Source organism: Amphiura filiformis, chromosome 8 (genome assembly GCF_039555335.1).
Source record: "Amphiura filiformis chromosome 8, Afil_fr2py, whole genome shotgun sequence".
NCBI lineage: Eukaryota > Metazoa > Echinodermata > Ophiuroidea > Amphilepidida > Amphiuridae > Amphiura > Amphiura filiformis.
In genome coordinates, this window is record NC_092635.1 from 18264436 (window position 1) to 18408614 (window position 144179).

Consider the following 144179-nt stretch of genomic DNA (forward strand, 5'->3'; position numbering starts at 1 on the left):
CTCGATGAGTAGGCTGAAATTTGGCCTTTTCAATACCCAATGATAAAACAGTTCTCCAAGTGTCTTGGGGCAGTCTAGCATTGCTCAACTCAGAGCCTCTGAACTTAAGTAAGTCACTTCTAGTGTAAACTCCCATTGTATAAGGTGAACTGCTAATGGGGTAATTACTTAACAGTTGTGTAGGTGCTAGAACCAAATCAATATAGACTAGCACCAGTCCAATGAAGCTAATCACAGTGTAGTTCATTGATCTAAATGAAGCAATGGTGGCCATGAGCATTGAGTACAGTAACTAGCATGAAGAAATAATGATGGAAAATACTTGCAAAGTCTGCTGCAAACACAAACATAAAGTTGCTCAAAATAGTCAGTAGGCATCCAATGACTATCAGTACAAATCTCAAATGTGAATTTCAATTGTATCTGGTAGAAATTAAACACATTTCTGGAGCTGGCTGCCAAACACAGGCGCATCAGTCAGGTGTTTCTAGATAAGATGCAATCTTAGACGTCTAAGATGCATTCTTAGGCGTCTAAGAAATTCGCGGTAGACTTAAATCAACGAATCACAGGACCAGAAATTCCAAACAACCAATCATCTTAGGCGTATTCAATTATTGACCAATGAAATCGTAGACGCCTAAGATTTTACACGCCTAAGAATTCTTACACGTCTAAGATTGATATTTTAGTGATGGACGGTATAACCAATGTGATTTTCTCTGAGGACTTGCAGCAAAATTGATTAATTGGTTTGATTTTATTTTCGTTGGTTTGGTGTGCTGTTTTGGTGTGGCTAGTAGTAGTCAGGTATTAATGTTGATGAGCATGATGACGGCGACGACGACGACGATGATGATATGATGATGATGATGATGATGATGATGATGATGATGATGATGATGATGATGATGATTATGATGATGATGATGATGAAAATTAATACACAAACAACAAAGAGGAACAAACATGCCTAGCATATATTTATATACCTCCGTGATTCTATTTTTAACAAAAAAATTTGACCTCTTGTCTTCTTGCACTTTGCAGACTGAAATTATGCATATCTGATCTCTTCAATTATAAAAGACGATTTGGCCTTGGCCCGGGGGCCTTGGCGAAAATATGTCACACGCTGTTCGAATTAATTTAAAGACATAGTTGGTTGACCTTATAATGTGTGTGCAGTAATAACTTGACCTTTGAACGTATTGGATATAAACGCATCATACCCTACCTACACCGTCAGGTTAACTTTCTTGTTGAATGGAGGTATCGAGGTCTCTTAACTGTGTATTTTGGCTCAGTCATAGCATACGTGTTAAGAAAAAACATACATGAAAAGTGAGCAGGGTGACACCATAGACACGTGCTCTTTGTTTAAACATTACAAGTAACATGAGTGGCAAACATTAATGTTTCATATTGCTTGCAACCCCCTCCCCCACTCAATGTTGGAGCCACTACTAGTCCGTTCCTATCTCAGTATCAAAACAACATTGACTGGGTGGGTGCCGGGGGGGGTGAAAATTTCATACTAAATTTAATCCCTCATCACTGCCATCATCATCACCACCACGACTCTAATAATCATCTGACATCATTTGTATTATCCATCATCATCATCATCATCATCATCATCATCATCATCATCATCATCATCAACAACAACAACAACAACATCAACACCATCATCATTATCATCATTATCATCATCATTTACACTGTAGCCACACAAATAGAAATCTTACATTAACTGCAAGTCATCAGAAAAACAAAATATTTAAAACAAATTAAAGTTTTATCAGTTTGCAACAACAACATCAACTGCTAGATTATGTTCAAATGAAAAAAACCTATTATGTAAAAAAAGTGGCTGAAAAGAACAAAACAATGGGCCATTGTGCCGAAAGGTGGGAGAACATGTACCCTATCCCCCTCCCACCCCATCACCCCGTTCTCTTTGGCATTGACGCGGGTGGCTATGGAGAGAAAAGGAGTTTATTAAAAACACACCACCCAGCCATTGTTCGAAATATTCTCTAACGCACAGCGTCCGTTGTACGTTTTGATCGAATTTGCGATACCGTCCATCACTAGTCACGGTCAAATGGTCAATTTTAGACGTGTAAGAATTCTTAGGCGTGTAAAATCTTAGGCGTCTAAGATTTCATTGGTCAATAATTGAATACGCCTAAGATGATTGGTTGTTTGGGATTTCTAGTCCTGTGATTCGTTGATTTAAGTCTACCGCGAATTTCTTAGACGCCTAAGATTGCATCTTAGACGCCTAAGAATGCATCTTAGATGTCTAAGATTGCATCTTAGACGTCTAAGGTTAGGCGTATTCTTAGGCGTATTCTTAGGCGCATTTTGAAGGTTTCCGCCATCCATAAAAAACGACAACCAACGGACATTTAAATGTTAGCTATATGCAGCTGATAGCAAAACCACACGAGTTAGTAAAAACACGAATTTACCATAACTTTATAGTGAAAAAAAATGTGGCGAGACATGCCGTAATTTGCTCGATTCTGGTGCCGCACAGTGTCGACGTCCTATACGATAAATATAAATTTAATACTCCGTTGGTGAGCGACGGGCGAGTAGTATTTCACCGAACGCAAGAAAAGGAGTTCTATCTGATTGGCTAGCAATCGATCGCTTAAGTCGCTTAGTAGTCAACTACAAACTCAAAACTGAGCAATGTATTCAATTCGATTGAAATCGATATTCTATTATTGACGTAGATAAAGAGAGTGATAGTGTGTCAATAATGTACATTGTATTGCACCTTGATTCTACATGCATTCCTTTATATAATTATTTTCTCAAAGAGTTGAAATGATCACAATTTTACCCAGGATTTCAAAAGTTTACCGCAAAATTGCAGTTAAACATATCCACAGCAAAATACCGGTCCTCACTAATTAGTGCATTTAATTTCCAGTTAGTGTAATTAAGATAAAACCTGTGATTTATCTGACAACAAATAAAATTTTCTTGCAATAGAAATATCATATGGGATACTGATATGGTAGGCCGCAACCGCCACAACGTGGAGCTGCTACGCGTAGGTGACTTTTTGCTCCGTGGAGCCAAATTGACCAATCATGACTCGGAGGTAAAACTGACCAATCAAGTACGACTTACTCATTACGTGAAGCGAATTTATTCATTAAGAATTTGCCAGACGAGCGTCACGTAGTTGCAAGATATCCTCGGTCACGAAAGTTATGATTCAAAAAGTAGTTTATGATAAGTACGAACCGACTTATTATTAAGATGGACATGCACTCATAAGAAACTCATACCGGGACTCATACAGTATTGTACATAACTATATAGCTAGGCAGAGTGGTGGTAAACCATGCACACAGTTCTGCGATCTGCAGTGTATCGCCGGGAGCTAATTTGTATAACTTGCGCGGTGTGGCCTGCGGAATTCGACCTTCAGCAAACTGCAAACCAGTTCGGATTTACTTTATATACTAGTAGTAGGCCATACATACTGTAGTTACTGTCCGTTTTCCTATACACAATACTCAGTGCGCTCACCATTGACGCGTGACCTCTACAAATAGTGTATGTTAGAAGTATAGGCCATTGCCTAGTTGACGTCACTGTATAAAAAATAACCGGCCAATATTTAAAGTATTCTCTGAAATTCTAGAAAATATAGTTTTGTAACATGTCCTAAATATTTAGCTAATTTAGGTGTTTGGAAATATTGGTACTTTTGTAAAAAAAAATATGAAGAAATTATTTCTAAACCGTGTTAAGTCATTAAGCTTCTCAATTTCATGAACGCTGGTTAACAATAAGCAGACTATTGTCTCATTTCGTAAACAAAAGCCCACAGTATTGTTACCTTGCGTTCGCTTTATAATCGTTCACCCAACTGAAACTATAATACCAGCTCATTGCTCATTGCACAGGAAAAACAGACACAAGTGCAGTGTATATTTAACCAGAGAAGATCTGATGTAACATAGTTGAGCTGTTTTCATTGAGTGTTATCTTGGTTTAATAACTTTTAATAGGGATTAAGTCCTTCAAAGGTCGTGGTGAAAAAGTCAACAACATTCAACAATATGATCACCGTGATAGTATGAGAGTATCAGTACCGTGGGTGTCAGTGATCCTGGCCTGACACAGTAGACAAACAAACAAACACACACGCCACACACATGACACATGCATGCAAGGTAACATTGACTATACACTAATCAAACAATGGTATTGATCCTGTACAACTGGTCGTGGTTTATTTACAATCGATTCATTTAAAATCCCCATAGTAAACATTAATTTTGGCAAGAGTTTTCTCTCTCTGGAACGAGGATGCATCCACTGGCTCCGCGTAATGAAAAGATCTAACATGATTGGTCAATTTAGCTCCGCGAAGCGAAAAGTAAGCTACGCGTAGCAGCTCCACGTTGTGGCGGTTACGGCCAGCCATATATTGATCATGCGAAAATCGTAAAACATAGAATAGAAACAGTGTGGCAGGCTCTCAAAATCTCAAATTGCTTAGCCTGAGTCGCACGTGCGGCCTATCTCGAACAAAATCACCATGCGTAGTTGTTGAAAAACGTGAGGATTCATCGTACTATCACGGCAATTTTTAACACGAAGATATAGGGACAATGACGGTGTGTGCCGGTGTCTATAAAGCTCCTGCATTGATTTACATGGGTAATATTAAAATTGATATATCTCAAGAACCGAATACCGTATGACGCTGAAACAAACTTTGAAATAAAGCCTTTACATTCCTCTATCTGTTTTATTTCATTTTGTGTTTGTTGAATTCGTGTGGTTTTGCTATCAGCTGCATATAGCTTAAATTTAAATGCCCGTTTGGTTGTCGTTTTTGTCTTTGTCTGCTAACGAGATAAAAGCGATATTTTATAGAATCATGTTACTGGTGTGCTATCTTCTGAAGATCAAATTAAAATTTCAAATGTTGCGACATTTTGTTTTGGTTTATAATTTTAAATTCATGTTTTTTGTTGTTCTATCTACTGAATAGGTAGGCCTATATAGCTGAAATAAAATGCAGGCCCCTGAGCGAGATGAGTGATATTTTCGAATCAAATTAGGACTACTGGTGCTATATCTACTGAGAATCAAATTAAAATTTCAAGTATTGCGACATTTTGTTTTGGTTTAATTTTAAATTCACGTGTTTTCTTTCTTATCTGCTGAAGATAGCTGAAATAAAATGCAGGCCTATGTTGTCATTTTTGTCTCCTGAATGAGATAGATTGGTATTTTAGAATTAAGCCTGCTGGTGCTCTATATATAATATCTACTGAAGATTCAAATAAAATTTCAAGCAGTGAAGACTTGCTTTAAACATGTTTATTTAGTGCTTGCTTTTAAAATGTTTATTTTTGACCACCGTACTGGAAATTTCTTTGTCTTCAGTAGATAGCACCACTACTAACACGGTTCTAAAATAATAAGCTATCTCTTTGAGACAAAATGACAACTTCATTTCAGTAGATAGTAAAAACACGTGGATTCAGCATAATTATTATGCCTAGCAAAAGAAAATATCGCGACACTTAGAAATTTTGCTTTGATCTTGAATGGATAGCGCCACTATCACAATTCTTTTATCAATCTGTTTCGTTCAAGACTAAGAATAACAAAATGCATTAAATTTAAGCTATCTTCGGTAGATAGCAAATGCGCATGTCTTCATTATAACGGGAAAAACTCATTATAAAACACTTTTCATGAGCAGAAATATTTTGATTGAAATAAACAAAATACCGTCTTACGAAACTTTTCATTAGTAATACTCTGACTGGGAAAAGTCAGTTTGCGAATAAAAGTTTTTTGGTATTAACTTGTTTCTCACGCACTTCGTCAACGCACGTATTATTCATCCATAGTTTTGCTATTCTACTGAAGATGATAAATCGAATGTCGCGCGTGATTGTGTAAAAAACAACGCGATAATTTGATGCGGCACGCGTTATGCGCGTATCCGTTACGCTCATGACGTTCTCGTACTCTTTTTCAAAAATAATGTCACAACACTCTGCAGAGACTGATCTTCAGTAGATAGCACTGCTGGATACCAAAATTACAGCATCAATTTAATTTAAGCTATCGTCAGTAGTTCGTAAAAACACGAATTTACCATAACTTTATAGTGAAAGAAAATGTGGCGAGACATGCCGTAATTTGCTCGATTCTGGTGCCGGTGTCTATAAAGCTCCTGCATTGATTTACATGGGTATTATTAAAATTGATATATCTCAAGAACCGAATGCCGTATGACGCTGAAACAAACTTTGAAATAAAGCCTTTTCATTCCTCTATCTGTTTTATTTCATTTTGTGTTTGTTGAATTCGTGCGGTTTTGCTATCAGCTGCATATAGCTCAAATTTAAATGCCCGTTGGTTGTCGTTTTTGTCTGCTAACGAGATAAAGCGATATTTTATAGAATCATGTTACTGGTGTGCTATCTTCTGAAGATCAAATTAAAATTTCAAATGTTGCGACATTTTGTTTTGGTTTATAATTTTAAATTCGTGTGGGTTTTTTCTTCTCTATCTACTGAATAGGTATATAGCTGAAATAAAATGCAGGCTTATGTTGTCATATTTGTCCCCTGAGTGAGATGAGTGATATTTTCGAATCAAATTAGGACTACTGGTGCTATATCTACTGAGAATCAAATTAAAATTTCAAGTATTGCGACATTTTGTTTTGGTTTAATTTTAAATTCACCTGTTTTCTTTCTTATCTGCTGAAGATAGCTGAAATAAAATGCAGGCCTATGTTGTCATTTTTGTCTCCTGAATGAGATAGATTGATATTTTAGACTTAAGCCTGCTGGTGCTCTATATAATATATATATATCTACTGAAGATCCAAATAAAATTTAAAGCAGTGAAGACTTACTTTAAACATGTTTATTTAGTGCTTGCTTTTAAAATGTTTACTTTTGACCACCGTACTGGAAATGTCTTTGTCTTCAGTAGATAGCACCACTAACACGGTTCTAAAATAATGAGCTATCTCTTTGAGACTAAATGACAACTTCATTTCAGTAGATAGGAAAAACACGTGGATTCAGCATAATTATTATGCCTAGCAAAAGAAAATATCGCGACACTTAGAAATTTTGCTTTGATCTTGAATGGATAGCGCCACTATCACAATTCTTAAACCATCAATCTGTTTCGTTCAAGACTAAGAATAACAAAATGCATTAAATTTAAGCTATCTTCGGTAGATAGCAAATGCGCATCAATTCATTATAACATGGAAAACTCATTATAAAACACGGGTTTCATGAGCAGAAATATTTTGTTTGTAAACTGCGGGTCCATTTCAAAAAATGGACCATTGATCTTGAAGCATCTTAAATTGTTGTCCTTTCCTTTTCTTCAAATATTTTCAAACTGATTATGGCAGGATCAAGATGGGTGTAACCAAGTAATGTGTGCACTTGTTTGACACAAGACTGGTGCTTGTGTTTTGTTTGTACTAGCGGGTACCCGCGCTTCGCGCGTATGGGGTTATATCAGATGAGAAATTGTTTTTAGGTACCGCACCGCTCCCCGCAGCCCCGCACCGCTCCCCGCAGCCCCGCACCGCATTCCCGCCATGGATTCCCGCACAGCAGAGGCTTGGCTATTATAGTCGTCCATTGGCTAATTTTGAAATTTGAAATTTGAAATTTTTTAAATTTAGAAGCCCATTGGGTTAATAGGGTTATGGTTAAAGTTAGTGTTTATTATGAATATTTATAAGTACAGGGTATCCCAAAAATTCCTTTACCATTAAAGTGATCTCTTCTACAAATCATCATGATATGGATGGATTCGTGCAAAGAGGAAACTTGAACAATTGCTTTGATACCTTTACTTGAACAGTTTCCTTGTGAATGTTGAAGCATATCAAATCACGTGTAATGTTTTACTGGTTCTCTCAAACATTTTGGCTTGGCTTCCTCTCCCTTACAATAATAGACTTTGTTTTAATTTAATAGACTGTGTTTTAACAGTGTTGATCACAAAACGATGCATAGGCCTACAATGTTTAAAAATGCGTTACGATATCGACACCTTTTCCTAATTTCATGTTGGTGTTTCTATCGCTGCTGAAGTTCAAGATTGTATAAATTAACAGAGCAGCTTTTCATTGCAGGGAAAAACACATCATATCATGAGTAAAATTAAATCATTTACTTTAATAAATTATTATATGCCTTTTCCTTGGTCTCAAATGAAATTGCTTTAAATATAAATGATAAACGCAGTACCTCAACTTTGAAGTGTATGCAGGATGAGGGTCCGACATGAAAATCTACACAAAAGGCTTGCCATTTCAACCATTTAGCTATTCAAAACCATAGTTTAACCATGGGGTGTTGTTTGTGGGATTTTTAAAAACCTCCTTTTTCCACCCCCCCTCTTCCACACTCCCAGAATAATGAATACATTATGTAGTGTCAAAAATAGCTCTACGATGACCTTGACGGACGGTGCATATAACTTTTAGCGGTGCGGGGCTGCGGTGCGGGGCTGCGGGGAGCGGTGCGGGGCTGCGGTGCGGGGCTGCGGGGAGCGGTGCGGGGCTGCGGGGAGTGGTGCGGGGATGCGGTGCGGGGCTGCGGGGAGCGGTGCGGTACCTAAAAACAATTTCTCATCTGATATAACCCCATACGCGCGGGCCCCCGCTAGATGAGTAAATGGGAGCGGTTAGTAAACGGGATCGGTTAGTATAAACGATGGAAATGGTAATCATGTCAATTGGTATCGCTTTTAACAGCTCAATTATTACGCGGTTAGTGATGTGGTAGGCCTACCATTTGTTGCCTCTACTTTGCAAACGACGTTCTTTCTTTCTTACTTTCCCGTTCTTTCTTTCTTTCTTGCTTTCCCGTTCTTTCTTTCTTGCTTTCCCGTTCTTTCTTTCTTGCTTTCCCGTTCTTTCTCTCTTGCTTTCCTGTTCTTTCTTGCTTGCTTTCCCTCCCTTTCTCTCTTGCTTTCCCTCCCTTTCTTTCTTGCTTTCCCTCTCTTTCTTTCTTGCTTTCCCTCCCTTTCTTTCTTGCTTTCCCTCCCTTTCTTTCTTGCTTTCCCTCCCTTTCTTTCTTGCTTTCCCTCACTTTCTTTCTTGCTTTCCCTCCCTTTCTTTCTTGCTTTCCCTCCCTTTCTTTCTTGCTTTCCCTCCCTTTCTTTCTTGCTTTCCCTCACTTTCTTTCTTGCTTTCCCTTTCTTTCTTTCTTTCTTTCTTTCCCTTTCTTTCTATCTTTCTTTCCCTCTTTCTTTCTTTCTTTCTTTCTTTCTTTCTTTCTTTCTTTCTTTCTTTCTTTCTTTCGTTCTTCTTTCCTTCCCCTTTTTACTTATTTTTTCTTTGTCTTTCCCTTTTTTCTTTCAGTTTCTCTCTTTCCTGCGTTCCATTTCTCTTTCTGTTTCTTGCTTGTTCACTTTCTTTCTCTCTCTCTCTCTCTCTCTCTTCTTTCTTTCTTTCTTTCTGTCTGTCTATTTCTTCTTTGTTTTCGTTTCTCTCTCTCTTTCTCTTTCTTGCTTTCCCGTTGTTTCTTTCTTTCTTTCTTTCTTTCTTTCTTTCTTTCTTTCTTTCTTTCTTTCTTTCTTTCTTTCTTTCTTTCTTTCTTTCTTTCTTTCGTTCTTTCCCTCTTTCTTTCCCTCTTTCCTTCCCTCTTTCCTTCCTTTTTCCTTCCTTCCTTCTTCTTTCTTTACATAGGCATAAATCCCGGGATGAGTAATAAATTCCTCAATAGTTCGATAAGGGGCATGATCTACTGAATCACCTCCATGTTGACGCATGTATGTGGGTTCCTTTATTTCTTTCGTTCGTTCTTTTTTTATATGTGTTTCTGTTTCATCAAGTAGGCCTATAGCAACATTGGGTTTCAAGAAGGTTGAGTTACATAGCGTAAATTCCGGTGTTGGGTGGGTATACCCCCCAATGTTTTGATAAGGTCAATGGTCCGTACAATCACCCCAAGTTCACACATGTATAATAGATGTGGGTTTCTGACAAATTTAACCTCATTTTTGGCCAAACTAAAAAGTGCCAATTTTTGCGGCCTTCGTGCGAATTTGTTCCACTTTTGCACAATATAATTCACCAGTATTAGCTTGCCATAAATTATTCTGTCGCCAAGATGCTGGCTTCACTGTAGGCCTATTGCAAGAAGTTGATTTAAACGGACCCATCCCCCATGCCATGTCAAGAGAAATCTACGCCATTGTTAATGTTGCCAAAAGATGCCGGATTCACTATTAATATGCCTACTTCAAGAAATGTTTTAAAGAAATCTACGCCACGGATATTTAGCGGTTGCGGTTTTATACCACTAGCGGGATACCCGCGCTACGCGCGGGTCCCCGCTAGGTGAGTAAATGGGAGCGTTCACTAAAACGGGAGGAATTAATGAACAGGTAGAATCATTGAAAAGGTAAATTATTTCATTAGCTTGTGATTTCCCGTTTTCATGTTATTTATTTAGTTCTGTCCTCAGTTTAATAGCTTTTTTTAATTTAAATCATCTAATTTTATTAGATTTTATTATTCTTTCCTTCTTTAGCCTATTTTATTCCCGTTTTCATTTTCTTACTTTGACTAACTATAGGCTAACCCACATACTCGTAGGCCTACCTGTTTGTCCTCATTTTGTTTTCTTTTTTAATTACAGTAGGCCCACCTCTTCATGTTGTTTGTACTTTTTAACACACATCTTTTCCCCGTATTTATTACGCCTACGGTCGGTCGTTCACCCGTATTATCATTCATTGCGCGACTCTGCGTCGTTTACCCGCGACATGGCGTAGTGCTGCGTTACCCGCGCGCTATCGCTGCGCTACGCGAGCGGCTTGGCATTAGATACGCCCGTACGACGCGAACGGGCTAGCTTGACAACTGACTCCCTTTTTTGTTTACCCAGCATAGCAACGTGCCACATTTTCACTGATTTTGAGGCCGTTTTCAACCAAATAAAGTTTAAACACGTTCCCGTATATTCATCGATCTCCCGTATGAATTTGGCGACATTTGGATCGAAACTGACGGAGCCTTTATAGCATACATAGATAGATACATAGATACATAGATACATACAACATTTCCCTATTTATAGTAAGATGCTATATGTCCCACACTCCCCATCGAAATTCATCACAACATGACAAACGAATAAACTCAAATTACTTTCCAATACCGTATATATGCCTAGGCCTACCTTGAATTTAAAATCTTCGGAAAGTCATCACAAAAGAAGTTTCCGAAAGTCATAATTTGCATAAACGAATGCAGTTGATTTATTATTATAGCCGTTGCGGTTACCATGCCGCATAATGCCCACTCTCCATCGAAAGTCACCACGAACGGATAAACTAAGATCACTTTCAAAATTATTAGATCACTTGGACCATTTATTTTCAAAATACGTAACTTAAAACCACCTTTGTCTCAGCCAATAATTTGTTAGTTCCGTCTAAGAGATGTGATATTTTCCGTCTTAGATGAAACTGGAAGTTTTGTTACCATTATAGCGCGTCGGGAAGTTGCCACGACCTGTGCGTAATCCGCGTATAGCAACGCAGCAACGGACCGTAAGTAAGCGGGCCACCATTGGTTGATCTACCGAATAAATCCAAATAATTATTTGTATTTATTAATTTATCTATCTATCTATGCATTTACCATTCATCTGGAAATGCTAGAACTTATTTATTTATCTATTTATTAACTTATAATTTTTCTATAATCTCCGAGATGATACCGATGAATCGATCAGTTCCTCTTCAAAGTATCGATTATCGGCAAGTTCCTCTTTAATAGTATAGAAGAGTGAATGTTCTCTTTGTCCATCGTCTTTGTCTCTTTTGTGATTGTCCTTTGTACCTGTTCTTAAAAATTTTGACTTATATAATATTATGTTTTAATTCATGATCGTTGGGAACTGGTGGCTCATTGTGTATGTTTTTTCTCCCTCCACCAGTTCCAAGAACAGGGAATAAAAAACTTCAAAAAAAAAAAAAAAAAAAAAAATATTTTGTTTGAAATAAACAAAATACCGTCTTACGAAATGTTTGATTAGTAATACTCTGACTGGGAAAAGTCAGTTTGCGAATAAAAGTTTTTTGGTATTAACTTGTTTCTCACGCACTTCGTCAACGCACGTATTATTCATCCATAGTTTTGCTATTCTACTGAAGATGATAAATCGAATGTCGCGCGTGATTGTGTAAAAAACAACGCGATAATTTGATGCGGCACGCGTTATGCGAGTATCCGTTACGCTTATGACGTTCTCGTACTCTTTTTCAAAAATAATGTCACAACACTCTGCAGACCTAACTGCTTGAATGATCTTCAGTAGATAGCACTACTGGATACCAAAATTACACCATCAATAATTTAAGCTATCGTCAGTAGTTAGTAAAACACGAATTTACCATAACTTTATAGTGAAAGAAAATGTTGCGAGACATGCCGTAATTTGCTCGATTCTGGTGCCGGTGTCTATAAAGCTCCTGCATTGATTTACATGTGTAATATTAAAATTGATATATCTCAAGAACCGAATACCGTATGACGCTGAAACAAACTTTGAAATAAAGCCTTTACATTCCTCTATCTGTTTTATGTCATTTTGTGTTTGTTGAATTCGTGTGGTTTTGCTATCAGCTGCATATAGCTCAAATTTAAATGCCCATTGGTTGTCGTTTTTGTCTGCTAACGAGATAAAGCGATATTTTATAGAATCATGTTACTGGTGTGCTATCTTCTAAAGATCAAATTAAAATTTCAAATGTTGCGACATTTTGTTTTGGTTTATAATTTTAAATTCGTGTGGGTTTTTTTCTTCTCTATCTACTGAATAGGTATATAGCTGAAATAAAATACAGGCTTATGTTGTCATATTTGTCCCCTGAGCGAGATGAGTGATATTTTCGAATCAAATTAGGACTACTGGTGCTATATCTACTGAGAATCAAATTAAAATTTCAAGTATTGCGACATTTTGTTTTGGTTTAATTTTAAATTCACGTGTTTTCTTTCTTATCTGCTGAAGATAGCTGAAATAAAATGCAGGCTTATGTTGTCATTTTTGTCTCCTGAATGAGATAGATTGATATTTTAGAATTAAGCCTGCTGGTGCTTTGGTATGAATGTTCAAAGCTATGAAACTCTGGCTTCGTCTGACGACCCTTGGTACTGTTCATCTTGTGCGCTCCCACAGTTCAGCGACTCCTTTTTCAACTGATCCTGCAGTTCTTCCGACGGTGATCTGGACTCCAGTGAGTTCTCCAACGATGATGTGAATGCGTCTTCAGGTCCAAGTCATCCCAACACAACTTCAAACAATTCAACTTCAAACAATGTCAATTCCAATAAACTCAACTTTCTTTATTTAAATGCGCGGAGTATGAAAACTATTAAAAGGAAAAAGAACATTAACAAACTTAGAGATTTTCAATCCATCTTATCTACAAATAAATTTGACTGTGTGTCCGTCTCTGAAACATGGCTCAATGAAACAGTTGATGATAGTGAAATCCCTTGCAGTGGATATGATATTTATCGCAAGGATAGAGATGACCCTGAGAAAGAACGTGGCGGGGGTCTCCTCTTTGCAGTTAAAAGCTCTATCTTCTCACTACATCGTTCTGATGTTGAGCCTGTTGACGAGATAATGGTAATTGAAATAAGACCAAATAAAAGTGAAAAAATGGCTCTTGTGTTATGCTACAGAGCACCTGATGGCAACGTCGAAACATTTGTTAATAATTTTGACTCTACAATTGAAAAACTCCACAATGACTTTAACCAGATTCATGTAATTGGTGATTTTAATCTTCCTGATGTAAAAGGTTGTCTTGACAGTACTATATATCACAATGTTATAGATTCTGAACAAGCTTTTTGTGATTCTGTGGATTCTTTTTTCCTGAAGCAAATGAATGATATCCCATCTAGAAAAAATTGTGATAATATTTTAGATCTTATTTTCACAACTGTCCCCGACAGGCTCAATGGTGTTACCATATCACATGAAACATTCTTAACAGATCACAAGCTGCTTCAATTTACAGTGAGTACAAGAGTTGAGCGTCTCAAACAAAGACCTCGATTTGTATACAATTTTAAAGCAGCTAATTTTAATGACATACGTTGTGAGCTGCAAAACACTGATTTTAGTCAAGTATATTGTGCAATAGATGTTAATTTATCATGGAATTTATTTTCAGAAATATTCACCAAGGTTTTAGACGATTACATACCAAAAATTAAGATCAAAGACTCTTCGGCCCCAGCGTGGATTGACGCAGAAGTTAGGCATCTCCAAAACAAACTGAAGGAAACTGCGTGGAGGCGTGCTAAAAAATCAAATCTCTCTAGCCACTGGGCCAATTTTCGGAAGTTACGTAATCGTTTGAAAAATTTGCTCTCTGTCAAGTTTAATGAGTATATTGATAGTCTTGGTGAAAGTGTTGTTGATAACACCAAGAGATTCTGGTCATTTTTTAGATCAAAAACAAAATCCAAATCTCTTCCAAAAGTTATCAGCTGGGATAACATCACAGCTACAACAGCTAGAGAAAAAGCTTCTTTTTAACAACTATTTTTATTCTGTTTTTACTCAGCCAACTTCCAACACACAGTTGCCAAAGATACATGGGTTTCAACATCCTTCACTGGGTAATATTCAGATCAACGAATGTGATGTCCTCAAGATCTTGTGCAATTTAAATGTTTCCAAAGCTATTGGCCCTGATGGGATATCTCCCAGGGTCTTGAAAGAATGCGCTCATGAAATTGTTTTTCCTTTGTGCCACATTTTAAACTTATCTTTGAGTTCTGGTATTATGCCTGAGACCTGGTTAAAAGCCAATGTTGTTCCTGTTTTTAAAAAGTCTGACAGGCAACGTGCTGAAAATTATAGACCTGTGTCACTATTGTGTATATGTGGAAAAGTGATGGAGAGAGCTATTTTTGATCAAGTGTTCCCCGCAATTAAAGACCAATTATACCATCTGCAACACGGTTTTATCAAGGGTCGCTCCACTGTGACACAGCTTTTATCCGTTTTTCATGAAGTCAGTTCTACTCTGCACAACGCTGGGCAAGTTGATATGATCTATCTTGATTTCTCGAAAGCTTTTGATAGTGTTTGTCATAGCTTGTTGCTTCACAAATTGCAATCTTTTGGCTTTCATTCTGACCTCCTCAATTGGTTTCTCGCTTATTTAACAGGGAGGAGGCAGAGGGTTGTTATTTATGGGGTTAATTCCGACTGGCTTCCAGTTGTTTCAGGGGTACCCCAAGGATCAATATTGGGGCCTATGCTTTTTCTTTTGTACATTAACGACATGCCCAGTGTTGCCCAGAATTCTTCTTTAGCTTTGTTTGCAGATGACTCTAAATGTTATAAAAATATCTCTGATGTCTCTGATTGTCACATGCTCCAAAGTGATATTGATGCATTATTTAATTGGAGCAAAACTTGGGATCTCCATTTTCATCCCTCTAAATGCCATATCATATCAATCACCAGGCGTAGGAATGCAATTCGTCATGATTATAAAATGAATGGTGCCGTTCTAGACCGTGTTAGTTCCATCAAAGATCTTGGTCTTGATATTTCCTCGTCTTTCACTTGGGATGATCACATTAACAGGGTTGTTAAAAAGTGTAACAAAAAACTTGGTATGATTAAACGCACCATTGGCTTCAATGCCCCTCGTAATGTATCCAGGACTTTGTACTCAGCCTTGGTTCGTAGTGATTTGGAATATTGCAGTCCCTCTGGAGTGGTACCTCAAAGCGCAACATCCAGAAAGTTGAGGGGTCCAGAGAAGGGCAACTAAATTCATTTTAGATTATCCCGAGGCTGAGTACAAAGAAAGGTTAACAGAGCTAACTCTTCTTCCATTAAGTTTTAGAAGAGAATATGTCGATCTCAATATATTTTTCAAGTGCAATCTGGGATTATATGACATCAATCTAGATGATTATGTAGTTTTTAATGGTATTAACAAAGACCGTCCCACCACCAGATTTTCCTCTAATCCTTTGTTGCTGGTAAATCAGCTTTCTAAAACTGAGTGCCACAAGATGGGCTTTTTTCAGCGTATGGTGCCCATAATTTGGAACCAGCTCCCTAGTATTATCAGATCTACAAATTCTGTTGCTTCATTTAAGCAACAAGTTTTGGAGTTTTACCAGTCCAAATTTGCTCGCACCTTTGATGCAACTTCTGTTTGCACTTGGACCTCTTTTTGTAATTGTCCAAATTGCAGGCAAATGTAACTTACCTGCATTTTCCCCCTCTAATTTATTTTTTTTAGTTTTGGTGGGGCGGTCTTAGAGGTGCCTGTAGTCCAGGAGCAAGATCCCACAGGGGGCCTAAATAAGGACTTGGTTCATCCCCCACTACATACAAGGTTTGACACCATAGGTAGTTAGTATGGACCCTCTAGATCACTGCTAGGTAGGTAGTGGACTCAAATTGTGGTATCACTTTTTTTTTACAGGTCATTTTATGTATGGACGTATAATCGCATAAATTCACCAAAAATAGGACAAAATTAAGGGGTAGGGGAAATATAAACTCCAAGAACTCAACTTTTACTCATAATAATGATTTTTTTTTGGTATGAATATGTAGCTAATTGATTGTTCTAACTGCCTAGTATTATTTGAAAGCAAACCTAGGTTTCATTTGATCATGATTTGAAGTGGCAAGTCCATACACTAGTGAAAAATCAGATTGTTCACAACAATGCGTAGGGTGGGTGTTTTTGTGACATTGGCTTCAAATTTTACTATTGTGCCAATTTCTATTTTCAAAATTAATTAAGTTTCCATTTTTTAATTTAGTTTTTAATATCAAGCATATCTAGGCAAACTTTGATGTTCTGGTTCAAATATTTATGTATGTGCATGTTTGCTTGCATGTTGGTTTGTGTTGTGTGGGTTTGGGGTAGGTGTGTGTGGGTATGTGGGGGTGGGTGCGGGGTGTGTATAGGGTTCATGGTTGGAGTGTTTTACATGTCCTAATATGTCACTCGGCTGAACTATATAAGTTCTATTAACAAAAGTTGCCATTCATGTAATATTTTGAATATTTATATGTGTGGGGTGAGATCAATCGCTGTTTGTCAGGAAAATAGACTGAAAATGTAAAAAAATAGTTACTTTTCCACATGTAGCAGCTTGTGTAACAATATTAAGGGGTAGGGGAAATATTACCCATCATAACTCAACTTCAACTCATGATAATGAATTCATTTTGGAATTAATATGTAGCTAATTGATTGTTCAAATGTGTTAGTATTATTTTAAAGCAAAGCAAACATTAATTGTCAGGTAGATAGCCATAACATGTGAGAAAAGGTTACTTTTCTATGTAAACCATGTCAAATATGGCATTATTAAGGGTAGGGGAAATAAAAACCACCATAACTCAACCTTTACTCATAATTATGAATTCATTTTGCTATCAACATGTAGCTAATTGATTGCTCTAACTTTCCAGTATTATTTTTAACAGAAAAACCATAAGATAGACATAAAAGATGATAAAATGTTAATTTTCCAATGTGTAACAGCGTAAAATTTGACGTACAAACCAACGTAACTCGACATTTATTCATTATAATTCATTCATTTTGGCATTAATATATAGCAATTTGGTTGTTGTAATCTTTTAAAGCAAAATAACCATTAATTGTTAGCTGGAAAGACATAAAATGTTAAAAAAATGTCAATTTTTCATGTGTAGTACTACCGTAAAATATGACAATATTAAGGTGTAGGGGACATTCGAATCACCAAAACTCAAGTTTTACTGATGAAAATGAATTCATTTTGGTATCAATATGTAGCTATTTGATAGTTCTAACTTTCTAGTATTATTTTAAAAGCAATTAAGCCATTAGTTGCCCGGTAGATAGACATAAATGTATGAAAATGTTAATATTCAATGTCTAACAGCGTAAAATATGACAATATTAATGGGTAAGGGGACATACAAATCACTAAAACACAGGTTTCACTGACGAAAATGAATTCCATTTTGGTATCAATATGTAGCTATTTGATTGTTCTCATTTTCAGGCATTATTTTAAAAGCACTTAAACCATTAGTTGTCAGGTAGTTAAACATACAATATGAGGAAGGAAAAATGTTGATATTCCATGTCTAACAGCGTAAAATATGACAATATTAAGGAGTAGGGGACATACAAATCACCAAAACTCAAGTTTTACTGATGAAAGTCAATTAATTTTGGTATCAATATGTAGCTATTTGATAGTTCTAACTTTCTAGTATTATTTTAAAAGCAATTAAGCCATTAGTTGTCCGGTAGATAGACATAAAATGTATGAACATTTTAATATTCAATGTCTAACAGCGTAAAATATGACAATATTGTAGGGGTAAGGGGACATACAAATCACCAAAACACAGGTTTCACTGACGAAAATGAATTCCATTTTGGTATCAATATGTAGCTATTTGATTGTTCTCATTTTCAGGCATTATTTTAAAAGCACTTAAACCATTAGTTGTCAGGTAGTTAAACATACAATATGAGAAAAATCTTGATATTCCATGTCTAACAGCGTAAAATATGACAATATTAAGGGGTAGGGGACATACAAATCACCAAAACTCAAGTTTTACTGATGAAAATGAATTCATTTTGGTATCAATATGTAGCTATTTGATAGTTCTAACTTTCTAGTATTATTTTAAAAGCAATTAAGTCATTAGTTGTCTGGTAGATAGACATAAAATGTATGAAAATGTTAATATTCAATGTCTAACAGCGTAAAATATGACAATATTAAAGGGTAAGGGGACATACAAATCACCCAAACTCAAGTTTTACTGATGAAAATGAATTCATTTTGGTATCAGTATGTAGCTATTTGATAGTTCTAACTTTCTAGTATTATTTTAAAAGCAATTAAGCCATTAGTTGTCCGGTAGATAGACATAAAATGTATGAAAATGTTAATATTCAATGTCTAACAGCGTAAAATATGAAAATATTATAGGGGTAAGGTACAGACATATCACCCAAACTCAAGTTTTACTGATGAAAATGAATTCATTTTGGTATCAATATGTAGCTATTTGATTGTTCTCATTTTCTGGCATTATTTTAAAAGCAATTAAACCATTAGTTGTCAGGTAGTTAAACATACAATATGAGTAAAATGTTGATATTCCATGTCTAACAGCGTAAAATATGACAATATTAAGGGTAGGGGACATACAAATCACCAAAACTCAAGTTTTACTGTTGAAAATGAATTCATTTTGGTATCAATATGTAGCTATTTGATTGTTCTCATTTTCTGGCATTATTTTAAAAGCAATTAAACCATTAGTTGTCAGGTAGTTAGACATACAATATGAGTAAAATGTTGATATTCCATGTCTAACAGCGTAAAATATTACAATACAAAGGGGACATACAAATCACCAAAACTCAAGTTTTACTGATGAAAATGAATTCATTTTGGTATCAATATGTAGCTATTTGATAGTTCTAACCTTCTAGTATTATTTTAAAAGCAATTAAGCCATTAGTTGTCCGGTAGATAGACATAAAATACATGAAAATGTTAACATTCCATGTCTAACAGCGTAAAATATGACAATATTAAGGGGTAAGGGGACATACAAATCACCAAAACACAGGTTTCACTGACGAAAATGAATTCCATTTTGGTATCAATATGTAGCTATTTGATTGTTCTCATTTTCTGGCATTATTTTAAAAGCAATTAAACCATTAGTTGTCAGGTAGTTAAACATACAACATGAGAAAAATGTTGATATTCCATGTCTAACAGTGTAAAATATGACAATATTAAGGGGTAGGGGACATACAAATCACCAAAACTCAAGTTGTACTGATGAAAATGAATTCATTTTGGTATCAATATGTAGCTATTTGATAGTTCTAACTTTCTAGTATTATTTTAAAAGCAATTAAGTCATTTAATAGTTGTCTGGTAGATAGACATAAAATGTATGAAAATGTTACTATTCAATGTCTAACAGCGTAAAATATGACAATATTAAGGGGTAAGGGGACATACAAATCACCAAAACACAAGTTTCACTGACGAAAATGAATTCCATTTTGGTATCAATATGTAGCTATTTGATTGTTCTCATTTTCTGGCCTTATTTTAAAAGTAATTAAGTTTCCCACGAGGGGTTGAAGGTCATAATGGGGCCAATACTAAAAAATGATCCTACATGTATCATGTTGTAATGTTGTAATCTCAAATTGTTCCTCTCATCGCTAAGAATTTTAAAAAAGACAATTGTCATAGTTCTACGAAGCTTAGTTCAGGGGTTATAACGTCGAATATATCAAAAATATCACAAATAAAGGTCAAATTTTAAAAATGGTCCAATTGCACCAATTAACGTAAGAAACCTCAATCGTATACTACATTCAAATGTTGGTGCAACAATTTGTATTCCCGTGTTCCCCTTCACAGTTTCTGCAGTCAAAGTTGAGTTATGGTAATATTTCCCCTAACCTTAATATTACCATATTTGACACTGTTACACATGGAAGTTTTTTCTCACATTTCCTTTGTATCTACATAACAACTAATGATACTAGAACGTTAGATGAATTCATTATCACGAGTAAAAGTTGAGTTATGGGAGTTTATATTTCCCCTACCCCTTGATATTGTCATATTTGGGGACCGTTCACAAACACTTGTAAGGGGGGGGCTGATGCAAAAGGGGGGGTCTGAAAATGTTGGCCCTCCTAAGGGGGGGCTGCAAAAATGACCAAAAATTTTCCTGGAAAAATTTTCAGGTCAAAAAGGGAGACCTAAAAATTTTGAGGTCTGTAAAGGGGGGGGGGGCCCGAAAAATGTTTGTGATGAAATTTTTTTTTTCAGGCCCCTCCCCTTACAAGTGTTTGGTGAACGGTCCCTTCTGACAGTTTCTGTGTATCTACCTGACAACTAATGATCGCTTTGTTTATAGAAAGTTAGAACAGCCAATCAGATACATTTTGATACCAAGATGAATTCATTTTCATGAGTAAAAGTTGACTTATGGCAGTTATAAATTTCCCCTACCCCTTAATATTGTCATTTTACGCTGTTAGACATAAAAAATTTACCTTTTCCTCACTGTTTCTGTATATCTGCCTGACAAATAATGGTCGCTTTGCTTTATAATAATACTAGAAAGTTAGAACAACCAATTAGATACATTTTGATACCAAGATGAATTCATTCTCATGAGTAAATGTTGAGTTATGGCAGTTTATATGTCCTCTACCCCTTAATATTGTCATATTTAAGCTGTTAGACATAGAATATTTACCTTTTCCTCACAGTTACTGTGTATCTACCTGACAACTAATGATCGCTTTGCTTTGAAATAATACTAGAAAGTTAGAACAATCACTTAAATACATTTTGATACCAAGATGAATTCATTTTCATGAGTAAAAGTTGAGTTATGGCAGTTACAAATTTCCCCTACCCCTTAATATTGTCATTTTACGCTGTTAGACATAGAAAATTTACCTTTTCCTCACAGTTTCTGTATTATCTGCCTGATAAATAAAGGTCGCTTTGCTTTAAAATGATACTAGAAAGTTAGAACAATCACTTAGATACATTTTAATACCAAGATGAATTCATTGTCATGAGTAAAAGTTGAGTTATGGCAGTTTATATTTCCCCTACCCCTTAATATTGTCATATTTACGCTGTTAGACATAGAAAACGTACCCTTTTCTCACAGTTTCTGTGTATCTACCTGACAACTAATGGTCGCTTTGCTTTAAAATAATACTAAAAAGTTAGAACAATCAATTAGATATACATATTGAATTGAATTGAATAGAATTAATACCAAGATGAAGTCAATATCATGAGTAAAATATTGAGTTCTGATGATTTATTTTCCCCTACCCCTTAATATTTTTCTATGTTATGCTGATATACGAGGGAAATCAATATCGGTTTTTGTTGGGGTTTTTGGTTTTTTTAAACATTTTTTGTCTTTTTCCCAGTGGTTACTCACGTCCTACACATAAACATTCAAAATATTACATCAATGGAAACTTAACGGATTTTGTAAATGGAAGTTGGTGCAGTGTAGTGACATATTCATGTACACACACATTCATCCCCTCACCCCCACACATACCCTATATACACCCAGCACCCCACACACACCTCGTCCCACAGACACCCCAACGAACTCATACATATTATAATGATTGGAACTGTTACAATAATGTTTCCCTTGATGTGCTTAACATTAAAAACAAAATAAAACTTTAAAATTTAAATTAAAAAATTAAAAATGGAAACTGAATCAATTTTGAAAATATAAAGTGGTATAGTTGTGAGATTTGAGGCCAATGTCAAACTTTACACATATGGTTTTAAAAAATCAGATTACCACTCATTTATGGACTATATACTTCCAAATATGCTCAAATGAAACCTGTTTTTGTTTAAAAATAATACTAGAAAGTTAGTAAAATCATTTAGCTACATATTGAAACCAAAATGAATTCAAAATCACGAGTAAAAGTTGAGTTCTTGGAGTTTATATCTCCCCTACCCCTTAATTTTGTCCTATTTTTTGTGATTTTATGCGATTATACGTCCATACATAAATTGACCTGTAAAAAAAGAGTGATACCACAATTTGAGTCCACTACCTACCTAGCAGTGATCTAGAGGGTCCATACTTACTACCTATGGTGTCAAACCTTGTATGTAGTGGGGGATGAACGAAGTCATTTTTTTGAGGTTGCTGCTCCTGTACTACTGGCACCTGTTCGCTCCAGCCATTCACTTGGCTTTTTAAAACAAATGTTCCTTTCATAATATTGTGTAATTTTTGATGTAACTTATGTGCAATATTATACTGTATATTTTTTGTAATTCTGTGCCAGTGATAAAGTGTAATAAATAAATAAATAAATATATCTACTGAAGATCCAAATAAAATGTCAAGCAGTGAAGACTTGCTTTGAACAAGTTTATTTAGTGCTTGCTTTTAAAATGTTTATTTTTGACCACCTTACTGGAAATTTCTTTGTCTTCAGTAGATAGCACCACTAACACGGTTCTAAAATAATAAGCTATCTCTTTGAGACAAAATGACAACTTCATTTCAGTAGATAGGAAAAACACGTGGATTTAGCATAATTATTATGCCTAGCAAAAGAAAATATCGCGACACTTAGAAATGTTGCTTTGATCTTGAATGGATAGCGCCACTATCACAATTCTTAAAACATCAATCTGTTTCGTTCAAGACTAAGAATAACAAAATGCATTAAATTTAAGCTATCTTCGGTAGATACCAAATGCGCATGAATTCATTATAACGGGAAAAACTCATTATAAAACACGTTTCATAAGCAGAAATATTTTGATTGAAATAAACAAAATACCGTCTTACGAAACTTTTGATTAGTAATACTCTGACTGGGAAAAGTCAGTTTGCGAATAAAAGTTTTTTAGTATTAACTTGTTTCTCACGCACTTCGTCAACGCACGTATTATTCATCCATAGTTTTGCTATTCTACAGTTCTACTGAAGATTATAGGCCTAGATCGAATGTCGCGCGTGATTGTGTAAAACACAACGCGATAATTTGATTCGGCACGCGTTATGCGAGTATCCGTTACGCTTATGACGTTCTCGTACTCTTTTTCAAAAATAATGTCACAACACTCTGCAGACCTAACTGCTTGAATATTTTAACTTGATCTTCAGTAGATACTGGAGACCAAAATTACACCATCAATTTAATTTAAGCTATCATCAGTAGTTAGTAAAAACACGAATTTACCATAAATTTATAGTGAAAGAAAATGTTGCGAGACATGCCGTAATTTGCTCGATTCTGGTGCCGGTGTCTATAAAGCTCCTGCATTGATTTACATGGGTAATATTAAAATTGATATATCTCAAGAACCGAATACCGTATGACGCTGAAACAAACTTTGAAATAAAGCCTCTACATTCCTCTATCTGTTTTATGTCATTTTGTGTTTGTTAAATTCGTGTGGTTTTGCTATCAGCTGCATATAGCTCAAATTTAAATGCCCGTTGGTTGTCGTTTTTGTCTGCTAACGAGATAAAGCGATATTTTATAGAATCATGTTACTGGTGTGCTATCTTCTGAAGATCAAATTAAAATTTCAAATGTTGCGACATTTTGTGCTGGTGCTCTATAGGCTATATATATCTACTGAAGATCCAAATAAAATTTCAAACAGTGAAGACTTGCTTTAAACATGTTTATTTAGTGCTTGCTTTTAAAATGTTTATTTTTGACCACCGTACTGGAAATTTCTTTGTCTTCAGTAGATAGCACCTAGACTGCTGCCCTCAGTCGTCAACCGTCTGGATTGACGACTGAGAAAACTACGTGGAAAAAAAGTGACGGATTTTGCAACAGGATTCCTGTGGCATAGAGCATGCGCAGTTGTGTCCAAATTGACCTTTTGACCGAGTTTGGTGTTTTTAGAAGTTCAGAGCGCGATCTTGTCACAGCGGCGCGGTACAGCGACGCGGTACACGGGCGCCGCTAGTCAGTCGCGCTACGGCGCACAGCCAAAGTCGCATTGAATAGTTTTCAGAAGTCCGTCATGATATTGGCTGTAAGATAATCAGTCGTCACTACGAAGCATACGCAGTACATGCGAAGTGTAAACGGCTGATTGGAATTAGTCTAAGATAGCACCACTAACACGGTTCTAAAATAATAAGCTATCTCTTTGAGACAAAATGACAACTTCATTTCAGTAGATAGTAAAATAAACAAAATACCATCTTACGAAACTTTTGATTAGTAATACTCTGACTGGGGTTGCGAATAAAAGTTTTTTGGTATTAACTTGTTTCTCATGCACTTCGTCAACGCACGTATTATTCATCCATAGTTTTGCTATTCTACTGAAGATGATAAATCGAATGTCGCGCGTGATTGTGTAAAAAACAACGCGATAATTTGATGCGGCACGCGTTATGCGCGTATCCGTTACGCTCATGACGTTCTCGTACTCTTTTTCAAAAATAATGTCACAACACTCTGCAGAGACCTAACTGCTTGAATATTTTAACTTGATCTTCAGTAGATAGCACTACTGGATACCAAAATTACACCATCAATTTAATTTAAGCTATCGTCAGTAGTTATAGTGAGGGAGAGAGAGCTCTGGAAAGGCTGTCTGCTGGAATTAATTCCTCAATCGACAATTTTTGTACTGGTAGACGTGGCTTCAATTTTTCTATCACATATCCAAAATCGACCAAAATCCACCCTGGGCAAAAAAATCTACAGGCATTTGAAAATCACTATTTTACAGTAAAAATACACAAATCACGACTATTAAGCCGCATTTACGCAGCATGGTTAACGCGTCCACGCTTACTGTTTTGTATTTGCGTTCGCGCAACAAGTGAGCGTATTGGCGTTGCATACTGCGTAAACCAGAGCGTCACATCATACACCACACGAAGTCGGTGTCTATAATTGATCGCCACCTTGTGCATCTAATTTGTCGCTCGGATCCAAGACAAACAATGTCTATAGCTCGGATGACATAGTGGGCTGGCATATCACAAAAATGGCCATTTTGAGATAATCATGTTTGAAGTTTTTGCAACTTTTACCTGTTTGTCATACCTGAATTAAAATGTCCCTATTTGTTGAATGGATATGAAAAAAAATAATATTTAAGTAAAACATTTTATGTATAAAATACATTGATGTCATTCTCCAATTAATTGTAATTAGGCCTAGTCGTTAAAGCTAGGCCTATACGTCATTATAGTATAGGCCTACTAAACGTCTAATCAATTTAAACCTTATATAGGTCTATAAGCCCTAAATAAATACAAACTTATCAGAACGGTCGACAAGAATGTATATTGTTTTCTGTAGAAAAAGTATGGGACTTTGTTATGAAAAAGATATTATAGGCCTAGGCCTACATGGTATAGGCCAGACGTGATCGGTAGGCCTATATCAGACATAATAAGAAGCATACAACGGAAATTAATAGTTATCTAGACCTAAGTATATCTCCGTGGATTTGCTTTCTCTATCTCATATTCCCTCTTTTTGCATTCTTTCCGTGCACCTTTATTCCGTTTTTAACCAGTTGGTTCGATAACCATTTAGTTTAATACCGGTACCTAATAAGTCTAAAACCATTATTAGATTGGTCTAATAACCCATTTGGTCTACAAACCATTTGGTCTACAAACCTATGATTTTGTCCGACAAGCATTTAGTCTGCTAACAGTTTGGCCTAGGCCTAGGCCTACTAACTGGTTGGCTATATGCAATTATTTTGCTAATGCAGTAGATTTGTCGTGTTTTTATTTTCCTAAATGTATTATAAACTGACGTCTATGGCAAGTATATTGCACAATAGAACAGAAAAACCTGGTTTTTCGTCGATAAACCTGGTTTTTCGTTTTTCAATCGAAAAACCAGGTTTTTCAAATCGAAAAACCAGGTTTATCAATTCGATTGTCAGAGTTTTTTGATAAACTTGGTTTTTCGGCTGATAAACCAGGTTTATCAAAAACTATGACAATCCAATCGATAAACTTGGTTTTTCGATTTGATAAACCTGGTTTTCAATCGAAAACCAGGTTTTCGAATTTGATTGTCATAGTTTTTGAGAAACCAGGTTTATCGGCCGAGAAACCTGGTTTTCACTGATAAACTTGGTTTTCAATTCGATTGTCATAGTTTTTATTGATAAACCTGGTTTTTCAATCAAAAACCAGGTTTTCGAATTCGATTGTCATAGTTTTTGAAAAACCAGGTTTATCGACTGAAAAACCTGGTTTTTCGCCGATAAACTTGGTTTTTCAATTCGATTGTCATAGTTTTTTGATAAACCTGGTTTTCAATCGAAAAACCAGGTTTTTCGAATTTGATTGTCATAGTTTTTGATAAACCAAGTTTATCGACCGAGAAACCTGGTTTTCCCTGATAAAGTTGGTTTTTCAATTCGATTGTCATAGTATTTTTTGATAAACATGGTTTTTCAATCGAAAAACCAGGTTTTTCAAATTCGATTGTCATAGTTTTTGAAAAACAGGTTTATCGACCGAGAAACCTGGTTTTTCGCCGATAAACTTGGTTTTTCAATTCGATTGTCATAGTTTTTTTGATAAACCTGGTTTTTCAATCGAAAAACCAGGTTTTTCGAATTCGATTGTCATAGTTTTTGATTAACCTGGTTTATCAAAAAAAACTATGACAATCGAATACTATACGCTTGCACTCCCCGATTGCACTTAGGCTAGATCCTCCAGGCCTCGAATACCGGTACTCCCGCACGGCCGCTTCACTGTGTTGTATTGAGGACTGGAGCAGGGCCTGGACTGGAGCAAACAACGTTCGAAAATATGAATATTGAGTAGATTTTGATTACGTCATTGATTTCAGAGACGGGGAATATAAAACAACAGACGCTTATGAAGCCGAGTGGATTTGCTGATTTATTGTGGTTTGTACGCTACATAGGCCTACAAGGAGCTTGAAAACAAACTGTCGAGTACCACAACTTCGTACACGCATCGATTCCCCCTGGTACTGTACACCCCATGCCAGCAAATTTTCAGCAATTTTCCGTCCGCCATTTAGTGATAAATCATGATGTGCTTACAGGTTTTTAACATGATATTGGTAGGATGGATGTGGAATCTTCAAGGGGTAGGCCTATATGTAAGAGCACCTTTACCAAATCGGCAGGAGCGATGAAATACCAGATTCAGGCGTGCTTGCCTTTATAAAATGGGGACGGAAAAAAGAAGAGAAAAGAGAAAAAGAAGGGAAGGAGAGGGAGAAAGAGAAGGAAGGGAGAAGGAGGGAAGAAAAAATGGAAGGAAAAGGGAAAGAGAAGGAAAGGAGAGGAAGAGGAGGAAAGGGAAAGAAAGAAAGAGGGAGGGAGAAGAAAAAGGGGAGAAGGAGATTTAACCCAAAAATTTCGGCTCACGCGCTACTCACGCTCGTTATTTACCAAAACAAATAGACTCGCGTGCTACGCACACGCGATATTGCGATAAAAAGAATAGGGACGATAACGACGTTTTAGGGACGATAAAGACTGACAATGCTGGCTACGCGCCTGTTTGTGTATCTACAGCACCCAAACCGGCTTCACAGATTCGGCGAGCAGGGCGCTCTATCCTTTCTACCTCGATGATTAGCCTGAGTCCCTCGGCCCCGCTCTCGAAACAATTCAAAATGGCGGAATAAAATGGCCGTTTCTCGTTCCCTGCCAGCACAACCCGATGACCGTGCGTAAGCAGTTGAAGGACTGGTGGATCAAGTCTACTCGATGATCACACCATGCCCGCGCGCCATGAAGTGTGTCGCCATTACTAATGGTTTGGAAATTCCGGTTTTTCGAGGAGCATTCGATTGTCATACAATGTAGTTTTTTGATAAACCTGGTTTTTCGAATTCGATCATAGTTTTTGAAAAACCAGGTTTATCGACCGAGAAACCTGGTTTTCGAATTCGATTGTCGTAGTTTTTGAAAAACCAGGTTTATCGACCGAGAAACCTGGTTTTCGTCGATAAACTTGGTTTTTCAACTCGATTGTCATAGTTTTTTGATAAACCTGGTTTTTCAATCGAAAAACCAGGTTTTTCGAATTCGATTGTCATAGTTTTTAAAAAACCAGGTTTATCGACCGAGACACCTGGTTTTTCGCCGATAAACTTGGTTTTCAAATCGATTGTCATAGTTTTTTGATAAACCTGGTTTTCAATCGAAAAACCAGGTTTTTCAAATTCGATTGTCATAGTTTTTGAAAAACCAGGTTTATCGACCGAGAAACCTGGTTTTTCGCCGATAAACTTGGTTTTTCAAATCGATTGTCATAGTTTTTTTTGATAAACCTGGTTTTTCAATCGAAAAACCAGGTTTTTCAAATTCGATTGTCATAGTTTTTGATAAACCAGGTTTATCGACCGAGAAACCAGGTTTTTCGAAAACTATGACAATCGAATTCAAAAACCTGGTTTTCGTTTGAAAACCAGGTTTATCAGTGAAAAACCAAGTTTATCGGCGAAAACCCAGGTTTCTCGGCCGAAAAACCTGGTTTTTCACCGAAAAACCTGGTTTCTCGATCGAAAAACCAGGTTTCTCGATCGAAAAACCAGGTTTATCTACGAAAAACCAGGTTTTTCTGTTCTATTGTGCAATATACTTGCCATAGACGTCCTAATAGTATGACTATGCCTACGTCATTGTATATCTGCTGGCACATGGAAGTTATAGCCTACACATGTGATATCGCGTGTGTTTGATACTTATTAGGCCTATACCATTATCCATGATTATACTATAGGCCTAAATGTTGATCTGTTGATTAAAATAATTGTTTGCAATATCATCCGATATCAGTTTAATAGGTCCTTATGGTGATTTAATGTTATTTTGTTTTCGGGAAGAAATGTATGCAAGAGTTATTAAACGTGAACGCAGCGGCGTCGCTAGATCAATATGATTGGGGGGGGGTTGATTGAAATGTTATCGCTCCATGAAATTGAGTCACTGACAATCGATGGCGGATTATCATTAAATCTTGCTCAAATATTATTTTATTTCTAAGCGAAAGTTGACGGAACTTAGTTTAACCCATAGCTTTAATAGATGTATTTGTACAAAGACAGATTTGTAGTAGGATTGAAGTAAAAAACGTTTAGATTGTTATGATTGACAAATCCAGATTCTACTCTACTTCTAGACTTTCACCATCTTGGCACTTCCTGCTTCACGAGGGAAAAGGTGGTCATTCGGGATACAGTATACCTACTACACGCTACCCTGGGCCACGTAGTATATAGGTATAGGCCTAGGCCTACGATCCACTTAAAACTTTTTAAGTGAATCGTAGGCCTATAGGGCCTACCTATACCTATACCTTTTAATAAAAGAATCCAACATCATGGAAGGTTTTGTGCTCACATAGGCCTAGCCTAATTAGAGAGGCCGTACCCTCCCAGAACAACAACAAAACTACGCCCTTGTCTTTTTTTCCCAGACATATAAATTATTGTAGGCCTATACGCTAAAACAGCCCTAAGTTTATTTTTATTTGCACCAATTTTGAGATCATTTTTGTAAGAAATCAAAAATCAGCTCTTCCTCTTTTTTTGTTTTTAAAGACCCGGACTAGAGCCGAGGACGAGAGACATGTTTTTTTTTTCTTTTCTTTTTTCAAATAATAGACCTAGGGCTATTATAGCAGGCAGCGTAGGTGCATGATAATTTATAATTATTTACACTAATACTAAATACGAAACCTTCGAAATATCCTGTAAGGCCCTTCGCACTTGATTATTAGTTTCCTGTTGAAGATTTTGAAAAAGGGACGAGGTGACTTTTAATTATTAATTATTAATTATCTTTTATTTTCTTTATTTAGTTTGAACTATTACAAGCAACTATTGACTTGTTTTGACTAGAGCGGGCATTTAATTATTTCACAACAATATTTGATTTTATAAATAAATGAAGTTGGAGTTGTACTCTTTGTTCATTCATCATTATTGTTGATATTATTAAAGTCAGAAAATGGCAAGTAGAAGTAGTTGAAAGTTATTTTAAAGGAGAAAATTAGAAATAAAAATAAAATAATTAATTATTTTGAGATTTTCAATTTTGGACGCGGCGGTAAACAGGAAACTAATAATCAAGTGCGAAGGGCCTAAGCTATTAATGCTGAAGATCCCAATTTATAATCCGCATTTCATTTGCAAAACAAACGTAAACAGTCCACCGTCAATGATAGGCAAAATATATGCAATCAATGCTACGTGCCGTGTGTCAGCGGAAGGATAATTATAATAAAATGCGAGTCACCGCGGAACACGGTGTATGCGCAATATACGCAATTTGACGCTCATGTATCAGCGCGTAATGCCGTCGCGATAGCCGATGCGACCACGCTTCGCAAAAGTATGTTTTATTTACCTCTTCGGAATTAAAGTTGCTCAAAGTTAGAATAAGTGCAATTTTCAAAGGCTTGTAATTTTTTTTGCCCAAAGTAGATTTTAGTAGATTTTTGTTATTCAATACTACAATATATTCTACATCCACCGGTACAAAAATCGTCGACTGAGGAATTAATTCTACCTAAATTGCTTTCACTCCCTGACTATTAGTAAAAACACGAATTTACCATAACTTTATAGTGAAAGAAAATGTGGCGAGACATGCCGTAATTTGCTCGATTCTGGTGCCGGTGTCTATAAAGCTCCTGCATTGATTTACATGGGTATTATTAAAATTGATATATCTCAAGAACCGAATACCGTATGACGCTGAAACAAACTTTGAAATAAAGCCTTTACATTCCTCTATCTGTTTTATTTCATTTTGTGTTTGTTGAATTCGTGTGGTTTTGCTATCAGCTGCATATAGCTCAAATTTAAATGCCCGTTGGTTGTCGTTTTTGTCTGCTAACGAGATAAAGCGATATTTTATAGAATCATGTTACTGGTGTGCTATCTTCTGAAGATCAAATTAAAATTTCAAATGTTGCGACATTTTGTTTTGGTTTATAAATTATTTTAAATTCATGGGTTTTTTTTTGGTTCTATCTACTGAATAGGTATATAGCTGAAATAAAATGCAGGCTTATGTTGTCATATTTGTCCCCTGAGCGAGATGAGTGATATTTTCGACTCAAATTAGGACTACTGGTGCTATATCTACTGAGAATCAAATTAAAATGTCAAGTATTGCGACATTTTGTTTTGGTTTAATTTTAAATTCACGTGTTTTCTTTCTTATCTGCTGAAGATAGCTGAAATAAAATGCAGGCCTATGTTGTCATTTTTGTCTCCTGAATGAAATAGATTGATATTTTAGACTTAAGCCTGCTGGTGCTCTATATATATATCTACTGAAGATCCAAATAAAATTTCAAGCAGTGAAGACTTGCTTTAAACATGTTTATTTAGTGCTTGCTTTTAAAATGTTTATTTTTGACCACCGTACTGGAAATTTATTTGTCTTCAGTAGAGATAGCACCACTAACACGGTTCTAAAATAATAAGCTATCTCTTTGAGACAAAATGACAACTTCATTTCAGTAGATAGTAAAAACATGTGGTTTCAGCATAATTATTATGCCTAGCAAAAGAAAATATCGCGACACTTAGAAATTTTGCTTTGATCTTGAATGGATAGCGCCACTATCACAATTCTTAAAACATCAATCTGTTTCGTTCAAGACTAAGAATAACAAAATGCATTAAATTTAAGTCTATCTTCGGTAGATAGCAAATGCGCATGAATTCATCATAACGGGAAAACTCATTATAAAACACGGGTTTCATGAGCAGAAATATTTTGTTTGAAATTAACAAAATACCGTCTTACGAAACTTGATTAGTAATACTCTGACTGGGAAAAGTCAGTTTGCGAATAAAAGTTTTTTGGTATTAACTTGTTTCTCACGCACTTCGTCAACGCACGTATTATTCATCCATAGTTTTGCTATTCTACTGAAGATGATAAATCGAATGTCGCGCGTGATTGTGTAAAAAACAGCGCGATAATTTGATGCGGCACGCGTTATGCGCGTATCCGTTACGCTCATGACGTTCTCGTACTCTTTTTCAAAAATAATGTCACAACACTCTGCAGAGACCTAACTGCTTGAATATTTTAACTTGATCTTCAGTAGATAGCACTACTGGATACCAAAATTACACCATCAATTTAAATTAAGCTATCGTCAGTAGTTAGTAAAAACACGAATTTACCATAACTTTATAGTGAAAGAAAATGTGGCGAGACATGCCGTAATTTGCTCGATTCTGGTGCCGGTGTCTATCAAGCTCCTGCATTGATTTACATGGGTATTATTAAAATTGATATATCTCAAGAACCGAATGCCGTATGACGCTGAAACAAACTTTGAAATAAAGCCTTTACATTCCTCTATCTGTTTTATTTCATTTTGTGTTTGTTGAATTCGTGTGGTTTTGCTATCAGCTGCATATAGCTCAAATTTAAATGCCCTTTGGTTGTCGTTTTTGTCTGCTAACGAGATAAAGCGATATTTTATAGAATCATGTTACTGGTGTGCTATCTTCTGAAGATCAAATTAAAATTTCAAATGTTGCGACATTTTGTTTTGGTTTATAATTTTAAATTCGTGTGGGTTTTTTCTTCTCTATCTACTGAATAGGTATATAGCTGAAATAAAATGCAGGCTTATGTTGTAATATTTGTCCCCTGAGCGAGATGAGTGATATTTTCGAATCAAATTAGGACTACTGGTGCTATATCTACTGAGAATCAAATTAAAATGTCAAGTATTGCGACATTTTGTTTTGGTTTAATTTTAAATTCGCCTGTTTTCTTTCTTATCTGCTGAAGATAGCTGAAATAAAATGCAGGCCTATATGTTGTCATTTTTGTCTCCTGAATGAGATAGATTGATATTTTAGACTTAAGCCTGCTGGTGCTCTCTCTCTCTATATATATATATATATCTACTGAAGATCCAAATAAAATTTAAAGCAGTGAAGACTTGCTTTAAACATGTTTATTTAGTTCTTGCTTTTAAAATGTTTACTTTTGACCACCGTGCTGGAAATGTCTTTGTCTTCAGTAGATAGCACCACTAACACGGTTCTAAAATAATGAGCTATCTCTTTGAGACTAAATGACAACTTCATTTCAGTAGATAGTAAAAACACGTGGATTCAGCATAATTATTATGCCTAGCAAAAGAAAATATCGCGACACTTAGAAACTTTACTTTGATCTTGAATGGAAAGCGCCACTATCACAATTCTTAAACCATCAATCTGTTTCGTTCAAGACTAAGAATAACAAAATGCATTAAATTTAAGCTATCTTCGGTAGATAGCAAATGCGCATCAATTCATTATAACGGGAAAACTCATTATAAAACACGGGTATCATGAGCAGAAATATTTTGTTTGAAATAAACAAAATACCGTCTTACGAAACTTTTGATTAGTAATACTCTGAGAAAAGTCAGTTTGCGAATAAAATTTTTTTGGTATTAACTTGTTTCTCACGCACTTCGTCAACGCACGTATTATTCATCCATAGTTTTGCTATTCTACTGAAGATGATAAATCGAATGTCGCGCGTGATTGTGTAAAAAACAACGCGATAATTTGATGCGGGACGCGTTATGCGCGTATCCGTTACGCTCATGACGTTCTCGTACTCTTTTTCAAAAATAATGTCACAACACTCTGCAGAGACTGATCTTCAGTAGATAGCACTACTGGATACCAAAATTACACCATCAATTTAATTTAAGCTATCGTCAGTAGTTAGTAAAAACACGAATTTACCATAACTTTATAGTGAAAGAAAATGTGGCGAGACATGCCGTAATTTGCTCGATTCTGGTGCCGGTGTCTATAAAGCTCCTGCATTGATTTACATGGGTATTATTAAAATTGATATATCTCAAGAACCGAATACCGTATGACGCTGAAACAAACTTTGAAATAAAGCCTTTACATTCCTCTATCTGTTTTATTTCATTTTGTGTTTGTTGAATTCGTGTGGTTTTGCTATCAGCTGCATATAGCTCAAATTTAAATGCCCGTTGGTTGTCGTTTTTGTCTGCTAACGAGATAAAGCGATATTTTATAGAATCATGTTACTGGTGTGCTATCTTCTGAAGATCAAATTAAAATTTCAAATGTTGCGACATTTTGTTTTGGTTTATAAATTATTTTAAATTCATGGGTTTTTTTTTGGTTCTATCTACTGAATAGGTATATAGCTGAAATAAAATGCAGGCTTATGTTGTCATATTTGTCCCCTGAGTGAGATGAGTGATATTTTCGAATCAAATTAGGACTACTGGTGCTATATCTACTGAGAATCAAATTAAAATTTCAAGTATTGCGACATTTTGTTTTGGTTTAATTTTAAATTCACCTGTTTTCTTTCTTATCTGCTGAAGATAGCTGAAATAAAATGCAGGCCTATGTTGTCATTTTTGTCTCCTGAATGAGATAGATTGATATTTTAGACTTAAGCCTGCTGGTGCTCTATATAATATATATATATCTACTGAAGATCCAAATAAAATTTAAAGCAGTGAAGACTTACTTTAAACATGTTTATTTAGTGCTTGCTTTTAAAATGTTTACTTTTGACCACCGTACTGGAAATGTCTTTGTCTTCAGTAGATAGCACCACTAACACGGTTCTAAAATAATGAGCTATCTCTTTGAGACTAAATGACAACTTCATTTCAGTAGATAGTAAAAACACGTGGATTCAGCATAATTATTATGCCTAGCAAAAGAAAATATCGCGACACTTAGAAATTTTGCTTTGATCTTGAATGGATAGCGCCACTATCACAATTCTTAAACCATCAATCTGTTTCGTTCAAGACTAAGAATAACAAAATGCATTAAATTTAAGCTATCTTCGGTAGATAGCAAATGCGCATGAATTCATTATAACATGGAAAACTCATTATAAAACACGGGTTTCATGAGCAGAAATATTTTGTTTGTAAACTGCGGCTCCATTTCAAAAAATGGACCATTGATCTTGAAGCATCTTAAATTGTTGTCCTTTTCTTCAATTATTTTCAAACTGATTATGGCAGGATCAAGATGGGTGTAACCAAGTAATGTGTGCACTTGTTTGACACAAGACTGGTGCTTGTGTTTTGTTTGTAAGAGTGAATGTTCTCTTTGTCCATCGTCTTTGTCTCTTTTGTGATTGTCCTTTGTACCTGTTCTTAAAAATTTTGACTTATATAATATTATGTTTTAATTCATGATCGTTGGGAACTGGTGGCCCATTGTGTATGTTTTTTCTCCCTCCACCAGTTCCAAGAACAGGGAATAAAAAACTTCAAAAAAAAAAAAAAAAGAAAAATAAAATATTTTGTTTGAAATAAACAAAATACCGTCTTACGAAATGTTTGATTAGTAATACTCTGACTGGGAAAAGTCAGTTTGCGAATAAAAGTTTTTTTTTTTTAATTTGTTTCTCACGCACTTCGTCAACGCACGTATTATTCATCCATAGTTTTGCTATTCTACTGAAGATAATAAATCGAATGTCGCGCGTGATTGTGTAAAAACAACGCGATAATTTGATGCGGCACGCGTTATGCGCGTATCCGTTACGCTCATGACGTTCTCGTACTCTTTTTCAAAAATAATGTCACAACACTCTGCACAGACCTAACTGCTTGAATATTTTAACTTGATCTTCAGTAGATAGCACTACTGGATACCAAAATTACACCATCAATTTAATTTAAGCTATCGTCAGTAGTTAGTAAAAACACGAATTTACCATAACTTTATAGTGAAAGAAAATGTGGCGAGACATGCCGTAATTTGCTCGATTCTGGTGCCGGTGTCTATCAAGCTCCTGCATTGATTTACATGGGTATTATTAAAATTGATATATCTCAAGAACCGAATGCCGTATGACGCTGAAACAAACTTTGAAATAAAGCCTTTACATTCCTCTATCTGTTTTATTTCATTTTGTGTTTGTTGAATTCGTGTGGTTTTGCTATCAGCTACATATAGCTCAAATTTAAATGCCCGTTGGTTGTCGTTTTTGTCTGCTAACGAGATAAAGCGATATTTTATAGAATCATGTTACTGGTGTGCTATCTTCTGAAGATCAAATTAAAATTTCAAATGTTGCGACATTTTGTTTTGGTTTTAATTTTAAATTCATGTGGGTTTTTTCTTCTCTATCTACTGAATAGGTATATAGCTGAAATAAAATGCAGGCGTATGTTGTCATATTTGTCCTCTGAGCGAGATGAGTGATATTTTCGAATCAAATTAGGACTACTGGTGCTATATCTACTGAGAATCAAATTAAAATTTCAAGTATTGCAACATTTCGTTTTGGTTTAATTTTAAATTCACGTGTTTTCTTTCTTATCTGCTGAAGATAGCTGAAATAAAATGCAGGCCTATGTTGTCATTTTTGTCTCCTGAATGAGATAGATTGATATTTTAGACTTAAGCCTGCTGGTGCTCTATATAATATATATATATCTACTGAAGATCCAAATAAAATTTAAAGCAGTGAAGACTTACTTTAAACATGTTTATTTAGTGCTTGCTTTTAAAATGTTTACTTTTGACCACCGTACTGGAAATGTCTTTGTCTTCAGTAGATAGCACCACTAACACGGTTCTAAAATAATGAGCTATCTCTTTGAGATTAAATGACAACTTCATTTCAGTAGATAGTAAAAACACGTGGATTCAGCATAATTATTATGCCTAGCAAAAGAAAATATCGCGACACTTAGAAATTTTGCTTTGATCTTGAATGGATAGCGCCACTATCACAATTCTTAAACCATCAATCTGTTTCGTTCAAGACTAAGAATAACAAAATGCATTAAATTTAAGCTATCTTCGGTAGATAGCAAATGCGCATGAATTCATTATAACATGGAAAACTCATTATAAAACACGGGTTTCATGAGCAGAAATATTTTGTTTAGAACTGCGGCTCCATTTCAAAAATGGACCATTGATCTTGAAGCATCTTAAATTGTTGTCCTTTTCTTCAATTATTTTCAAACTGATTATGGCAGGATCAAGATGGGTGTAACCAAGTAATGTGTGCACTTGTTTGACACAAGACTGGTGCTTGTGTTTTGTTTGTAAGAGTGAATGTTCTCTTTGTCCATCGTCTTTGTCTCTTTTGTGATTGTCCTTTGTACCTGTTCTTAAAAATTTTGACTTATATAATATTATGTTTTAATTCATGATCGTTGGGAACTGGTGGCCCATTGTGTATGTTTTTTCTCCTCCACCAGTTCCAAGAACAGGGAATAAAAACTTCAAAAAAAGAAAAAAAGAAAAATAAAATATTTTGTTTGAAATAAACAAAATACCGTCTTACGAAATGTTTGATTAGTAATACTCTGACTGGGAAAAGTCAGTTTGCGAATAAAAGTTTTTTGGTATTAACTTGTTTCTCACGCACTTCGTCAACGCACGTATTATTCATCCATAGTTTTGCTATTCTACTGAAGATAATAAATCGAATGTCGCGCGTGATTGTGTAAAAAACAACGCGATAATTTGATGCGGCACGCGTTATGCGCGTATCCGTTACGCTCATGACGTTCTCGTACTCTTTTTCAAAAATAATGTCACAACACTCTGCACAGACCTAACTGCTTGAATATTTTAACTTGATCTTCAGTAGATAGCACTACTGGATACCAAAATTACACCATCAATTTAATTTAAGCTATCGTCAGTAGTTAGTAAAAACACGAATTTACCATAACTTTATAGTGAAAGAAAATGTGGCGAGACATGCCGTAATTTGCTCGATTCTGGTGCCGGTGTCTATCAAGCTCCTGCATTGATTTACATGGGTATTATTAAAATTGATATATCTCAAGAACCGAATGCCGTATGACGCTGAAACAAACTTTGAAATAAAGCCTTTACATTCCTCTATCTGTTTTATTTCATTTTGTGTTTGTTGAATTCGTGTGGTTTTGCTATCAGCTACATATAGCTCAAATTTAAATGCCCGTTGGTTGTCGTTTTTGTCTGCTAACGAGATAAAGCGATATTTTATAGAATCATGTTACTGGTGTGCTATCTTCTGAAGATCAAATTAAAATTTCAAATGTTGCGACATTTTGTTTTGGTTTTTAATTTTAAATTCATGTGGGTTTTTTTCTTCTCTATCTACTGAATAGGTATATAGCTGAAATAAAATGCAGGCGTATGTTGTCATATTTGTCCTCTGAGCGAGATGAGTGATATTTTCGAATCAAATTAGGACTACTGGTGCTATATCTACTGAGAATCAAATTAAAATGTCAAGTATTGCGACATTTGGTTTTGGTTTAATTTTAAATTCACGTGTTTTCTTTCTTTTATCTGCTGAAGATAGCTGAAATAAAATGCAGGCCTATGTTGTCATTTTTGTCTCCTGAATGAGATAGATTGATATTTTAGACTTAAGCCTGCTGGTGCTCTATCTATATATATCTACTGAAGATCCAAATAAAATTTCAAGCAGTGGAGACTTGCTTTAAACATGTTTATTTAGTGCTTGCTTTTAAAATGTTTATTTTTGACCACCGTACTGGAAATTTCTTTCTCTTCAGTAGATAGCACCACTAACACGGTTCTAAAATAATGAGCTATCTCTTTGAGACAAAATGACAACTTCATTTCAATAGATAGTAAAAACACGTGGATTCAGAATAATTATTATGCCTAGCAAAAGAAAATATCGCGACACTTAGAAATTTTGCTTTGATCTTGAATGGATAGCGCCACTATAACAATTCTTAAAACATCAATCTGTTTCGTTCAAGACTAAAGCTGAATTTATACTCAATCGCCGAGCGATTGCGATTAAACGCTTTTGAAAAGCGATGGGCAATCGCCGAATTTTGCGATGCATCGCTCGTCGCTTTTGCATTTATACTTATCACGGCGATAGCGATTGCAGACGACAATTAAAATATTCTAAATGCCACAAAATACATTTTTAAACATCAGTTGCTGTCAATAATTATTGCTTTGAATTAATTCATCACCAAAAATTAATAATCGAGAGAAGTAAATTAATTAGCAAAATAATAGATCCAGATGGTTGTTTATGATTGGTTGACGCATTCACGTGTCAAGCGATATCGCAGGGAAGTTGAGATTTCTTCAACTTGCAAAAGCGACGTCGTTTTTGCCTCGGCGATTTGAATCGATTGATCGGCTTGACGCTCTGGAAATGTAAGTAAACATTGAGCATGCGTGAAAATCGCTTTTCTGCAAAAGCGATTGAGTATAAATTCAGCTTAAGAATAACAAAATGCATTAAATTTAAGCTATCTTCGGTAGATAGCAAATGCGCATGAATTCATTATAACGGGAAAACTCATTATAAAACACGGGTTTCATGAGCAGAAATATTTTCTTTGAAATAAACAAAATACCGTCTTACGAAACTTTTGATTACTGGGAAAAGTCAGTTTGCGAATAAAAGTTTTTTGGTATAACTTGTTTCTCACGCACTTCGTCAACGCACGTATTATTCATCCATAGTTTGCTATTCTACTGAAGATGATAAATCGAATGTCGCGCGTGATTGTGTAAAAAACAACGCGATAATTTGATGCGGCACGCGTTATTCGCGTATCCGTTACGCTCATGACGTTCTCGTACTCTTTTTCAAAAATAATGTCACAACACTCTGCAGAGACCTAACTGCTTGAATATTTTAACTTGATCTTCAGTAGATAGCACTACTGGATACCAAAATTACACCATCAATTTAATTTAAGCTATCGTCAGTAGTTAGTAAAAACACGAATTTACCATAACTTTAGGCCTATAGTAGCTTATAGTGAAAGAAAATTTGGCGAGACATGCCGTAATTTGCTCGATTCTGGTGCCGGTGTCTATAAAGCTCCTGCATTGATTTACATGGGTATTAATAAAATTGATATATCTCAAGAACCGAATACCGTATGACGCTGAAACAAACTTTGAAATAAAGCCTTTACATTCCTCTATCTGTTTTATTTCATTTTGTGTTTGTTGAATTCGTGTGGTTTTGCTATCAGCTACATATAGCTCAAATTTAAATGCCCGTTGGTTGTCGTTTTTGTCTGCTAACGAGATAAAGCGATATTTTATAGAATCATGTTACTGGTGTGCTATCTTCTAAAGATCAAATTAAAATTTTAAATGTTGCGACATTTTGTTTTGATTTATAATTTTAAATTCATTTGGGTTTTTTTCTTCTCTATCTACTGAATAGGTATATAGCTGAAATAAAATGCAGGCTTATGTTGTCATATTTGTCCCCTGAGCGAGATGAGTGATATTTTCGAATCAAATTAGGACTACTGGTGCTATATCTACTGAGAATCAAATTAAAATTTCAAGTATTGCAACATTTCGTTTTGGTTTAATTTTAAATTCACGTGTTTTCTTTCTTATCTGCTGAAGATAGCTGAAATAAAATGCAGGCCTATGTTGTCATTTTTGTCTCCTGAATGAGATAGATTGATATTTTAGACTTAAGCCTGCTGGTGCTCTATATATATATCTACTGAAGATCCAAATAAAATTTCAAGCAGTGAAGACTTGCTTTAAACATGTTTATTTAGTGCTTGCTTTTAAAATGTTTATTTTTGACCACCGTACTGGAAATTTCTTTGTCTTCAGTAGATAGCACCACTACTAACACGGTTCTAAAATAATAAGCTATCTCTTTGAGACAAAATGACAACTTCATTTCAGTAGATAGTAAAAACACGTGGATTCAGCATAATTATTATGCCTAGCAAAAGAAAATATCGCGACACTTAGAAATTTTGCTTTGATCTTGAATGGATAGCGCCACTATCACAATTCTTAAAACATCAATCTGTTTCGTTCAAGACTAAGAATAACAAAATGCATTAAATTTAAGCTATCTTCGGTAGATAGCAAATGCGCATGAATTCATTATAACCACGATAACGGGAAAACTCATTATAAAACACGGGTTTCATGAGCAGAAATATTTTGTTTGAAATAAACAAAATACCGTCTTACGAAACTTTTGATTAGTAATACTCTGACTGGGAAACGTCAGTTTGCGAATAAAAGTTTTTTGGTATAACTTGTTTCTCACGCACTTCGTCAACGCACGTATTATTCATCCATAGTTTTGCTATTCTACTGAAGATGATAAATCGAATGTCGCGCGTGATTGTGTAAAAAACAACGCGATAATTTGATGCGGCACGCGTTATGCGCGTATCCGTTACGCTCATGACGTTCTCGTACTCTTTTTCAAAAATAATGTCACAACACTCTGCAGACCTAACTGCTTGAATATTTTAACTTGATCTTCAGTAGATAGCACTACTGGATACCAAAATTACACCATCAATTTAATTTAAGCTATCGTCAGTAGTTAGTAAAAACACGAATTTACCATAACTTTATAGTGAAAGAAAATGTGGCGAGACATGCCGTAATTTGCTCGATTCTGGTGCCGGTGTCTATAAAGCTACTGCATTGATTTACATGGGTATTATTAAAATTGATATATCTCAAGAACCGAATACCGTATGACGCTGAAACAAACTTTGAAATAAAGCCTTTACATTCCTCTGTTTTATTTCATTTTGTGTTTGTTGAATTCGTGTGGTTTTGCTATCAGCTACATATAGCTCAAATTTAAATGCCCGTTGGTTGTCGTTTTTGTCTGCTAACGAGATAAAGCGATATTTTATAGAATCATGTTACTGGTGTGCTATCTTCTGAAGATCAAATTAAAATGTCAAATGTTGCGACATTTTGTTTTGGTTTATAATTTTAAATTCATGTGGGTTTTTTGTTCTATCTACTGAATAGGTATATAGCTGAAATAAAATGCAGGCTTATGTTGTCATATTTGTCCCCTGAGCGAGATGAGTGATATTTTCGAATCAAATTAGGACTACTGGTGCTATATCTACTGAGAATCAAATTAAAATTTCAAGTATTGCGACATTTTGTTTTGGTTTAATTTTAAATTCACGTGTTTTCTTTCTTATCTGCTGAAGATAGCTGAAATAAAATGCAGGCCTATGTTGTCATTTTTGTCTCCTGAATGAGATAGATTGATATTTTAGAATTAAGCCTGCTGGTGCTCTATATATATGTATATCTATTATTATCTACTGAAGATCCAAATAAAATTTCAAGCAGTGAAGACTTGCTTTAAACATGTTTATTTAGTTCTTGCTTTTAAAATGTTTATTTTTGACCACCGTACTGGAAATTTCTTTGTCTTCAGTAGATAGCACCACTAACACGGTTCTAAAATAATAAGCTATCTCTTTGAGACAAAATGACAACTTCATTTCAGTAGATAGTAAAAACACGTGGATTCAGCATAATTATTATGCCTAGCAAAAGAAAATATCGCGACACTTAGAAATTTTGCTTTGATCTTGAATGGATAGCGCCACTATCACAATTCTTTAAACATCAATCTGTTTCATTCAAGACTAAGAATAACAAAATGCATTAAATTTAAGCTATCTTCGGTAGATAGCAAATGCGCATGTATTCATTATAACGGGAAAAACTCATTATAAAACACGTTTCATGAGCAAAAATATTTTGATTGAAATAAACAAAATACCGTCTTACGAAACTTTTGATTAGTAATACTCTGACTAGGAAAAGTCAGTTTGCGAATAAAAGTTTTTTGGTATTAACTTGTTTTCGGCGATTCCCAGTATTTCCCATTGGTTCTCTATTTGATTCAATAGAATTTCAAAGTTGCCAGTCTGGTACAAAGTTCGAACATTCCATGTTCCAATACCTTTCTTTGGCAGATAGTAGTGTCGCCGTCCCCAATGGTTTATCAACACCAGCCCGGCTAATTGGGGGGGGGGTCGACTTTTTTCTAAGCGCGCAATCAAATCGTATTTCCGTTTTGCGCCGCGTGTTAGGCAATGCTTTTGATCGCACACCACCAAATCAGAGTCCCATAGAGATATGTGCTAAATTTGCCTTAAGAAAACATCATTTTTTCTTCACAGGAGCGACTCAGTTTTAAGCGACAGCTATGATGGTTGAAATCAGCCCTTGCCTGATCCCTCTGGCTGGGAAAAAATATAGGTTGACCGTCATTATTTTTTTACGACTGGCCCTCGAAGTCTACGATGTCCGGGTATTGCCTATTTTACAGGCAAAGTGCCAGTGTTTCTGCAAGAAAAGGCTGCTTAAAATCATTAAAAGTTATTCGATCTCTCCCATCTGTGGTACACTTGCAGTATTTAACATTACTAATCATGACCAATCCAAATTTTGCCAAAATTATGCAAATTTCTGCTCGTTTTAAAGCTTACTTTAGCTATGAGTGGTTTTTTCTGAGAAGTAAAATTAAGGGCGCACATCCATATAATTCTATTTGGTGGTGTGAAATCTTTTGAAACATTATTTTGCATGTTTTTTTGCACTATCTTCTGAAGATAGCATTTAGGGCCTATATTTAATAGCTTTGCATTTGGTCTATTGCCTATTCTTTTCTAAGCACATGGTCAATTCGTATTGCCGTTTTGCGCCGTACTGAATCATCATCTACAACGCGTGTTTTAAATTTTTACCAGTTTCGTCATTTTAGCATTTCTTTATGGATCATAGTAGTAGTTTTATGATAATTATTTTAATCGGACCTCTTCCCATATCCCTGTCCCATCATATTTGGTTGGCATCCCTTTAATTTAGTAGCCTCTGAGCACTATTGGGCTTTGCCTGGCTTCAGCTAAATGTTATGGAAAAAAATGAATTATACGGTGTCCAATTTTTTGTGGGCAAAATAATTTACTGGGAGGGCATTTTTGGGCAATGGGCAAGTTGAATTTAATGGGTGGGCAAAATAATTTACTGGGTGGGCAGTTTCCTGTTATTTACCTCCTTGTCAGCAAAAATGTACTCAACATCTCCTCATTTACACACAAAGAGGAATCAATTCATAAATTCTCATGACTTGTAATATTCTATGGTGTATACTTTATAGAGTGCACCAATTGGTTAACACCAACTTTTCTTTACAAACACATAACATACATGTAGAGTCAAATTTACACAATATACAGTTCATTTATGATCTTATTATACATTTTGTACATTTTCAATATTCAAGTTTATATCGTTCAATAATGACATGACATTGTTTTATTCCAGGTAAGAGATATTGAAATGAATTTCAAATTGTATCAAAGCTGGAACAAATAAAAATAAAAATTAAATTAAAAATAAAATGTTAATGTACCAACATTATGTTCTTTTACTTAGTACCTCATGAACTGCAAGTTTAATTTTCATGAGATAGTAAGCACACTGTAGACTGTAAAATGTATGAGAATATTATATATTTCCTAACAGAAAAATAAAAAGGAAAATTATTTTGTGTGAAAAGCACTTGACTTGCTTGTATCATTTTATTATTCAGATTTAATTTGTATGAAATAATATTGTAGGCACAATGGTTTTATTTTCAGCACTTGGGTATTTAATTTTTAATAGATACAAAACTAAAGATATTCATTTCAATTTTAAAATACAAGACAATGTATTTCCTCTATGAAACTCCCATACAGTACATGACTCAATACAGGAAAACATCTGGTAAACACAGAAGTCAATAAAATATTGCCAATTTTCTTCTTTTTATGGCACTGACTTTTTAAACATTACTATGGAATTATACCTCAACTTGTCTGGGTTACAGAGTTCAAAGTCCCAAATAACCAGTGTGTAATGCTTCAGTTAATCTGCCATTTTGGATTGTCATGTTGGGAACCAAAATAGTGTAGCTCCAGCATATTTTATTGGTACAGGCCTCACATCTAATGATATTAGCTGGTACCTTTAAGCTTGACATCTGTGTGTGTAGTGCTTTAGCATGAATTATCACAACCATGTAGACAAGAACACTTTTTTTTTTTAAATCAAAGTTTGCCATACACAAATCAAAGCCAGAGGCACATTATTTGCCCATCATGAGTAACACACAAACCGTGCCAAATGACTACTCTCTGGTGTAAGTCCAACTTATTTGGCATCAACTTGCATTGCAATAATGGCTCTTCTGGAAGAAGGGTGAAATCACTGCAGTCTGTGGTAAAATAAATCTCAAAATACACCACTTTGCAGGTCCAAACATAGTATATCAAAGTCTCAAAGCAGGCAAGACCTTATATTTCAGTTTCAAACAATAAATTGTTTTGTCCATTACTTGTGAGGAAATTTTAGAAATTTCTTTGCACAATGAAACCATCTTGACCAGGAACAACATCATAGAGTGGACCCGCTGCACTGGGTAAATCCCTCACATGCGGTATTTCTTGTGTCCTGTCATATGAGGAAGTGGTGCCTATGGAAAAAACACAAATACACAAAATTAAAGGAATTGGGATTGTAAAATATGATTGGACATTAGAGCGTGTATATCGTAAGTGACCAACATTTTTGGCAAAAATTTAGTTTTTTACAGATTGTGAAAAAAGATTTTCAATGTAAAATTTCAAATGGAATATGTAAATTAACCATGGTTCATTTACTTGTTTTGTGCTAATATGCACATGGGATATTCTTGTGAAAATCACAATCTGTTTTGCAAAAGATGTATCATAATATGACCCGTTCTGACAAAACCAGGAACAAGTTGCATTTTTGACTTTTCATGGTTTGAATACAAATGTAAGCACTAGACAATAAGCTTTAAAATGATACCAAAATTACATACATAGCATCAATACTTTTCAAGATATGGATAATTTTGTAAATGATACCTTGATATTTTTGCAAAATTGCAATTCTGACCAATGGGCTAATTAGTTCCCTACCTTACACAGGATTGAATAGGGATTCAATTGTTAATTATTGATTAAATAAACCTCGTTTTAATAAGTACTTTCAAGGATTTGAAAGTCCACTTAGTCCCACAGGCAAATACCATGAAATTAACAATTCCAAAATTTGATTTTTTTTTAATGGGAATGTCATCTTTAAAGGCCTAACTCAAAAACATGCCTGGCGACTTGTTCCGGGTGTTGTTGGAGCTGGTCACATATGTGGCACATTGGATAGTCTTGAAAAAACAGTAAATATATAAATGCACATATGATTTGAAATTTAGTTTATTACTTACAAAATTGTATGGAAAGTAAATTTTCCGCTGAATATTGTAAAATAAAAATGCCCATTGATACCAAATTCAAAGTTCTACTTTCATTAATTGCTTGGAAAAACACAAGAAGGTATCTCCCGCAAAACTACATGCAATGTTCTTGCACTCACATGGTGAAATACAACATCATTTGAAGGGAAGTAGTAAATATATTGATCCAGATTTCATCCCAGTCATAATCAAACACTGCCACAGCAACTGGAATGCATGTTGTATTATTGTGGTTTTACAGATTCAGTCCTATTGACCCAGGGGTACATTTCATTGGTTTCATTTGCTAGTTCCAAGGTCCGCTAGTCCCCCGGCTAGTCCTAAGGATTGCCAGTCTTAAGATTGACTAGTCCAAAAGTTGCTAGTGCACTAACCTAAACCCTAAACTTTTGGAATAGGGACCCCATTTTAAATTTTTTTTTTACTAGCGACCCCCATTTTTTGATTGATGGCGAACCTTATTTTTGGACTAGCGAACATTAGGACTAGAGAGAAGTCCGTGAATACTAATACTTACAACACATCCTTTACCTCATCGTAAGTCCACACTCATCATTACATATTAATCCTATAGAAGAGTTAGGATGATGGGTTAGGGAGTTACAATAGGTTTAGGACTTGTGATTTTTTGTAAAGGTTGGTGAAATGCACACCAGGATACTTGTGCCTCTCCTATTAATCAACCATTGCACAACCTCTGATTGTGATAACATACCTTGGTTATTTTCTCTATTGGTTACAGTTCTGTTGGGTGCCTTTGATCTACAGAATAACAAATTTACATGTAGTTATAATAAATGGTACCTACACTTACTTACATTGCAAAACATTCATGATTCAATATACATGTGGGTTAAGATGTGTAACACTTGTTGCTTGAGAAATGACACACTTCAATCCCGGGGGCACTCAACACAAATGACCATACTGGTATGTCCCCCTTCTTATCACTTAAGACCCCTTTTTGGATTTCACAGCTCGAAGACCCCTATATTTGACCAAAATAGAGCTCCGAAAGACCCTTGATTTTGATAATTTCAGCTCTAAAAGACCCAAAAAGGCTATTTTCAACCAAAAAGCCAAGAAAGACCCTTGATTTTGACTGTTCGCAACTCCAAAAGACACCATTTTACTTGTTCGCAGCCCGGTTCGCAGCTCCAAAAGACCCCCTTCTACCGGTATGCCGTCAACTCCCAAAGACCCACCACCTCAAAATTCCGGGGGAACATACCCACCAAATTTTTTGATGTGCCCCCGGTTCAATCCATGCAATCTGAGATGTTGATGCCTCAATACCTGGACGTGCATGAACATTCAATACACCCATTATTTACATTTTCACTGCCTCTGCTGACATGTTATTTGGATGTAAAGGAATTACCCTTTATCTTCTTAATTCCGTTCTAATCTGTTGTCTCAATTTATCACTTCAGACAATCAAATTATAAAGAATTATACATTCTCATCCATCAATACTGATACTGACCTTTTTGCTTTCTTTCTTACAACTTCATCATTGTCTTCAGCAACTTGTTTGGTGACACATCTAAGTCCTGCTGCTAGTTCTGGGGGCATCAGAAGATATCTACTAGCAGGGATCTTATGTGCACTGTTTTGATTTATGCAAGCATCTATAAATCCTGCATGGAACACAGTCAAGCATCCTATCAGATAATCCTCTGAATCAAACAGTCTAGAGACAAAAGATGAATTCATTAATAAGTTTGGATTATAATATGTTAGATGCTTGCAAATACAATGGGTCAAGGGATCTGTTTATGTTTTTCTGTAGTACCGGTACCATGTAACAAGTTTCAAATGTGTAGTATATCCATACCACATACAACCCTCTTCCACTCATCTGGAAGGTGATGCAACCATTTTCAGATTTGTTCATTAATTTCAATATTGGTTTCATTTCATTGACAAAAAAGTATGCATATCATAGCATGATAATAGAATACAAAAGCTGAGATGTGGACATAACTATAAAACACAAAGCTTGAAGAATTATGTGATGCATACCATCCATCAGTGCTACTACCAATAAATCCCATCCATGATCTTGCCTACATGTACAACATAATGCCTGAAACCTGGCTTTTTTACCATTCATAACATCATACAGCCATATTTAAGGAACTTTTCAGTGATCAATGGTTCATGCAGTCACATACCAATCTTGCAAATACCTTTAAATTAACCATGATTTTACTTCATACTCCAATCCACACATACTCTATAAATATGCAATTATGACACTTCCCATTTGATTTGATTCTCACTTGCAGGACTAGGAGGTCAGATAGTTAGCCAAATCCCCACGTTTCCCCTTCTAAGTTGTTCAATAACAGTACAGTATGAGATCAAAATTGGATGACAATTGGATATCCTCTTTAAAGCATAACATACCTCACTGTGTCATGGTAATTAACATCTTCACTGAAGATAAATTGAGCATTTGTAACATCATCTTCTTTGCCTCCATGCTTTACTGCAGAAAATATAACAACACAAATTTAGAATAAAACAAATTGAACATTTTACAAAGCTGTTTTATGGTATTATTCAAATTGCAAGTAGATAACAGTCCTAATGAAAGCCAACCAAAGTAACACATAATTATTGTGAACTCAATTTCTTCTTGTAGACTGCACAAGGTAGCATGGTTTAGTGTTTTTTGAGTGAAGACAAGTTGTTTATATGGATAGGCAAACATCAGTTTCTAAAGAGAGTAAAGTGTTGCTATACCATTGTGTCATTCTTGATCCATTTCTAATTTATGATTATAGTTCCTGTAATAAATCCCAATTTACTGATTTATAAATTTGTATAAATGGTTTGTATGATCAATCACAAGGCTGCTACCTCTCACACATTGGGGTGTGATTCTCACTCCCACAGATTCTTTCTCACAGCAAAGTAAAATCTGGTGCAAATGAGGCATTTTCAAACACAAGTTTGTAAATCTGTTTCTGAAAGTACAACACAGTCTTTGCAAAATTGGCCCAATTAGTTTACTTGTGATTATTTTGCTTAACTTCTTCCCAAATGTGACCTGCTACCCCGAAATCACTGTAAAGTCGCCACGACTTTATACTAATTTTGTTGAATTGGTAGTTTCAAGATATTTGGTCTAAGTTGATGTTCTTTGTTTGCTGCCACCTGTACAAGCCAGTAGTATAATTATCCTTCGTGAATGGCCCATTGTGCCCCCATTCACAAAGGACATACAGATATAGTGGCTTTAACAGGTGAGTGAAAACCAACGCAGTAGCCAGGGCGTTTTGAGTGACTAACACCTTGCGACTTTATGCTGTTTTCATGGTACCAGGTCACAAATGGTAACCACCAATCCACAGTCAGCGGGACAGACAGTCAGCCACTATACAACATTGGATAAATCCTTGCAACAAATTTCAATTATTTCAAAACTACTTACACCACAATTTTTTCCTCCTGGCAGCTACACTTCCTGAAAACCATGCTGTTAAGTTTTGAAACAATCTATTGGGATCCAGTTTCTTCTGTACAGAGGAAGACATATTTGCTAGACCTGCAGGTTAAAATACCGTATACAATAAAAAATAGTGGTTCAACATAATATGCAAATTGATCAAGGAAATGTATGAATTGTTATCATAAATGTGCCATTTGTCAGAGTCTGACATAGCAACATCCATGATTTCAATATTTTTATTCCATTTGTGCCCACAATCAGAGTGATGTCTGAGGTGAAATTTATGCAAATTTTGGAGAACATGAGAATTGAGATACTAGTATTATATACTTTGAATGATCCAAAGGATTGTTTCTCCAAAAGATCACTCTGTTTTTGCTGAAAAGGGTAGTTTCTCTAAAAATATCATTCAAACAGGTTTTTGCAGTGCCCTGTGTAATACAATTTTTGGACTAAATGTATAATTATGTCCTGAAATAAAACCTTACAGAGTAAATAAATCACAAAGGAAAATTTAAAACTAAAATTATAATAATTAAGACGGTTTATTCGATAGACTCAGATGGTAGGTGGAAGATGGGGGTCAGCTAATTTTGTTCATATTTTGTCAATCAAACATGTGTCCATGAGTATTTACAGTGGAGGTATTAAAAATTTTGAGGACCCCCACTGGGAGATACTGGACCCCCTCAAATTGACCCCCATGATTGTCTTCTCAGACACAAAACTTTGAAATGTGCACTAACTTTTGATTAGAGCCACGTAATAACACGCATCTGCAGACATTTTATTTATACTTCACAGTAATAATACACATTTTGTCTCGACATAACAATTTAAAATTCTTTGGACAACGTTTGGGTTGTTCCATTTTCAGAGAGGGGTGTAATGGCCTTTTCAGCAATTGTGTAAATGTGAAAAATCCTAATTTTGAAGCAAAGTTTGCAAGATGATTGTGAGAGTTCCTCAATATTTTTGTCAAAGTTATTTACTTGTTGGATAAAGTAGATATAGATTGAACAATTGAGCAAATAAAAATCGTGGAGACTTTTTCTGTTTTAAAATGAGCACATCTTACTTTATGCTCTTTTTCAGAAAAGTGCAAAATTGCGATATTTTCATGCTAAAATCAGGTACGGTGATTTTCCAAGTTTAAAAATGAAATTTGATGAAAAGGGAGCCTATCAGAAGTAAACAACATCAATAACACTATTACATAATAAATTTGGGCCTAAATTGTGTTGGATAAATGCTTAGAACAGGACTATTCCATAATTAGTTGGGGGTCAGTACTAAAATGTCTGTGAAATAACCTTTTTGCATCATGCATTATGCACACTCAAATGAATATTACCTTTTTCTTCCAAGGAACGCAGGTAGGGCCTATAATAATTATTTTCTATCACTATGTAGTTAACAACAAAGACAATAATATATTGGAACACTACATTGATCAAGTAGGGGTGTTATTGTGTTAAACATAAAAACGCTTATCTATCTATGATTCTCGATTTTTGAAATACCAATCATGCTGCTGACATTATATGGATTTTTGGGTTTGTAATGAGGGTCCATTGATGGTCAATATACTAGTATTCTGCTCTCTTACATCTGAGTGACCTGTCTATTAAGGGGGCGCAGACCATCATAGTGAAAAGCATGTAAAAATCAACATTTTTAAGCGGCAATTCTACCACGCATGACAATATTTTTCTTTTTTACGTCATCTTTAGCTGTATTAAATAAAGCCTAAATTTTCACTTAGGTTCGGTTTTTATTATCAAATGTTAGAAAATCATGCTGCTATTTCGACACCGAAACTAGTACTAAAACGGGCTCTGTTAGCAGTTATTTGGAGAGGGCGTACTTTTCTTGTGAAATCGAATTTGCTTAATGTTACTGGGGAAATTCGCTTAAATATTAGTATAAATGGCCATTGCCATGGCAACTGCCTTCTCTTTGAAATCTCCTAATACACTATGTAGCTTAAAATTAAAGAATCCATGTATATCAATAGTATATACTTATAAAGTATATATAATACAAACTTTTTTAATGCAACAAATTGCTCAAAATGAAGAAAATGGGTCAATTTGGGGTCAAACTGCTCAAAATTCAAAGATCGTAGATTACTGGGGAAAATCGCTTAAATATTAGTATAAATGGCCATTGCCATGGCAATTGCCTTCCCTTTGAAATCTCCTAATACATGTAGCTTAAAATTAAAGAATCCGTATTATCAATAATATACTCATAAAGTGTAATACAAACTTTTTTAATGCAACAAATTGCTCAAGAAAATTGGTCAATTTGGGGTCAAACTGCCCAAAATTCAAAGGTCATAGGTCACAGAAAAATGTGTTGCTGTCATCTGGGATGAGGGAGGCAACAAAAGTTGGGTTTTACTTTGATGATATTAATGGGGACGAAACGCGGGGGGACCTTCAAGTGGATCACCTGATGCGGGTTGGTACTGATACCGGAGATGAAGTTTAGCAGGGACCACACGGCACTCAGCTGATGATATCTAGGACACTATCATGCAGCAGTTTGAGATTGTGCCTGTGACACTTATCAGTTTCCGTAGCCATATATATTGTGTTTGTTTGTTTTTTTTGTAAATTTTACCTCATATTGTGGAGATGTCCTTAAAACTTTTACTCCCAAATAGCCAGTATCGGGGATAATAAATTTCTTTCCCTGATCTTATTTTAACATACCACTGTCACCGTAGAAGGTCAATACACATGGCTTGGTTGCAGCTCTCCCCTACTGACCGTGTAAAAAAAGGTCAGGAAAAGGAAATTTATTACCCCTGATACTGGCTATTCCGGGTAAAATGTTTAAGGTCATGTTCACATGATGAGGAAATTTGCCAAATGTTAAAGGGGAATTTGCTTTAAAATTAGTATAAATGGCCGTTGCTATGGAAACTGCCTTCTCTTTGAATTATCCTAGCTCACAATTAAAGAAGCCTCGTATAAGGCCCTTTGCACTTGATTATTTCCTGTTGAAGATTTTGAAAAAGGGACGAGGTGACTTTTAATTATTAATTATTAATTATCTTTTATTTTCTTTATTTAGTTTGAACTATTACAAGCAACCTTCAACTCATTTTGACTAGAGCCGGCATTTAATTATTTCACAATAATAAATATTTGATTTTATAAATAAGTGAAGGTGGAGTTGTACTCTTTGTTCATTCATCATTATTGTTGACATTATTAAAGTCAGAAAATGGCAAGTAGAAGTAGTTGAAAGTTATTTTAAAGGAGAAAATTATAAATAAAAATAAAATAATTAATTATTTTGAGATTTTCAATTTTGGACGCGGGCGGTAAACAGGAAACTAATAATCAAGTGCGAAGTGCAGTAATATAAAGTGTAATACAAACTTTTGTAATGCAAGAAATTGCTTAAAATGTAAATACAATAAAATCCATTAAACTATCACAAATTGTATAAAAGTCTGCAGTGCAAAAATCTACATTAAACGTATGTTGTGTGTCTATTTTGTTTTTCCAATTTATATTGCTATATAAGTTTTAACGTAGCTTTTTCTATTTAGATATGAGGTCTATGGACCTGGTTCAAAATTTGGGTAAAAAGGGTGCATTGGGACAGAAATGGTCATAACTCAACACATGAAGATTTGAGACTACTTCTAACTGCATAATGATTGACCCAAAAAAAAACATAGACTAGACACCAGAACCGGGTAAAAAGACCCAAAAATGACATGGCTAAAAAATGTGATTTTCAGGGAAAATGCGGCCATTTTGGATTTTTGCCGTGCACATTCTTTTTTGAAACCCAGGCTTAACATTTTGTAATTTCATGTTGAGATAGGCCTACGTCAAATAGAACATACAAAGAACCTTATCCCAAAGCAAAACAAGTCCCATTTATAGCCCACTCCTAGGTTATTAAGATTTAGTACTTTGGGGTATGGGGCCGTACTAGGCCTAGTTCCTATAGCTTAAGTACTCATGCATGTGAAATGATTAAGAATCAGAATAGGAATCAGAATCATAATACCAATAACATGTATGAATACGAGCTTGTGACATGAGGTAGGGGCTCATATTCAAGGAGCATTATCTACTGGCGATTTTACCAATAGGCCCTATGCTGTAAAAGAGAAACACCTACCCCTGTACTTGATTTGCATTCTTAAATGTGGTTCTTAACTCCTCAATGCAATAACTGACTATTGGCTCAAGAAAAGGGACTGCTACAGTGAAAAGATCTTACATTTGATGTAAATGTCACATATTGGGAAAATCCATGTTTGTGTTCTATGAAAAGTAAAAAAGTCTCCATGATTTTTATTGCATTATATAAATGACCTATGTACAGAGGTTCTCTCCTGTAATGAACAATTTGAGAAAGATTGAGGAACTCCTACAATGATGTCACAAAGTAGAGGGATATTTCACTTTTTTTCAAAAGTGGTAAAATGTGAAATATGGGCCCCCTGTTCATAAATAGAACATCCCAATATAAACATTTTTTTGATAAAGACAAAGGATGAAAAAAGGTGTGTAGAAAAATTTACTTTCATAGATGCTTGTCTTAGGTGCCGAAAATGTGTTCAAAAATGGCATAAAACGGAATTTTACAAGTCAGGGAAATACGTGTTAGGGGGCATATTTTAAGGGACCCCATATTTCCCAGGAAGGGGCATACCAGATTTTTTTATACTGATTATTATGAACACTTATCCAAACTTATTAAATTGCCAAAATATGGTTAAAATTTGCTGACCCCCATCTTCCACCTTTTTCCCATGGCATCTGTATTTCTCAGAAAATCTCTCTTAATATGGCTTTATATCAGCCATTTTACATGGGTCCCGATTCATTGGGAGAAAAAAAATCCCTCTATGGCTCATGTCATGAGTTAGTGTGGTACTATTACACTGTCTTTCCTATTCGGACAATTTTGACCTCCTCGTCTGTTTACAAACAGAGAGATAGACAAAAGACTGTTCCGCTTGTCCAAACACTCCAAGTATCAGAAGGATGGTCCACAATAGCGTGATTCACGTAACATGAATAGGGATTAAAAAACTGTCAAGTAGAACCACATGCTTCTTTTGTCCAATTTGCAGTGTTGAAGGACTCGGGACTCGGACTCGAGTCCGGACTGAAGTCCTTTTGGACTCGGAAGCTAAGGACTCGGACCCCAAGGACTCGGGGACTCGGCTTCGAGTCCGGCAAAATAGGGTCTTTTTAGGTCTTTTATTTTTGTTCATTGTAAACTTCTTCTTAGGCCTATTCTTGATCAATGATCACAACACGTGATTAATTTAAGTAATTTTGCATGCAAATTAATTCAGTTTGTAAATATAAGTACAACCAAAAAGCAAGATTGCTTTCAGTTAGACCTATGTCTTTAATTGGTTAAATGGATTTTAATCATAATCGTTTCTTTTGACATGACTGCTTTGTTAGGCGCAAGTCTAGAATGTAGGCCTACATGAATAATAATACCCTGGGGCACTCAAGTTAAATTTTGGTAGGTGTGTGCGGCACCAAACTTTGGGAACTAAGAACTGATTTGGGGGCAAAATAGGGGCTTGATGAACTGAAATTTCAACATTTTTGTGGAGGTCTGTGAACTAAAATTGGGTCAAATTATATATGGCTTTGGAGCTAACAAATTCAAAATGTTTCCAAATTTGTGTAGAGTGTTAGCCTCAATGAACTGGAGCATGGTGCAAATGTGGGTCTTAGGGAACTGCCGGGGAGCCTGAAAAAGGGCCCCTTGACCGCCGCACATACCGGTACCACCTTTACATGTGAGTGACACCCCACCCCCGGAATAATACTGCATAGGCCTTTTCATTTTCAAATGCATTAATGCTCAAGCTCCAGGTTACCTGATTGATCTAATTATTCATCTCTTGAATAGTTGTGTTGCGCTTGGTCTCAGATCTCGGCTTCGTTCCTCATCTGATCTCACCCGCCTTTGGGTTCCTCGCACTTTTAGAAAGGCTGGGGATGCTTCATTTGCCATAGGTGCTCCCAAAATATGGAACAATTAAGCTCCCTACTGAGATCAGAGAAGCTCAGAGAGGCGGAGTCGGTGTCTGGGTTCAAGCGCATGCTCAAAACCCATCTTTATCCAGATTAGTTTTGCTGCTTGTTTTTGTATGTTATTGCTTCAATTGTTGGAATTGCTTTGTATAATTATTTGCTTGCATTATTGATTTTGTATATGTTTTCTTGTAAGGCGCTCTGTGCTTTGTGGAGCGCCATATAAATGTTTTATAATAATAATAATATTAATAGGCCTAGATACAGCCAGATCCAACACCCCTTCGTTTGGCACCTGAAGTTTGGTAGTGACGTCATATTTTGATTGTCATTGCATCTTTTGCCTCTTTAAAACACAAGCCTATAAGTTACTGTGAGTTTGTGATTATTTATACTCTGTTTCCAAGGTATGCTATCTAAGGGGCTGAGCAAAAATTATGACCAGGGGGCAAGATAAAATTGGGGGTAAGAATTTTTTGGCTGATCGAAAGGGGTGAAAGCAATTTTTGGCAAGCCGAGAGGGGGGAACAAGCAATTTTTGGCACATATGGGGCACCTTTCAAATAAAACGCTCTAAAAAGGCTTAGAAAACAGTACGGAAACACTTGTAATTTCCCTGCTCGCTGCGCACGCAACATATATCTAAATCATAGGCCTAAGGTTTGCAAATTGGGATCCCAAAAAAAATGACATGTGCAAAGGGTGGGGTGCAAAGATTTTGGCAGGTCGGGAAGGGGGGGCAAGCAATTTTGGCAGGCCGAGAGGGGATAAGCATTTTTTGCAATTTCACCGGTCCCCGGGCTCTGCATAATTATTGCACAGCCCCAAAACAATACTAGGCATGCTAGGTGGGACTAGCAAATTTACAAGAAAATAGTATAGATCTAAAAGTATAGGCCTCCGTTGATAAAGTATTGGTGAAAACCCGGGCTTGAATTTGATACATAAGGCCAGTATAAAATTAATGTTTTGGTGCTCGTCCCCTCCCTCCTCAATTTCTGGGATTTGTCAGATTTTTTTTTTTTTATAGATTTTTCAATTATTTTAGACTTTGGAATGATTTATGAATTTTTCATACATATAAATAAGTTTATTAGAGAACAAGGACCACTTCCAAGTCTTTTTCTGGTACTCTAGGGGGTTTATCCCTCAGAATCTCACATTTGAAAAAAATTCATGAAAATCCTCTGGACGAGAACCAAAATACTAATTTTATACGGCCTAAGGACTCGGACTCGGACTCGAACATTGAGGACTCGGACTCGGACATCAGAAATTGGCAGGGACTGGGACTCGGACTTGGACTCAGACACCAAGGACTCGGACTCGGATGACGAGGACTCGAGTCACTCGACTACAACACTGCCAATTTGCCATCAAGATTTCATACAATGTATGGAAACAGTTCAGACCCAGAACACGATCATGTCAGAAATTAATATTTTGTTCTGGGACTGATTATTCGGACTAGTCATGAGTGACATGAATATTGAACATATTGGACATTGAATATCATGGCTCCTGCTTTGAGAAAAATTGGTAAAAAACTGTCAATGCGCCGTTTTTTTAGGTAAGAAAACCCCTAAATATGGGTAGGGGTTTCAGAGTTCCAACGGCACTCCCCTGGGCCCTGTCAAAATGCAAATGATTTCGAGTACGACCACAAAATTAAAGACAGAGAATCGGGACTCGACCGCCATGAGGCATGGAGCAAAAATTGGGGGTATTCGGTTTCCCTCGGAATGCACTCGAGGCAATCGTTGCAAGCGTGACATGGTCATGGATGAAGGGGGCATTTGAGAGACGCACTTGATGCGACCTACATGAGTACCAAAGACGCGTCAGATGAGACGCAGAATTGTTTTCGTTCGTCTTCGCGCACCGTCGGCAAGGACCCGAATAATACCCCCAATTTTCTCCCCACAGCTGACGGCGTGATTGTACGTGGCGGTATAGGGAGTCCCGGTTCTCCTTCTCTAATTCTGTGAGTACGACATGACTCTCAGACAATCGTCATCATGCAAATAATATGCACACTCACAGCACAACTCCTGCATAGCCTACAAAAATACAGGGCTGTCAACTTTTTGGAATTGCTTGGCGTGAGACAGAGCCGTACCGGGATTTGTCGACTACAATGTTCATTTTGACCCATGATTATTTGAGCCATGGTGTTCGAGAATCTGAAAAAGCGGGCACCATGAGAAAGTGAGCCAATGCCAATGAATGCGTGAGACTCTCACAGTCACGCCACGCATGCACGGCCAATCCGAGGGCCAATGCGTGAGAGTTGACAGCCCTGAAAATATCTCAGTTACGTTGGCAGATGCACCTGCAACAAACACATCTAAGCCAACGCTGAAAATAATTATCATACATCGATCAAAATAAATTATAACAAATAAAACAAAGCAAAACTATTAAATTATAAGTAAGCTTACGTTTTAAATAACGAAAAATAGCAGCCGACGCGACATTTCTGCTATTTATTTACACAGGGCTTACAGACACATAACTCATAATTTTAGGGTTGGGCTCTCATATAGTTAAAATCATTTTGCACAGCTCGCTCTCTGTAGACTGCATTGCCCTGCCCCCCCCCCCCCAACTCAACACAAAAGTTGACAACCATAGAGAGTTACCAAATTGGGCAGAAAAGGGGTTATTTTTTTACCAGTAGCAAGGACCGCGAAATTGGCAAAATAGGGGTACCGGTATTTAATTTGCACTGTCCGTGAAGTTTGACAGTGAAATCAGCAAAATAGGGGTAGGCCTAGGCCCCTATGGGTATTTAATTTGCACTGTCCGCGAAATTTGGATAAAAGGGGTACTTGAGAAAATCCAGAAATTTTATGTCAATATTAATTAGTGTCATGTCATAAGGGGTGTTTGAAATTCTAATCATTGAAAAGGGGTAAAAACTACAAAAAAGGGGTCAAACCTCGACTTTGCATGAAAAACCGTAGGGCCTATTATAGGGTAAATCCCGGGGTAAATTTGATGAAACTTAATCATTGCAAAGGGGCCTCTCATGGTTGTCAACTTTTGTGTTGAGTTGGGGGGCCGGGGCATTGCCACAGGATGATTAAATACATTACAATGCACTACGATTGGGAATGATATTATCAATATAACCTAATTTTAATGTAAGGTATGGTCAACTGTGATGTGTACAAAAGGCAGACATAGGCCTACCGGTACCAAGGTTAAAGGTCCGTAACCCGATCAACAGCATCCTCCTCCTCCGCCCCCCCGATTTTTTTCTCATTGTTGACGATGAGTTTTTGATATAATGGGCATTTCGTGATAAATGTTGCGATTTTTATACCACTGGAAACCTCAGGCCAAATGTACCAAAAATTTCGTGCAGATTATGATTCAGTGATTTCATCGCAAGTGTAAAAAAATTAAAATGGTTTATAAGTGCTTAAAAATGAAGGACATGTCATGCAAATCGTCATTTGGTATTTTCGAAATGAAACATTTGGCAAAAAACGAAGCAAAACAGCAGTAGGCCTACACACTAAAAACTACGGGGTTATATTTTCCGTGGTCATTTTTAATTGACCACGTTTGGGGTTGTTTTGACCCTTCAAGGGGGTTGTACTGTTTTAATTTGACCACATTCACGAGGTCATTTTAGCCACGACGAACGTGGTGAAAAACTTAGTCAGAGAAAATAAAGGTAGAGAAGCGACACTCTCTGCAAACTGCCTATACCGTGCTATACAGCGGTTGAAGACAGGCGTCATCGCCGGCCAAGTCTTACTACGAACGTGTAATGAGAAGATACCATAGAGTCCTACACAGAGATCTGAGGAAGAGACGGTCCGAATTGACCTAGTGACCTATAATTTATTAGAGAATCACATTTTTAGAGTATTTGCTCCGCCCACCGCTGTCAATCATTCTAATGAACAAATGAAACAAGCTCTGGCATTCTGGCAATGACGTAATCCTAATTATAAATGAGAAAATCACATTGTACATGTAACTGTCTGCTGTACTTCATGTCTTCCAACAAGCGCCGGAGTGTCGCTAGCCTGACTTAGTGGTCATTTTGCCGATACCGTCGCGCATTGATATCAGTTTCAATCTTCCACTTTGAAAATCTCAATTCATAAATGAGTTTAAACATGAGCTGCAATTAATGTTTGTTGATTAATAAATAAAACTAATTTTTTGACCGAAGTTACCCAATTTGTCAACTTTATAATTACTTGCATTTCGGTACTATTTGCACACACGGTGTGCATCGGCTCACGTGGTCACATCAGCGCCATATTTGTTCTGATTGTGCAGCTCAGCGGATTGTCGTGTGTGCTTGTCTGCATGATGGAATATGAAAAGTTAGTTGAAAAGTGAGACTGCAAGGATGCATAGACCCTTGTCTATATATGCACGCAGATTCATTCCAATTTCATGCTGTCGTGGCTGGTGTCTTGGCTGCAGTTGTTAGGCCTATAAGCTTATATCATGTAAGCTTATAATAGGCCTACGTGAACTGTCATAGGCGATGACTGACTGTGTGTGAGTGTGATACACAGATGCATTTTGCAGTTTGCTGTTTATGTAATGCTTTCTCTGTGCAGAAACACACTTATGTCCTGGTGGGACCAGCATGACCATAGGCCTACTAAAAAATCCAAACAACCCCTAAATGTGGTTATTGAGTAACCCTATAAAACAACCCTTTCAAATGGGTCATTTCATTTGACCCCGAAATGAGGTCATTAAGTAACCCAATAAGGCAACCCTTTTGAAGGGGTCATTTCATTTGACCCCGAAATGGGGTAATATTTTGACCCCAATGGGGTTACTATTTGACCCAAATACGTAGTCATTGCAATGACCCCGACCAATGGGGTCAAAATGACCCCGTTAGTGGTATGGTGTTTAGTTGATAACTATGCTGGGGTCAAAAATGACCCCGTTTGGGTCATTTTTTGACCCCGTAGTTTTAAGTGTGTATTGACGAAGTTGAAGCCCCATTCAAATACACACATAGCTAATTTTAGATACTGTCAGTATCTAAATTACAAATTCACGTAAAATGTCTTATTTTGTCTTAAATACTACGGTACACGGCTTTACTGAACCACTAGGTGGCTAGGTTAGCACATCTATGACAACTTGACTATGATACCAAAATCCGATCGTTCGGATGAGCAAATCACTGAATGGGCCTAATTTATTTCGTTTAGCAAAAATATCGTCAAATAAAATAATCATGTATATTCGCAAACGCAAAATCGGAATCAACTGAAATTTTGGAAGTAAGCTTTCTTCGTGGAAAGAAAAATGTCATAAAAAAGAGGATGCTAGGATCACGAAATCCTCCTTTAATATGGGAATGTATTTAAACACGCTCTGCTTTGCTAAATGAATTATTCTGCATGATTTTTTAGGCCTACATCAGGCCTATGCCTTAAGGGCTGGGGTATGAACGTTTGGACAGTATTTATTTTGGGACATTAGAGCACATCAGACATATCGAATTGCATTCTGAATACGAAGAATGTCATTCTGATATCAAATAATTTTGATTTTTGAAATTCGCAATTTAATACACATTTTATGGCAAATCATTAAAATTGATATTTTTGATATTAAACAGTACTTGAAGTAAACTTTATAAATCTGATGATTGATACTTAAAGTGTATGTAGGTGGGATAAAATAATCATGTATATTCGCAAACGCAAAATCGGAATCAACTGAAATTTTGGAAGTAAGCTTTCTTCGTGGAAAGAAAAATGTCATAAAAAGAGGATGCTAGGATCACGAAATCCTCCTTTAATATGGGAATGTATTTAAACACGCTCTGCTTTGCTAAATGAATTAATCTGCATGATTTTTTAGGCCTACATCAGGCCTATGCCTTAAGGGCTTGGGGTATGAACGTTTGGACAGTATTTATTTTGGGACATTAGAGCACATCAGACATATCGAATTGCATTCTGAATACGAAGAATGTCATTCTGATATCAAATAATTTTGATTTTTGAAATTCGCAATTTAATACACATTTTATGGCAAATCATTAAAAATTGATATTTTGATATTAAACAGTACTTGAAGTAAACTTTATAAATCTGATGATTGATACTTAAAGTGTATGTAGGTGGGATGAAAAGCCGACGATCAATTGAAAATTTTGACCTTTCGTATTGAAGATATGGATTTTTTTCCCAAAACACCAAAAAAATTAGGTCTTTTTGGAAAAAATCCATATCTTCAATATGAAAGGTCAAAATTTTCAATTGACCGTCGGCTTTTCCTCCTGCTACATACACTTTAAGAATATATCATTAGATTTATATAATTTACTTCAAGGACTATTATATATCAAAATTTGAAAAATATCAAATTTTTATAATTTGTCATAAAATTTGTATTATATTGTGATTTTCAAAAATGAAAATTATTTGATATCAGAAAGACATGCTTCGTATTCAGGATGCAATTCGATAGGTCTGAGGTGCTCTCATGTCCCACAAAAAATACTGTCGAAACGCAATAAATGAGCATTTTAGATCCCTTGACATTACGGTATGTATCCAGAGGAACTTGAGAAAAAATATCAACTTTTTTCAGTGAGAAAAGTGCCCGAAAAGTGTGTGTGTGTGGGGGTGTGTGTGTGTGTGGGGGTGTGTGTGTGTGCCTGAAAATGCTCCCTTCCGGAGACATTTTCCTGTGTTTACTCTCCCAACCGGGGACAGCTGCCAACCGGGGACGTCCCCGGTTGTAGAGACTATACCACCTGCATCCCCTATGGCTAAAAAGCTTTAAAATGCAATAAAAAAAACCGGGGACACTACACAGGTGTGGGGTCATGACCCCAAATGGTCAAAAGTTATTCCATCAAAATTTGTTTTTGAAATCGGCCATTTTGTCCCCGGTGTGTCGATTAAAAACACACAATGTATGTGAGTGTCCCCGCTTTATACACAAGTCGGGAAGGGTTGTGTGTGTGTGTGGGGGTGTGTGTGGGGGTGTGTGTGTGGGGGGGTGATGCTGTGGATAACGAAACTCTTTTAACTGATTTTTTTTAAATAAGTGTCACTAGGTTTTGTTTTCAACTGGCCCACCCGGCGATATCATGAGCTCCCGGCAACGAGATTGAAGATAGAATTGTAGGCCTATGTGTCAGTGACGGGGTCAGTGAGGAGGGGAAGTTTTTCAAAAGCCGAGGGTGGTCCAATATATGTGGTGTGGGCCACTCACCTGCGTGCCTGGCCGCCTTCTGGACGGGCAAGGAAATTCAACTTTTTTTATTATTTTTATTTGGGGTTCTAAAATTATTTGCAAAATACCCCCTTTCCCCCGCGGCAGCACCGGTGGAATTCGAATTATCTTATTTTGCCCAAGCCTACTAAGAGTAGTGAGCCCTGATCCCATAAAATAACATTTACGACTGGAAAAATGAGATTAGCGGGTCTATCATTGAATAGAGAGTACGCCGCTTTGGCTTTTGTTTCCTGAAGGTTAAGTTATTTCTCTTGTAAGAATGGATAAAAGTAAAAAAATGGTTGAAGACTGTTCAGCGCTACCGACGGGCTGGAAGAGAGAGGAGGTTATTCGCAAATCTGGCCTCTCTGCTGGCAAATCCGATGTGTATTATTACAGGTAAAAGTCTGAGTATTTTTCGCAAACCTTCCGAATTCTTCTAGCTTGCGAGGAAAATGTAAAAAATAGGATGTATATTTTGGTCACGATCTGTTGGTAATGAATGGGATTAAACATGTGACACTCGTGTATGTGGCTCCTCTATTCTTTCAAGCGTTATGTTTTACTATCAAAACTGGTTAAGATGAGATTGCTCGTTTCCTAGTTCAGAAACCAAGGCTAGCCATTCCTGCAACTAGGCCGGCTCTAGTCAAGCACAAAATACAGTTCATGCCCAGCAGGGGGTCCAAGCAGTCGGCCTTGCCCATGTTATGATGTTATCTGGACACTGTCACTGGTCAGCAAACTTGAAGTTGAGAATGAGACTTGAGGGATTTTAATAGCAGTTCTATAGAAAATCTGCTCTATCATGAGACTATGGCTGCTGTTTTGTTTTGCAATTGATGTTCATCAAAATCAAATCATGTTAGCTGAACGTTTTGGATGAAATGAAAGTTGACCAATCTTTGAAAATGATTAAATAATAATGATATGGTTTGATGACCAATTTGATTTTGACTTTCATTAGTTTCAACTAATTTGTCACAGGATGACAATTGAAGTGAAAAGTGGGGAGAGTAATTTAATTATTATAATTGTAATTTTTATTTAAGAAATATTTAAGGGTAACTAGAGGTATACCCGTATGGCCGTATGCGTAACAGCACACACATATAATTAGAGTATTATAACTTTGTTAGAAAAATAGTTTTGTAACATTTTAAAGATGTTTTGTATTTGCTTGTTGGGTAAGTCATTAAACAACGCAGTTTTAAAACATTTATTTATTTTCTTTTGCTATAAATTTAGTCATTTTGGAGCGTGGCTTATGATATACGACAGTTATGATATATTTTCACAAATGTTAAATGAAAGTCGCTTGTCGTTGGTCTTGTTTGCTTCTTTGAACTTCTCCCTCTTCCTCCTTTTCTTGTTCTTCCTGTTTTATATGATCTTCAACGCCTTTTCATGTTGATTGTCGTCATCATCACATCTGTGGGTGACAGAAAGAATGGGGAAAGGTATTGAGCAAGGAATATTAAAATGAATAGAATAAATAGTGTTTGGAAAGAAATAATTTATAATTGAAATTGAAGTGGGCACATTGTATAAGTACAAAGTGACAACGTACGCGTATACAGCGCGTTAACAGTGTGTAGTGCTGCGTCTCTGCTGCAAGTATGTGTACGTGTGCCTTCAAAGTCGGCACATTGTGTGCGTCCGCGTCGGTACTTTGTACTTCAGAGTGAACAAACTGCAGTTAGATTTCATTTTAGCCATGTTAACGGTCAAGTTGTACATATGCATGAAAATGATTGATGGAGAAAGGGAATGCTATACTCCTATCAAGCTATATAATATGCAATTCTTACTATTGTCATCATCATCATCATTTGGACATCGGTCGACCATCTTCATTAGAGAATGGTAGGGGAGATTGGGGTTAGTTGGAACACTGGGTAAGTTGAAACATTGTATTTTTTTCTGACACAAAAAATTAATTTGGTAAAATACTGGCACCTAGTAATAGGTATTAGTAAGGGTCATCCACCAAATTAGCAACAGCACTGATGCCCCACCAGTGTTGGCTTGGGAAAGGAATATCTGTTTTTTGACTTGCTGACTAATTTTTATACCCCTCAGAAAAGATGTGTTATCTCCATGTTGTTTGAAGATTTAGGGGATTATTTTTTGAGTATCATAAGCACTAGTAGTAAGTCCCAGAATAATGTTAAATAAAAGTTTTATTGTATTTCTTATTTTGTGTAATGAACTTTGAAATGTAAAAATAGGCATCGGGGTTAGTTGAAACTTTTGAGGTGGGGTTAGTTGAAACGTGAAAATCGCATAGAAAAATATGGTTAAAAATTTTACTTTTTAAAAATTTGTAACATGTTCACCATTTCTTCAATATTGCTTTAATATGGTTAAAAAGCAATAATACAAGCAAAAAGTGCACACAGAAAGTACATTTTATAATATTTTAGGCTTCTCATATTTTTGTCCATGGTGACACTCGTCACCTTGTGTCCAAAGTATTGACCAGCGCTCCCACATATTTATTTATTCATTTTTTCACACTGATTGTATGTTAAAGGGTGCCTTCAAGGGAAGTATAACCCTAACAACACAATAATAATTATTTAGAAATTTTTACAAGCCATGTTTCAACTAACCCCACCCTATGTTTCAACTTACCCCAGGGGTGGGGTTAGTTGAAACACTTTTTTTCAAATTTTCAAATTGGATTATATGAATAATCATAAGCAGGTCCAATAAAATTTAAGGCTGTATTTGTAGCATGTATGTATATGTTTATACTGATATGGTTAGTGTTTCTTGAAAGTAATCGGTTTGCGTTAAAAAGACGATTTTGTGAAAAATGTTTCAACTAACCCCAATCTCCCCTACGTAATCCAGGACTGGTTTGGTGGAAGAGTACATGTAGGCTGACACTTCGTATGTTCTTCGTAAAGGCTGCTTAACTTCCAGGAATTTGTCCCTTTTATCTGTACATTTGAAGAAGGTAATGTAAATTCTGTAGTTAATACCCGATTTCCATTTAGTATGAATGCCATTAAGTGGTTAAGACATTCTTGCACAGAACTGACATGTGCTAGGCCTGCATTAGCAAGCTATAAATGTGAATATAGAAAAGTATTATCTTACCATGCTGACTATTATCATCATTTCAACCTTGGTCGACCGTCTTCATCACATATTGCGTGGTATAGGGCTGAGGGGGAAGCTCATGTTGACATCAACTTCTTCAGGCATGTCCTCCATAATATAAGAGCTAGCTGATTTCCTGGAATTTGTCAATTTACCTGTACATGTGGAAAAAGGTGATGGAAGTGTTAGAACACATGTAGATTATGAAAAATTTAACTTGGAAGTTGGCATTTTTTAGCATTTAAGACATGAGTGCATGGAAATGATGATATACTCAAAAGTGACATGATGTAGGTCTATATGTGGAGCTATATGTACTGTATTACTCTTTTTGTTATCTACATCACAGATCGGTAGAGCTGATGGAAGCACATCAAGGTATTTTATTTTTATTTGTTAAGCTCTTTCTAAGTATTATTCGTAGGCAAATGTAATAAAATTTCACGAAAAGAGTATTGAAAGAGCAGGAAATGGAAAACAAAATAAGATTCATGTTAGTAGATTATTGAAACTAACCTGCATCTGTATCCTGAAATAAATGTTGCTGCTGCCAGTGGTGCTGGTGGGGTGGTGGTGGAGTGGTGGTGCTGATGCTGCTTCTGGTTGTGGTGGTGGTATTGGTGGTGCTGGTGCTGCAGCTCGTGGTGGTGAATGATTAAAGGATCTCATGGAAAACAACATTGTCTGTGTAGGTGCCGTCCCTGTTTGGAAATGTTCCATTCTTGGTCAGGATTTTGAGGTGGTTTGGGTTTCCCACTCTGCTCATCGACACGTACAGTTGACCATGGGAAAAAAAGTCCTTTTCCAAATAGATGCCAACTCGTGATAGTGTTTGGCCTTGAGCCTTGTTGGAGGTCATGGCAAATGCCGTTCTCACTGGGAACTGACGTCGCTTCAGTTGGAAAGGGTAGAGGTTCTCAGATGGTGAAAGAGAAATACGTGGAATGAAAAGGGTTTTTCCAACATGGACTCCGCTGGCGATGGTGGCATCGATGACATGGTCGCTCAGATGGGTTACTACATACTTGGTGCCATTGCAATGTCCTTGGATGGGATCGATATTTCTCAACAGGATAATGGGGGCACCCGGTTTGAGTGTTATTACATGAGATGGTAATCCTGATGGGTTTAAGCTGTTCAGAAATTCTTCTGGATATTGATGCCGTTCCTTATGATCCTCAATAGTGTCACTGCTCTTATATACTCGCCCAGAACCAGGGAATTTCTTCAGAAGGTAGTCATTGACCTTATCTACTCCATCGTTTGTTGGGCACAGTATTGCTCTGGATGTCAACCATTCAGGATTCTTGTAGTTGGTTTGCAATTCATCAAAGACAAAGTTTGCAAAGTGTTCGAAGCTGTCCGAGTGGTAAACAAATTCGTCTTTAATTCGAATTTTATGTTTGCCGAGTTTGTAGTCTACTGGTACTTTCCCCTCACCTATATCCAAAAGATGTTTTGCGTAATCACATTCATCGCCCCCTGCCATTGCTACTCTCATATTCCTGGTAAGCTTCATAACTTTGACATCAGACCACAGTGGTGATGATTTGATGCATGCGTTGATAATCGCAGATCTACTTCCCTTCCTTACGATAGGTAATATCTGGCGCCAATCACCAGCCAGCACAACTGTAACACCACCGAATGTGCGTTTATTCTTCCGTATGTCTTGCATTGAACGATTTACAGCTTCGAGAATTCGGCGGTCTGCCATGCTCACCTCATCAATTACCAGGAGCTTGCATCGATTTAATCAGTTCAGCTGTTGCACAACGTGGTGTGATGTTACATGTACTCTCCTCTGTTATGTTGATTGGTACTTTTAGTCGTGAATGAAGAGTTCGACCTTTAGGCAGAAGGGTAGCGGCAATTCCACTTGTAGCTGTAGCGAGGGCAACTCCCTTCTTGGATCGTACATGTGCAAGAATGGTAGACAGGACAAAGGTTTTGCCTGTCCCGCCACTGGCGTCTAATGAAATAAGTAAACCTTGCTCGCTGTCTACTGATGTAATGACAGTGTCGTATACCTCCCGTTGTTCAGCATTCAGTTTTTTCCGATTGGTGACATCAATATGTTGTAATGCATCAACGTCATGGTTGATTTCTTCTCTGATCTCTCTGGGCATACGACTGTCAGTAACGTTGGCATCGGGCATGGGCAGGCCAAAATCGTGCTGCAATTCTAACTTCTCTCTTTCCAATCTATCCTGCAGATAAATGAGCAGCTCGTTCACAATGATATCAGTTGGGTCTTTCACCTGATCCCGGCGTAGGTAATCTTCTACCAATTGATGCTTGTGTCGCTCATAAAAGGCCAGAGGATCTGCTGGTCGAATCCAAATGAGGATATTAGCGAACACATCTCGTAGCTGGTTGCCAAATTTATGAGCTGCAGCTTCTTCCATGACCTTGTCGATCTCTGCGCTGTCTTCCAGTAGTCCTAATTTTAAACATGCAGCTTGAAAGGTAGCATGTTCCGTGTCTTCAACTGTCCTCAAATCTGCGAAGCTAGTAGCACCAGGTTGATGATGAAGTAGCATTCTCAGAAAATAGAGCTCTGATTGGTGGGCATTCAAGCTAATGACAGGTATACGGCCAATCATATCGGACCTTGTATCATCGTTGTTGAGGCCGCATCTACGTTTTCTCTTTTGCCATCGATTTCGGTTCCATGTGTAATGTTTTGGGATATCTGTGTATAGAATAGTTGTTGCATCGGGATCTGCTTGATTTAGTTTAAACCATTCTGTCAGCTTTGTTTTTGGTGGACCTTCACATACAGCCTGTTCAGCCTGTCCCTCGTTGAATACAACCAGCTGTTCATTTTCCAGATGGCAAGGCAACTTCATAACAGCAGGGTACCTTTGGTGGAGTTTAAACTCGTATATCCTCCATAATGCTTGTGACGCGCTGACATAACGGGCATTCACAAAGCGTTCTATCTCGTCATTGGTAATATCTATCTCTTCTCCATTGCCTAAACGAACCATTACACGGTCGCATCCCTTGGTAATATATTTGTATAGGTATTTCACAGCTTTTACACTGTGAACCACTTCAACATTGAGGTGAGCGTTGAACTTCAGACTCAGAAAAGGGTTGTACGGAACAATAAATCGGTTGTCAACTTCGAAGTTATTTCCATGAACTTTCATCGTATGTGTTCGCCACCATTTTCTGGAGATCTTCGCCTGTATTCTGGATCACGATGATTGTGTGACTACTGTGTGATTCCTGAAGTCTTTTGGAAAGTGTTTTGCACATGTTCGTGACGCACCTTCTCCAACCATGCATGGGGAGTTTCTGTTGATAGTACCACATGGTCCGTGGATGTTGTTGTGCGTTATAATGTCATATAGCTTTAATTTGGATTTGTTTCCTTGTCTGGTATTTCAGCACACACGATGCAGTCAATATCTTGAGGCATTTTTGGCTGATCTTCATCCTTTAATATGAGTAAGATGTGGGCATGCGGAAGGCCTCTCTTTTGATCCTCTTTTACAGATGTGAAGGCCACTACTTTGCCAAGGACGTCATGTCGCCGCAAGTCTTTCAACAGCTCTTCGAGTTTGATATTAAAGACTCTAACACATATGTCTGGCCTGTCACTTGGTCTCTCACCCTGGAATAATGATGCCTTGATCTCTGGCCAACTTGGGTTGCAGGTGAATGTCACAAATAACGATGGTTTACCATAATGGCGAACAATTGCCATTGCATCTAGGAAGGCTTCTGCATAAAAGCGAGGACTACCATACACAGTTGGCGGCAGGATAATTTTTCTTCCTGTATTGTTTGTATCATCATGGTCAATCGCATCCATCAGGCCACTGTACTTTTCCGCTCGTATTTCTTTTTGGTGATACTTAATGTACTTCAAACGTTCACCTTCAATTTTGGCATATTGGTCGCATGCATATTGTTGCAGAAGTCGTCTAGATTTCATAATGTAGTTGTCACTATCTGCTCGAACTTGAAGGATATACCTATAGAATTCCGCTGGTGTAACATTCCGTCGACCTTTGGAATGAGGGATGTGCAAGTGATATCCATCAGTTCCATAAGGAAATAGTATGACATAGTGCAGAGGGTCATAGCTTCTGTGCAGTTGGTTTATATGCTGCATGGGGCCTTCCCGTGGATGAATAACAACATCAAGGTTGTTGACTAAATCACCTGGTAGGATCACTGCAACCTCACTTCCTGTGGGAAGGTTGTAACGCCTTGCATGATCTTCTGATGGCTTCTTCTCAGCGTTCAGCACGATGTGGAGACTGTCTTGATGCTGTTCTTGAACCTCTATGGCTGCTTTGAAGGACTTGATGTACGGATTAACTTTGCGGCGTTTCTTGCAGTGTACCAATTGTCGTAGCTTCAAGATCGGGATTGTGCAATAGGCGGTTGGAGACTGCGTTATCAGTGTCATGGAAGTATAACTGAGCAAATTTTGGAACATTACCATCAGAAGGAAGCAGGGTGTCAATAAGATGGTACATCTTGCCCTGGATTGTTACGGTTGGACTGTATCCATGCTGTATAATTTCATGTCCTACGCCGAGTGATGCCAATGACAGGGAGTTGTTATATTTTCTAAGTTGGTTCAGAAATTCAGATTGCAGGTATAGGTTCTGAATAACAGTGGGTGGTGGTGGAAATGGGCTAAGTTTGACCTTGGCGTTTGAGCAACAAAGTCCTGACCTTTCTTCTTTCCATCGAAAGCTTTTGCAGTCTGGACATGCAGTGGTATCAAAGAGACCAGATAATTCATGGTGTGCATCTTCTGGTGTAAAATCACTTTCAAGAAAATCAGTTGTGTCTTTGATGATACCCAATTTTCTATGTTGGGCAAGTGCTTCTGCTGTTTGATGGAGACGCTGTTCTTGAAGTTGTTGTAGCCGTGATTGTCGCTCTTCAGGGGTTTCAGAGGCTCGCACAGTGGTAGTGTGTTCTCTCTTTTGTTGTAGCCGTGATTGTCTTTCTTCAGGGGTTTCAGAGGCTCGTACATTGGTAACATGTTCACTCATTTGTTGTAGCCTTGACTGGCGTTCTTCAGGGGTTTCGGAAGCTCGCGCATCGGCAGCATGTTCTCTCATTTGATGTAGCCGCGATTGTTGCTCCGCAGAGGTTTCACGATGTCTAGATAGAGCCATCTGATATGCACCTGTGGTTTTCCGCGACAGTGTACTTCTTCTCTTCTTAACTTTAGGCATTATGTCACATAGAAGTGCGCTAACGTAATAACTGCAATATAGAATACAGAAAGAATAGATACCAAAACGTGCATGCTAGTATAGTACTACTTGTGTGATAAGTGCTTTCAACTTAGTGTGAAAATGTACCTTTTCTCTTTTTATCTTCAGCAAAAGAAATACTCATTATAGAACAGAAAAATGCGCAAAAAAAATACACATATCAAAGAAGTTTAAATATTCTACTTTTCCAGTTGTAGAACTTTCACAACAGAAGCTTGCTTTTTACTCTATTAAGGCAAGTTATAGTAGTCAGCTGTTGTGAATTAGTCGAATCGTGGTATTTTGTGAATAGTAATAACCTCCGTTGGAAATATTGTGGTTATTTTGAAGCAAGCTTGACAAAATTCAAATATCACAGTTAGGCCTACACGTATTTGTAGCGCTTGCGGTTCTTGAGTGTCAAACGAAACATCTTCCTAAACGACACATATCTCAAGTACCAGAATTATACTATTAAGTAATTTTTGCAAATCTTCCAAGGCGTAATCCCCTAATCATGCTAATATAGACAATGATTTTTTTGAAAATTTGAGCAACCATGACTACCAGAATTCGCCTTAAAAATACATAAGGCCTGCATATCATTACAGAACTGTTTTTTACAATTGCAAGAAAAGTATGCATTATAGAAATTTCCTAATGAAAACATTGCTGAAAATGAGATATATATACATCAAAGACCTGTTAATTTTGTACTTTTTTATTTTTTGAACTTAATAATTATAAGTTACAATATAAAAAGTTGGAAAAAAAAATCAATTGAGAAAATGCGAAAAAAGAAGTATGTGTATATATAAAAGAACCTTTTTTATTACTTTCCTCAGATTTTTTTGGGTAAGCCTAAACTTCCCTAGATTTAACAAAGATCTTTATAACAAATATGGTTAAGCTTCACTGACACATGATTTTATTTTGTACATGAATTAAAACAAAATGGAGGGGGTGCATTTGACAATAGATTTTAATACTTTCGCAAGCAGTAAAATATCTTTTTAAATGCAAAAGCAAAAAGAAAAGGAAAACATTACGTATGTAGGCCTTATCGCAAATCACACAACCTAGCAATAAGTTATTTTAGTGTGGAAAGTTTTAAAGTATCTCAAGCTTAGTTTGATGTACTATTTTGTTGTGTGCTCAAATATGTAGGCCTATGTACATGTACCAGAAATCAATATAGTTTTAGCTTATTTTGCCAATATACCAGGACATGTAAACATACCACTTGAAACTTTAAAAATTACATAGTTTTGGTGCATTTCTGTAAATTTTTTCTACTTCAGCAAGACTCAAAATTTTGTACACGTTTACAGTCATTTTACAACTTCTTTAATATGCTTTTACATACATGTACATAGACTTGAACAGCAGCATTTATTACAAAAGCATCCTTAATAAGCGCCTCCACTAAATGTCCTTTAATAAGTGCAAAAGCTAGTTCAAGCCACACGGTCCAGATTTGTGGCTCTAGTGAGTGTGGCGTAGCCCCCTCAGGGATGCTGGCCAGCGTGGCTGCCCTCTGTGCCCCCCAGGGATACTGGCCGCCCTGATATTGCAGACTCTTACTCTTTTTAACCCATTTTTGACAATACTTGTCAATGACCCCCCCCCCTTGGAAGTTGGCTCTCTCCGAAGTTTGCCCCCTCCCCCTATCTTCAAAAAAATCCTGGCTATGCCATTGGCTCTAGTATAATATTGTAGCATATGTACACATCCTTTTTATGCATATTTTTTGTTGGACTTTAATGTGGATTGTTTATTTGAGCCACAGATATCGTATAAATTGCACTGCATAAATGTTGTTTCGAGTTGAAACACTTTTTTGAATTTCTTAAAACTATCAATTTAAATTGTAAAGATGCTTAAGAATTGGACGGCTTGTGTTCATGAATTTGATGTATGTTTGACCGAAATGTCAAGTGACAAAATTCAATGACACAATATGAAATTTATTTTTAATTTCTGCGAGCATGAGTTTATGTGACGAATTTGAAATGTCTTTCTTCTACATCATTAAGCAAGGTACAAAATAATAATGATAGTAATAATATTAAAATTATAGTACAATAGAATAGGCCTACAACATTTATAATAAATATGAAATGGTGCTGCATGCATCAAAATATTAAAAGATGCACACATTAATGACACATTAAAGCCATGTTATAACATTTCCATAAAAATATTAATGTTAGCTTTTACTGTCAGATATGTCCCCTTAATTTTGAGCCGGACAGCTCATCAGGTAAAGCAAAGAAAACTGAAATTAACTACCAGCGCAGGGCCGCAGGTGTCACCAATGCATGTCACCCCTTTGATTGTTCTACAGCATGGGCCTTTGATGTGTGTGTAAAATCCCGAACGCAGTGTACGTACTGTGATGTAAACATCGTGTACACGTTCAACTAATATTTCCATTGTAATAATGAAACGACGGTTCCTACATTTTATTCAAAATCACGAATTTTGACAAAACTACAGCACCTAAAGTTTTGATTTCTGCAGGCCATGTTAGTTTAATAAGTATACAATGTACAATCGTGTACAAAAGTAGAATTGTGAAAATATTGAAGGCATCCTCCTCAGCAAATGTTATAATATGGCTTTAAGTTGACCTTACTTTAGATTGCTTATATCACATATCATCGACACATATTAATGGAGAAATAAAATTCCATCAGTAGCTCTAAATTTGAAAGGGCATTTTGTGATCCACAACCTCATCCCCCCAAGTTTTCTTAAAAAACAGGAGTTGAGATTTTAGACCAACAGAAACCTCTGGCTACATAACGTTTGTGTGCCAAATATTTCTTGCAGATTCATTTCCTTGGCAAAAGTATGGTCAAATATTATGTACCTATGCAAAATTACAACACAGGGTTGGCATATATGGAGTCTGTCAAAAGACTGTCATGCATAACTGTCAATCGAAAAATCAGAATCAACTGAAATTATGGGAGTATAACTTTTTTTGAGGATATCTACTGAAACATAACATAAAAAGAGGTTGTTAGAATCACAAAGTACTCATTTTACCAATATTTTTAGAATAAATTAAATTATAGCTTACCTTGATTGTTTCTCATTCAAGATGACAGAGTAAAACAAATACACAAATGTGATGTAAATCGGTTCTGTAGTTGGTTGGTAGGGCTCTGCAACTTTTGGTGTAGTCCAAGTGAATGTGATTATAATTAATTATCCGAGTTCTCTTTATATGGATCAATAGCCAACGATGTCACAAATGTGATGTAAATCGGTTCTGTAGTTGGTTGGTAGGGCTCTGCAACATTTGGTGTAGTCCAAGTAAATGTGATCCTAATGAATTATTTGAGTTCTCTTTATATGGATCAATAGCCAACGATGTCACAATCAGCTGTAATCTTTCTCTAATTTTATAGATGATCTCATGTTGAAACTCCAGAAATATTATATGCTGATCAAAGCAAATATGTCTCTCCATCTTATGATGTCATGTTATTGTTATATGTTCAGTGAAAATACTTTGTGCCAAATCAGCTCTTAATGGGAGTGTAACTTTCAGGGTGTGGTGCAATATGACCACTCTGTAATTAATTGAGCTTTTATAAAAGCAGCATTTATACTGTATGGACTTTAGGTATAAATAGCAATGATCTGAGTGTAACATGGTGAAAGGCATTCAGTGTTTATTTTCAAGTAGAAGTAACTTGATCCAGATAAACAAAAATAATGTACCACTCCACTGAAATTATTGTTTCTGGGAATGTCAGTGTACATTGTATTCTAGCTTCCTATTTGATATTCTGTAGGCCATAACAAATTAATTGAAAGTGCCAATGACTCTAAGCCCTGATGTTTTCTAGCCCTACTATAGAGCATTTAGACTGTGGCAATCCAAAACCATGCTACAGTTATTTATAGATGAATATGTTAGCATGATTACTTGGCAATGCTTGGGTTGGGCACTGTGGATTCTGGATTTTTAACAAAGATGCACATTTTCGCCGATTTTGAGCGCAATTCTTTACCGATCTCAACCAAATGTGACCTCCGCATTCCCCTCGCATCATGCATCAAGGATTCCATCCACCGAGTTACAGCCCAATCGGACCAAGTTTAAAATTTGACCTTTGACCTTCGACTTCGACCGAAGGTAGCTTACGACTCTCCCCATATTTTTCTGCATCCCCCGTGCGAAAGTAGCTTAGGACACTCTCCATATTTTCCTTGATCTCCCGTATAAATTTACAGCCAATCGGACCAAGTTTAAAATTTGACCTTTGACCCCGATTTCGACCAAAGGTAGCGCAGGACACTCCTCATATTTTCCTTGATCTCCCGTATGAATTACAGCCCAATCGGACCAAGTTTCAAATTTGACCTTTGACCTTCGACCTCCGATGTCGACCGAAGGTAGCGCAGGACACTCCCCATATTTTCCTTGATCTCCCATATGAATTACAGCCCAATCGGACCAAGTTTCAAATTTGACCTTCGACCTCCGATTTCGACCGAAGGTAGCGTAGGACACTCCCCGTATTTTCCTTGATCTCCCATATGAATTACAGCCCAATCGGACCAAGTTGCAAATTTGACCTTTGACCTTCGACCTCCGATTTCGACCAAAGGTAGCTTAGGATACTCCCGTATTTTCCTTGATCTCCGTATGAATGAATGGCAGCCCAATCGGACCAAGTTTAAAATTTGACCTTTGACCTTCGACCTCCGATTTCGACCGAAGGTAGCTTACGACACTCCCCGTATTTTTCTGTATCCCCCGTGCGAATTTGGCGAGGCTGGGATCAAAACTGACGTCCGATTTCGACCGAAGGTAGCTTAGGACACTCCCCATATTTTGCTTGATCTCCCATATGAATTACAGCCCAATCGGACCAAGTTTAAAATTTGACCTTTGACCTTCGACCTCCGATTTCGACCGAAGGTAGCTTAGGACACTCCCCATATTTTGCTTGATCTCCCATATGAATTACAGCCCAATCGGACCAAGTTTAAAATTTGACCTTTGACCTTCGACCTCCGATTTTGCCCGAAGGTAGCTTACGACTCTCCCCGTATTTTCCTTGAGGACACTGCGAATTTGGCGTTGCTTGATCTCCCATATGAATTACAGCCCAATCGGACCAAGTTTAAAATTTGACCTTTGACCTTCGACCTCCGATTTCGCCCGAAGGTAGCTTACGACACTCCCCGTATTTTTCTGCATCCCCCGTGCGAATTTGGCGAGGTTCGGATCAAAACTGACGGAGCCTTTGACACACATACATACACGCAACATTAGGCAAATTATAGTAAGATGCATAAATCCTTTACACAAAAATAATGTAACCGAGGCAGTAAAACGTAAATAATGGGTGAGGCGCAGCCGAACCCATTATTTTAACGCTTTTACTGCCGAGGACACATTATTTACGTGTAAAGGATAATGCTGCACCCTTTATTTCTATTCTATTACCACAAAATAGTGCGATTTAAAGAGAAAATATCACATTTTAGAATGCGTAACGACGCTAATTTATACTGCATCGCGCTTTGCTGTGCGCTGTAATGCGATAAGAACATAAAGTTTGTTGCCCTGGCCACTTTTTTGCTAATTAATGGTCTTTTACGTGACGCGTTTCAACAAATCACAGTGCGCGATTTTGAATAATGGGTCGTGGGGGGTAATAGAATATTAAGTACCGTATAAATAGTGGGTAATGTTGTTTACCTACTACTGTTACTGTTGGATTTAAAATTTAATGAGTCAAAAAGGTCAGTGAATTAATGACAATAAAGTTGTGGCAAATTTGATACTAAATGTGACTGATCTTCCTGAAGACATTGTTTCTAGGGCTAGGCTGGGTATAATTAACTTTTTAAATTATGGTCCCTTAAAGGAAGTGTCCGGCAATCACAACATTAAGTCTTATATCATGTTAACAAATAATTATCAAGCATGAATCACATGGTTTTATTTCAGGGGTCAAAATATATTTTTTTTCTAAGGGGCTATTTCCAATTTAAAAAAAATAATAATTGCCCTGTATGTTTTTCCAATGGGGCTCTTTTAAGCTTCAAGAGGGCTATTTTGAAATCCCCACTTCTCTCATTGGTAATTATCTCCTGACATTGAAAACAATATCGACTGTGATTCGTATGTAACTGAAACTTGCTCTCAGTCCACACTTCACTCTCGATCTCATGCAACAATGAACAGGTTACAACATACAAGAAAGGGAGTGAACTTACAGTATGAATCTTTATGAAATTGAGTGTCTTTGTCATTTGTGTCTATCGGCTGAATATTTCTTTACTAACTGCTAGGGCTGCAGTGCGGCCAATACTTATCATAAAACGATCCATTCGTGCAAAGTTTCACTTGCCCAGTTATGCCCACGACGATTGATGAAATCATGAATGAATATTGGTTTGATTGACATCTGTGTACATGTGCAAGTGACAAGCAGGGGTAGCATTAAGGCTCGAAAGTCGGGGGTTGTTTTCCCGTGTTTTTCACTCCCGAGCTTGCAGAAAATCCCAATACATGGGGTGAAAATTAAATCTTGGGGGTGAAAAATATTTTGCAGTGTAGTCAGGGGTAGGAGTAAGGTCCAAAAGTAGAGGGTCAGAGTTCACCCTCGAGCTTGCACATTCCCAATATATGGAGGGTGAAAAATTAATATTTTTTATTATGAATAATTCATTACATGGGCTGAACTAACTTTAGCATTTAAAAGTGAATGGAAAAATCGTCGGGAAATTTAAGATTTTGCACCTGCGAAATGAAAACAGATTCGGACACGAAACTTCTTCTTAATTTAGTTCGGATGTTTAGTTTTTAGATGGGGGCGATTGTTGTGCTTTTGTATATTTTTTTTCGCCCTGGTTCACCTTTGTTTGGGGGCTATTTTGAACAAATGAGGGGCGAATCGCCCTTCGCCCCTGTGTTTTTTGATGCCTGTTTTATTTCATTTGAAACAAACTCATAGTCATATTAACCATAAACTAAAAATGAATAAAAACAGCCATCTCTCAACATCAACACGCGATATTCAAAATTCCAGCGCCGAAATTGTCTAGAGCTTTGGCGTCCCAATAATTCAATGAAGCCTAACGACAAATGAGCACAAATAACCATGACATCATTGCTCTAGAAATTTCGGCGCGGGAATTTTGAATATCGCGTGTTGAGAGATTGCTGTTTTTAATCGTAAAATTATGGTTACCGGTACCTAATATGAGTTTGTTTGATTGTTTCATTTGTGCTTGATAATTATTTTTCTAACATATAAGACATAATGTTGTGATTGCCGGACACTTCTTTTAAAAATTAAACTTTCTGGAGAAAGTTAACAAGAATGCTGTTAAGTAATCACCTTGCGGGGAGTGGTACACGATTGATCGCCGATGATTGTGAAATCTACGACAACATAGTTACTGTGTGGAATAGAAAATAAGGAGTGTGGAAGTTGTGGAACTAAAATTTATAGTATAAACTAGGACGGTACTTGAATTCAATCGTTGCCAATTTTCAAATTATGTATTAAAACAATTCTTTGTGAAGTTTATTGTTACCAAAATTAATTTTGGGTCGCATGTCATAAGGTGGGAACTGAGACTAGTATACTAGTCTCAGGGTGGGAACGGTACCCAAAAAAGGTAGAGGGATTACATTTTTCCAAAAGTTACCGAACAATTTTGATTGGCATTTCGCAAACCCTTGTCCTACTGGACTGGTTGATGCCTCATTTTAAGCCTAATTTGATATTCTTTCAGTGTGTTTTACCTTGGTAACACTTTGAACAATGCAGTTTTCAATACAAAAACCATATTAATGTTAGTGAAAAATGTTAACAATTTACTATCAAATCAAATTGTATTATATTTTTAATGAATATGAATTAATTTGATTTGATAAGTTTAGAATAGAGCCTCTGGAGATAGGCTGATCTTCATACTTTATAAGGCTAATCTATGTGTGTTTGATTTAAGTTATAAGGAGAGATCACAGATAAACAAACTGAAAGTATTGTATTAAAGCTGAGAGTTAATTGAGAGCCTTAATTGTATATCAAGTTTATATTAAGTTAATGTTTAGAATTCAAATTATTTTGTATCCACTCTTTCTGCAGTCCGTGTGGTAAGAAGTTCAGAAGCAAACCGCAGCTTGCCAGATTTATCGGTGATGCCGTCGATCTCACCTCATTTGACTTCAGAACGGGCAAATTGTTGTCATCTGGTGTGAGGAAAAGTAAACGACTGAAAAATATACACTACGACTACAACAAAGGCACACGACACGATGCAAGTCTGGTATTACCCATTAGACAAACAGCATCCATATTCAAACAACCTGTCACATTACGGACAAATCATGGGGCCAACAGAATTAAGGCAGATCCTAAACAAGACACAAAAGAAACACCGAAACAGGTAAATTTGTTAAGATAACGGTATAAAGATGATCAAAGTAAACAGTGTAAATGATGATCAAATTAAACAGTGCAGTGGCAAATAGTCACACATAAGATATTGTTAGTTACTTTTACCTTGAGGAATATCTTGTAGTTACGTCAAAAAGTGTCTGCGTCTGCAATTCCGAAACGACGCCTGTGTTTTCGAACGCAATCTAAAATATACACAGCGATGACATTACCCAATTTTGATGTGAGAAGAACCATAGTTTTGTCATGAGTATATCTATTAAAGTTCTTTATGGGACCAAAATTGTGCTATTCAAATAATGAGTGGGCAACTTAACAAAATCCAAAAATGACAATGAAAATACAGCAGATCATGTGACCTCCATGTGGGTATCTTTGGGTGCTCATTGTAGAGCTCTGTTTCACCCTTCATGCTTTTAATATGACACAGGATGACATGCTGTTTCAAGGTGCTCTGTCCAGAGAGGTCTTGACCCCCGGGTCTTGACAAGCAGTTTACTTTGCAAAAGTTACAGCATGCAACAACAATACAGTATAATATTAATAACTTATTTTAGACTCAAATACCACCTTAACAAGCACTGAAACAGTAATATATTGTGATTTCTTACAGTTATTTTGGGAGAAGCGACTCAATGGATTATATGCATGTGACATCACAGATGATATGCTTCAATCAATTGATTTACCAGATGGGCTATCAAGTAAGTGTTCCAGAATCCAGATTATATGTTGGAATTGTATCTATGCATGTATTCAAATTATGCTTGATCATAAATAGTATTGGCTGTGTAATAGTTTCAAGTGGGTTTATCTTAGGCAGGGGTATTAAATTGTCCCGTTAAAATTGTATCCATCCAGTGGCAAGGGGGGGGGGGACATAGTGAATTCTTTTTGGGGAGGCAAACATTTGGAAACATTTCCTTATAAAATGGGTGATTTTCGGTCCAAAAGGGTGATTTTCACTCAAAATAGGGTAATTTGCGCCCCAGATACGACCATTTTTTGTCCAAATTATATGGCCATTTGCTGTGATTTTGTCCCCTGATATGGTGGGCGGGGAACTGAGAGATGTCAAAGAAAAAAATTAGAGGGGGGGGCAAAGAAGAGCACAAGAAATACCTCCCCTCCTATTTAGCTTTTGTTTTGGGTGTACATAGATAAAGTGAATGCTAATGAGTGTTTTTAGGATAATAGATATTCCAAGTATAATCCAGTTTATATTTGTCTAAAGTGTTATTTTATTTTCTGTGTAGGTATTGGACCAAATTTAACAGATGAAAATCTTATACAAAGTCTAGCTGCGGCGCTGCATCTCTGTAACTACCCTATTGCTGGACAAACAGGTTCACAGGTATGCATCTTCTTTATTTAAGTTGAACTTCTCCAGTGTCTTTTTTGTTGTCCTTGGGTCAGTTTTGTACATTAAAGGTGTAATCAATGTGGTTAAGGGGTACTACACCCCTGGCCAATTTTGTGCCTATTTTTGCATTTTCTCAAAAATTATAGCGCATTGGTGACAAGTAAGATATGTATATTATAGTAGGTATGTGACTAAAAATTAGGAGAGTGTTGAATCGCCTGGAAAGTTATACCATTGGAAAGAGCACAAGAAATAGGTTTAGAATGATACCAAAATTATCACTTTAAGTCATAAAATGATGAAATTAGACTAATTTTATGTCTAAAAATTGGCCCAGTTTTGAAGCCACATTTTCAATGCAAACATATAGGAGGCACTGTGACCATTTTTATCCAATCATGCATGGGTGCACAACGACCCACACACAAGTGGACTGTACAAAGTGTATTGAGTGAAGTTGATTTTTCAACATTTTCTGTGCATGCTGTTACAAATATCATGCTCAAAAACAACATTTCGGTTTTCAGATCAACTAGATATTTGGCATGCATGTGCCTGAGTATATATACTTACTAAAAAATAGTTTCAAAGAAATAAAATTCATCTGCATTGAACAAATGAAAGTTGAATTTTACCTTAATTTTCATGATGATTTTCTCAACTTTCAAAAATCATACAATTTTTTAAAAACATGACTAGAAAGAGAAAATGTAAGCTTCAAATACATTATTTACTTGCCAATGTACCTTTAATAATACTATTTCTACAGGAGTTCAAACAGAGTGCTCTGTGTACACCTGAAAAAAAAAAGCACAATTAAGAAATTGGCTTCACTAAATGCTCCAATGAGCAGCTGATAGTCACATACCTAATTATAGGGGCAAGGACTACGATTACTGTGCTGAAAATTCAGCAACTCGTTATTGATTTATTGATTTATTGATTAAATATTGGTTTTCCCTCATTTTTGACTGTAACTCCACAACTGTTGTCTGTGTTGAAATAAAATGTCCAGTGCAGTAGTTGTAGTCCTTGCCCCTATGATATACATATTTTACTTGTCCAATGCGCTATAATTTTTGGGGAAAAAAATGCAAAAATAGGCACAAAATTGGGCAGGGGCGTAAGTGGGATCAATGTCCAGTATGGAAAAAATAGATTCTTGTTGTCCGTAAATAATTTCAGTTGTCCCTAAAATGTGTGATATTTTGGGTGCAGGGGCCGCAGCCCCAACCTGGGGGAAGGGTTGTAGCTAGGACATTTTTAGTGCTGGGTATCATTTGATGAAAATCTTGCATATTTGGCAATTTGTTGTCAAAATTGATCAAATTCTTGACTAATTCAGCAAAATTGTGCAATTTTGGACTCTTTTTTTGAATGATGGGCTCTAAATCTAATGCCAAAAGCAATACTGAGTGGTGGACTCTGCCGCCCACCACCGCCCTCTGTAGCTGCAACCCTGCCCGGGGGAGAACAGTTCCATTGCATGTAGTATGCCTGGTTACGAAACAGCTTACCTCTGCAGTAGTTTTAGTGTACTTGTATTTGAGTTGTTGTTGTTGCAATGGAAATGAGTTCTAGTAAAGTTTATGCCTACTGAAAACAATAAGAGTCCTCTGGGACCTACTTTCGATGTGGCTGGAATGTGCTGTTTATAAAGATGGCATTTAACATATTAATCATTGAAATTGACTTGAATTTTTTTTAAATCAATATTACGATTGTTGGAAGTGGTTTGCAGCTTTGTTTACATGCTCAAAATGGTGTTACTTGTTGACGTTCAGAATCATCACTAAAAACTGAATCTGAAGATACCAAAAATTGAAGCTCAAATTTTGGTAAATTATTACATTGATAGGAAAATAGAGTGAAAACATTTTTGTCACATGGGGTAGAAGTTGCCATCTGAAAATAATGTTAATTATATGGGCTTTTCAATAGAAAGTTCATCTGGTGGTCTACACCCTTTAATGCTGTTCATTAAACATGTATTGCGCCATCTGTTGTCCAATTTGTGAAAGGGGAAAGCCCTGATCAGATTTCATAATAAATAATTAGAACTGCGCTGCCCAGACCAGGTGTCACTGCTACTTCAAATTCATGTACTACTTGTGTCGCACATTGTCTTAGCAGGGTTTAGTGATTGTGACTTCAGTCATTATTTTAGAGATTTGTCAGCAGTAATATCTGCATATATTTTCTTCAGGCCTTTTGATTGATCCCTGCTGGACTCCAATTTGTTATGGGTACCAGAGTTCTCAGGTGCTTTAGAGCGTGTAATAGGCCTACTACTTACTACTTAGGAAAAATACTTGCTTTGGGTACTTTCTGAAAGTCCTTGTATGTGGACTGGATGATATACAACTTGAGATTACTCCCCGGCAAAGGATGGTATGAAAACTGGTGAATACTTTTGCTTGCTCATCAACTGCAATTTACTGCATATCCCTTATGAATGATCTATAATGGTTAGGGATCAGTAGGAACCAACAACCTCTAAGAAAAGAAAGAAGGTAATGCAGGGGCAGACCCCTCTGAAAGAAGAAAGCGTATATAAAATGGGCAATTTTGACTCCTTATAATTCTCTGACCGATGAGGCCACCCTCTGGCTAGCCTAGAATGGCCAGTAGGAAAAATATGGATGACCAGATTGGGCAAGCAAAGCAAGATAAAAAAATATTTCCCAGATTTTCAAACATCTGGATCCATATTTAATTTTTTCATCTTTCTAGGGTCTGTGTGGGGCATATTTGATTGGTTGCTAATACCTTGATGCAAGCTACACCTGGATGATGCAAGCAAGGATGTGATGATGTGATTCAAGTCACACTATTAAATCTACTTTTATGTCAATTGGCTTGTGTCCAAAAAGCATTTGTGAAATAGGGTGAAAGATGAAGCAAGATTTTGGAGGTGCTTATTTTTGCTCCAGTTATCAATTGTAGAAACATAATTGGGGGACTTGCTAACAGTGGCGTAGCGTTATAGGGGCACGGGGGGCGGGCACGTGCCCCTAATCGATCTGAAATTTAAAAAAATCCCATAGGAAAATTGCCAAAAAATGGCTTGTGCTCCCGTCCCCCAATCAGACCCGGTGCCCCCCAATCATGGTCGCCCCCATGTGATGACCCACGCTACACCACTGCTTGCTAATAGTGTAATATAGGCCTATCTATTACAATGTTTTGTTCATTGATATTCTTGAATGTACACTTACTGTGTGTGAAAATAAACACTCCTCAAATATTTGATCTCCATTTCACAGTGACCAAGGTTGATGTTCATGGTAGATTGAGTTTTGTAGATAACCTTGGGGCTGAATTTTCTTGTTATCCCATGTTCTGGCTAGGTTGGCGGGCTTTCTAGCAAGCTGTGCGGTCTGGTATACCATGGGTAGACATACAGATGTGATTGGGCTTATATTTAATGAATTGTTTAGTCTGCTGACTATTCAAGGATAAAATTAGGATCAAGTTTGGCTCTTGTATTTTGGTGCTTTGTTGAGCTCTTTTCTAATGTTCTGACAAGGTTGTTCAGTTTATAGAGTGTTAATTTAACCTTGAAGGACTGGCATGGTCTGCTTGTCACATGTGCTCAATCAGGCTCTGACTTGAGAAAGTTGAGCATAAACCTATATAAACCAGAATGGTTGCACCATGTCTACAGCCCCTGGTTGCACCTATGTTTCTTGAAATGCACACTTGACCATGCTTTATATTTGCGAAGTATGTGTCTTAAAAATACTTACAAATGTGATGATGCTGATGTGGTAAATGGTGATTGATAGTGATGATGTTACTGTATAGTGAGATGATGATGAAGATGAAGAATTGAGGCTTGTGGTCTATCATTTACTGGTATGTCACAGTATAAATATGTGTAATTTCTTGCTTCTTTATTATGGTGGTGGTGGTGGTGGTGGTGGTGGTGATGATGACTACCATTTATGTTGCAGAACAAAGGTTCATGGCGTGACCTATTAAAGTGTGTGAAAATATCTTGCCACCAGTTTCATTCATAATCATCATGATCGTGTAAAAACTTGCCATAATCATTCCCAATGAGCTGATGCATCCTAGTAGTAGCATTGGGAAAACAATACACCAAGGTTACCTGTCATATTTGCACATGTTTGCAATGATTTCACAGTGTTTGCTGACAATTTGAACAAGGTTACTAGAAGGTCGTACCTATAAATAAATTTGTTTTATTTAAATGTTAACTCAAGAAAAATTATTTTCTTTTGTATAATTTGATTGATGAATAAATATGAATTATGACAGCTTATTTTGAGCATTAGAATTTTTTTTTTCACTTACGAAGGAAAAAAACCCCAAAAATACCTGGAAAATTGTTTTAAAAAAATAAAACACTACTGGAGAAAACATTTACAAATTACTCTAACAAGCGTAGTGAAAAACTACTGGAGACAAACTGAAGAAAGGGGATCATAAATATTCTTGAATATGAAGAAATGTGATTTTTTTGGTGAGTGTCAGAGAGACCCATTGTAAATTCTCATTCCAATTTGCATTAAAAAGTTTGTTCTTTTTTCATTTCGCATTTGACTTTTTAGAAACAAGAAACAAACTTGTTTTGTTTTTTTGCCTAACATTAAAAAGTTGTGAAAAATGATTAACTAGTGTGGAAAATTATTCAAAATCAGTTAATCAGATGAATTAGACAATAGCTTAGATGCTTCAGGTTCAAAATGTTAGCATTTGACTGAATTAAAACTCTTTGAATTATTGGATTCTCCTTCCAGAGTCAGCTAGAACGTAATGCCGGTGTGTACATGAATGCAGACCAACCTCCCTGTATGAAATTTGTAGTGCAAGAAGCCGACCTGAAACAGCAAGAAGACAGGGTAAAAGATGTGAGAGATAGACTTGCCAAAGTTATAGAAGGAGACGCTAAAGCTATACAAGGTAATTAAGAGCTACAACCTATTCCAGAAAAATACAGCACTAATTTTTTGGATTAAAAAGATATTATCAAGTTCTGCCAAATGAAACATAAATCAATCCTAATCATTCATTTAGTCCTAACTGGAAATAAAAGTTCACTATTTTACTCATTTCTTGGAAAAAAAAAAGCCAAAAACATGGATTTTCAGCATGTTTTCTGACAATTGAGTCACAAAAATCAAAGACTTGGAATAAGTCAAAGCATTCAAAATCTTGAGTATATGCCGAAATTTTGCTCTAATTTTCACTTTTTTGTGTTACTTTAATTAAATGGTTGGTTATTAGAAAGAAACATGTCTTTTCCTAAAATTAGAATGCATAAACTGAAATTTGTCTTAGTTCAAGTCTTTGGGCTTGATTGCCACAGCATCTGAAAAACACCCTAAAAACACGTTTTGGTCCTTATCTCCAAAAATTGGCCAAATATTAAAATTTGACTTTTATTGCTAGTTATATCTGAAGGATTAGGATTTAGCTATGTTTCATTTGGCAAAACAGGATAATATTTTTTAATCCCTAAAAATTAGTGCTGTATTTTTCTGGAATAAGATGGTTTTAATTGATGGGAATTGGTATGCTTTTACCACTATGCTGTAAAGTACATGTAGACCCACATTAAGAGTGATGATATAGTTGACCTGTCTGGTCTATATTTTGCATGTTAAAGAAAGTAGACAAAGTATACAACTTGAAAATTGTGATGTCACAAGGCATTTCTTGAAATACAATAGGCCTATATTGATATTAATAAGGAGTCTGCACGTCCAGGGACTCCTTATTTTTTTATTTTGGCCATTTTGGACTCCTTAAATCTCTAGTTGAAAGTGACCAAAGGGTCTGATAAAAACTGTATGGACTCCTTAATAAGGCTTAATTTTACCTTGCACAGAGGCGTAAATCAGCATAAGAATCGTCGATTAAAAATTAAAAAATAAAAAGATCAGTTAATCTTCCGAATCGCCACAGGCCAACGACACTAAAAATTTCACTGGGATATTTAACCAGTTCCAAAGTTTAGAATTTCAGACAAACGGACTCCTTAAATTCTCATTGGACCCCTTAAATATTGGTTTTGCAGGTACCAAAGGGTCCAGAAAAATTAAATTGGTCCCTTTATTTTTTGTGCTCGCTTTTACCCCTGCCGAAATGTTATAAGGCCCGCCAGTTATGGGCTGATCAAACCATAGCCCAAGTAGATATAGTGGAAGGGCAGAATGACAGCTGCATAGGGGTATCAATGTACACTTACAGAGCAATTTTATGTACAAAATTATATGAGATAATATGATTAAATTGGTGTATAATTGTCGACCATTCAGTGGTACAGTAAGACAAAATATGTTGTTCAGACAATCTCAGCTAAAGCCTTTAATTCAGAAGGCACCAATTGGCTAGCTGGCTGCTTTGGAATGTGTTCAAACGCATTGTCAACATCTGTCATTTGCCTTTATCAATTGCAGTATCAAAATTGATGTAAAATAAAGTATTAAAGCAAAGACCTTGTCTTTAAATTTCATTGGAATATTGTGTGATAATGTTGTGAGAAAGAATTAGGTTGTTAGGCCCTGCTTCCTACAGTAGACCTTAAAAATATTTAGTCACTCAAAACATTAGTATGAAAATATCGGCAACAAACACATTTAGTTGCCTAGATGTGGGCTAAGCCTGACTCACTGAACCAAATGTATTTTTAAAACTGGGACATTATTTTTGCTCTAATAATAATGAAAATAAATCTTAATCAGCTCATAGAATTAGAAAGTTTCCATTGACTTTGATAACATCATTGGTAACAAGTAGGATTTAAATATGCTCACCTACAAGGACACAGTTCTTTACACACAATAAGCTTGTATAGTCATATAATGAACTTTGACGTGTCTTTGGTACAAAAACTCATACACCACCACTTGAGGTCAGTCAAATTTTGAGCAATGTCGAATGTTGGCTTTATCATTGAAAATGCGACCAGTATGGATTAGCGATTCTACTATGGGGCATTATATCTGTGCAGATATCTGGAAACGGACTCTATAATGTGCTAGTACAGGTGCACAAAGCATAATAATTGTATATTACAAATGCCTCTTTTGTTGTTGGGCTCAAAGAATGTGTTTGTTGTTATTTTCAAAAGTACCGTACACTTAGTTATTTATAAGCCACCCTTTAATAGTTTCTGTAGAGTTTATCCATGTCTGGGGGTAAATCAACATTAGTGATGTAATGAAGCAAAATGGGTCAGGTGACTGTGTTGATAAAATTTCTGTGTACACTAGTAATATTATGGTCAAAAGTAAAGTATGTCTTCATTAGGGTGCATCAGATGCCCCTCATGTCAATGGATTCATCTGTCCCTAGTCTTAAAATGTTCCTATTGTCACAAAACTAACATGTGCCAAGTTTGAATTAATTCGGAGGTCGTCCTGAGGGGCCACCGAGAGCCTAAAGTTACAATGTGTGTTCCTATGTAGTAAAGTTTGTTGACCCCTGCACAATTCCAATTAGAAGCCGATCGAACAATTTAAAGTAGCTGCCATATCAAAACCGTTTGGATTTAGAAGCTCAAATCTTGGGAGCTAAGCGTACTGATAATCATCTTTGAATCTGTGATGAAAATCCATCTCCAAAGAAATGACTGTGTGTGTTTTATTGTCAAAAGCGCCCCCACAGTCCATATTCTTGGAAAAATCTATAATTTCTGTCTTAACCAAGTGCTATAATACTTTATTTCACACTGAAAGTTGTTAATATGTATTATATATTGATCTAAAGTTCAGAAAATCTGCTTTGTAAAAGTGTAATGACAACCAGGACATCAACATTTGTAAAATTTGAGGTAAAAATTACCACAAAATGCCTATTTCACTGAAATTTTGTATCGAGGGCGCTTGTGCCAATTCCACACATGCTCATTTTGTTGGTGATTAATTTTATCACCGATTCAAGATGATTATCAGTGCTATAAGCGCAAAAGATTTGAGCTTCTAAGTCCTAACGGTTTTGATATGGCAGCTACTTTAAATTGTTCGATCGGCTTCTAATTGGAATTGTACAGGGGTCAACGAACTTTACTACATAGGAACACACATTGTAACTTTAGGCTCTCGGTGGCCCCCAGGACGACCTCCAATTAATTCAAACTTGGCACATGTTAGTTTTGTGACAATAGGAACATTTTAAGACTAGGGACAGATGAATCCATTGACATGAGGGGCATCTGATGCACCCTAGTCTTCATTGTCATTGAAATTACATAACATTGCCCCTCCCCTCCCTTCCACCCTCAAACATACCGGGTGAAGTGCACAACCTTAGTTGAAAAAGTATTTTCTCTTTAATTCTCAACATACAGTCTACAATGGTATGTAGTCATGGTAGTGGGGACAATGAAAATAATGGTCTTGATCAGCGATGGAAGAGTGACTTTCCCCACCTTCCCAGTAAAAATAAATTGGAAGTCTGATGTACTTCCCATCCCTGCATTTGGCATCTCTTGTCAGTCTCATTTATGAGGTTTGGTGTACTTTTCACAAAGGTTATGGCTATTCAAATTCATGTAGTGATTTTCTTTCCTGATAGGAAATGGCAACATTAGAGAGCTGTCAGTGGTGATTAGTTGACGGTACCATAACAAGTCTTAATTGGGTAGCATACACATTAAAATGACAAGGATGATACAGTGTGTTGCAAAATGAATACATACATAGAGGTTTCATATTTCTGAAAAATATTGAAATTGAAATAAAAGGTAACATAAAAGCCTGATTACAATGTTTTTAATAAACTTGTTTTCATGCCTGGAGGACAAGGTATAAATTAGGTTTGAGAAGTTTGTGCTCTTTGCTGTAGCAATTCCTACAAAATTCGTAATTGTGAATGCAGTCTGACATACGAGGGGTAATAACACTGTTTTATTTGTGTGCTGTATGATGCAATATAGTTATAGGTCTACATGTATGTCCTAAGTGCTAAATGCTTCAGAGCATGAAATTAAGATGTCAAAGCATATGTACATCCAATAAATATCACATGGTCATTTGAAGGAGGTTGTAATGTGAACAAGCTGAAAGTGCATCTTTTATTTTAGGAGATGACAATGTTTTGTTCATATCAGGGATGTGAGGTTGTCTCATACATCTCTGATCATGTCAGTAATGTTGTGAATTCCAGTCCTTGTGTGTTAATTTTTTCAGGCGAGCTGTCAACAGCTCCACTTGAGGGTAATAAGGAAAGCTGTTCAAACTGCTCCCCTGAAATTTTAAGGAGAGTGGTCAAGGTGTTAAGGAGAGTGGTGGGCAAGTTAGGAGAGTTGTTCTACATAAAATAAGGACACCTAGAATGCCAAAAGTGTCATTTGAATTGGGTAAAATCTATCAATAGATTACAAGTATGTTTTACTGATATTTAGTCATAATTTGTGAATAAACTACTGCGAAACTATTGGGTGAAGTCATAAAAAAACAGTTTCCCTGATTGCATTTAAGGGGAGTGATTTATAGCTCACACCAAAAGCATTTTAGGAGAGTAGCTCTCCTCAAAACAAAAGGCCTGAATTGATGGTCAGAGAATAATGGTGCAACAAATTTCTGACAGTGGCTAATATAATATTTCTCTGGTTATGTTTTTGTTTTGTTAGGAATGCTTTAGCATGGCTTAATCCATCCTTTTATTATGTAGTTCATGGGCATGACCTTTTAGCTGAGACAGTTTGTCAATCAGTTGTGAGATTGGTTGGGAGGATCTGTATAGGTGTGTCATTCAGGATTATTAATTGTGGTGAATTATTAAAAGTACCACCCAATTTGAGAAACCATACATATAATGAGCTGTACAAGGGACAGGAAATCCATATACTTTAACAATAATCATGTTGTAAATGGGCTGTACAGTAAAAGTTAATGTTATCAGGTTAGAATAACCTGCAGACCCACTTCCATAATGTCTTTACCAGGGCAATTTACAAATGTTATAAGCAGGTGAAGTTATCCAACATTATCATGGAATCAAAGGGTCTAAAACAGGACTGTACAAAATGGGCATTTTTTGTTCAATATTTTGTTTTAGTATTTTGAACCAGGGGGGATTGCACCCGGGGATTGCACCCTCCATTTGGTTTAAATATGTAGTTCAGATTGGGATGTGGGGGACTGCCCTCTTACCTGGGACTGGGTCATACTCCGATTATCGAATGTGATTGTTTTTGCCAGCAGTAAACATTTGTAACTGTCTGCTTTGTAGGCAATGTCAATTGTATAGTACACAAACTTGCTAAATACAGGGTTGAAAAGAAATAACTCCCCCCTAAAATTACAAAACATTTCTTTGCATAACTTGACATTTATTTTGTTGATTTGAGAAATTCAAAAAGCTGTGAATAGAGGAATCGTTTTTCAACCCTCCCAAAGTTGTTTCATTTCCAAAAGCAATATTTTTGGTCAAAAATAATCACATTTTCCAAAAATGATGTTTTCAGAAAAAGTTGCACTTTACCACATTTTGTACAAAACGTTCTCGATATTAATGTTATGGTTGATTTAATTCTTGTTTTTTTCCTTCACCATTCTGTCTCTGATCCTTCGGGCACCCTTGCAACCATCATTCAGTGAAAAACAAAGATTTTGGCTTAAAATGAGATTTTCTTTGATGTTTTTAATCGTCAGTTGTTTCAAAATGATAAAATCACTAGGAAGGAGAAATGAGCTCTCCACGCATAAATTTGACCAAAATGGTGAACATTTACCTGTATTGGGTCAGTTGAAGCATCTTGCATTTTGATTTAAAATTATGGTTTTCTTGGATAAAGGTGTAACACTCATGATGTGGCCACAAGAGATTGGCTGCATGCAGTTAATTGGCTGGATGCTGACTTCCATCCTCCAATCTTTGTTGGCCATTTCTTCTTTGTTATGTACGCCTTTATTCAAGAGATCCGTTATATAGATCTTTGCAACCGCTTTCTGTCTACCATTTGCAAGTAAATTTTTCATCTCTTCTAGCCAACGAAAGAAATAAGCATCACACTACAAACTTTATTTCTACTGCTATAGTGATTTGACCATTTTTGAAGCACCGACTGAAAACCCCATTCATGTCAAAATTCATGTCGATGAATCATTGTTTTACACTGAAAGATGATTGCATGGGTGACTGAGTAATCGGATACACAAAATTTAAGAAAATTAACTAACAATTAAATCAATCAAAACATTGATCACGTTGACATCGAGAACATTTTTGTACATTACACGTGTATGTATAGGATGTTGAAAAGTGCAACTTTTTCTGAAAGCATCATTTTTGGAAATTGTGATAATTTTTAACCAACAAAAATGATTTTCCAAAAAAAAGGAAGTTGGGAGGGTAGCAAAATGATTCATCTATTTACAGGTTTTTAAATTTTTCAAATCAACTAAATGTATGTCAAGTTATGCTAAGAAATGTTTTGTAATTTTAGGGGGGGAGTTATTTCTTTTGAACCCTTTATATTCTATCGCATTGTGCATGTTGATTTACTAATGTCCATTGCGTGTTATGACCTAAGTACAGCAAATATTTCTTTGCATCTCTTAGTATGAATCAGGCTTTACAATGGCCAAAGAAAATTAATTCTACTGCAGTCCATTGATTCATGCCCGGTGGTATCCAGTGGACACCATACTGGAGTGTGTGGGTCTGAGCCAGTGGCGGCGCCAGGAATTTTTTTTCGGGGGCATTGGGGCAAAGTGAATTTCGGTGGGGCGCAAAAAGTGGAAATTTTCGTACTTTTGGGTTTTTTAGGGGCAAGAGTTCTGACTGGGGGCCATTTGCTCCCCATGCCCCGTGGCGCCGCCACTGGTCTGAACTACATTCAAGTTTTGATTGCTGCTTGACTTCCTTCTCACAATATCAGGAGCAAAAGTAATTGATCCTTCCTATCATATATATATCACTTTAAATTTGGAACCTTAAAAATTCATTTGCGGTAATGGTTGCTGTGCTATGGTGGCATAGTTGATACACATCTATGATCAATACTTTATTTTTAAGCACCTGGGTGAAATAAGTAGGTTGTACATAACAAGTATTGCATTGCAATCCATTCATAAAACAATTGCACTTGATGTGACCTTGGCATTACAGGTACTATTAATTGAAAGGGATATCCTGCATCATTATGATCTTTAACGAAGACTTGGCCCTATCAAAGATGATTTCATTTATTGGAAGTATGTATGCTACAGGGATTAAAACATTTAAGTCTGTGTCGTAGTCTGCTTCCTGAAATAGAGACTGGGGGCAAAGTACTTTGAAGTGGCTATAATTACTGTACAGTAAGTTTTTTGGCTGCAAAAATATATGGAGCTATACTAGCATGTGTAGTGCGCCTTCATATTTGTTGCATTGTTTCAAATGCATCTTGTATCAATTTGGCTAGTGGCGCTTTCATAGAGATTGATTACTTCAGTCAAAGAGGGAAATGGACAAACTGGGTGTTATAGTATACTAGTACATTAAAGTGGAGTGGGGAAAATATGACTTTAATAGTTTTATTTGATACAGGTTAAAGATAGAAATGGAAGATTCTTGAAGATTGCTTCATACAATTTTAGAATGAAACGGTCTAACATTGAAAAAATATATTATTTCCAAGTCACCACTTTAAATTTACTACAAATTTCTTAAGGAACTAACAAACTATTGCAATATCATCTTAGCAGGTTGGGATCCTGAACCCAACCATCTTTCCCCAACGATGCTAATTAGCATCGTTAGCGCCCAAGTTACTATGGTCAAACTATAGTTAGTACAGACAACCAACCGTGTGACCCGCACAAAGCGTCATCTGATCATGCATTTCAGCATGCAAACAAGCTCTTGGTAACCATTATCTGACTATAAATTATTATAGTATAATACCGTACTGACGCGAGTATAGTCCCACCCCGTTTTTGGGTGAACATTTTTCAAAATTGGGGGTTGGGACTAACTTAAAAAAATAAAAATAAATTTCAGAAATTAAAAAAGGTTGGGGATGGGACTTTACTCGAAGGTGGGACTATTCTCGCATCAGTACGGTACATTGCTGTGTGACTGCATGTTGTTTAGTTAACTATAGTCGGACATGGTAAAGAAAACGATGGTCGGATGATGCAATTATGTACGTCTGACCAGGGTCATTAAAAAAAAGCAATGAACCAGGCTCTTGAGAGAGGTTAACTAAAACACATACTTGTTGAGATGATAAACAAAAAGAAAACATCCATTTCTAGGATGGGGAATTGAGCTTGCTTCCTTGTGACTTGTGACATTGAAATGAAGTAGATTTGAATAGTGAGTGCATAAGCTTTAATATAAACTTGCAAAGTATCTTGTTGTGCTAGCAAAAAGCTTGGTAGCGTGTTTATGAGAGTAAGGAATTCCCCCGGATGAGAGGCCCTGGACTGTCTGGCTTCAGATCTCCATCAGGAACTTAGAAGGTACATTTTCGTACATAAGGCCACCGTGAGGAAACAATTAAAGTTAGTTTGACTTCAGTATTGAAAACCATGCCAACTTTGTGTTGCAAAGTACTAATATGGCACGTATGTAGATAGATGATAGCCCATGATTTAGCAGGATGATTCCTATGATTAGTCATAAGAAGACCATCCATATTGACAAGAGCATCTGATCCTTCGTTGCAGTTTCTTAATCGGGAAATCTCCTAAGCCAACTGCCATGTTTGTGTATAGTGATTCAATCAAAGGGCTTATTACACGTAATGTGGTTGTATACCATTACTTGCAAAAGCCTAAAGATTTTCCCCACATGCAAACAGTATACTACTGAAGTATTTTCATGTTTTTAAAACAAGATTGTCAATTTATTTCTTCAATCTGTTCATTCACTCCTATCTCACTTCATCAGGGATATAAGTTTTCAGGCTTTTGCCTGAATTCAGGCTTTTTTGTAGTCCAGATTTACTCGGTTTCTTTTATTTTCAGCCTGTTGTTTTAGGGCCATTCTGGTCATTTTCACACTGTTTTTCAGGCTTTTTATCAAAAGTGGACTTTCCTCCTTGCTCATACTTTCTCATGTGATTCTCTACTGAATCAAAACAAACAAGTCGTGGCTTTATGACCATAATTTGTTTTCGTAAAACTAAATATCATTTATGGTCAGAGCTGTTCCATTTTTGTTTTGTGACATGTCACCAAAAATTAGTAATTTATGATCTCGCACTCCACGCCAGTTCTAGAGATTAACATGTATTGCGAATGTGCTCTTTCGAACCCACACACGTTGGTAAATAGATTGAAAAGTAGAAGATGGTTACTTGCAACAGCTCGTGTAAATTGTATTTGGCATGGATTTTCGGCCGAGATTTTCACTTATAATTGGTCGTGTATGATTATTCTTTAATCGGCAGTTGAGAAAAATCTCATTTCTCGTTGCCAATAATCTTGTCAATAATTTGTCACAACACTATTTTGCAGTGTGCTGAATGTAATGAGCATGTACACGATTTCTGCATTTTGTATGTATGACTGGGTTTCTTAAGAGCGCATATACGACAGTGTTGTGCACAGTAAATCATGCTCAGGGCACATCACAGAAAATGCTCTGAGATTGATTTTGCACTTGTTGCATCCCAATGTTAAGTGAAACTCAGAAACTATGTCTCAGAAGATACAGGCTACCACTCTGCTACATGCCCCTGCCCAGGTTTATCAGGCCACTCTTGGTGAAACCATGAATTATTTCAAATAGTGTATAAGGAAAATAAAAAATTACTTCTGAGGCTATAGTATAGTATAATAACACTACTGAAAATCATCTTCACTCTGAATATTGCACTCTGAAAGAAAATGCAACTCCACCAACTTTGTAACTCTTGAAACATGCAAGTGTCATAACCTTAAATAGGATACACGTTTCACACCAGGAAACCATAGTCCAATATCATATCCCCTACTTCCACAACAACATTGGCTTACCCCCAGTCCCAAGATAACCGCTTTTATTTTTAGGCTTCACTATTTCTGACGTTAGCCTACATCCTGGATACTCTAACATTGACACGTCCTAATGTAAACAAGGATGTTTTGAATTTACAGAGCCAAGCAACCGTTACAAACCAATAGTATGCTCGATAAAGAAAGTTTTGATGCCGTGGTGAATTACTGGGGAAGGGTGAGTGAACAGTGTGGTTAATTTTATGGAATGGTTGGATTTGTAGATTGGCAATTGGATGACCGAGCTAACCTTTAAGTCCCTTATTACTTGTATTCTTTGTGGTTATAAAGGGGTTGTTATTAGTATAGAAGAGAGTATTTTGTTTGCTTAAATAGTGTGAGGGGGAAACCACAAGTTATGCAGGCAAATCATGTGAACAATTTGAAGCAGAGTAAACTTAGAATATTCACTGGAATTGTGTATTAATATCAAATCAATTTGTAAATTAATCTGTTCAGCCCAATTGATTTGGTCATCCATAATTTCCGTCCTTGGGTGCATTTTCTAATCCTATCCTCCCCAACTGTATCATGTTGTGCTTGGTGACTTTGAGTTGAACTTCATTGTGGTCACAGTCTCAAAGGCTAAGCCTTGTTCCTGAGTTGATCACTTATTTCATTTGCATGGGGACATTTACCCCCGTTTGCCCAGAATGAATTTTTTGGGGATAAGCATTTTCTAAACATGCACATAGGCGCTACCTTATTGTGGAATGCTATGTTTCAACAGTAAAATTTTTTTTTTTTAAAGTTTGAAAGTTTGAGGTTTTCCCAGTAAAACATGTCGTAAATGCTTTGTTTTAAACAGGTAGGCATATGCATGTGGAATTATTTCTATTTTGTAATATCATACGGCCCCAATTTACTGCAAAATACTGCAAGTGAAACTTGTAATTGCCACTAAGCTACCAAGATATTACAATCCAGATTTTGCGGTCATTCAAAAAAGGAAAAAATGCAAATCGGCTACTTATTTAACATTTGGCACAACGCTGCTTGTAAAATCTTGTTTACTTTTATTTTTGAGGAAATAGCTGAGAGAGCAAGTAGATTACATCCAGATTCATTCATCTTATAAACACTTCCTTCCATCAACAACCTTACACCACATACTTACTGTCAAACTTGTGAAATATAAAGGAAACTTAGGCCTTCAATAAATATGTTGCAAAATGAAGGCTGGATGTTCTCCATGGTGATGTGTCCCAGTGATGTGTAAGCCAGGCTTAATTATTGTGAATAGGCACACATTATTTTCATTTTGAGGATCAAGGGATTTGTTGTTCGGACTTAAAATAATTTGAGCTGCAAGTATATAGGCCTACATCCCTTCTTTGTCGTCATCTCCACATCCTTTTTTTAGCGGATTACGTGTGTCACGTTTAGATGGCTAATTGGGAAATGTCATTTATAGGGTAGCTGAAAATTTCTGGTCAAATCATGGAAAGTTGGATTCTGCAGTCTAATACGTGCAGTTCATGAGGTATTCAGTTTTGTGTGGGTGTCTGGAAGATGATATTTACTGATTAGGGATTTTCTTCCCAATTAAGGCTTTAAATAGTGAATGCTGTTTTATTTTTGTCATAATGTATTGAATGTTTATTCCATAAAACTTTAATAACACCAAAATGTTGTTCACTTGCTCTTGGGAAAGGCACTAAATCAAGCATGTCTCCCTCCACTCTGATGGCAGTATAATATTACTGTACTTTCTTCAGATGAACCCGTGGTTCACCTTATGTGACACAATGGGGTGTATCCAATTGAAACCCATACACCCCCTATGGAAGACATGACCTTAATCTCCCACACAGGGTGCGCAGATTTCAAATAGAGTCACTCATTCAGTTAACCGCATTTAAAATTCACACTCTGTTTGGAAGATTTTGATCATGTCTTCCATGGGGGTGTATGGATTTTAACTGGTATATATCCCAATTATAGTCCTTTCTGGCATGGTTCTGTCATCATTCAGTGACTGATCCATCCCTTGAAGTTGTTGCAAACTATGCAGATCACATGTATTTTTAATTAGCCCATCTTCCCTAATTAATGACCCATGTTGACTTTTAACATTTTATTTTGTACTTGTAGTGCACCTTTAGGGAATTAGTTAAAATTGTAAATAAAATCACAGGAAAATAATCAGATACATTGAGTTCCAATGGATGCGACAATTTTTTGTGATTCGTGTCATCCTGAAGTACAATATTGATTTCGTTCAACCAAGAGCATTAATTTGGCAGTACAGAATACTAAAAAATTAGCCTTTATAAAGAATGATACTTCCTCAATCGTGGATTCATGTTGTCTTATTTATGTCCAGAAATGCTGTTTTAACTTTTTTAGCAACATCCTCGCTCCTATAATACTAGTTTTACTCTAGAGGCTTTGACATTACTATAGGCCTATATACCAGTCATTCTAAAAAAGGTAATTGTAAAAAAAGATACAGTGGAAACTCATTATAACAAAGTTGTCAGGGACAGAGAAATTAGTTCTTTAGGCCTATATCCAAATTTTGTTATATCAGGGTTATAAAACAATAAATAACAAAAGAATTTTGTATCTTGCTTCTGGAAAAATACTTCTTTATAACATTTTTAACAGGATTTTTCTTGTATCAGATATCGTTATAATGAGGTTTTACTGTATTATATTTATTTATAACTTTCTGCAAAATTCCATTCAAAACCCAATATTGACAAACAATAAATTGAAGGGATGCATTGCATATAACTCTAAAATCAACAAAGAGAACAGATAAAAACATAAGAAGGTACAAAAACATGCTAAACTGACAAAAGAAGCAAAAAAGAAAATAGGCCTACATGTACGCTTATTGAGAAATTATATTACAATTTTTGATTTGAAATGTAGGGGCGGACATGCAGTGGGTAATATGGTAAAGAAACCTTGGTGTGCTGTTACAGACAGGCCTTATTAGATTGGTAGAAAACCAGACATGTCCATATTCCACCATGTGCTGTATGTTGATAATCATGTCTATATTAATAATCCTGTGACATTTTGAAGCTTTCAAATTGCTTCCAAGAAATGGTTTTGCTCTTTCCTAATCAGGTACAATGTATTAGCTGTCTAACCTTGGAAGTTGGGAGTTGTCACTTTTGCCACTGCCTTCCATCACAAAATGCACAATTTGTAGATGACAATTTAGGCTGCAAATTAGCATATATTATGACTTGAAATCATTTTTACTGTCCCGCAATTTATGTACGGGATTACTACAAACCATTTCTTTGGTTAGGAACTGATTAATATTTACACCAGGGGGAAGGAGGGGTTTACAACTACTAAAAAAAATCCTGTTTTCCCCTTACACTATAATTAATAAATTTGTATTCCTGTCCCCAGTTTCTTTTTCTTTGTAAAACAAGATACAAAATGTTGCATCTGCATTAAAGGTTCATCTTAAATTTTGACATTCAAATATAATGGTATGTATGTGTACAAAACGTTTAGAGCCTAATGAGTCTGCACTATAGAGAGATAGTTTTGCATTACTGCAAACGAATGTTGTGTTATAATTTGTACTAACTGGTCTCTTCTCTCTTTTATTTCTTTTCATGCAGCTGAAATGGAATCTGACACTTCATCGGAATGATCTTTGGCCGGATAATGTACAACAAAATTAACCCCACCCTAGTGACATCATCCCTTTGGGTAAAGAAGACAAGCATATTCTTGTGACTGTATCCTGACAATGAAACAAGTACCATAACAAAATATGTATGGATGACAGAGATGCCACCTGGTGTTGTCAACAAGTCCTGAACGTACATTAAATGTCTAAACTTCTTGCTGAAAGTACACTTTTATATTTTTTTAGCAAAATTTCCTGAAATTATACAATTTCCTGACGAGTGGCATCTCTGATAACCAAAAAGATGTGTAAATTTGTTACATGCATTTCTTTTGATGGTAGTGAATCACCTAAATATAAATGTGGAAGTACTTGAAACTAGTCTTGTTCAAGACGCTCTCTTAGGGATGCACCATTAGATATTATCGGGGGTGCTAGGGAGTTTTTTTTAGAAAAAAAGTTTTGCCTCACTGATGAGTAAAAAAAATTTTGCTTCACTGATCAGTAAAAAAAAAAATTTTGCCTCATTGATGAGCAAAAAAAAAATTTCCCTACCCAGCTCTGTATAAAGGTATACATTAAAATTGAAAAAATACAACTTCGCCGCCGAAGGCGGCCAAAAAAAATATTTTCCTTCCAAAGGCGACCAAAAAAAAAAATTTCTGCCTGACCCAAACTCCCTAGCCCCCCCGATAATATCTAATGGTGCGTCCCTTATAATGCTGATCTCCCTGGCTGTTGGTGCATACTGCATTGGCTCCCGGGTATTGGCTATACACTATACACTATATGCACTGTTTTCATTGGTCAAAACGACCTACGGTGATCACACACAGCAACAATTATTTACATCGTAATCTCAGTATGTGATACATATTTAGGTAGCGGCATCTCATTATTTTCTATATTTGGTATTCTGTATCCCCGATAAAGCAATTCGGAATGGGGGAAATTTACAAGGTAAAGTATTAGATAAGGAATACAGGTTAATCAAGGTCATATCTTTAGCGATTTTTGAACACGCTAATCCTTTACCATCATCTGACATGCACAACCAATAAATTCTGCATACACACCATAGTAACTGGTTAGCAAATGTTCTCAGTACAGATCCAAATAAGTAAAATTAGGTACTCACTAGAAATATTTCGATTCCGATATTCGATTCTAGTGAGTACCTAATTTTACTTATTTGGATCTGTACTGAGAACATTTGCTAACCAGTGATTTATGAACGATCCTGATGAATTTGTTCAGAACACCATAGTAAGATTGTTTTGTGGGCTTCAGGCAGATACGTGCTCGAATCAAGCCTACACATGCTAGTGCTCTCAAACATGGATGTGTTTTTACTTATAACATACTGATCTCACTGCATGGAGGAAAGTTTAATTTAAGTTAATTTATAAGAGCATGGCACAGGATCAGAATTAGTCTTCTGCTTGTCCTTATCATTTTTGAAGCTTTTATATTTGTGAGGTTCAACGTGTAGTTGGAACAATTGTGTAAGTTATTTTTGGTATGGTAAGTTTGTGGCATTAAATTATGTTCTGTATGCAAAATTGGAAAGCTATCTGTCTAGATAATATGTACATGAAGATGTTTTTATGTTATAATATCAGAACCTGTACTTAAGTTTCTTTGTCTAGCATCTAACATCCATTCTCTTGTTGTTTAAAGGCCCATCCAGTCATCCGAAAGTGTAGAAAAAATAATTGAGTATAAATTGCTTAAAAGTGAAAGTCATTAACATGGAAAAACAATGGCATGTTCGTTGGGAATTAAATATGATAAACATAATTTTTCACCAGGTTTGCTGTTGTAAATCATAAATAATAAAGGAGACAAGTAGAAAAAGTGATCCTGCCTTTTTTTTTACTTGTTTTTTTTTTTTACTTGTCGCTCCTTTATTATTTGCGATCATGAACCTGGTGAAAAATTAGCTTTAAAGTTATTAAAATTGTCATTAGGTATTTTTGCAATGAAAAATTTGGCAAAATACAAGGAAAACCGCAGTGTTGACAAAAGTTGAAGCCTCATTCAAATACATGTAGGTAATTTATCAACTTCAGTAGAGATATTACAATTTCATGTAAAATTATCAGTTTTGTCTTTAATACACCGCTTATGGCTTAACCACTAGGGGCCAGTTTCTCAAAGCATGGCTAGTGGTCAGACTTCTTAAGCCATCTGGCTTAAGCTCAATTAGTCTTATATACCAGTGCTTACAATTTCACATCATACATCACCTAGAAAGATAAATCAATAAAATGGATCCGCATTGGTAGGGCTAGCCTACTGGCTTACGAAGCCTGACCACTAGCTAAGCTTCAAGAAATCGGACCTAGCAGGCTATGTTAGCACATCTTTGCTACTAACAAAGGTGCAAAAAATTGAATTTGGATGATTTTTACGATTTTTCAAATCGCTGACTAGGCCTTTTAAGTATGACACACAGATTTGATTGAGTCTTCGATTACTTTCACATAGTTGCTTATTTTATTATGTAATATATGGTCAGTGGTAGATTAGAATGCTTTGCAATCAAACAAGGGAAGAGGCATACGCATGGTATACTAGAACATAGGAACACTCAAACATGCGCCACAGTCAGTCGACTCAAGTACAAGTACCGACGCGGACGCACACATTGTGCAGACTTTTAAGGCACGCATACCTGCAGCAGAGGCGCAGCACTGCGCACTGTTTATGTGCTGTATATGTGCGTGTTGTCACTTTGTACTTCCTATGTTCCAGTGTATGATGTGTAAGCCTCATCCATTGATTGTATGATATATTAGGCTGGCGGGTAAGCATCATTAAAATTGATTTCGTAGGCTGGTGTCTTGTATGTTGTTTGTACTGTTTACCGTGACCGCTCATCCATAAGGACCAGACTTGAGACCTGTATATCAGTGACAATCAGTGTAGCTCAGTGGTTTGAGCATCAGACTTACTATCCAAAGGTCTGGGGTTCAAGTCCCTGCACAGACAGGTATGTCCAGAGTTTTTTCTCAAGCTTATCTGTCTATGCATGTTCTGTTTTCATTGTTAGTGTAAATTCATGTAACCTCCAACAAGTTGATAATGACAAATTTGGTATCATCAGAATGAATAATTATGAAGCTATGCATTTGGACATAAGCAAAATAAGATGTGTATCATAAGAAAAGAAACAAAACTTGCAAATGATTTGTACAGTTTAGCATATATCGGAAAAGGCTCATTTGTTGTTGGCAAAATCCTGCTGGTGATTTCACAATGTAATCTAAACCAAGCTTTTCAGTATGAACATTTGTACACATCAATTAGTCATATGGGTGGAAGGGATTAATATAGCTTTTGTGGCAGATTACCAACAGAAATGGCTCAAGACAGCTGCTAACTTACTCTACAAACAAATCCATCTTGGACTGACTGTATTTGTTAGTGTGAAGTTCAAGTATAGGGTAAACTCGCTGTAAACTTTCCATGTTTAGGACAATAACTTGAAAGGAAGAATAGAGATGTTCTATATTTTATGGCCCTATGTTACAAAATCAGTGGAATATACTTATAAAGTCATTTTGGGTGCCACAATTGGGGGATCAAATCATGTAATATCCTCAGTTGCAAACTGTGTGATTAATCCTTGTGTAAATGTATTTAATTGTATCGATTTAAAAGGAAATATAACAGATAATCCAAAGGCAATGCAGGGCATAGGACTGACTTGTGGGAACATTTTGGGATATAAAGACATTCTTTGTTTTAACTCAAGTTTGGCAGTGATGAAAGTGCATATTTCGCTGGTTGCACTATGGAGTCATTTGCGCCAACAGAATCCCTTGAAAGCAATATTGATTTGAATAAAACTGAATTGAATTGAATAAGGGAAGTTTGTCAGCACATCACTACCCAACTTGAGGTAAAAGGAAGTGTAGGTATGGTGAGTTTGGAACTAGGTTTATATTAGAAATATATTGATTGTGCTTTGTGTATAAATATTTTAAGCCATCGATCTGGTACTAGACCTAAAATTTAAAAAAAATGCATAAACTCCCACTGTTTCTTTAAATTACTGGTGGTCCAAATAAAATGCTTTTTATTAAAAGAAAATGAAGTTGTCTTTGCCATTATTTTGGTAACCTTTAATGATACTGATACAGAATAAAATTAAGCTGTGTGCAATCCATTTAGATATTCAGCGCAAGAAGGCCACATCTGTACAATATAGAATGCAGAAATTGTCAATTGCATCTATTTCTATACTTTGATCAGCTCATCGGCGGGAATTGTTAGGCTTTTACCACTACGCCGAAAAGTAGACCCACGTTAAGAGTGATATAGGTGGTACAATTGTGAAGATTATCATTTGAGTTATAATCTGATCTACTGGACTTACGTTTTATGAGTGGCAATATTTCACATCCTATCTCTTCACTTACCAAGGGAGGTGGGCTACGGCACAACTTGGTAGGGGCCTATTGTTCAGCGATAAAGAAGATCTCTCTTGGCTCTTCTTCGACGACCTGTGATGCAACATCCTCTTCACAGGTCAACAAACTTTTGCAACTGATGATGCATCCGAGATATATTGCCACTCGTAAAATATAAGTCCAGTAGATCAGATTATAACTCAAATTTCATAGTGATATAGTTGGCCTGTCTGGGCTACATTTTACGTGTTAAGAAAGTAGACAAAAGTATAGGACTTTAATTAGTAATTTGTGATGCTTCTGGCGAGATGTCACAAGTGAATTCTCAAAATAAAATATATTGATCCGCCGATTACGAGCTGATCAAACTATAACAAGCCATTTGTGATCAATTTGGATATTGGGCAAATCAATTTTCAAGGTGCAACTAAAACAAACATGCCACTGCAAGTAGTCTGTTCATGGTCCCTTCTATTACCAAGACATATCACAGTCTACATTATTTTTGGCTCTTAGCGTAGCTAGGTGAGCCTTACTCATTGCACTCAGTGAGGACTAAATTTTTGCTACATATTTTGGCCACTTGTGTTCTTGCTTTTTATGCTAAGGTTTCTTTTGTTTATGATATTTGGCTTTGAATTTACGTTCCAAGGTTTGCTTAGTTATTTAGCAATCGATTGCACTCCTTTAGAAGTGAATTTGGGGTGGGGAAAGTACTTATTTTGAAGTGAGAAAAGTCAAAAGTCGTCTTGAGAAACAAGTCATTTCTATCGTTTTGCTTGGTTCCCTGTATGCGCTAGAGATTATTTTGGTCTGAGTAATTTATGTTGTGAGATCATGGCGGGAATTGACGGATTGCACTATTTTTCTTTGGGAAAGTGACCTTTTATCATGAATTTTTGCGGTGATCTCACATGGATAGAAACGTGATTGGATGATTCCTTTGTCCAGATTGTTTATTGAGTTCTCGGGAGTTTTGTTACCATGGGACAACACTTCAAATATTTAGAAACCAGCGGCGTAGTAATTTAGTTAAATTAACGCTAAATAACCAGGGTTGCCAAAAAAATTCAGCCCGAATCGCAGGTCAAATAATCGAAAAGTCGCCCAATTTTTTTCTTTACCCTTTGTATTCTATGGGGCAGGAAATTGTCCCGGGGAAAATCTTCAAAAGTCGCCTAATTGGGTTACCAAATCGCGGGTTTAACAACCCTGAAAACAACGTCTCGACAGCGAAGGTCACATGGCTATTCATTATCATTGTTTGTCTGGCACGCTTTCTACAGTGTGGGTTGGGAATTCTGAAAATCTGTAAATAGGTGGGAAATAAATTTTGCGGAATAAAGGATGGGTTTCTACAAAGCGTGGGAGCAATATATAAAGCGTGTGTGTAATTGAAAAAAATATAATAAAGTACTTTGATGATCTGTTGAAAAACATTCATATTTTCTTTATAAATCTGGAAAGAAAATGTCAAAAATTAATTTGCTGATGTTTTCAATTCGTACGACGTCACCCGTAGTAGAATCGACGCGCCGTGAGTTTTATGAATGAATATAATTTTCAGTCTCTACACCAGCCGCTTTAGCCCGCTCGCTCACACTAGAAGTGGAGCGATCTGAACCACAGCGGCTGTGTAGAGAGTAGAGATCAGAATCTCAGCCCTTTGCCAAATGCCCATGTGTTTATGATAAACAATCTAAAGTCGGATCTTTTCGAAAGATGATTGCAGTTGCAGTGATGCAGTTTTGCCAATATTATGTCGCAAATGTTTCAGATGAATAAGAAAATCATGAGTGTTTGATAGATGGGGATAAATTCTGCATCAATTCGGATTCTGAAATGGATTGATGGCGCAGATAATGATAAAAATGGACCCGGAAGTGACTGTATGAAACTGCGGTAGCGCCGATGTTCAGTCTTCCGAATTTGATAAAGTAATGCTGTAAACAATCTAAGTCGTATCTTTTCGAAAGATGATTGCAGTGATGCAGTTTTGCCAATATTATGTCGCAAATGTTTCAGATGAATAAGAAAATCATGAGTGTTTGATAGATGAGGATAAATTCTGCATCAATTCGGATTCTGAAATGGATTGATGGCGCAGATAGTGGATATAATGGACCCGGAAGTGACTGTATGAAACGGCGGTCGCGCCGATGTTCAGTCTTCCGAATTTGATAAAGTAATGCTGTATAAAGCTTTGGTCACAAACACTGCATAAGTGTGGGGGTTCAATTTTTGATCAAAAGGGTGTCTGTCTAAAAAGTGTGGGGGAAATATAAATGGTGGGGGTTTGACCCCCTGACAAACGTTCGAAATTTGTAGTTGCTACAACTGATCATCATACTATTTTATTCACTAGAATATGTTTGTCTGTGTCTGCCTCTTTTCTCAGAGACTAGTGTAGTAGTAGCTCGTTCAAGTAGTGATTCTGTTGTCCCACTGGCCTACTAAACGTAGATTGCATGGCGATCGGAGTGTTAATATCGTCAGAGCACCACTGACTAGCATAGTAGGGGAAGCATGTTCCTCAAACTTGGTGGGTGGATGCATTTTTAGTACAACAAGTCACACATACATTATTTTCTCAATTCGAATTTTATCCTTTCTGGGTATGACTGATTTTGTTACCGTAAAATTTGTGTCAATTCCGATATCACATATTAGTACCGTACACTATAAATGCACCACATTTTGTAGGCTCCAATTGCTGATTACATAAATGAGAACAACTGGTAACCAGCGGCACTGTGCAGTACCGGCCTGTTATTCAATTGCATATATTGTGTGTGGGTTACGTGTATTTTATGTGTAAAATGCCTACTGATGCGGTGATCCACCCAAAATCCCTGTACTAGGTGCATCTTGACCCCAGCATAAGTTTGTATTGGTTAGTGGGTCAAGGTCACCTGAGGTCATCTGAGGTCAAATTTGCAAAAACTGTTGTAGGGGCATGAAACTTGGTGGGTACAGTCAACATTTGGAGTCAAATTTTAGGAAGGTCATTTTGTCAGGGTCATCTGAGGTCAAATTACTAAATATCGTATGAGCATGAAACTTGGTGGGTACAGTCAACATTTAAAGTCAAATTTTGGGAAGGTACTAAAAAGTGTCGTATGGGCATGAAACTTGGTGGGTACAGTCAACCTTTGGAGTCAAATTTTGGGAAGGTCATTTTGAGGTCATCTGGGGTCACCTAGAGGTCATCTGAGGTCAAATTACTAAAAACTGTTGTATGGGCATGAAACTTGGTGGGTGCAGTCAACATTTGGAGTCAAATTTTGGGAAGGTCATTTTGAGGTCATCCGGGGTCACCTAGAGGTCGTCTGAGGTCAAATTACTAAAAACTGTTGTATGGGCAGGAAACTTGGTGGGTACAGTCAACATTGGGAGTCAAATTTTGGGAAGGTCATTTTGGGGTCATCAGGGGTCATCTGAGGTCAAATTACTTAAAACTGTCGTATGGACATGAAACTTGGTGGGTACAGTCAACATTTGGAGCCAAATTTTGTGGGGTCGCATGTTCCTTGAACTTGGTGGGTGCATCTTGACCCCAGGGAGACCAAGTTTGTATTGGTTAGTGGGTCAAGGTCACCTGATGTCATCCAGGGTCATCTGAGGTCAAATTAGCAAAAACTGTCATATGGGCATGAAACTTGGTGGGTACAGTCAACATCTGGGTCAAATTTTTGGAAGGTCATTTCAGGGTCAACCGTGTCACCCAGGGGTCATCTGAGGTAAAATTGCTAAAAATGTTGTATGGGCATTGGTGGGTACGGCCAACATTTGGAGCCTAATTTTGTGGGGTCGCACAGAACAAGTTTGTATTGGTTAGTGGGTCACGGTCACCAGAGGTCATCCAGGGTCATCTGAAGTCAAATTAGCAAAACTGTCGTATGGGCATGAAACTTGGTGGGTACAGTCAACATTTAGAACCAAATTTTTGGAAGGTCATTTTGGGGTCATCCAGGGGTCATCTGAGGTCAAATTACTAAAAACTGTCATATGTGCATGAAACTTGGTGGGTACAGTCAACATTTGGAGCCAAATTTTTGGAAAGGCATTTTGGGCTAATCCGGGGTCACCCAGGGGTCATCTGAGGTCAAATAAATTCAAACTGTTGTAATGGCATGAAACAAGGTCGGAACAGTCAACATTTGGAGCCAAATTTTTGTTGGAAAGGCATTCTGGAGTTATCCAGGGGGTCATCCGAGGTCAAATTCAAACTGCCGTATGGGCATGAAACTTGGTGGGTACAGTCAACATTTAGAACCAAATTTTTGGAAGGTCATTTTGGGGTCATCCAGGGGTCATCTGAGGTCAAATTACTAAAAACTGTCATATGTGCATGAAACTTGGTGGGTACAGTCAACATTTGGAGCCAAATTTTGGAAAGGCATTTTGGGCTAATCCGGGGTCACCCAGGGGTCATCTGAGGTCAAATAAATTCAAACTGTTGTATGGGCATGAAACAAGGTCGGAACAGTCAACATTTGGAGCCAAATTTTTGTTGGAAAGGCATTCTGGAGTTATCCAGGGTCACCCAGGGGGTCATCCGAGGTCAAATTCAAACTGCCGTATCGGCATGAAACTTGGTGGGTACAGTCAACATTTGGAGCCAAATTTTCGGTAGGTCATTTTGGGGTCATCCAATGTCACTCATGGGTCATTTGAGGTCAAGTTACTAAAAGCTGTCGTATGTGCCTGAAACTTGGTTGGTACAGTCAACATTTGAAGCCAAATTTTGGAAGGTCATTTCGGGTCATCTGAGATCACCATTTAGAGCCAAATTTTGGGAGGTCATTTCGGGTCGTCTGAGGTCAATTTAGATGAATTCTAATAGTTGTCAAGGCTTCCTATAGTTGTTGAAAGCTTCAAACACTAAAAAAGGGATTTTAAAATTTTGCAGAACAAATTATTCTTGCTGGTTCAGTAGTAATTTCCACAATAATGAAATTTTTTCAGCTCTTGCATCTCTATTGCGGCAAAAAATAATAATGCGGGAGGAAGATTGACCCCATCGAGTTTAAAGGACCGTATTGAATATTTGTGGGGATTTTTTTCAAACTGAAGGTTTAAAAAATTGACCGACCTACCCAACCTTTCCATAAAACTACCAACCTGTTGCACATTCGACTCCAAGAACAATTGCTTCCCCACAAAAAAGCGTCGCGCCACAGCGCCATTGGTGCTCTTGTTAAAAAAGAGTAGGGTTACCCATGGCAACTCAAATCCATATAGTGGTTTGTTCTTGGGAAGCCCCTGAGATTAGCAATGCTATGACTATTATTGGGTACCCTTCTGTGTAAAATTGAAATTGCTTCATCACATCACATTTGTGAATTTGGTCTCCACTCATTTTCCATTTTACAGGAGAAAGCACTAATGAGGAGCCTGGGAGTGGGATCAAGGATTTATGTTTTCATCACTGCGTCATATCAATGATACCATGGTTAATTAAAACAGGGAAGATGTGTCATTGTTAACAAGAATTGTTAATAGTTTACACCACACACTGGTCATCATGATGATGACATATCTTGTCAAGATGATGATGTAAAAGATGTAATAATTGAAAATAATGCCACATCCTTGATGGTGTGTAATCCAGTCTAGGTCACAGTCTAAATAAAACCAAAGACAGGCTTGGGTAGTTGTGTGATGAAGATGACGGGTTTATGAATAAGGAATGCCCAGAGGGGTCCGCGCCAAACATTTGGAACTAAGAACTGATTTTTGAGCAAAGTAGAGCCTTGATGAACTGAAATTTCAATATTTTTGTGGGGTCTGTGAACTAAAATTGAGCCAAAAAATTATTTTTTTCCAAATTTGAGCTAAAGAGCTAAAATTTTCAAAGTTTGAGGCTCAATGAACTAGAGCATGATGCAAATGTTGGTCTTAAGGAACTGTCGGAGCAGCTTGGAAAAAGGGACACTTGACCACCGCACATACCTGTACCACCTTTACATGTGATTGACCCTCCGGGAAGGAATGCTCCTCTCAAAAGTACTTGTGTACTAGTATGGAACTACACTCAAGTGATCCTTTAAGGCAGGTTGGAGGGGAGTATGACTCAAATATTGAAACAAATAAAGCATGGGTTCTATCATAAATGGATGTAACACTATTTACATCTGAACTCTTCAAATGGAGCCACCACTTACTGCATGATAAAGAGCTGTTAAGTAAGCAATTGACATGTCATAATTCCCATTCTAGCATTGAAAGAATCTCCAAAACATATCATACTTAAAGAGTCTAGACTTGGATTCAAAGATCCAATATTGTAAGTTTTGCTCAAATGGAGATCCCCTTTCGTTGCAGGTACCTAATATTGGTAAATGCTCAATGATGCGATCCGGATGCGATATGATTGGTTGAAAGTTTTCTCTACAGCATTTACCATTTCCTGTAATACAGTGAGTTTTTGTCATATAGCCCCCTCTAGTGGTTCCATCTTGTCATGTTAAAACCTGACCAGCTCCACACCACCTGTGTGCATCCATCTATATCTGCAAATGTGAAAAACACAATTAATGAAATTATATGACAAATCATATTAATACAAAGCAAATTCTTTTTCAGGAAAAAAATATGAGTCTGTGAACAGAACAAAAGGAGGTGGCACAGTTTTATTAAAATTAAGCATTTGTAGCCAATCAGAAACTAGAGTACAAGCAGATGGTTCTCATTGTCAAAGGTTTGATCAAAACCCCTACAAAATATCAACACCAAAAGAGAAATGTAAGTCGCAGGAAAGAAGTGAGACCAGTCTGAATGGGGGTGTACAGCATTTTTGGTCGAAGGTGTGAGGGGGTTAGAGAAATGGGAAATAATCTTACTGCAACCAGGAATGCACATTTATCTATGACCAATAGAAACATGCTGAATGTTGTTTTTGAATGATGAATGTTGTCTTGACAATGAAAAACAGTTTTTTGCTTATTCATTGTAGGGGTTAATTACTACATTTAGTGAATATTCTGTTATAAGTGCAAAAGAATAATGTGTGTGATCTTGTGAGGAATTAATAGTGTAGTTTGGGATTGACAGATCTCATTCTCTGAATGCATTTTAGAAAAGGGGCACTAATTAGTTAATTAGTAGAGGGGTGCTAATTAGGTTGAATACATCATTTTTTTTCCAGAATACCTGTACTATGATTTAGGCCTAAATATTTCCACATGCTATTATTAGTCCTGCATAAAGTTAATACAAATTAGAAGGACAGTGTCAGGGCCACATGGGGGGATTCCCTCAGTCAGAACTCTTGCCCCCTCCCAGTTTCCCCCAGTAAACCCCAAAATTATGGAAAGTTCCACTTTTTGCAGCAATTTTGAGTGAAATATGGTAATTTTGCTCTGAACCCCCCCCCACCCCCCCATTCCTGGCACCGCCACTATTGAATGAATATACTTGTATAGTAGCACACCCCTGCACATTTATAACTAAATCACATAGGTCTCGCAATCGTGATAGCTTCTGAGAAATTATTTTAAGGAAGAGTGCACGGGATGCCAAGGAATTATGGCCTGTATAGTGGTTGGATTTAGTTCAACAGATACGCAACATGAGTAAGCAATTTACTGCACTTTTCATTCAACATTTTCAGATAAGACAGGATAATTCTGTAAAGCAGCCAAGTAATTCATAATGATAAAAGTTAAGACAAGGATGCTTTGGCCAAAAGAAAAATAAATTGTTTGCTTGTCCATAGATCCCTTTCAGAAGTTGGGTCGGTTGGTCGGGAATTTTTTTAATCTTTTTCCCCCAAGTACCAAAAATATAATGTGATGTACTTGTTTGTATATAAACCACTCACTGGCCACATAATGTCCACCAAAATTCAAGGTAAACCCTACTTGATTTGAATTTTGACAGACTTAAAATACTGCATTTTTCAGTTCAAAAATGTTTTACTTGTGTGTGTAGATGCTGATGAAGATGATAATACAAAATATCAGAACTTTCAGGCAGGTACAACTGAACAGGGGAAACATGTAGGAAATGGTATTTTACAACAGACTACTTTATATCTTCAGTTTCTCAGATGAAAAATTGTAAAAAAAAAAAATTATTCAAAAAAAAAAGTTCTGCGGTCCGGACTGCTAAGGTCGGATGAGGACCCCGGGATGAGGACAACTCAGCAGTGTTGGAATTAGTGAAAATTTTTTGCGTAGCAAAAAATGCTATGCAAAATTTTTTTGTGTAGCATTTCCACAATTTTGTGTAGCATTTTTAGAAAGCAAAATCAGGGGTTACCGCTAGGTCAAAAATGCAAAATTGGGGGAGGGGTCCTAAAGAATTCTTGTGGATATTATTTTATTTTTATTTAATTTAATTTAATTTAATTTAATTTAATTTAATTTAATTTAATTTAATTTAATTTAATTTAATTTAAATTTTTTTATTTAATTTAATTTTATTTAATTTAATTTTATTTTTCTTTATTTTATTTTATTTTATTTTTTCTTTATTTTTCTTTTCTTTTTTTTTTTTTCTTTTCTTTTTCTTTTTTTTTTTTTTTTCTTTTCTTTTTTTTTTTTTTTCTTTTTTTTCTTTTTTTTTTTTCCTTTTTTTAATTTTTAACAATTTTTTTCGATCAAATTGCCTGGTATTTATCGCCTGCCCCCGCTGGCCAATGATAATAACATACTGCCCTCTATTGTCAGGCAAAATAAACATGGCCACCGCCGGGATTTCCCGATCTCACGGCCTTGTTTCTTGTTAAAATTTCACTTCACAAAGCAGTATTACTGTGCATTATATTAAATATTGAAGTAAATTAGGCCATAATTTGGCATTTTAGGGGTTCAGTTGCTTCGAAAATGATGTGCATTATAATGCAATTTGAACCTAGAAAATTACAACATCATGACATGCCGATTTTTTGTGTAGCATTTTTAGCGATACAGTATACAAATTGAATAGCAATACTACAGAAATGAGTCGCAAAATGCGATGCGATACATACTAATTCCAACACTGAGGACAAGCAAACAACTTTTTTGTTTTGGCCTTACCCATGACTTTCTGTAATTTGAGGTTTAGAGTTGGATATTAGTTTTCCAACTGACCAATTTAATTACTGTAAAAGTGGAACTTTTGTGCGATTAATTTTCCAATTTTGAACTGTTTCCCTTGTTTTTAAATTTGTGATTCTAAGTTTCCTTACATTTACCTATACCATTCCTTGCCTATAATAGGAGCTAATAGGCTTACACAAAAGGAATACATGTATATTCACAAGTTCTTATTATTTTCTTATTTTCGCGGTAGCAGCATTGGACATGAAAAGCAAAAATAAAGCGGAGCACAAAAATGTCCACTTTTACAGTATATGGTTTTAACCACAGTGGTTTTAACACCCATTTTACCAATTTCATTTACTAAATAAAATATAGAAATACCCATTCCCAAATTGAATACTGAAGAGAATTATGTGGAGTATACTTCCATAATAAGTCTATAATAACGCAAAAGCTTTCAGTAGGCATTAGTGTTATTTATTAAGATAATTAGCCAACTTTAGTTCTGTGTTGTTCTTTTCATACAAACACTGTGAATCTTGTAACATTTCAGGGAAACAGAAACCCAGGACCGAAACAGTACAAAAAGTTTAATATAATCAGAATATTAAGGGATTTTGACATGCTTTTTTGACACATCTTCTGACCCCAAGGAGGGGAGCGGTACTTCTTACTTCTTGGTCATGTATTTAGTGGAAGCACTAATAGCCAGTCAGGCAAACTCATCCCTACAAACTCGATACTTTCAATGTGTGAAAGATAATCAATTTCTAACATAAACCATATTGGACCACCTTCATGATTGGACAAACCATTTTGATATTATGGTAACTTTGCCTTTTGAATCAGCTCATATCCATTATCCCTTATAGAGGTTAGAGGTCACTAACCTTCAATGACCCATCAATAGATTGTATGTGTCAATCAGAACATTGTCACATTTCACATGGCAAGGCAAATGCAAAATGTTTCACATATCATTTTCTGGCAAGGCTGGGCAAAGGTTGTCACTTGATTTTGTTTATTGAAGAATATGGTTTTATAGTATTCATATGTGAGCTGAATTCTTTCTCATAGTTGTCATGGTTACCTTGTTGATTGACCATACATGTATCACTGTATCAGTATGTGAAATGGCACACAATTTGAACTTTGGCTAATAGAAGGTTTGCTGCAGTGGCATAGTGTGGGTCATCATATGGGGGGGTTTGATTGGGGGGGGGGTTATGATTGGGGGTAACCGGTCTGATTGGGGGAGGGGGGTACAAGCAGTTTTTCAGCCATTTTCCTATGGGATATTTAAAATTTCAGATCGATTGAGGGGCACATGCCCCCCTCCCGTGCGCCTATGACGTTACGCCACTGGTTTGCTGTGCCCAGAATGTCCAATTCTCATGATTATGTGTGATTTGCGCCACAGCTACACCCTGAAATCTTGAATTTCTACTTTATGAATGATTGTAATGCCCAGTGGTGTACTAAAATATCATGTGAAAGACTAAGCCTGAAGTAAAATTTCAGTTTTTATTTTAAATCCGGAGATCTGTTTTATTCAGCGTTCACCGATCTGCAGTGTATGTGTAGGCCTACATGTATCATTGAATTAGTGACGTATTGCTTTTCGTCTTTAATCTACGTCTGATATATACGTCCCAGCTGTCTCCGATGCTACATGCAAGGTCATTGAAACTTGATATTGAGTTTAGTCCCATTTTTGTTTCAGCTCATAATGAGGCAACTATTTCATTATTCATTATTTTCAAAATTTCATTATTCAGATTTTTCACCAACGCTTATTGCAGGTTTTTTTTTTTCATTTGACTTGTGTATTTCCAGTTCATAAGATTCTCAAATCCTCTGGTTTAATTTAGATTTTAGCAATTCTGGATGGTTGAAAAATGGGTGAAACATTTCAGTTTTCTTCATATTTTTTGTCCCATATTTCTGAAAAGAAAATGGTTTTAGGGTATTTCTTGTTTTATCAACATTTTCCTCTTTTCCTGACATCTGTCAATCATATAAAGAAAACACACAGGTCACTTTAAAGAAATAAGAATCTTACAAAATTTTGATCTAAGCTTGTGTTTTCACAGAAATTACAATTACAGAACTACCAAAACAACATGTTAAATCAGTCCACTGTTACCATGGTAACAATATAAAACATTCTCCCCTGAGAATGTTTCCGAAACTTGTTCCAAAACATTGTGTAGGTTGGTGTTGTTTTGTGTACAAACATAGTCAAGGAGGGGTGTCTTAATGCTGACTTTACATTGGAACAGTTTTATTTTCAAAATAAGCTTTCTCACATTCAGTTGCTCTGTATTAAAATGCCTAGTAAGTTTTGAATGCTCTTTAAGGTTGGTTGCACATGACTCTCAAGTTCCTCTGAAAGTTTTGACATATTGACAAGTTCCTATTCTGAATTTGCAAAACTCAAATATAAACCTATTAGGGATCACTACCTAGTACTCCAAATATTTTTGGTTTGAACAAAGTAGGAATTATGATACTTCCGGCCTTTTTGACACTTAATGAGCATGATCACCATGATGATGAATGTTACTAGTGAGCAGCAAGCTGGCCAACAAATACCCCACCAAGCAAAGGAATATAAAGTCAAAAAAAATAACATTCATCATCTGATATGGGGAGGGAGGGGTCACCGATCGATCCTGAGGTAAACAAAAAATTGTTTCCTTGCCATAGATCACTTTCAGAAGTTGGGTCGATCGGTCGGGAAAAGGTTTTTTTTTTTCTTTATATCATTTTTTTTTCAAGTACCAAAAGTATAATGTGAAGTACTTGTTTGTATGTAAAACACTCACTGACCAAAGTATTTGAACCATAGACAAAGTCAAGGTAAACCCTACCTTGTTTGGCATGTACACATTTTTAAGTTCAACAATATTTTACTTAGATGCAGATGTTGATATTAATGATATAAAATATCGAAACCCTCAGCCATGGACAACTGGACAGGGGAAACATGCAGGATGTGGTATTTTACAACATTTCTGTTATATCTTCAGTTTTTCAGACGAAAAGTTCATGACTTTTTTTGGGAAAATGTAAAAAAAAAGTTCTACGGTCAGGAGTGCCGAGATGGTCGGTCGGATGAGGACAAGCAAACAACTTTTTTTCCTTGGCCTGATTGAGAGGTTTGGATGCAGCAGCAACCAATTCCCATCAGTATTTTTAAGATAGGATAATATCCATGAAAGCAGTAAGATTATTGATGAGCAAAGAAGTCTTTATTTTCAAATATCTAAAAGTGAAAAATAAACCATGGGATATTATTTTGTTGAACTTGATTTTGCCTTGAGCAACAGAAACCCACATACAGCCCCATCAAAGCATTTATGTAAGCTGATGTAGCAAGAAGATTGATATCTGCAAGCTAAAAATTTCACCTTTAATCAAAAATGTCTAACCCCAAAACACACCTACACAGATAGTAATGTACTATGTAGAAAACATGAAAAGAGTCAAATCTCGGGTCAAATGAACTCTACTTGGTATAGGTAAAGAAATGTTTTTTGAAAAAAATTCCAGGTTTTGGGTTGATTGTGTATAAAGTGGTATGGTTGTGATTTTATGGGAAATGGTGCTTCACTTTTTTGTGTCAGTCAAATAAATTATCTGAAATGCAATGCATTTATGTGAACAAGTAGTTACAAAATGTAAAATCTGGTGGCACATATAATACAGACAGCAACCTCAACTTATCGGTCAACATAGCTGATGAAACAGTTTGATTGACCCCCCCCCTCCAGTGGTGTGCGCAGCACATTGAAAGTGGGGGGGCAGGTTGTTCAGTTCCCCCGAATGGAGTCTGATTAGGAGCAAATTTTGATGTTTTTAACGCTTTTTCCCCAAACCATGGCCCCCCTGCCCCCCCTTTGCGACACCACTGCCCCCCCCTCACGCTACACCACTGCATGTAGCTGGGGGCTTTTAGTACCCCTGAACCTTACCACTCCCAATGTCAAAAACTTGTTTGTTTTCTTTGCCATAAATATAAAACCAAACTTGCTCTTCAGCTATAGATAAGCAGCTCACAATTTTAATTACAAGTAATTAAATTGAAACAATTTAACAATGTTTTGGTTTTTTATGTGAAAATAACAGTGCTGTGAAAAATCCTGTAAAACCTGCATTTCACCTTTCCAATGATTAGAGTGCTAAAATTGGCTCAGGCAGTTGTTATTATTGTCTGTTGAACTTGAGGCAACTTTGAACCGCAGCCAATTTTGTACCCTTTTTTTCTGGTTCAGGGTACGACAAACAAGCATAATAGTCCGGTTCTTACATTATGCAGACTGGCAGACTGGGGCAGACTGGCAGACTGGCAGACTGTGGCAGACTGGATTATTGCATGTTCATGAAATACTTTCCATCATTATAAAACTGTAATTTTTTACAACAGTTGCTGTGTAAACAGGTCATACTTAATAATTGTATGTATTCAATTCAATTCAATTATTTAACAAAATACCCCTATTGTATTGAGCAATATATTTGGGTTGACCTCATGCTAGGAATTCATCCTCTTGTGTTCCTAGTATTATAATGGATAATACACGTAGTGTCACTAGGATCCGCAACTGCGCAACATGCTCATCTATCAGGGGCACAGTTCTTTAACCCCAATACATTTGTACATTCATTGAATGACCTTTCAAAATATGGGGATAAAACTCATACTCTGCAACTTCAGGTCAAATTTTGCACTATGATTGTTTAATTCAGGTTATTGGGCTATGCCATTGGGATGCGGTCATTGTGGTCCATAGTGTGTGGTGGCCTAGATTTATGATAAATAGGATGGAAAGTGGTTGTCAAATCTTAATAGTGTTAGTGACCCTATCACCCTACAGACTTTTTATTCGATGTAAAATATTTGATGTAACATATCTAAGGTATTTTTAAAAATCTATTCCCATTCTATTTTCAGTATTTAAATGTTTAGGGCTGTGCAATAATTATGAGCCCCCAGTGTGTGTGTGTGTGTGTGGGGGGGTAAATTTCAAACGGCTCGCCAAAAATTGCTTGCCCCCCCCCCCCTGCCCGCTAAAAATTATTTGCCTCCCCTTGCACATCTCAATTTACAAACCTTAAATGGTCTTGATAAATGTTATGCGAAAAGCGCAGCGAGCAGGAAAATTTGCATATTAAAGCGTTTCAGTACTGCATCGCTTTTCCTAAGCCTTTTAGCACGCTTTTATTCAAAAGATGCCCCATGAATGTGTGTCGAAAATCGCTTGCCCCCTCTCGGCTTGCCAAAATTGCTCCCCCTCTCGGCTTGCCAAAATTGCTCCCCCCCTTTTGGCTCGCCAAAAAATTCCCCCCTGAATTTTACCCTCACCCAGGGCTCATAATTATTGCACAGCCCTTAAGTTCTAACGTATGTTTGATGACATAAAAACGATAATATATTTTTACCAGATATTATACGTATTCATATATCGATTTTACGTCAGACATTTGTTGTAGCTTGTTGTCTCGCTTTCCTTCACACCAATTTTTAAGAACCTGCAACAATCTGTGGCAATTTGAGCCTGTATGACTCTGACATGACCTTGATAATTTTTGTCCACCATTAGGGGTAGTTCTAACCTGACATTACTACCACTAGTATACCAAATGGTATAATTTGATACTAGTCTCATATTCTAACCCAGTCTGCCAGTCTGCCCCAGTTTGCCAGTCTGCCCCAGTCTGCCAGTCTGCATAATGTAAGAACCGATAATAGTCCATTTTGCAAGTGGGAAATCCACCTTAGCTACACAATGCATTGGTTACCATAATAATACATTAAGTGGTATAACGATATTATGATTTTCCATGCAGGTTGCAACTCAATTTTAGATTTTGCCTGTTGTGTCAATATGGAGTATGTTGTACTTTAAACTTGAGCAAATGATCTTAAACCAATAGAGGCCGTCAGCCTTTCGCCATCTTGTGGGTACAAATGATCTGCGTGTTCATGCATCGGACAATACGCGCAGAGCGCAGCTTGCTACACAGCTGTTATCACGCGCGATGCGGTGATTTTGCTATTCACGCATGGAGATCGAACGACCATCGCAGCGTGTACCTACAAGATGGCGGCATATGACGTCACGCTGACGGCCTCTATTCATCAGGATTGTGAAGTAAATTAAAGTTCTCAGACTCATGTAGAAACATCCACAATTTCTACTCACTTAGACAGTTTCGTCACCCAGGTAGGGGGTCTTCTTCAGTTATGCAATGATCCGCTGGTTTTCATGTGAGGCTTCTCATCCCTAGGGTAAGGGGAAAGTTCTGAACCCCTTCTCATCATGGATCAGAAAGAGGGGGCACGAGATACTAAATCATGATGAAGGGATATTGCCATTATTATCTTGCTCTGATCCACCTCATCCACACTGAAACCTAATCTGGAAAAAGTTTTTTATTTGTTTTGCTGTATGAATACAATTTTGGAAATTCCATTTTTTTATTTCAAAATGTTTGACATCCGGAAAACCGAAAAGTTTTGAAACACTTTTTTCACATTTCTACTGTTTTAAACATATATGAAGTGGTACAGTGGAGAAATATCACAATTCACACCTAATTCTAAGGCTATTTATCAAAGCCATATTACATTTCCGTAAAATGTTACTTTCACTGTCAGATATGTTCTAGTTGGGGGGGGGGGCTAGTTTACACTTTACACCCCTCTGGATTTAAAGGTCTTTAAGGACACCTATTAAGGGTGTCTTTTACCAGATTTGACCCCAGGGATTTGACATGTTCCCAAAATTAAGAAGTGATTTGAGAGTGCATAAAGGTCAACACAGAGGTCAGATTCCCGGGGTCAGATTTTAAATGTCTTCTCACACATTTGTACCATAAACTTAGTATTTGTTGCCGAAAGGTGCTGGATTGCTCGGGGGGGGGGTACTGAGTTTGGTTTTGATAGGGGTGTGCTGCTGAGAATTTTAAAGTGGACCCATAAATATACCAACTTGTCAAGAAATTTGGACCCACCGATATACCAAAAGTCAAAATTTTCGGCCAAATTGAACCCAAATTGTCTCAGATTTTTATAAATTTTCCCAACAATTTATGCAGAATTGGGCTATTTTCCGAAAAATTTTGAAAAAAGGACACATCCATATACCAAAATTGGCTTAGAAAAAGGGGTCATTGATATACCAAAAATGCTAACCATGTTTGTAGCACATCCCCATATGGTCATTTGTACTGAGTACCCCCCCCCCCCGGGGTTTGCTATACTTCCAAGAATGTGGCGGGGGGGCTGGGCTGATAACTGTCCTTGTTACTATGGACTCCCGGGTATGGACTGCAGCTGAAAATGTTATCTGTTTGACTTGAAAATCAAAAGAATCACTAGAGCATGGCTTGTACATGTAGTCTGTGGCCAACCTTGGCAGAAAAGGCCTGAGGCAAGGTTGTCATTGTGAAGGTGAAGCTGACACTGTCTACCATCTGTTCAGGGGACACACGCTTGGGCCCTGATGGGACCAGGCTCAAGCAAAAAACTCAAGCCAAGCTTAAAAGCTTTAGAGGCATCCTGGCCTGAGGAATGAAGAAACAGAATTGAAACAAAAGTGCAAGGAAAAGAAAGGCACTCCCAACAAATCAATTGTACAATTTTGCCCTTTTAGAAGCCCTTTGGCCCGGAGGAGGGGGGACTCAGAATTATACTTGTAAGCATCCGTGTGAAAGAAACCACGGATTAAGGGTGGTTTTAAAAAGCAAAACGAGGATCCGTGCGATCCGCGATTAGGGTCTCAAAACGCTCATTTTACTGAAAGAAGGGGTGTTTTTTTTTTAAAGATAGATCCTTGCTTAGCGTAGAAATAAGAAATTACAAATTCTCATTCTGTACAGGGACTGCCTTTTGAGGGGAGCAAGAACAATCACTCTCTACTGCAGCTCTCCTTTTACCTTTTTAGCTCTCTGTAGTTGATCATTCTCTCTCCTTACATTCTATTGTAAATAGTCTAAACAGCTCTCCTTGAAGGCTCCAGAAGAGCTATTTAATGCTCTCCTGCAAATTCCAAATCACACTTAAATTCACATTAGTCTTGTGAAAAGTAACAGGGGCTTGTAAATAGTGTCAAATTTCTGTGCATTTTTTTCCTCTCGTTCGTCTTTTTGCTGCTGCACATTTTGCCACAATGGAAAAAGGCAGAGGCCAGGATACCTTGACAATAATATCCTGGTCTCAGGGTCTGTGGTCTCACTCACTGTAATGAAGAGTTAAATGTAACAAACCTTAACTTTGAAGCTATTAAAGTGTACTAGGTTACCACAGTTTTGGAATAAAAATCAACATATTATGACATAACTTTATGTTCAAATTTAAATTCAAAATATTATTTGATTTTTGATGATCCTAAAAACCGCAAGATCATTTTGTTCTTCTTTATTAGAATTCCCAGCTAATTTCTTGTAGGCCTATATGAAAAATGCTAGAAAGCAATAATAATCATAGTAAAATTTTCATTTTTTCCAGATGATACCAGAAAGTTTTGGGGTCAAATAAGTTTATTAACACGATTAATGTCACCTTAAAAGGTATGGCACTGACAAAGGCAAATTATTGCGCACTTTTTTACGCTTTGTGTATCATCTGCTCAGTCATCCATTCCTGGTGAACTCTACACTACCCTGGTTATCATTGTTAAATTAAACAATAATAATAAAATGTAACCAGGCACTCTCATCCCACACAACAACAAAGCCCATGCTTACACTAGCCATATATCTCAAGATTTTCTTAACTTTGATGTGTTGCCCTGGATGTGTTGTCCAGTGTGTAGCCAGGCCTTTTTCATGGGGGAGGGGAAGGAGGGAAAGGCAACATTTAAAGGGGTAACAATTGACGAAAATGGTCAAATACGGCCTAAAAGTACAAAAAAAAGTCAAAAATAAAAAGGGGGGATTTTCACAATCACAGGGGGCAGATGTCCCCTTGCCCCCCTACACCAGACTACACGACTGGTGTTGGACATTTATGTGGCAGTGGCCGCATTCCCCGCATTCTTAATAGAAGAATATTACCCGGAGGGGGTTCTTCCTGGTTGAAGGTACACAGGATGTCCCATGGCTTGGGGGTATGCTCTACGAAAAAGGAATAATAAAAATTCCCTTTAAAGGGAAAGCCAGCTCAATGCAGAAGATGCCTTGTAATTAGTTTGATGGTGGCATTTTTAGGATCACTCTTTTTATGATCCATCATGTTTCATGACAGTCCACCAAACCATCAATGATGAGAACATGCACACAGAAACAGCAAACCAAACAACTCCTATAACTTCCTGTCAATTAATTACTCCAAATTGTTCTGTCTTTTTTGTCTTTTCTGCCTTTTAGGCTACCCTTAGCTCATTATTAATATAAAGAAATGCAGTTTTTAGTTAATTGGCTAAAAACTGCCATCCTACTTGCCTTATACATGCACATTAATTTTATATTAATTCGCAATTTATACTTAATATAGCACATTATAAAATGTATAAAGACTGATATTGTTCAATTATAATAGGCCTACATGTATATAAATTATACCCATATCAAAAATAGGCCCTGAAATTGCATCAATTTTTCCCGTTGAAAAGACAAAACTGATGTTTAAGATATAAATTATTTCATAAATGACATTTTGAGTCATTTTTATCCATAAAACGATACAGATTATAGGATATTTTTACTTTGACTTTTACGTCCATAAAGGTTTTAATCATGTTATCAATACACTCACATCTCATGCTGTGCTGATCTCCAGGAGGTCTGCGAATGTAAATCTAAGAACGCCTGATAACAAGGATTCTATAATTTTCTTTCGTTGATATGCTGTGGAAACTATTATAGGCCTGGCATGAACTTTTAATGTCATATTTCCTTCAAACCATAACTTTTGAAATTCTCACTGCTTTTCATTCGTTGAAACGGCAAAACATACTTTCTTTCTTTTCTTACAAATCCAATAACAGGTCTATTATATATTTTCACCATAAAAAGTTCCGCAAAGTAATTCAAACCAATGCTAGTACCCCGTAATCTCTTTAGCAAACAAAGACGATCTCCGAATTAAGCTGCTAGTCTGAAATCAGCAAAATCAGTTTCCATTTATCATATATATTTCTCTCGGACTTGCAATGATATAGAGGCAGTGCTACTCTCGCCTGTGCATAGGCTGCCCTCTTCTTCTAGTATAAATAAAATCCGAAAAAGTTATACAAATAAAAGTCATAAAACTTTTTTAAACACTTTAAAAAAACAACACAACACATAATCAGTTAATTGATTGATTACTCAACTATTTTATGTACCATGAAAAATATAAACAAAATGTGATAAACAAGCAACCACTAATATAAAAGAAACCTAATCATATCTCACTACTATTGAAATAAAAAATCATACAAATAGATTTTCATCAACATCAGTGGCGGTCACTGTGCATTCTACTGATACTGAAATCCTTTTGTTTTTACCATCAAAAACTAGTTAGGACATACTGCACACACAGAAAAAAAAATCAAATTGTATGTGCCAAAGTCACATAATGCCTTGGCAAATTTGTACAGTATTAATGGTATTTGGTATTTTTTTAAATAATCTTTTTTTGAATTTTGACCAAAACTGCATTTTTGGTTCAAAATCTTGGACTTTTCGGAAATTCACAACTCGCCACATGGACTTTTCGGTAATTCACAACTCGCCACATGGACTTTCCGGAAATTCGCAACTCGCCACATGGACTTTCCGGAAATTCACAACTCGCCACATGGACTTTCCGGAATTCACAACTCGCCGCTTGGACTTTCCCGGAAATTCGCAACTCGCCACAGTGGACTTTCCGGAAATTCACAACTCGCCGCGTGGACTTTCCGGAAAACACTGCAGGGGGTAACTCGCCATTTTAACTCGCCGCATGGACTTTCCGGAAAACACTGCAGGGGGTAACTCGCCATTTTAACTCGCCTTTTTCTAACTCGCCCATTTTTTAACTCGCCAATAACCTGTTCTCATAGCCAGCGTTACCCCTCCAATTAGCTCCTGCTGATTTCCCATTATAGAACTATCAAAAAGTGTGCCAACAGGTATCATAAATAACATTATTACATAACAATTTCCTATCTTTTGGATTGTCTGCTGTGGTTGATCATTGGGGTGGGCTTGTCCAGCTGGAAGTGTAATTGACCAAAGGGGGTAATTATCAGTAATTGGGCCTGGATTTTATCACCTTTTTCATAGCAAAAGCCAAACTATACCTTTTCAGCGATTTTGTTACTCAGTGTATATCAATGAGTGGGTTTTCAGTGGAGACCAATGTGCCCAATATGGCGCATTTGCTTATGCAGTTATCATTATGCCAACTTTTATTAAAATCTTCACTGTGGTCCCAACATACCAAATTGTAATCTTAAGGATTCTGAAATCTTTAGATATTTCTACCCTGTGGATGTAACATAATTAAACCCATCCAACAACAATCTAGCATTAAATTTTGGCAAATACATGGTTCACTAGTTTTCGGATTTTTTCTTTTTCCTTTTACACTTGTCCTTGCACTGCTATATAAGTTTGTAGAAGTGTCCATTCTAAATAACAAATGGAAAATTGCGATACTAAGTGTAATATTATTGTGTTATAATACACATGGCTAGTTGGACATATCATATTTTCAATTTTCAAAGTAATTTAAGTATTATCATTTTTGAGTACAGTAACACAAGACATAACATTCTGAATGGATGTAATTAGGCCTACTGTCGGATGTACACATTTTGATGTGTGTTGTTGTGTATCTGATCAGGGATATGATCTGATCTTTGCCATGTGTAATGTACCTGGGATATGTACATACCGTAATTAATTGGTGCTTGCAAAACTAGGTTTTGTACATGTACTATGAGTCTACTATGAAAGACAGTGAAATATGAAAGAATGTGTAATATTTCAAAATCTTTCATCAGTCTCTTTTTTATAAAAGTTATTTTCTGTTACTTTCTACATGCCAAATTGCACCTGCTTTGGATCCATAAGGTGACGAAAAAAAGAAAACCCTGTTCTTTGGGCCCAACTGACCCAGAATTTACCAAAATTGGGAAACAAATTTTTCCAGTACAAATGAATGCCGACCCAAATTTCAAAAATATCAGTAACAATTTTTTTTTTATTTCCCCAAATTGTAAAATATTTACAGATTTTGTTGATTTTAGAGGTCATTGGCAAAAAAAAGCCAGATCGACCGACCCATACGGTAAAACAAGATTGAAACATGGAGAATCCTTTATTTTGTTCATCTGAATTTGTGGCAATACACAATTTATTATTTCCAATTTTATTTAACAGATTAAAAAAAATTCTTTGCTAAAACAAAAAACCCACACATGTACATGTAGACTTACTGCTAATTTTAGGTTGTACATTGTAACCTTCACATTTAAAGCACTTTTTCACTTAAACAAACTTAACATAAGCATTAAGCATACATTACTTGGCATGGTAGCCTAGCTATCTTCTGAAGATAGCAACAAAAATATAGCTTGTAACATGTTACGTCAATCTACCCATACTTTGCCCGTAGTATATGCCAATCCATTCACAGGGCCAGGATGCTTTAATGCAATCTAGGTTCTATGCTATAGGTTCAATATAAGTAACTTTTTAAATAATATAAAAACTTATTTGTGAAATTAAAATATGTTATGATTTTTTCAAAAATTAGTTGGAACTGTATCACTTGTTTTTGACTTGGTGATCTTAAGCTTCTTTACATTGCCATTACACACAATATATTCATGCATTGTAATTTTAGCAGTAGCTGCTTGGTATTAAACGTAAAAAGTGTGAAAATAAATTTTGTGCGAAAATTTCCACTTTTACAGAAAACTCCCTGTTTTCATTGACATGAAGTTACAAGTTAAATTTGGGTACAGCATCCTCATCATCAACATCCATGTTTGCTGCCCTCTATTGACTCATCATTGTCATTTCATCACATATCTTTTGGATGACACATAATGATGCCACTGCCAGGAGCAGTGATACATTGAACATTAATTAAGCTGAATGGGTTTTATCATGAAACCAGTGTTGCTCTAGTAGTTATTAAGTCGCCAGTTGGGCTGATTTTTATCGTTTTGTGAAAAACATATCCTCACTCTAGTATAAAACTAAAAGTCCATAGTTTTAGGAGCTAATTTAATTGCACCAGAGAAGATCATCTTCATAAGCGGTGATCACTGCACTGTGCATAATACATTGTGTGCCCTTAAATTGGCCCCATTATGTTTCATTTTCATTTAGCTTTAAAGATAAATAAGTTCTCAAATTTGGCGCCAAATCGGTATACATGCAGTATGACTACATCACAACTTAGCACTGAAGAGTTTGTAGCCACAACCTTATGCCTATCATCTTGATGGTGGTCGTGACTTTGGTCATGAAGGCCTAGATCGCAGTTGACACAGAATACTAGTAACCAGGAACAACCAGCTCCAGAGAAGACTTGATATTCTCATCTTCTCTGGTTCAACCATCTCCTCTGTCAATCTGCTGTTTGAAGTAAAGAAAAGATGGGGGGGGGTGAGTGGCTAACAATAACATGTTTTTGGCATGGGCACACACCTAGTATCCTACATATTCGTCTGTGCTACCCTGCGCAAATGAATAATTACTTAGTATTATTAGAACATTCATTCAAATAACCTACTGGTAAGTCATAAGTTGTTAGTCACATTACCAAATTGGTCAAAGAACACTTGTCATGAAAATCAGCTCCTTAATACTGCAGTAGTACACATGAGCTCACATGATATTAAAGGCCTACTATATTATTACTCACTTCACACTCATTCTTACTGTTCAGTACTACAAAAGCTTCCCACTGACTCATTTAAAATCTCTTTATAATTTATGAAAGTATAATTACAAGAGATTCCAGCTTGCAAGTCTCTGTGGGGTCAAAGTCAAGATCGAGTCACCCCTAGCTTTCTCACTGAACCTATTGCTGGTCTTGACAGTGACATATTATTTCAGGGCTATACCTATTTCAAGACATCCATTTAATGTTCATGGTCAATGCTAACAGACAGTAGTTTCTTTTAGGAAATTGTTTATTATTTTGCTGTCATACTTGAAGAATGAGTCAAAATGGATGGTGCTTAAAACTCATTATTTGTCATCAAATCATGACATATTTTTGTCTTTTGGTATAAACTTTCCTTTAAAATATGTATAACTGTATACTGAAATAAAAGCTTTGGAAACAAATTTTTGAATTAATGAATGAACTATATAATTCACTGTAATTATTAGATAGGTCCACAATAGAAGCAATAAGTTTCAGTATAAAAGTGAAGTTTAATTAACAATTAGATAGATGTATACTGGAAGATTTTTTTCCAGTGGATCACAGATGTCTGGTCTGATTTAGAGGCACTAGAGTATATATTAAAAGGCACAGAAAGCTCAAAATGTAGGTTCTCAAACTATTAAAATCAAATGTTTAGTAAACATTTTTTTTAAACAAACAGTTTCCTTTGCCTTTAAAGTTGAATCAGTGTTAGGGGTATTGCAATAATTATGTGTACCCCATGGTAATGAATTATGGGGGAAAGAGCAAAGATTTTTTTTTTTTTTAATTTCTGAAATTTTTCGAAAATTTGGGGGTGGGACTTTACTCGAAGGTGGGACTATACTCGCGTCAGTACGGTATTTTGTGCACTGTTAACATTACACCCTAAATAGGTGTACAAATATAGGAAAACATTCAAGCAGTAGCGATGTTAATGCTTTTTTCGGGCAAACTACCCTTGTATCATGTGTGTACAGTTCGATACTGCGCACTGCGAAATCACAACCAAACTTGAAGCGAATCACAGTATAGACAAGCTTATTTCTTCTTTTTACCAAAAATCTGGCATGTGTAAAGGAGGTGGGGGGGCATATCTTTTTTTGGTGCAGCCGGGGAGCAATTTTGGCAGACCATTATGAATCATCCGTATTCATCATCCTGAGGTACACAAAATTACTGAACTGGGTAATTTACTACAAAGTCTTCAAAGCATATTATTCAATGTTGGGGTGCTGAACAGTGGCGGTGCTACAGGGGGGCAAGGGGCATTTTCCCCTAAATATTTTTCTTGCCCCCTCCCCCACGTTTAAGGCGAAACCCCCCCCCCCAAAAAAAATTATGTAAATCTCATCTTTTTGTGGCAATTTTGTGCAAAATTTGTCAATTTTGGCCCCCATGAAATTCACTTTGCCCTCCTAATGCCCCCCCGAAAAAATTCCTGGTGCTGCCACTGGTGCTGAATACACATCCTCTTTGTGAAATTAGAAAAGATAATGCAATCTGCATTGTGTTTCCTCCTTTATATATTTTTATGAACATTTTGTTACTGCATTGAATACAGTGCTAAATATTTCATGCAAGTCTCTTGTAGGCCTATATAATAAAACACTCCAGATAGTGCTGGTAAAGTAGAACATGATGAACATTTGGGATAATAACAATTTAGATATACAATTTTTTCCTGCTAAGGACCCATTTCAAGTCAACTTGGGTTCAGATAGGCAATTTCTTTTCCTTTAATTTTTTTTGTACTAAGGCCATAATTTTGCATGTAGGCCTATATTCCATTGTATTATAATTCTGTTTCTTATTTATATATAATGTATATTTGTTGTTTTTGAACGCACCGCTGGTTAGGCGTGTGCCACTGATACAAAAGTGTATGTTCCAATAAATAAATAAATAAAATAAATAAATTATCATTCCTCCTAGAAATGCAACTAACAAAAGAAACAAGTAAATGCAAATTATGCCCAATAAAAGATGAGGCAAGTAATGCATGGTTAGGAGGAGAAAGAAGTATCAATTGATTTATGGTTATTAGATGCTATATAAACCTTTCTTTTGCAGACCATGGTATTGATGTTTCTTAACAAATTATTAGGCTAAATTTATGACTTGATCAGTTTTGAATAGAATAGGCACTATTAGGCATAAATCTATTGATTGATGAGGTAAATAAAAAACGTGGGTGTATTTATGTGAACCTCTTTTAACAATATAGTTCCTGGAAAGTGGCTGGGTGAGGTTGTGTGAAGTAGACATGGTAGTTAGCCCTATTGTTGCATATTGTTTACTTCACTATTTATTATTAGGCTTATTATGGGAGTAACAAGTTGTAAAATAAACAGGATGTACAAAATGATAATGGACTTGATTCACCGGAGGTCAATGACCATCTGTAGGGTACAGGTGCAATGGGATGCATGCAAAGGCTGTCTTGAGTACTTCATTCCTTTTAACCAAAAACGTTTTAATTTTATATGATATTGATGGCCTTATTCTCACATGGTATTACCAACTTGAACATTTTTTTTTCGTAATGCTTTTTTATTATATGCTGGACATTGAAAAAATCACACATTGTGGCTTTAACAAGCCAAGTGTTGAGTTTTGAGGTAGCTCTACCTCAAAACCCAACACTTGGCTTGTTAAAGCCACAATGTGTGATTTTCTCCACAACGAAGCCCTCAATTTTTCTTGAATTTCTACTTTTTGCATGATTTTAATGCCCAGTGGTGTACTAAAATATACCACACGAAAAGACTATAGTGTTTTAATTACAGTAAAAGTTTTTATAATAAATGCGGAGATCTCTGGTTTTATTCCAAGTTCACCGATCGAGTGATGGCTAAACACATCGCGTGCATACTCATGCATACAGTCGTTGAATCAGTATAACTGTGTGTATATCGCTAATCGTCCCACGTCTTGATGTATAAACTGTGTGCATATCGCCAGTGTTCGAATTTAGGAAAAATAAATGAAAGAATCCCACGGACAACCAGATTACAATTTCTGGTTGTCCGTCTAAGTTTTTGGTTGTCCGTAGGCCTACAAATGTGACTTTTGGCTAGATTTATGGTTGTCCAGCGGACAACCGAATCAGTATTTTTGGTTGTCCGGCGACTTTTTTAGTTGTCCCGGGCAACAGGACAACCAAAATTTCGAACGCTGCATATCGCTATTCGTCTTACATCTTGTTTGTACATCCCAGCTGCATGAAGCTCCGCCAATCATCATGATAATAATACGATCTGCGAGCTGATGCACGCATTGTAGGCCCTGGAATGAAATAGCAATTTTCTTCACTTTACCTCATTTGTTTGGCTCGAAATTAAACGAGGATTATGTGATCAGGGGGGAAAACTAACATTTAAATAGGAATCTATTCTTTATGCAAATCACACATTATAGCTTTAACTTCTTTTATGTTTGTACTCAATTTATAATAATGCTCTGTTCATGCCGATTCAAAATATGGTCATGAAAATGTACATTTCTAATATTTTTAAAGACAATGTGAAACTTGTCGCCTGCAGTCAAACACCCTTGTGAAGTTGTGGAGAAGGGACAAAATTATTAGTATTACACATATAATACTATATTGAGCCTGCAGCCAATTGATTGGCACAATCACATCAGAAGGTAAATGGTTAAACAAAACCCCACAATAAAAAGTGCATTATGGTGATTGTGATCATTAACAACAGTTGTTTTACTCACGGTTCATTTAGAAAGAACAGATTTTTACCAGGTAAAGTCTGTTCCTCAACATGATTTAATTTTGTCTGACCTCAGTGTATTTTATTTTACAATGAAACAAATTGATAAACCTAGAGATTTTAAGGGTCATATAAAGTCATACAAGGGCATATACCTTCTCCTCCAGCACTGCTTTTGTTTTGCAGGTGAAAAGGTTATTGTATGCCACTATGGCCATAAATGGTGAAAATGGTCAATTCTGTACTCCATGCATGCCATGCTACCCCTGCATTGTATTGACTTTCAAGTTTGAAAAGGTTTATTGTGGACTTTTATAACAGTCTTAAATTTTGACTTGGAAAACTGAAAATGTTGCAGCATGCACGCCATGCAGTTGTGTACCATATTGGTATGTGTCATATGCTTGCCAATAGACCCCCTTTGACAGCAAATTCTAATGACCCCTTTTTTCATCAGCTTAAACCCAATGACCCCCTTTTTAAAAGAAGTTTGTAAACACAACATCTGCAATTTCTGTGCACTTCGCATGCATTTTGAGCAAATTTAACAATTTTGTGGTAATTTTCGCTTTAAAATTGCATATTTTTGAAAATTTTTACCAACAAATTATTTTCCCTGTAGCCTACATGACAATGATGACACCCAATTTTTAGCAGTTCCAGACTAAATCTATTTAAAAAGATTGTCTGGAAGCTCAGCATGTTCCAATTATTTCAGATGTTCAGTGAACATTGCATGATTGCATTGTTCACAGTTCTTTGAGACCCCTTAAAAAATGGTGCCATAGCACACAAAAATTAGATTTTTGTTTCCAGTTCTGTCCAATTAAAAAGAGCTATTTTTTGGTATCTGCTTTCTCCAAATCAGGATCCCTAAATGTATTCAAATAGATTGTGTAATGGCTTTAATACCAGATTAAAATAAAAAGAAATAATATAAATATATCTTTGTAAAATCAAAATCCCAATGGAATAATGTATTGTCTCCATGAATAACATTCTTCTCATTAATTATCACACCATTCAGGCTTTTTTCTTCTTTTTAAATAGCAGCTGTTTATTGTTATTATAAATAATAATATCATTTATAATTTTAAGACTACATTGCAGTATTCTATCAATGATACATACATCACAATTTGTTGAGCCTGGCCAGGCTGGACCCAAGTATGTGTCCGCCTGGACTGATTAAAAAAAAAACAAACAAACAAGCAAACAAATAAACAATGTAGCAATATTACAATGAATATTGATCTACAAGGAAGAAACACAAGCTTATTACTAGCTGGTATGAGTTTCCCTAACTGTAAAACCAGAAAGTGCAATTTTACCCAACAATGCACAATTATTGTCTTGGTAATGACATCTGCTAGGCGTTTGGGTTTGGTCACAAACATAATGTGCACAACGCGTGTGTTTTATCTACATCTGATGTATATCTAATCAAGTAGTAACACTTTTTTCTCCAAATTTTATGGAATACTGTATATTACTCAATGCAATTTTATTATGTTCAACATTGCGAGATTGTCTGTAATGTTATTTTGTCTTTATTTTGGCTTTTTATAGATTTAACTTGAGCAGCGAGAAGAGGTGAATGACCTACCATGGTTTGATGCACACAGCTTGTTTGTCATATGAGCTTGAATGTGAAAGGAAAAATAGTTATGGCAAGATATAAAATATATTAATAATAAATAAATAAATGAATCAATGAGAATAAATAAACCTACAAACAAATGAACATTTAAGTAAACAAATGATTGAATGAATAAACAAACAAATATTAAAATATATAAATAAAATAAATATATACATACATACCTACATCCCCACACATATATAAATCAAATACAAATAAATTTCTCCTAAAATTGTCCCAGTAAATTTGCTGTAAAATTGTCCCAGGAAGAAAAACCCATATACTTTGTAGAATTTGAAAATATCTGGGACCTAAATGAAGGATGAATAAATAACCAAAAGGAATGGATGAATTACTGAAGAAATATGGAATACATATATAATATAGGCAAAACCTACACACTATCAGCAACTGAAGAGATAATTCTTCCAGTTACGGTTTTATTTATTTATTTATTTATTTTTAATTTTTACAATTTTTCTTTTCAAAACTACTTCTTTTGAAAAATGTCTAAAAGGATTGATTTATTATTAATCATTTGCCGTGTGTTTGATAGCAATCATAGCATCATGCTACATTAATTAATAGCACACATAAAAATCAAATATAAAAAACACACCAATGTGGGTATGACACATTCAGTTACAAAACAACTCATCCCAATTTAGCTATAAAATTAATGATGAATCAATCGATACACCGTCAAGTTACGGCATACAGCTAATTTACAATATATAAAATTCAGCTGCATATGCGTATGTAGAGAATATGCGATGATTCATCGATGGCTTTAAGTTTAACTCACTCGCTCGCACTTGTGCATGCGTGCGTGTCATCCTGCTGGGTGCTATCATTTTGCCCCTAGAGACATTGTACGCATTTAGGCGGGCTGTTTCGCGTGGCTTAATATGCACTGGACAGTTTGAATGGATTGATGTCTGCGATGCAACAAAGCATTTTGAGGGTTTTTTTATTATTTATTTGCTGCCTGGTACTCCAGGTATAGACATGGCAGGCAGCCAACTGTATGGTGTTGTAGAAATTCACCAGCCTCTAAATTTTCATTTCAACATAAGTATCCAGGGTTTGGGTGTGATTATATTATTACAATATTATCTTCGACATCATTATAGATGATGATGATGAACAAATATATTTTGTGGTGTCAAGAAACTGCTTGCATTTTTTATTTATCAAAGTCAAAGATCCATTTGTGGATTTGTGATATATTGTCGAGAGTTCTGGGTTGAAGTTTATGTGATATTAAAATAGGCAATTATTTATGGCTATAATTGGGTATGATTAAAAAGAACAATGGTGATTATATGGGGGATCATAACAGAAATGAATCAACAAAAAATTATATCATGCATAATAATAGATTTGGTCGTCAAAACAGGTATTGTAAATGTTTGTGCTGCTTTTTGTGCGCATAAAATTAAGTTACAAAACAACTCGCCACTTGAGTGATAACAAAACAAAGATTATTATATAAAGAGCCTGGAAATAAGCTAGAGTTTCTTTCTTTTTCTTTCCATTACTTGAGTAAAACATAAAAGCATAAAATTTAGTTGTTTCAAATTACATACTTGTCTACGATTAGGAGGAAATTTGGTTCGCTAAACAGCAGATATTGTAAATGTTTGTGTGCATAAAAGTAAAGATTATTATATATTGAACCTGGAAATAAGCCCGGAAATAAGCTAGAGTTTCCTTTCTTTTTATTGGCCTCTTCTTTTTTTTTATGCAGGAGTCAAAGAGAATCTTGACCCTACCCTTCTTCAGATTTCACCATTTTGTTGGTGATAATGTGTCTGATCTTGACCTTGCTGGACAAAACCACAGAGTGAATCTCTACCAGTGCATTTTCAGATGTGATGAATATGGTGCCCCCCTCCATAGGATGACTCACACTATGCTATTGTATAGGCCTATGCATTTACAAGAACCCAAACAGATCAAGTGAATCTTGACCTAATTTTTTTTTTCATGTTGTGAATCTTGAACTAATATTTTTGGACAAAAAGAGAATCTTTGCCTAAAAATAATTTTTGAAGAGGGAACCAAGGTGAAGGCCTAGGGGTAGGGTATGCTCAAGACTCCCTTTGATGCCTGCATTAGTAAAACAAGATAAAAGGGAGCATAAACTTGAGTTGTTTCAAAATACACTTGTCTAAGGCCAATGAAAGTCGATAATGAGTTTCCGTCACCCGCCCACTCTTCATTTTCTAAACCCTCACTGGAATTCATTATTGTGATTTTCCACTGGTAATATTTGCAAAAAAAGATGAACATCTGCATTTTTAATCATGGAAAAATCAAAATCAAAACATCCTTTTTGCTACCAAACTTGCAGCTTCTTTTTAGTATACTTTTAAATCTCACTTGGGATAAACATCCATCTTTGAGTGCAGGAGCGGTAAATAACAATGCATTTTACACTTGCGTTTGGTCATATAATAAAAGTCACAAAAATAATGAAAAAGTTACCTCACTTGTTTTTAGAAATTATGTGATGGGAAACTCAAGATTGATTGCAAGGGGCCTAAAATTAGGTGGATTTTGTTTAGCAATTGGTAATAGTACATTACAAGTGCACTGTACCTGAAGGTGTTTTTTATAATTACAAAACAATCCATGACATCATTTGACATTCAAAAGTGATTTATAAAATCTGTCCGCTCATTCATAATTCAAGCATCAAAGTGTACACAACCTATGTATTACCATACACCAACAAATTTTTAATTGCAAGATACATTTTTTCTATTTCACTAAGAAAATTTGGGATGTATTTATATTAAAGAAATGTTGTAACATTTGTGAAGGAAGTTGCCCTCATGCTTTTTCTTTCCAAATTGTGATTTTTACATGATTTCTATGATAATTATGTAATAATTATGTTTGACATAATTAAAGGAGGATTTTGTGATCCTAGCATCCTCTTTTTATGACATTTTTCAGTAGATATTCACGAAAAATTTCAGTTGATTCCGATTTTATGCGTTATGAAGTTATGCATGATTATGTGTATTACACTGCTCCATAGACAATGTGTTGTAATTTCGTTCTGGTGCACCAGAACGAAATTCAAATTTGGCGATATTTTTGCTAAACGAATTAATCTGCAAGAAATTTTTGGTACATAAACATTATATATCCAGTGGTGTAAAAATCTCAACTTTTTTTTTTTTTTGTGGGGGATGAGGCTGTGGATCATGAAATGCCAGTAGTAAATACGCTTTCCAGGACATCTTCCGGGTCACGAGGTCAAAGGTCAAGTGATGTCAAAGGTCAACCGGAAGTGCCGCCATTTTGAAAAGGTCAACCGGAAATACCGCCATTTTGAACAGGTCAACCGGAAATACCCCCATTTTGAAAGGTCAACCGGAAGTGGTCAAAGGTCAACCGGAAATACCGCCATTTTGAATCGCCGTTAATATTTAGGGACGTTAATATTTAGGGACGTTAATATTTAGGGGCGTTAATATTTAGGAACGTTTGACAAACAAGAAAAAACGAGATACACGAGAATTGTTTCTTATTCTTTCACCTTTATTAAGAACATTTAAGAATAATACTAATAATTAATCTATCTTTATTCTTTATTAAAATCTAATAACTACTTTTTACGGCTCGACTCCATAAAGGGTCGAGCGATCTGGTTTACTAAATACTCTAAATCCGTCACTTGAAATCAGCGTCGTACTTTTCGTTGATAAATTCATTGACCAGTATATCGTTGATCTCGGGTCTTTGTAAAACATTCGAGCAATTTCTCGGTATCGTAATCGCGACAGCGTGATAAAGGTAAAAGAGGCAAAATTGTCCGCAGACGGTACTGTAATCACTTTGAAGCATTTTGGTATTATGCTCGTAATTCTCCACGTTACGTTTCAGAAAAGTCTCAAATTCAAAAGCTAGATGATAGGGAGCGTTTCCGTAAGAGTCGAAAAAATCGGCGTAACGCTCGTTTTCAAGTAAAAACGACCCAATGTTTCCGGGTTCCTTACTGGTATCCGTGTTAACGATGTACGCCGTGGAAAGGGTTTTTCGATCTTGATATGAAGTTTATCCCGCGGTAAAACATTTCCGAATATGTCACGCATTTATAGGATCGGATTTGACGATCGAAGCAAATCTACCGTATCCATCTTAATGATCGTGTCGATGACGATGCTGCGAGATTTGGTAATTTCCAGCATGGAATCCCACTCGGCGAGACGACCAGATTGACCGTGTTAGGAAGGGGTACTTGGAACTGCAATTCGAGACGAACCGATCCGTTGCGTAACAGATTGAGGTGAGCGTCGTCAGAAGCATCCGGGGAAAGGTCGAAAGCGAACAGTGTGTATCCTCCGGCGTAATCTTCCCTGGCTATCTGTACGCCTCGGTCCTTGTGCAGGTTGCTTGTGCCTTGAAACAACGCCTGATAAGCCATTATATGTCCTTGATGGGTAGGTTGAGCGTCGGCTTCTTCAAACGAGGTCTGAGGGGTTTCCACGAATGGTTTCTCCGCTGCAGTGTAGAGCGAGGTAGTTTAAGTTGAAATGTTTGAAGAAATACGGATTCTTGGCGTACGCTCCATTGTAGGCGGTATTATCTACGAGTCCAAAGATGATGCGCCTGGGTATCTGTCCAGTAAACAAGCTTTCTCGAACGAAAGAGAGATTACCTTGCGGGATCGAGAAACTCTTGACGTCTACGCGACGAATAGGGTACTTGGCGGTTACTCCGCGTTCCAACTCTTTGGCGTGAGACATGGTCAATGTCGGATTCAGTTTAGCGCTCCTTACGAAGAGAGTGGCGTCCATGATCTGCACTTTATACGCGGGTTGTTGGATTTGAGGTCTAATACCCCTCAGTAGGCAGAATTCGTTTTTGCTCCTGTGAAGTTTGAGTTTGAGGTCTCGCCCCCAATAGAAACTTTTCCTGACAGAAAATGTCCGAATGAATCATTCCGACCATATCCACCACGCGACTATTGTGGGTAAACTGAGCACGCTTTCTTCAGTCCGACGTTAGCTTCATCGTCTATTAGCGCTGGGTCGCCAGATATCCATTTTGTAAGGGGTATCTTTGTAGAAGAGCGACGATGTCAAGTGCGATCTCGTGGCGTCCGATCCGTAAGTGAGCAGAGTTTCTATCATGGCGCGATAGGCGTAAGTGTTGGAAGCGACGCTGACCATTCTATCGCTCAAGTGGACGCCCACCTGATTGAACATCGAATGTAAAAACAGGTTCGTAGGTCCCGACCGGGCGCTCTTGCGGTATATCGGCTCCATCGGGTAACGTGATTTTTGCCCTGATGTACAGTTGAGTTTGCGACAGATCCAAGTAACCATCCGGAGATCCTGGTACCGTAAATTCCAACGGTCCATCTGACGCCACGGCGTTCAACGGTTTATATTCGAGAAATTGACTGCTTAGTATATCGGTCTGAGTCGGTGGAACGCTGAATAGATCCGCTTCCGCTTTAGAACAGGGGCAGGAGTGGTTACTGACGAGAGACATTTTGGCGTAACGTGGACTTAACGGTCGAAGATATCCAGAGGTCTTTTTCGCCGCTTAGCTCGCGATGAAATGACCGATTTTCCGATAGTCTTTCGCTTTATACCTTTTCGAGCGGGTTGTTTAGACGATCGACGCTGATTCCTCTTCTTCTTAACGGTCGCTTTCTTGGATGAAAGAACGTTTGCACCGATTCCAGACCGCGTTGTCGAGCGGCGGTTCTTAGATTTTGACCGCTCAATACGCCTTGACCCACGCTGATTCCCGTTCTAGGGCTTCTTTACCCAACTTTTGAGCGCCACGTTTGAGTAAAGGAACGGCCGCTCTGAACATTCCTGAGAGAATACTTCCTAACCTGCACTTCTTTGCATTCGGGATCCCTAAAACGGGAAATCTCCGCGACCCGCCTGGACGTAACCTCCTTGTTGTCTGCCAACCATGATGATAATGACGCTTATATCGTAACGCTTTACCTTTTAAAGACTCCCGTATTGACGGCTCTGAAACAGATTCTGACGATGATCTTGCCGCGCTGAAATAGAATCTTCTCGCCCGTGTCTTGTCTGACGCTCATGGTGATGGTATCAAACGTTTCATCTTTACCTTGACGAAATGCGGGATTGGTAAGCACGCGTAACGACTTCCCCCGCCGTCAACAAGCGCTTATCGATGTGAACGTAACGTAAGAGGGGCACGAACGCGTCCCCTACGATCTGATCTTCGACGATATCGGTGTAGAGGTACAGAGAGTACAGCCCTCCGTTTAGATCCATGGGTAAATCCGCCTCGGTAGTTTCTGGCTGATCAGGGTGTTTCTATCCGTAAACCGAGAATGGACAAGAGCTGCCGATGTAATTCGATAAAGGCGTTGTTTTGAAGTCTCACTTTGACCTTTTGAGTGTTTTTATTCAAGGTTATTTTCACGTTCTCTTTTCGAGATCGTCCCATGAGCTCGTGTATGGTCAGGGATAACTCTTCCAGGTTTTGGTAATAACCCTGTGGGATGGTAAACATTTTGAGGTTACTTCCCGTCCCATCTCCGCTGTAGAGTACGTTGTTGAAAGGTTCTACGATATTGTAGAACGAGTGAGGGAATGAAATTTCGGTCAGAGCGACTTCCCAATCACCGTACAGGTCGATAGGTTTGAATAACTTGGTGGTGAAATCGTTCAGAGTATTGTCGGGGTAATAATCGAAGGAACTATTACTAGGTAACGTTACGTAAAATTCTCCGGCGTCGACCGCCATGGTCGGATGTCGAACTAAGAGTGATGATTGGAGACCGTTACGCACGTGTATTATACAGAATCTTCCAGATCCACGACCCAACTGTTAAACTTGTCGGGCCAACCTAACCATTTGACGAAATATTCGGTAACGCCTTGACGATTTCTCTTTCTGATTACTTTCTCCACTTTAAACAGTCCGTCTTTGTCCTTGGTGACTTTTTGAATCTCCCGCCGTAAAGGTGCCTTCGATTTCTTCGTCGTTGAAATCTTTCAACACGCACACGGTACTCGCTCTATCGATCCTTTTCGCCACCACGAACAGTTCCTCGGACCATTGAGGTAGATACCCTTTTCTAAAAGGAAGTTTTTCGACGGAGATGCGGACCAGGTCGCCGGACTCGAGGAGATTCTGCTTTTTCGGTTTTCTCGAACGTTTATATTTTCCGTACAATGTCTTCCATACGGCGCTTTCGTTGTCTTTGTTAACGTTGGCGGGACTTCGTTTGATGGAGCGGTGGTAGCTGCTGTTGTAACCGTGGACCGCGTCTCGCAAGATGCGATGGTATTCGGAACTATTCGTTCTCGTAAAGTATCTAAAAATGCGACCTTTTAAAGTTCGATTAAACCTTTCCACGATAGCCGCTTTGGTATCGGGGTTCTGAGTGGTAAAGAAATGGATATTTTTATCTTTCAAGAGCTTTTGCACGTCTTTATTTAGAAACTCTTTCCCTTTATCGCTCTGTAACTGGGTAGGTTGTCTTCCTTCCTCGAAAATATTTTTCAACGCCGCTGCGACGGTAGGTCCTTTCTTGTCCTTTAAGGGTCGCTACCAGGCAAACTTCAAAACACGCCGATGCAGGTGAGGACGAATTTATATCCTCGATTATATCTGGCCAATTTCTGAAATTCTACGAGATCGATCTGCCACGTTTGGTCGATACCGTCCGAGAAATAAATATTCCTGGGAAATCGCCTCCTACTTGGTTTATGCAGAGTGTACGCGTCTTGAGTAAGGAGCCAATTCTCGATATCGCGTCTAGTCAGACGCGAAACTCGCCTTCTCGCTTAACTTTTCTGTACAATCTTTCTATACCTCCGAGACTACCCGGACCCGATACGTCGTAATATAAACTCTTCAAGTAATCGTCCACGTCCAGATCCATGGTTAGTCTAGCGGCGCTATGACGAATAAAGAGGAAACAACGACATTTTATTCATTTTTGTTACGTTTAAAAACTTTTATTTTGCCCTATTTTGCGAAAGGTTAATAAATCTCCCACATGCTTCTATTCAGGGAGGATCTACGACGCTTCCCAGTTCTTGCGCTATGTCTTCGCTTTGGGGTAACGTCGATACCCCTTCGAATCGCCAGATTTTCCTCGTGATTCTTTATTTTTACGATCTCGTAAGCGCTACGCCTAGCCGTATTGGTGAGGATGAGAGATTCCGGAGTGTTGTTGCGAGCTTACGCTTCGTTAAACAATTCCCAGCCAAACGGTTTCTTGTATCCTTTTCGGTTTCTCAACGCGTCGTGGACAAGATCTACCAGATTGGACCCTTGTACTCTCGCACCCGACACGATGATTTCTCCTTCGGGGACCAATCTAGGATGCCTTTCGATCTATTACGCTTTAGATTCTTCAAGAACGCCTTGGCGTTGGCTGCGAAAGAGGCGGGTAAAGTTTCCAATAGTTCCGATTCTACAGCGTCGTCAACTTGTTGCGGGAAGCGACTGGTTCGATTTTAGCAGCCTCCGTTTCATCGTCGTCGATACTTTCCACTGGCGTTTCAGAATTATCTAGTTTATGATCCTCGCTTTCAACAAAATGTTCAACGGTTCCTTTCTGTTACGCTTATCCTTCTTCAGATATCGTTGGAGAGTTTGATGGTACAGTTGCATCATGTCGTGCAACGAAAGATCGGTACGGTCCAGAACGCGTTTCGTATCGTTTTCAGTTCCACCCGTCGCGTCGTTAGTTCTAGCCCGATCGGCGACCATGGTGTTAATTCTGTCCAATTCACGAGGGTCAATGAGGATCATCTTTTTAGCGTGTTTCATTTTCTTTTCTTGAGCAATAGACTTACGATAGTGCCTGGGACGGGCGCTAGAAGAGCTCCGACTAATCCACCCTTCTGGTTAAGAATGGCTCTCTTTCGTTTGCGCGCCACCTTTTTATTACTTAAGGATCGTAAACGTTGTTTGTGAACCGAAAGTTTCTTCTTCTGATTAACGCTTAACGGAACGCGTGTCCTTTGAGTACGTTGAGCGCGCATTCGCACAACGAATCTACCAGACCATTGTCGGCGTGATGTATGATGGCTTTCCTCTGACGAGGATTACATTTGACCAAGTAGCGGAGAGCGCCGGGCGTTCTGCTTCAGTCTCTTTGACATGTTTGTAGAGTAATGAACGTTATCGACACGCGCGACGACATTTATACTCTCGGCACGTAGACGGTTTGTCGCAACCCGTCGAAGATATCGGTGCGTAATCGTAAATCTTCGGGGGTCGTTGGTTTCAGATCCACCAATAAGTATCCGTATCGGTGTTGTGTAGCGTCCACGAAGCTCTCTTGCACGAACTTGACGACTCCGGGAAAGATCTGTTTGGCTAGATGCACAATCTGCGAGAGTTATCTCTCGGTTTTTGAAGAGAACCATGTAGTGAGCGTTCTCAACGAGATGGTGCGAAATTGTTTGGACGCCAAAAGAGATTCTGCACGATGAAAATGACGGACATGTTACGATGGTGAGATCCTTTCGTAAACATGTTCATCACCCTGGTATCTCCGGATAATTCCGCCATGAGATCGCCGATGACGACGAGGTTTCGTTTCAAGGATCGATCAGAGATTCCATATCCTGAGGAAATCCTTCTATAAAACGATATTATTCGAGATTCACGCATCTCGTTATACGCCGACTGGTATTCTCCGTACAACCAAATGATCTTGTCGGGAGGACCGTGTACGACGGTATCCCCATCAGATATCAACCGTTTGACGAATTGAGTTTTGCCCGAACCCGTAGGTCCCGAAACAATGGCAGTGTACGGATGAATGAGTCTAGCATCCATGGTGATTCTAAAGTTGTCGACGTTTTTCGAGTTTCTCTACAACGTAACCTACATAATCCGTATTAACCTTTAACACCGCCCACTGCTCCAACGAGAGATAAATACCGCGTATCGTAGGTAGAATTCCTTCGCTTTTACGTCACCCGTGAACCGCCTGATGTCCACGCGAATACTGTCGCGATAGTCGCAGACGTTCAGGTATATATCCTTTCCCAAGTGAAGAGTGTGTTGAGGGAGACAGTGCGTTGAGTCTTCCCTAAACTTGACGTTAGTGACGTTTCGCTCGAGCTAGATGTAAGGAAGGAAGGGCGGAGGGCAGAGTAAAATTGTGACAGAGATTGACGCTTTCGTCTCACCTTGATGTCGCGTGATGGTCAAAGCCGTGTTGGTGAGGAGGAGAAGAGCCAGCCCTAATATTGGAAAAGTCGAATATTTTTTTAAATTGTCTTTACAGATACACGGGGTAGGAGGATCTTCGCGTGCGTGTTCCAACTGTTCCATCTCGATAGTAAATGATAGAATCTCTCGTTAAACGGCCCCTCAAGATACTCCGTACCCGTACGCTAACGTGTCGAAACCGTTCACGATCCATCTCTTATCGCAGACCACCCTGTAATCTTTCTTCGATACCCGGCTCTCGATGGTTTTGGTTTTAACGTTACGCACGATTCGATGAGGATCGGTTACCGTTACCCTTTCTTCTCGTTCGCTTCGCTTCCGTCGACTTCAAACCTCGTACCATACGCTCCAGGGTGGAATAATTCACCAGTTCGAATTACGGACGTTCAAAGTGATCCCGCGCACTTTCATAACCGTCTTTCCCGTATCCAATTTGTATACGTAATTCTTGCAGCCGCCCGTGACGAAAGTAGAGATGTGGTTACCGTCTTTGAGTCGACCTCGTCAAAATGGCCCAGGTAATCGCCGGTAGGAGGTTCCCACTCACCAGGACGCGTGAGGAAAATGACGCTCTCTGTAAATAAAAACAAAAAAGGAGGTATAAGTATAAATTAGTCGTACGAGTAACTGGCTGCCCCACGTAGCTCAGTCGGTAGAGCGTTCGACTGTAGTTCGAAATGTCCCCGGTTCGAACCCGGGCGGGGGGAATTTTTTTAATTAATTTTTTTAAATTATTTTATTATCGAAGAAGTGTCTTACCAGTATCTTGATACATAGCGCGATCTCCCAATTTTTCCAGGACTTCATACAACTTTAACCTGGCGTGGCAAGTCGTGAACGCCGCGATGACGACGTTGGTGTTCGGATTAATTCGGGCAAAGTCCCCTTCTTCCCGGTAGGTTACTTCGATGACTTCGTCGTTGATGAGTCGAATATTGTCGACGGTGACGCTTATCGCTCGTCAATAACTTGTATACTTCGGAGGGTTCGTCCAGAATAACCGTCTGACTCATGTTGGATCTTTGAGCGAATTTACCTGTAAATTAAAATATA

At 36.9% G+C, this 144179-nt stretch overlaps 3 protein-coding genes and 1 non-coding gene across 4 annotated transcripts; 2 read left to right on the forward strand and 2 right to left on the reverse strand.

Moving 5' to 3' along the window:
- Nucleotides 1–45863: 45863 nt before the first annotated feature.
- On the reverse strand, nt 45864–50344 carry LOC140158363 (telomere repeats-binding bouquet formation protein 2-like). The gene is made up of 5 exons (XM_072181455.1): nt 50238–50344; nt 49208–49289; nt 48282–48488; nt 47457–47557; nt 45864–45988 (listed from the first exon to the last, which is right to left on the reverse strand). The coding sequence occupies exons 1-5, from the start codon at nt 50338–50340 to the stop codon at nt 45864–45866; spliced, it is 618 nt and encodes a 205-aa protein (XP_072037556.1). The 5' UTR covers nt 50341–50344.
- Nucleotides 50345–63724: 13380 nt separating this feature from the next.
- On the forward strand, nt 63725–100622 carry LOC140158739 (methyl-CpG-binding domain protein 2-like). Its single transcript, XM_072181943.1, has 6 exons — nt 63725–63925; nt 80004–80304; nt 80929–81019; nt 81572–81669; nt 86445–86607; nt 100214–100622. The coding sequence occupies exons 1-6, from the start codon at nt 63807–63809 to the stop codon at nt 100243–100245; spliced, it is 804 nt and encodes a 267-aa protein (XP_072038044.1). The 5' UTR covers nt 63725–63806; the 3' UTR covers nt 100246–100622.
- LOC140158234 (ATP-dependent DNA helicase pif1-like) lies at nt 66380–68338 on the reverse strand. The gene is made up of 3 exons (XM_072181350.1): nt 67154–68338; nt 66635–66792; nt 66380–66474 (listed from the first exon to the last, which is right to left on the reverse strand). The coding sequence occupies exon 1, from the start codon at nt 68313–68315 to the stop codon at nt 67293–67295; it is 1023 nt and encodes a 340-aa protein (XP_072037451.1). The 5' UTR covers nt 68316–68338; the 3' UTR covers nt 66380–66474; nt 66635–66792; nt 67154–67292.
- Nucleotides 100623–143760: 43138 nt separating the features above from the next.
- Nucleotides 143761–143833, forward strand: Trnay-gua (transfer RNA tyrosine (anticodon GUA)). The gene has a single exon. It is a non-coding gene; the product is annotated as a tRNA-Tyr (tRNA).
- The last annotated feature ends 346 nt before the right edge of the window (nt 143834–144179 follow it).

Excerpts from the sequence above, each read along its gene's own strand:
- LOC140158363 (XM_072181455.1), bottom strand. The coding sequence starts at position 50,340 with ATGTCTTCCTCTGTACAGAAGAAACTGGATCCCAATAGATTGTTTCAA. Across the intron at positions 48,489-49,207 it reads AATTACCATGACACAGTGAG|ACTGTTTGATTCAGAGGATT; the intron begins GTATGTTATGCT and ends TTTTGTCTCTAG. Across the intron at positions 45,989-47,456 it reads GATTAATAGGAGAGGCACAA|GCACCACTTCCTCATATGAC; the intron begins GTATCCTGGTGT and ends TTTTTTCCATAG.
- LOC140158739 (XM_072181943.1), top strand. The coding sequence starts at position 63,807 with ATGGATAAAAGTAAAAAAATGGTTGAAGACTGTTCAGCGCTACCGACG. Across the intron at positions 80,305-80,928 it reads CAAAAGAAACACCGAAACAG|TTATTTTGGGAGAAGCGACT; the intron begins GTAAATTTGTTA and ends GATTTCTTACAG. Across the intron at positions 81,670-86,444 it reads CTGGACAAACAGGTTCACAG|AGTCAGCTAGAACGTAATGC; the intron begins GTATGCATCTTC and ends TTCTCCTTCCAG.
- LOC140158234 (XM_072181350.1), bottom strand. The coding sequence starts at position 68,315 with ATGCAAGACATACGGAAGAATAAACGCACATTCGGTGGTGTTACAGTT.